General features: G+C 37.2%; 5 protein-coding genes, 1 long non-coding RNA gene and 2 pseudogenes across 10 annotated transcripts in view; 2 read left to right on the top strand and 6 right to left on the bottom strand.

Annotated features, from left to right (window-relative positions):
• LOC145156118 (lipid phosphate phosphatase delta-like) overlaps positions 1-2,450 on the top strand; it is a 2,531-nt gene extending 81 nt beyond the window's left edge. Inside the window, exons 1-8 of the mRNA XM_079075654.1 lie at positions 1-265; positions 733-828; positions 930-1,004; positions 1,094-1,224; positions 1,299-1,402; positions 1,475-1,603; positions 1,734-1,849; positions 1,950-2,450. The exon at positions 1-265 is cut by the window's left edge and continues 81 nt beyond it. Coding sequence (XP_078931780.1) covers positions 101-265; positions 733-828; positions 930-1,004; positions 1,094-1,224; positions 1,299-1,402; positions 1,475-1,603; positions 1,734-1,849; positions 1,950-2,360 — 1,227 coding nt within the window. The 5' untranslated portion in view covers positions 1-100 and the 3' untranslated portion in view covers positions 2,361-2,450. The remainder of the gene's footprint in view (positions 266-732; positions 829-929; positions 1,005-1,093; positions 1,225-1,298; positions 1,403-1,474; positions 1,604-1,733; positions 1,850-1,949) is intronic.
• Positions 2,451-7,187: 4,737 nt separating this feature from the next.
• On the bottom strand, positions 7,188-9,767 carry LOC145118936 (receptor-like protein 7). Its single transcript, XM_079054596.1, has 2 exons — positions 9,717-9,767; positions 7,188-9,527 (listed from the first exon to the last, which is right to left on the bottom strand). Exons 1-2 carry the CDS (start codon positions 9,765-9,767, stop codon positions 7,188-7,190), a joined length of 2,391 nt encoding a protein of 796 aa, XP_078910722.1.
• Positions 9,768-14,260: 4,493 nt separating this feature from the next.
• LOC145118917 (receptor-like protein 6) lies at positions 14,261-16,321 on the bottom strand. Its single transcript, XM_079054577.1, has 2 exons — positions 15,418-16,321; positions 14,261-15,357 (listed from the first exon to the last, which is right to left on the bottom strand). The coding sequence occupies exons 1-2, from the start codon at positions 16,319-16,321 to the stop codon at positions 14,261-14,263; spliced, it is 2,001 nt and encodes a 666-aa protein (XP_078910703.1).
• Positions 16,322-42,227: 25,906 nt separating this feature from the next.
• On the bottom strand, positions 42,228-46,455 carry LOC145156092 (receptor-like protein 7). Of its 2 annotated transcripts, none has more exons than XM_079075653.1 (2): positions 43,226-46,455; positions 42,228-42,543 (listed from the first exon to the last, which is right to left on the bottom strand). In XM_079075653.1, exon 1 carries the CDS (start codon positions 46,179-46,181, stop codon positions 43,227-43,229), a length of 2,955 nt encoding a protein of 984 aa, XP_078931779.1. In that variant the 5' UTR covers positions 46,182-46,455; the 3' UTR covers positions 42,228-42,543; position 43,226. The 2 variants fall into 2 exon arrangements, with proteins under 2 accessions (XP_078931779.1, XP_078931778.1); XM_079075652.1 differs by having other exon boundaries at positions 42,228-42,555; positions 43,226-46,454.
• A 15,313-nt stretch (positions 46,456-61,768) lies between these two features.
• Positions 61,769-66,877, top strand: LOC145156070 (uncharacterized). Of its 3 annotated transcripts, none has more exons than XR_013736512.1 (4): positions 61,769-62,503; positions 62,612-63,397; positions 65,309-65,465; positions 65,782-66,877. It is a non-coding gene; the product is annotated as an uncharacterized LOC145156070 (long non-coding RNA). The 3 variants fall into 3 exon arrangements; XR_013736506.1 differs by having other exon boundaries at positions 65,309-65,470; XR_013736500.1 differs by lacking the exon at positions 65,309-65,465 and having other exon boundaries at positions 61,775-62,503.
• Positions 66,878-68,389: 1,512 nt separating this feature from the next.
• Positions 68,390-71,162, bottom strand: LOC145106139 (receptor-like protein 6; annotated as a pseudogene).
• Positions 71,163-87,945: 16,783 nt separating this feature from the next.
• LOC145156054 (DNA-directed RNA polymerase subunit beta) lies at positions 87,946-89,691 on the bottom strand. Its single transcript, XM_079075651.1, has 3 exons — positions 89,582-89,691; positions 88,409-89,007; positions 87,946-88,336 (listed from the first exon to the last, which is right to left on the bottom strand). The coding sequence occupies exons 2-3, from the start codon at positions 88,998-89,000 to the stop codon at positions 88,140-88,142; spliced, it is 789 nt and encodes a 262-aa protein (XP_078931777.1). The 5' UTR covers positions 89,001-89,007; positions 89,582-89,691; the 3' UTR covers positions 87,946-88,139.
• Positions 89,692-92,753: 3,062 nt separating this feature from the next.
• LOC145156038 (uncharacterized) lies at positions 92,754-98,765 on the bottom strand (annotated as a pseudogene). Its single transcript, XR_013736469.1, has 9 exons — positions 98,661-98,765; positions 98,303-98,535; positions 97,256-97,615; positions 96,918-97,177; positions 96,279-96,420; positions 95,484-95,855; positions 95,249-95,380; positions 95,051-95,179; positions 92,754-94,876 (listed from the first exon to the last, which is right to left on the bottom strand). The product of XR_013736469.1 is annotated as an uncharacterized LOC145156038 (transcript).
• Positions 98,766-144,179: the final 45,414 nt, after the last annotated feature.

The raw sequence follows: 144,179 nt of genomic DNA, 5'->3' as shown, positions 1-144,179 counted from the left end.
TAGGTCAATTCCCAATTCAAATTTTACAAAATCATCATGATTCGCTCTCTCTGATCCCTCAATTCCGTAAAATTGGAGGGACAACGAACCAGAGGCACAAATGGAGAGCCTGATACCCACATGGCAAGTGTCGTTTTTGTGTGGGGTTTTGACTTGGGTCGTTTTATCTTCGATGTTTAATGTCACCCAGAAGATTAGGTCTTCGGTACAGCCATGGGTGTCTCGTCGTGTAATCACCGGTGCTCCTACTATTCTTCAGATCCAGGTATACAATTCTTTGTTCACTTTTCACAATTGAACGTTTGATTTTGCGTAAACCCATATCACTATTCACTAATCTCATCAATTTCATATATTTGTTTCTATTCACGCTGAATTCCATCGATTTTTGTTCTGATTTCTGTTTGGTATGTGGAGAATACAGCATTGTACGGAGACGGAAATACCGATGTCACTAATCTCAAAAGTTCTCTTGTTGGGATTTTCCAACTTTTGCTTAAACTATCGGCTGATGCCTGAAGAAATTCAGAACATTTTATACAAAACCATGTCATTAATATCATGAATTTTCTTAGTATTCTGTTAGGTTACTAATTCTGCGCATAAAGTTTGGTGGGTATGTAGGGCAACACAAACATTTCATTAACACCCATATCACTTGTCTCATCAAATTTGCTTGTTCTTTGTACAGAATTATTGATTTTCACTTAACTTTTTTGTGAATTATTTCAGAAATACCAGCATGGTTTTTGGGATGCTTTGTTCTCTGGGATATCTTGTGTTGTTTCTGTGCCTTTTTATACTGGCTTTCTTCCCTTGCTATTTTGGGTAAATTCTCTTAATATTCATATGAAGAACCCATTCTTGAAAGAGGAATAAGCATTTATATCCATTTACACATATGATTGGTGTTAGTTTTTATGTTGTAGAGTGGTCATGGGAAATTGGCAAGACAAATGACACTTTTGATGGCGTTCTGTGATTATTCAGGGAATTGTATAAAGGTATAATTTTTATAATTTCCATTTTTGTTCTTGAATGTTTATCTTTTTAAAGGTTTATTCATATTCACAAAATTTCCAACATTTTGTAGGATATGGTATCTGCTCCAAGACCCAAATCACCACCCATAAGAATTCTAACAGCCACTAAAGACGAAAAAGAGAATGCATTGGAATACGGGTTTCCATCTTCTCACACTCTCAACACAATTTGCCTATCTGGGTATGCATCAAATAACAACATATTTACATTTCTACCCCTAATAGCAACCAACTTACATTCTTCATGATATTTAGGTACCTCTTACACTATATCTTCTCATACAATGAGAATATAGATGCATACTATCAAGTAGCAACCTTTATGTTTGTTTGCTTGTTTGTAGGCCTAATTGGCTTTGGTAAGTTTCAAATTTTTGTCTTAAAATACCCTTTTCTTCTCTACTTTCATCACTTGATTCTTTTTTTTGTAGGAAGAATATATCTTGGAATGCATAGTGTGATCGACATTATTGGTGGCCTTGTTCTTGGATTAATAATTCTTGCATTTTGGCTTTGTGTTCATGAACACATCGACAATTTTGTAACTCTAGGACAAAACGGTATGTTTTCTTGTTTACTTTTGTTAATTGTTATTTCCATTTTGAAAAATCACTCTCCATATTGATACGAATTGATTTGATTATGTTTATATCAAAATCATTAAAATTCACAATTTACCTTTTTTTACAGTTACATCCTTTTGGATTGCACTTAGCTTCTTGTTACTCTTTGCCTACCCGACACCCGAGCATCCAACTCCAAGTTTTGAGTATCACACGGCCTTCACTGGAGTGGCATTAGGAATTGTAAGAATTTAACTTTTTTTATTTTATTTACATTATTTTCTTCATAAACAAATTGATAATTATACCTTACACACAAATTTATAATTATGTTATTGTACAGGTAACCGGAGTCCAACAAACTTACAATCAATTCCATCATGAAAACGTATCGCGTTTATTCACACCGGAATTGGCGATTCCGGCCTTTGGTGGTAGAATCGGAATCGGCATTCCGACCATTTTGCTTGTGAAGTTTTGCAGCAAAGCTCTTGCGAAATGGATTCTACCGATTACAGCAAGTGCCTTGGGAATACCTGTAAGGTCATCTGGTTATGTTGCAGGTTTGACCGGTTCTTCAGTGGTCAAAAAGTCAAATGAAGTCAAACCTTCAGGAGGGTATCTACAAAAGATGTTTTTTAGAAGGGAGGATTCGTTTGATGTTGATACGGGTATCCGATTGGTTCAGTATGCTGGTCTTGCTTGGTCTGTTGTTGATCTTGTTCCTTCTTTGTTTTATCAACTCAACTTGTGATGTGATTATTTGTCATTGGATGAGGTTTTGAGACATTTCATGTGTATAAAATGTGTTCTAGTATTATATAATCTACTTTGGTTTTTTTTTTTTTATTGGGTAGATGGTGTGTATTGGGAATATTATTGATGCTGTTATAAGTATGTCATGTAGTAGAGGTATTTTTGCTCTGAAATTGTCAAGTTTTCCCTTGGTATGTAGGCAGAAAGGAAAAAAAAAGGAACATATTTGCGCTTAATTATTATTTTAGGGAATGTATTTATTAAGGTTTAAGAGCGTTTGTATCGATCAGATAATGTTTATTATGAACTGAATAGATGCAAATTTTGATGTTGAGGTTGGTGGGGATATATATTTGGTGTCATGCAATGTTTATGTCTTGGGATCCCACTAATAGCGATATGATCTTCAAATGTCTTAGTGATGACCGAAATGTGAACTTTTCAAACTTATTGATGCCAGTACTTGTCTAGTTTTATGTTATTCAATATTGTTTATTTGCAAAACTTAAAATTTTAGTAGCGTCATGTCTTTGTAGTTGGTACTCATTTATATATTTGATTTTTAATTCTTCTAATGATTGCGGCTTGATGTAGATGACACTTAAAGGATTGAACTTCTTTTACTTTTAACATTGTGTAATCTAGAAGAAAATATAGCAGCAAGTAATACACATTATTTACGCGGAGTCATGTATGATGCCAAATAAAATAGGAGAAACAGAGATGAAAGAGATCTTGAATGGTCATCCAATTTGATGTGTTGAACTTTTCGAATGAGTGCTAGTATATTTACACAATTTTGTGAATACTTGCAAAAAGAAAATATTGGTTGACAGTGAAGTGATGTTGCCGAGAGGTTACAACGTTCTAGAGAAAGACAGTCAATCGAGCTAGAAATGACATGTGGGAATCCATATGTGAACATAGAAAAGGGTTAATAGGTCTTGCAACATGGGTATATTAGATTGAAAGATGCAACATTTCAATTTTCAATGCATACCACCTTTTAGTCGATATATGCCTCATTTTAAGGTAAATGATTGTGATATTTTATTTACATGCGGTTTTATATTGTAATTTAAACCTTTTTTATAACAAGATTGCATTACGTTTATATCCATCGGGTAGGAAGGATCAACATATGATACCTAAGTGTTCGTTCATACAATTGAGACACCTTCTGTGAATTTTCCTAATGCTCAGGAAAGTATAATGATTTGGTATTTGCTCATCATTTGTATTATTACTATAACTTTTAGAAAGAGAGAAAAAAACTGATTTATTAATTTATTATACGATTAATAAATTAATTAGAAAACAAAATAGATGACTGCTTAATATATTATGAGAATAATATATTAATTAGAAATATTGTTATTTAATTAAGAATTAATCAGAAATTAATTAGAATTAATTCGATTCATTAAAAGTACAATGACCTAAGTTGTAATTAGTCAATAGTTGAACAAAAGGGTTTCAGAACCTTCCTCATAAGAGGTGGACGATTTTTGGAGTGATTCTAGGGTTTCTAGAATATCCCTTGAAAATAATTAAGAAACCAGATAATTACCTGATTTAAGATATTATTATTTTAATCAAGTAAGGGTTATCTAGGGTTTCCCGGTCAGCTATAAATAGGGTCTCATAGCCTCTAAATTCCGGCCACTTGACTCCTCAAGAGTATAACCGAAATTTTGTCTCTTCTATCATCTCTCTTCAAGTTTCCTTTGTTGCCAGGGTTTGGGTGTGAACCATTAGAGACATGACACTTGTGGTGCTTGCTTCCAAGAGTATTTCAGGAATGATAAGTTTGATTGTTTACTACAACAATAAAAAAGGTATGTAATTTCTAACTTATTTGTCAATTTCGAAAATACGTAGGGTTCATAGTGTTCTTGTTGTTTAATAGAATGTTACTTCAATAGTGTTATGACATAGATCTAATAGGTTGCATGTACCCTTAAGTGTTAAGGATTTATCCGCGTTATTGCATGTAAAACCCATCAAGTTCTTTATATTTTTTTAATATTGGAAAATATTAAATAGTAGACAAAAGATACCCTGACCAGAAAGGATATCATGCACCATACCCATGTATCAAATATCACCAATCAATGTGCTTCCAACTAATACTCATAAGGTTTTCAATCTTTTACACCCATCTCTTCAAATTTGCATAAAATGCTTGTTTCGGGTGTTGAAAAAGAGGTGGTAAATATTGAACAAAAATTCCAAAATTTAGTAAAAAAACTCAAATAGATGAGCTAAGGGCGACATTTACCCATATAACAATATTCGAGGGATTAACTCAATAAATATGATGTTAACATTGTTAAAATATAATGATTACATAGCTACAGAAAAACTATATGATCATTCAGGATTGGGAAAATGACAAAAATGCCCTATGAACTTTCTAGGGTTTATCCGTTGAGTCCCTAAAGTTTTTGTAGGACTTTATGAGTCCTTAAACTAGGATATGATCTTCTCTTTTAATCCCTGTCAATCTGTAATAGCCGGTTCAGTGACCTTTTAGACCAAAAAAACTCACATTGTGCCCTTATAAAGCAAAAAAAAAAAAAATCAGTGACCTTTTAGACCAAAAAAACTCAATTCGAACCCTCCCAAGAAAATGATTGCTGCTTTTCTTTCTGTCTTCACCCTCGATCGTCACACACACTCACCAAAGATCACAACCCTCTTCCCCTTCTAATCGATTCTCGATTACAACCCCATTCCACTATTTTCTTTGATTCGATTTCAACTCTTCATGGAATTGACCCTCTCATTTCTTCTTCTCAGTTCAAAATTGCACAAGCTACCTCTCCTTCTTCCTCCGAGTTGCAAGTTTAATGGATACAATGTTGAGAAGGATGTGTGGGTTTGATGATGTTCATAGGAAAAACGAGAGTTAATCTCTTTTTTTCTTCGAATTGAGTGTGAATCGACTTTGGAAGAAAATGAGAGTTTTTTTGGTACGAATTGATCATTGAACTTAATTTTGTTGGCTTTATAGGGGCACAATGTGAGTTTTCTTGGTCTAAAAGGTCATTGAACCGACTATTACAGGTTGACAGAGACTAAAAGAGCAGGTCATATAATAGTTTAGGGACCCATAAAGCTCGATAAAAACATTAGGGACTCAACGGGTAAACCCCAAAAAGTTTGTAGGGCATTGTTGTCATTTTACCCTTCAAGATTTAATCATTCGAGAGTCAAGCCATTATATGCGAGAAAATTGTGATAATATTTCAAATGTGATATGGGATGCAAGAAATTCAGTTAAATATAAATAATAAAAGAACTATTATTAATGTATTTACTTTAATCTTATTTAATGTATTATGTCTTTGTTTTATAATATCGAATAATTATTCTAAATACCATGTTATGCCATTTTATATTTGTACACAATTTTTATTAAATATTAGTTTTAATCAGCTAGATTATAAAGTTTTAGCAATGTTCTAAATAGCGTAAGGCGTGACTTGGCAGCAGTGTCAAATCTTAAGTTTTTACGATTCTTGGCGAGCCACGTCGTTTGTAAAACGTGACTTAAGGCGACAATTTTATATGTAGTTAAAAATTTTATATGTATTTTCTACTATTATTCATTTTTATATGCATATATGACTTAAGACGACAATTTGTTAAAGCTTGGTGACAAGTATAAACCTTGGAACCATGACGCGTCATGACAAAGTTATGATGAGTTTTTGAGAACCTTGAGTTCTAGATAACTTATTTTCTAGAAAACATATTATAACACCGTGGGTTGAGAAAGATAAGATTTCTGTGTGTTGTGGGTTGAGAAAGATGAAGAAAAATAAAAAAGAAAAACTGATGTGACAATGAGTTCGGTGGGTTGGGAGGGAATGACTCCCTCCTCCCTAATAATTATTATTATTTTTGCATTGAAACATTTTAATTTATGTATCTTTTTGAGCTGGTGTTAAAATTGGGGATGAAACTGAGTAACTTTCCAAAACTTGAAAGTTACATTTTTTTCATTGTAAAGTTGTATTTTTGCGTTGTAAAGTTGTAGTAATTTATTGGTAATAAAAGAAATTTTGTATTTAATACTAACAATGGCATTCACTTATTTTATTTAAAAGTTTAATATATATGAAACTCGTAGTATCACAACCCAAAATTTGAAGTTGCGACTACTAACCAATAGTTTCGATAAGAGTGTACGATCATGCCACAATAAATGATAAACTTAAACGATGAAAGTGAAAATATATGATACATCAAAAATCTTACGATGACAGTCTACTTAAGGAAAATCCAATTGAAATGAACACTAATTTAAACTTAATACACACCATGCTAAATTCCTTGAAGGTCTTCTACGCCTTCTCGTTACCCTTCAAACTTCAAGCTATGACACCTCCTGAGATACATGCTAAGTTAGGTTCAATGATGGTAAGTTTATGGTTTTCTATCAATTGAAAATAGTACTGCATCCGCAATAGTAAAATGAGCATCTAAAAACCGGGTTATAATATTGGTTATAGAAAAAGTACTACTTTAGTCATGTACTATAACATAACTTTCAAAACTAAGATTTAATATCATGACGAACTTACTATAAGAGAATACCATGCTTAAAACATAGACAAACATTACCTACTTGACTCGACATGTAAGATATCCAAGTGAAAATAAAAAAGGTTTTTGTTGAAAAAATATAAAAGCATTATACCTTTTTAGATGGCATGCAGAAACATTTTCGATTTGGTTGAGACAACATATGCACAACTAATTATCATCTTGAAATATCGATACAAACTTGTAATAATATTTAACGAATTATTGTACCTTAGTTTCTCCTCGTGTTACGAAGTGGCCTTACCCATCTGTCCTTCCTCTTTGTGAACCGATCACTATACCTTTCATATAAAAAGTTTCCAATAACAACCCCAACAACCAGCCCACTTCCAACTCCACATAATACAAAGATCCAATCAGTTATTTCACTCGGGAAGAGAGACTCAGACACATTGCTTGTTGGTGGAACGCTCGGCACCTTTAAATCTTGACCTTCCTTAGATAAAGGTCGTCCATATAGTCGGGGATTCCCTATGTAAGAACTCTTATCGAATGTATCAAACTGTTTTCCTTGTGGGATACGCCCTTGAAGATGGTTGAATGACAAATTGAAAATGGCAAGGAAGCCAAGTTGCACCAACTGTTGAGGAATTTCCCCGGATAGTTCGTTTCGAGAGAGATCCAAAGCTTCAAGATTCTTTAGGTTACCCAAAGATGGCATGACACGTCCAGTAAAACGATTGTTGGAAAGATTGAGTGCTTGAAGCCCTCGAAGATCTTGGAGTGATTGCGGGATCTCTCCTTCAAAATTGTTACAAGAGAGATCAATAGCCATATCTATGGTTAAAATCTGGTCGTACTCTGTTCTGACACCTTTGTGTATTAATGTCACTGAGTATGTTACATTTGTAAAGACACTTTTGGAGGATATTCCTGATTTCATAACAGATGATACACCAAGATTTTCATAGCTCATGACATGCCATGTTAGAAAGAAGTTTTGGTGCAACTGACCACTGAAATTGTTGTTAGAGAAGTCTATGATCCGCAACTTAGGGAACTGTGAGGAACCTTGAATTGGACCATAAAAATTGTTGGACCGCAAAACTAGAACTTGTAGCTCCGCAAGACTTCCCAACCAAGAAGGAAAGGCGTCATGAAAAGAGTTGTCTTCAAGAGATAGAATCTCTAAATTTGTACAATTTGTCAATGATCTTGGCAGTTGACTCGTAAATCTATTTTCGCTCAAATCAAGTTCTGTCAACATACTTCCAAGCGTAAAAGTGTTCATAATTTTTCCGTGGAAGTTATTGTGTTTCAGATTCAAATACATCAAGGAATTGCTTAAGATACCCAAACATGAAGGAAGTGTTCCGCTCATGTTGTTAAAAGATAAATCTAACAGTTGAAGAGATTTCAATTCACATATCGATGCTGGTATTTCACCTGTCAGATTATTCTGTGTGATAGCATAAATACTTGTGGTTTGTGATGGAAGTGGTAGTTGTCCTCGTAGCTGATTATTGTCCATAAAAAATGCTTGTAAATTTGTCCATGGGAGAAAATGAGGATGCTGATCAAAGCCAGTGATGGAGTTGCCTGAAAGGTCAATCAACTTTAGTGTTTCCCGGCTGTTGTTCCAAATCCACACCGGTACTGGGCCATCAATTTTGTTGTAGTCAAGAAGTAAGGTATGCAGTTTATTTTGGAAGCGCAAAAAGGCAGGAAATTCCTTCAAGTTGCATAATGACAGTCCTAACCAATCCAATTCTGGTAAACTGGTATTGGTGTAGTTGTTGGGGACTACTAATGATATCTTGTTATAACCTAACGAGAGTGTTTGGAGCTTGTTGAGTCCTAGAAACATGTCCAGTTCTACCCTACCATTGAAATTGTTTGAACCTAGGTCAAGAAACTCAAGACTTTTGAAGATGGAAAATGTGTTTGGAGTTGGTCCGTGCAATTGATTCATGTGAAGATCCAATTTTGTTAGTTGGGTGAAGTTGAACAACCAGGATGGTATACGACCAGTAAGAGAATTTTTCCCTAAATGTAGCTCGCTGAGTTTGGTTAGGTTGACAAGAAAGAGTGGGAGTTGGCTGTTTATGTTCATATAGGAAAAATAGAGTTCACTAAGTTCAGTCAACTTTCCAAGCCAATTGGGAAAGCATCCTTTCTCAAATTTATTACCACTAAGTTGCAAAACCTCGAGTTTCGAAAGACTTACCAACGAAGGAACTGAGCCTGTGAACTTGTTGACACCAAGAGCCAAGTAAGTGAGTTGCGTCAAGTTAGAGAGTGAACGTGGAATCCTCCCCACAAAATAGCAATCATTAAGGGACAAGACTGTTAAATGCTTGAGGTGGCTTATGGATTCTGGTATAATCCCAAAGAAACCTGTGCCATCTAATATCACCGCTTTTAGTAAGCTTTTGCCATGAAATTCTGGAAAGGAACCAGTGAGGTTGGTATTGTCTTCCAAATTAAGAACTTGCAACTTTGGCAGCTCAAGTATGGCTGCGGTGAATTCATTCGCAAGCAAACATTGACTTAGCTGGAGTGACTTCAAAAAAGAAAAGTTGGCCAAGAAATGAGGTACAGAAGTGTTAGTCTATATTATTAGCCCGCTTGTTTAAGGGCCCCTTTTTTGTCTTTAGCCCATTAGGGTTTCTGTCTAGCTAGTATTTATATCCGCTTTGTTCCTTGTAGTCTTTATGCTTTTCTCTGAGAACCCTTGTAATTTCTCTTTGATATAATCATATGACAATGTTATCATGGTATCAGAGCGGAGGTTTGATACGTTGTTAGAAGTCTTTGTAGCAGTCATCTGTGGCATGCCGTTTTCGTTCATTATCACTGGTATTTGTTTTTTTTTATATGTTGATTCGTTGCTACTGTTGATTCGTTGCTGCTGTCGGTTCGTTGCTGCTGTCGGTTCGTTGCTGCTGTTGGTTCATAATTGCTGTTGATTCGTTATTCAAGTGATTGCTTCCGCTGGTTTGTTACTCCTTTCATTCTCAGATTATTATATTGTCATTGTGGTTATTCATTCACTATCAACATGACTGGAAAGGATGATTCCCTTCAGTCAATCAGTACTCGTTTGGATGGAAAGAATTATACGTATTGGAGTTACGTTATGAAGAACTTCCTTCGTGGGAAGAATATGTGGGGCTATGTCACTGGGACTAAAGCCAAACCCTCAGTGCCTCAAACTGAGAATTATGATATGTTGCTTGATGCTTGGGAGACTGATAACTCCAAGGTTATTACTTGGATCAATAACTCTGTTACTCAGTCCATTGGTATGCAGTTGGCTAAGTATGATACAGCAAAGGAAGTTTGGAATCACTTGGAGAGACTGTATACTCAGTCCAATTTTGCTAAACAATACCAATTGGAATATGATATTCGTGCCCTTCAACAGAATGACCAGAGCATTCAAGATTTCTATGCTGCTATGTCTGATCTCTGGGATCAATTGGCTCTTACTGAATCTAAAGAGTTAAAAGATTTTGAGCCTTACATTGCTAGGAGGGAAGAACAACGCTTGGTTCAGTTCTTGATGGCCTTGCGTTCTGATTTTGAAGGTCTTCGTGGAACAATTCTTCATCGCTCTCCTCTTCCTTCAGTTGATTCAGTTGTCCATGAGTTAATTGCAGAAGAGACTCGTATCAAGTCCCATGCAGATAAAGGGTTTAAAGCAACCTCTACTCATACTCCCGCTCCTGCTGTGCTTGCTGTCTCCTCCAGTCAATCTCGATAAACTTCAAGAGTCGCTTATGATGAGTGTGCATTCTGCAAACAGAAGAATCATTGGAAAGCTCAGTGTCCATTGTTAGTCAACAAGGGTAAATCTGGTCAACCTCAGTCAGGGCAACAAAATAGGTCTGGTCAACAGAAGTATCAGTCGCGTTCCTCTGGTACTCCTCCATGGACCCCTCGTCCTCCACAGTTTGCTGTTGCTGCTGTTCCACCAGTTGACACAGAATCTGTTGGACATATACCACCATCTGCATTGGATCCCAAGGTGTTTGAGAGCTTTAGACAGTATCTGGCTTCTAATCCCACTGCCATGTCTACATCTATGTCTCATTCTGGTCCTTCTTCATCTGACACTTCAGGTATTCCCTCATCTTTATGGATTTTAGATTCTGGTGCAACCCATCATATGACTCCTCATTTGTTATCATTTACTTCTTTGTCGCAAGTGTCATCTATTTCTGTTAAGTCTGCTAGTGATACATCTATGCTAGTTGAGGGTGTTGGGTCTGTCTCCGTTTCTCATATAACTCTTCCTGATGTTTATTACATTCCCAAACTTACTTTGAACCTTGCCTCAGTCAGTCAGTTATGCAAGTCTAGTAACTGGGTGTTCTTTTCTGATTCTGTCTGTGTTATACAGGATCAACACACCCAGAAGGTGATTGGGATCGGCCGTAGGGTGGGGGAACTATATGTCTTGGAGGTCCTCAAAGTATCTGCTGTTGCTGCTTCCAGCATTGATTTATCTTCTTTTCGTTTGAGTCCTTTGTCATCTGAGTTTTATCTTTGGCATTCTCGTTTGGGACATGTGTCTGTATCACGGTTGAATTTCTTAGCATCTAGTGGTGTTTTGGGTCATTTAAACTCTTGTGATATTTCTGATTGTAGTGGTTGCAAACTAGCAAAATTTTCTGCTTTACCCTTCAATAAAAGTATGTCTTATTCTACTGCTCCTTTTGATATTATTCATTCTGATGTGTGGGGTCCTGCACCAGTATCCACAAAGGGTGGGTCAACCTATTATGTATCTTTTATAGATGATTATACTCGATATACATGGGTTTATCTTATGAAACGCAGATCTGATTTCTTTGGTATTTACAACAATTTTAGAGCTCTTGTTAAAACTCAACATTCGGCTGTGATTAAGTGCTTCAGGTGTGACTTAGGGGGTGAATATACCTCTAATGATTTCACTCAGTTACTTGCTTCTGATGGTACTATACACCAGTCTTCGTGTACTGACACACCTCAGCAAAACGGTGTGGCAGAACGAAAACATCGTCATATTGTTGAGACTGCCCGCTCATTGCTCCTGTCTGCGCAGGTCCCTAGTGCCTTTTGGGGAGAAGCAGTCCTAACTGCTGTGTATGTGATTAATCGTATCCCTACTTCATTGAATTCAGGAATATCTCCTTTTGAGAAGTTATATGGCCATCCACCAGACTACTCTTCTTTACGAGTTTTTGGATGTACTTGTTTTGTTCTTCGTCCTCATGTTGAAAGGAACAAGCTGGGGCCGAAATCTGCTATTTGTGTATTTTTGGGGTATGGGATTGGTCAGAAAGGATACCGTTGCTATGATCCTGTGAGTCAGAAGTTATATGTTTCTCGGCACGTTACTTTTTACGAACATATTCATTTCTACTCGATTCCTGCTACAGCCCACAATGTAACAAAGTCTGATCTTCTGCGTATTGATCCTTTTAATGAAGATATAGAGGCTCAAGACTCATCTATTCCACATGATCCCTCAGCACATGACACACCCACTTCTTCAGAGGGTGCCTCGACTCCACCTGTTCCTGAGCCTGATCCTCCGATTATTGAAGTTGAGGATCCTCCTCCTCCACCACCCCTCAGGAGATCTTCTCGTCCTGTCAAGTCCACCAAGCTACCGGATTTTTCTTACTCTACATATTCAGGACCGTTTTCTTCATTTATAGCAAGCATCCATCATCTGTCTGAACCTGAATCATATAGAGAAGCTGTTTCAGATCCTCTTTGGCAGAATGCTATGGCTGAAGAACTCACTGCTCTTCATCAGACTCATACATGGGATTTGGTTTCTCTTCCTCCTGGGAAACATACGATAGGTTGTCGTTGGGTGTACAAGATAAAAACAAAAGCTGATGGCTCTGTTGAACGATATAAGGCTAGACTTGTAGCAAAAGGGTATTCCCAACAATATGGTTTTGACTATGAGGAGACATTTGCCCCAGTTGCAAAGATGACGACAGTTCGTACTATGATTGCAGTTGCATCCGTTCGACAGTGGAAGATCTTTCAAATGGATGTCAAGAATGCCTTTTTGAATGGTGACCTTCATGAAGAGGTTTATATGACCCCTCCTCTAGGAATTCAACACCGACCGGGCGAGGTTTGTCGGCTTCGCAAAGCTTTGTATGGGCTCAAGCAAGCCCCTCGTGCTTGGTTTGAGAAATTTTCCACAGTGATTACCTCTCTTGGATTTGTCCAGAGTAATCACGATTCTGCTCTGTTTGTTAGATGCTCGAGTGCAGGACGGATCCTTCTGTCCTTGTGGATGACATGATTATTACAGGTGATGACCATGGTGGTATTGAGTCTTTGAAGCATGATCTAGCTCGTCGATTTGCTATGAAGGATTTGGGCTTGCTGCGTTATTTCTTGGGTATTGAGGTCGCTCAGTCTAAGAAAGGGTACCTTTTTTCCCAGACTAAATATATATCTGACTTGTTTACACGGGCGGGACTTTCTGACAATCAGACTGTTGATACCCCTCTTGAAACCAATGCTCGATACTCTCCTACTGATGGTGTTCCTTTGTCTGATCCGAATCTTTATCGTACTGTGGTGGGAAGTTTGGTTTATCTCACAGTCACTCGTCCAGATATTGCTCATGCTGTTCATATTGTCAGTCAGTTTGTTACTGCACCTACCTCTGTTCATTGGGGAGCTGTTCTTCGTATTCTGAGATATCTTCGTGGCACTCAGTTTCAGACTCTCTTGTTTCCCTCGACATCTTCTCTTGAGTTACGTGCCTATAGTGATGCTGATTGGGATGGTGATCGTCATGATCGTAAGTCTACCACTGGATTTTGTGTATTTCTTGGAGAGTCTCTTATTTCATGGAAGAGCAAGAAACAGGATGTTGTCTCTAGATCTTCCATGGAGGCTGAATATCGTGCTATGGCTGTAACTACATGCGAGATTATCTGGTTACGGTGGCTGCTTGCGGATATGGGAGTTTACATTTCTTCACCTACTCCCTTGAATTGTGATAATAAAAGTGCGATACAAATTGCGAAGAATTCTGTTTTTCATGAGCGGACGAAGCACATTGAGATTGATTGTCATTTTACTCGTCATCATCTACAGCTTGGGACCATTTCGCTTCCATTTGTTTCATCAACTTTGTAGCTTGCGGATATTTTTACGAAGGCTTTATCGGCTTCTCGGTTTCGGTTCTTATATGACAAACTCTCAATGCTTATTGCTGCGGCATTGTGAGTTTGAGGGGGGATGTTAGTCTATATTATTAGCCCGCTTGTTTATGGGCCCCTTTTTTGTCTTTAGCCCATTAGGGTTTCTGTCTAGCTAGTATTCATGAAAAGAGTTATCTTCAAGAGAGAGAATCTCTAAATTGGTACAATTTGTCAATGATCTTGGCAGCTGACCCGTAAATCTATTTTCGCTTAAATCAAGTTGTGTCAACGGGCCTCCGGTCAAAAAAGCATTCATCATATTGCCGTGGAAGTTATTTCTTCTCAGCTTCAAAGCCATCAGCGAATTGCATAAGATACCCAAACATGAAGGAAGTGTTCCACTCATGTTGTTAAAAGACAAATCTAAACTTCGAAGAGATTTCAATTCACATATCCATGGTGGTATTTCTCCTGTTAGGTTATTATATGAGACTTGATAAACAACTGTGGTTTGTGGTGGAATTGGTAGTTGTCCTCGTACCTGATTATCAATTATAAAAATTGCTTCTAAATTTGTCCATGGGAGAAAATAAGGGTGCTGATCAAAGCCAGTTATGAAGTTGTTTGAAAGATTAATCAACTCTAATGTTTCTCGGCTGTTGTTCCAGATCCACACCGGTACCAGGCCATGAATGTTGTTTTGGTCAAGAAGTAAGGTATCCATTTTATTTTGGAAGCGCAAAAAGGCAGGAAATTCCTTCAAGTTGCATGATGACAGTCCTAACGATTCCAATTCTGGTAAAGTGGTATTGGTGTAGTTGTTGGTGGGTACTAATGATATCTTGTTATAACCTAAGGACAATGATTGAAGTTTGTTGAGTCCTAGGAACATGTCGAGTTCTACCCTACCACTGAAATTGTTTACAGCTAGGTTAAGAGACTGAAGACTTTTGAAATTAGAAAATGTGTTTGGAATTGGTCCTTGCAGTTGATTAGCCATAAGATCTAAATCTGTTAGTTGGGTGGAGTTGAACAACCATGATGGTATACGACCAATAAGAGAATTTTTCCACATTTCTATCATACTAAGTTTGGTTAGGTTGGCAAGAAAGGGTGGGATTTCATCGTTTATGTTCATCTTACACAAAAAGAGTTCACTAAGTTTAGTAAGCTTTCTAAGCCAATTTGGAAAGCGTCCTTTCTCAAATCTGTTACCATTAAGTTCCAAAACATCGAGTTTTAAAAGACTATCCAGTGAAGGAACTGAGCCTGTGAACTTATTGTGACCAAGAGCCAAGACAGTGAGTTACGTCAAGTTAGAGAGTGAACCTGGAATGGGCCCCGAGAATGAGCATTCAGTAAGGGATAAGACTGTTAAATGTTTGAGGTAGCTTATGGATTCTGGTATAATCCCAAAGAAACCTGTGGAAAATAGTATCACTTCTTCAAGTAAGTTGTTCATTTGAAATTCGGGAAAGGAACCAGTGAGGTTGGGATTGAATGCCAAATCAAGAAATTTTAATTTAGGTAGCTCAAGTATGGCTACGGGGAATTCATTCACAAGCAAACATTGACTTAGTTGGAGTGACTTCAAAAAAGAAAAGTTGGCCAAGAAATGAGGTACAGAAGAACTAATGTCAACCCCGTAGAGATGGAGTTCTTCAATCCATGTTAAGTTTTGCACCATGTTCTTAAGGCTAGGATTGTGAAGCTTTAGTGAATTTCCTGACGGATCTAAAGAAGACAATTGCATCAACTGCGAGATTCCATTCGGGATTTGACCACTAAACCTAGAATAAGAGAGATCAAGGCTTCTTAATTGCTTTAGACGAGCAATCTCATATGGAATTTCAGATTCACCAAAGTCGTTCCCAGAAAGGTTGAGTCTCTGAAGATGAACAAGGCTGAAGAGGGTGATGTTGGAGTTGATATGCCCACAAAGAGACCTCTCGCTCAAGTCAAGACCGATCACATGACCATAGTACTGATCATGGTCATTGCTACATGCCACCCCCTCCCATGAACAACACTCAAAACTAGTGTTCCAAGAATGGAACACTTGAGAGCCATAAGCAGCATCATATTGATGAATTATGGTTTGCTTAAACTGAAACAAGGCTGAGCATTCTTCATCATGGCTTACAGATGATCCAGCGACAATCTTCACTGTCACCAACACATATACAAAGGAGATGGTTTGCAAGAACTTAAGGTGATTCATGTATGGAGCCATGAAAATGGTGTTTTGTTTTATAATTGTCTATGGGTATCCAATTCTGTCACACCCCAAAACCAAGAACGGCGGAAACATTCTGGGGCGGAGGACGTCATGTATAGTATCACAACAATGAATAGTAGTAAACAAGCAACAACATCATCCATTGCATTAATAGTATAATTTTAATACAAGTGTGTTCTGACAAATTATATAGACACCATAATATAAATCAAAATGAAAGATGAGTCTTGAATGAGCTCCATCTTCTCTAAACGTTGCACCGGTACCTGTCTACTGGTGACCTGAGGACACAAGTTATTTTGAAAGAGAGTATCCGCTTTAAAGCTGGTGATATCATAAGTATTCTAGTGTCTGTATTTGTAAGAAAGTATTTGTAAGTATGTGAAGTATAAGTATGTAAAAGTTTTGAACTCCTAGAAAACCCTATGTTTCCTACTAAAAGTAGCCTTCTACCAAGGCATCTAGTATCTGTGTGCGACTCTGGTAAGTGCATGTATTTTCCCAAATCTGACTATCATTATCCAAAATATAGCTTTTACATTATCGTGCATTGTGTGAATTTTCACAAAGTGAATGTAAAGGGAAAATGAAATAGTACTATAGTGTAGTATTAAATAACTACAACCGTACTAACTACCTTAAATCTATTGGAATTTAAAGTACCATGTGATCGGCCTGTATCCTGCTACCGACTCAATAGTAAAACGACGATGTAAGACGTCGTAAGAAATGACATTTGGCACCCGTAGACTTGCAAGTCCCACTGTAGCGAGCATCAAGGTGTAGGATAGTCAATCCAGTATAGATCTATACACAAACTCATACGCTCCCCAATTAAGGAGATTCTGGAGACAAAAACGGTCATGGCAGGTAGTGTCATGCCCCGCTTAGTGGCTCACATAACTGTACTAATGTATATGTAATGAGTGTGCTAGCTGTATTGTATGTTCTCCCTCTGTCTAGCCTGTATGTTCTCTCTGTATAGTATTGTATGTTCCGTGTGTACTAGCTGTATTGTGTGTTCTCTTTCTATCTAGCAAGTATTGTAATGTTCTGTGTGTACTAGTTGTATTGTGTGTTCTCTTTCTATCTAGCAAGTATTGTAATGTTCTGTGTGTACTAGCTGTATTGTGTGTTCTCTTTCTATCTAGCAAGTAATGACTCATGAATGAACTGACTCATTGTATGATTCTTTGTTCTAGTAATAGTATTAGTAACTTCCTAAACTACGCCTATCGTAGTTTACTAGTAATATGACTTGTACGTATGAACATGAAAGTATACCCTTGCTACCCAAGGGTATTGAATTGACTGATAGAACTTTTATGACTATATATGTACACATGATATATAACTAATATTTAGACGACCTTCGGACGGATAACCGATGCCCTAAAACCACATCCCAACGAGGAAAAGGAGATAAAGCGAGCTAGCCTTCCTAAGTCCTTTAAACATTACTTATATAACTATACATAAATAGGCATGCATTTGACAATATAAAAGTATAAAAGAAATTTTGTAAAACCATTGAAAAGTTTAGTAACTAAGATAAGATGACTTGATGTCAGTTTGTAAAACGATATGAAAACAGTTTGTTTCATAAGAACAGTTTAAAGTAAAGTATAAGAAAACCTTTGTTTGAAACATAAATGTAACAGAGTTTGAAAAGAAGCATTCAGTATGTAAGACAGTTTGATAAAGAGTTTTAACCAAGTAAAAACGTTTTGGAAAAACCATTTGAAGTAATCTGTTTGGTAAAACAGCTAAAAGTGTAGTAAATCCATTTGTATGCTAGCTATTAATCACATGTGATTGATATAATAACTAGCATGATTCAACTTGTATCCCCCCATAAAAGCATTTAAAAACATTTAAAAGATTGATTAAGGGGTATGAACTCACCTGTAGAGAGTGGTTGGGATGAACGGACTGTATATGACGCTAGGTGTCAAGTGAAGGCTTGTACACACTCTATGATCCTAGTTAACATATAATATCACATATATGTAACCAATTAGTCTTTAAACAACTCAATAACAAAGTTAAGACATCCTAGGGCATGATAAACACCTGATATAAGTGTTATAAGTGCTAAGGATTGCATCTAAGTGTTGTAGGACATTGCCATTGCGGTTAGGGTTCAAGGGAACCCTCTATTTGAGTTTACGGTTTTTGTGACCTCACTTATTGAGTTCACGGTCGTAAACCCATGAGTTTACGGCCGTAAACTCCTACTTCTTTGACCATTTGGTGTTTTGAAGGCTTATAAGTCCCTAGAAGCATTTCTACTTGATGGTTAAGCCTTTGGAAGAGGTTAGGGCACCATTTCACTCCTTTGAGGAGTTTACGGTCCCTAGACCATTTCTACTTGGGTTTACGACCGTAAACCCTTACGGTTTATGGTCTTTTGACATTTCCAAGTCCTAAACCTATTAAGGAATGAGTCTAGACTAGTTTCCAAAGCTTGTGAAGGGACTAGGGCCACTTTGGCCCCTTTATTAGGGTTTACGGTCTAAGGTGTTCTTGGACCGTAAACACCTTTGATCTTGGGTTTCAATGGTGTTTTATTGATGTAAAGAAGTGTAACAAACCTTTGATCTTGGGTTTCAATTGTCACGGCAGCCATCACGGCAGCTGTAACTGCGGCTTGGAAAGTAGCGGTGTCCATAGGAAAGGCAGGGGTTTCGTTGTTCAGATGACTACTTCCAGATGACGACATGATTCTGTAATACGAAAGATAAGGAGTTTGTGAGCGATTATGGTTGACCCTAGATGTCTGTCGATCGTTCATGTAAAGAGTAGAAGTATGTTATCAAAGGTTTGACCTACATCCCTATGATGTAGTCCTAGTACTGAGTAGAAATAAGTTCATAGAATGGTCATAAGATGTTTGACGTCTGAAACAGGGTACCATCGGTTGGTAAATAACATGATCCAACCCTTTGAAAAAGAATTGGGAATGATCCCTGAGCTAAATTACCCTAGTTCAATAACTCGACTAGAGTGGATTTCAGATAGACTCCCATGATAGCATGATGAAAGTATTTGAACAAAGAATGACTCAGAAGTTAGCCGACTGTCAATATCCTTGATATTCATGACGAAATAAGTTCGGGAAAATTGACCTTGTAAAAGGTCTTACATCATATCTAGAGTAGAAAGGTCTTGGCCGCATAAAGGCCTAACTAAAAGTACCTACCGTACAAGATAGTTTCATACAAAAATGTCTCATAGACATAGACAGGAAAAACGATTCCTTTTAACACGGAAAGAAGTAAGGCATCTACTACTGGTGACGGTCATCCCTCTGGTGAACCCTTGGTTCAGCCAGTTGACGTTCCATATCAAGCAGGTGTCTTTCGTACACCCTCTGGCGTACTCGGAGTTCTATGACTTCGGCTCGTGATTCAGCCAGTTCTTGCAGCAGGGTTTCATGGTCTCTCTCAGATCTCTCGCGAGCATCTTCCAGGCGAATGGTGCGGAGGGTATGCATTCTCGCATTGGCGACAACTTCTGTGATCTGATGTAGGGCTGTCCTGCCTTGAATCTCATTCCGGGCCACTCTGCGGACCAGGATTGGCAAGGCTCTGTCTGCTGAGCCCCCTTCGCTCAGGTCATAAAAGCTTCGGTCTCCATTAAATGGCATGGGCTGATCCTGCGCTTGGCTCCATGTCTCCAAGCTTTCCACCCACGGAGGCGTCGGGCCTTGAAAAGCCGGACGAGGGTTAGGATTTGGAACAAGAGCCATCGGGGGTAGGTTCTCAACTTCAGGCTCGGAGTCAGAACCATCTCCTAAGCCTTCAGCCTGGTGACCATCCACAGGGATTGGGTGGTCATTTCCTGGATCAGCTTCAAACCCGCCTTCATTACCTTGGTTAGGGAAGTATAAGTTGTCGTAGGGATGGAATCCAGCCATGTTATCTACGCGAGAAAAGGGATATAAGAATCTAGTACAAAATCTAGCACATAAGTAGTTCATAGTAACACACAAAATACTCCTATAGTATTTTAGGTTTATGTTCTATTGTTCTCATTGTGGTATTGTTGGTAAGATTTTAGACTTGTTGCAACCTCACAACCACACTTAGGCACATGCTAGTCACTCCTCGGATAATATAGTTGATCAGGCTATATCTTCCCAGTTTTGACTATATGTCTCTAAGTCTACTTGTGCTGCCCAACAATCGTAATACTTTTGTACTGTCCTAGTGACACTGTTTTTAGTATGAATGCAGGCACATATACTTAATTAAATATTTTATTATTTAAAGTATAAACTCTTTGTCAGAGTATTTTAATCCCATTGTATTTATAGTCTGTATATCTTTTATGGGTTGATATACTAAATTCACTATAAACAATGCTCTGATACCAATCTGTCACACCCCAAAACCAAGAACGGCGGAAACGTTCTGGGGCGGAGGACGTCATGTATAGTATCACAACAATGAATAGTAGTAAACAAGCAACAACATCATCCGTTGCATTAATAGTATAATTTTAATACAAGTGTGTTCTGACAAATTATATAGACACCATAATATAAATCAAAATGAAAGATGAGTCTTGAATGAGCTCCATCTTCTCTAAACCTTGCACCGGTACCTGTCTACTGGTGACCTGAGGACACAAGATATTTTGAAAGAGAGTATCAGCTTTAAAGCTGGTGAGATCATAAGTATTTTAGTGTCTGTATTTGTAAGAAAGTATTTGTAAGTATGTGAAGTATAAGTATGTAAAAGTTTTAAACTCCTAGAAAACCCTATGTTTCCTACTAAATGTAGCCTTCTACCAAGGCATCTAGTATCTGTGTGCGACTCTGGTAAGTGCATGTATTTTCCCAAATCTGACTATCATTATCCAAAATATAGCTTTTACATTACCGTGCATTGTGTGAATGTTCACAAAGTGAATGTAAAGGGAAAATGAAATAGTACTATAGTGTAGTATTAAATAACTACAACCGTACTAACTACCTTAAATCTATTGGAATTTAAAGTACCATGTGATCGGCCTGTATCCTGCTACCGACTCAATAGTAAAACGACGATGTAAGACGTCGTAAGAAATGACATTTGGCACCCGTAGACTTGCAAGTCCCACTGTAGCGAGCAGCAAGGTGTAGGATAGTCAATCCAGTATAGATCTATACACAAACTCATACGCTCCCCAATTAAGGAGATTCTGGAGACAAAAACGGTCATGGCAGGTAGTGCCATGCCCCGCTTAGTGGCTCACATAAGTGTACTAATGTATATGTAATGAGTGTGCTAGCTGTATTGTATGTTCTCCCTCTGTCTAGCCTGTATGTTCTCTCTGTATAGTATTGTATGTTCCGTGTGTACTAGCTGTATTGTGTGTTCTCTTTCTATCTAGCAAGTATTGTAATGTTCTGTGTGTACTAGCTGTATTGTGTGTTCTCTTTCTATCTAGCAAGTATTGTAATGTTCTGTGTGTACTAGCTGTATTGTGTGTTCTCTTTCTATCTAGCAAGTAATGACTCATGAATGAACTGACTCATTGTATGATTCTTTGTTCTAGTAATAGTATTAGTAACTTCCTAAACTACGCCTATCGTAGTTTACTAGTAATATGACTTGTACGTATGAACATGAAAGTATACCCTTGCTACCCAAGGGTATTGAATTGACTGATAGAACTTTTATGACTATATATGTACACATGATATATAACTAATATTTAGACGACCTTCGGACGGATAACCGATGCCCTAAAACCACATCCCAACGAGGAAAAGGAGATAAAGCGAGCTAGCATTCCTAAGTCCTTTAAACATTACTTATATAACTATACATAAATAGGCATGCATTTGACAATATAAAAGTATAAAAGAAATTTTGTAAAACCATTGAAAAGTTTAGTAACTAAGATAAGATGACTTGATGTCAGTTTGTAAAACGATTTGAAAACAGTTTGTTTCATAAGAACAGTTTAAAGTAAAGTATAAGAAAACCTTTGTTTGAAACATAAATGTAACAGAGTTTGAAAAGAAGCATTCAGTATGTAAGACAGTTTAATAAAGAGTTTTAACCAAGTAAAAACGTTTTGGAAAAACCATTTGAAGTAATCTGTTTGGTAAAACAGCTAAAAGTGTAGTAAATCCATTTGTATGCTAGCTATTAATCACATGTGATTGATATAATAACTAGCATGATTCAACTTGTATCCCCCCCCCATAAAAGCATTTAAAAACATTTAAAAGATTGATTAAGGGGTATGAACTCACCTGTAGAGAGTGGTTGGGATGAACGGACTGTATAGGACGCTAGGTGTCAAGTGAAGGCTTGTACACACTCTATGATCCTAGTTAACATATAATATCACATATATATAACCAATTAGTCTTTAAACAACTAAATAACAAAGTTAAGACATCCTAGGGCATGATAAACACGTTATATAAGTGTTATAAGTGCTAAGGATTGCATCTAAGTGTTGTAGGACATTGCCATTGAGGTTAGGGTTCAAGGGAACCCTCTATTTGAGTTTTCGGTTTTTGTGACGTCACTCATTGAGTTTACGGTCGTAAACCCATGAGTTTACGGCCGTAAACTCCTACTTCTTTGACCATTTGGTGTTTTGAAGGCTTATAAGTCCCTAGAAGCATTTCTACTTGATGGTTAAGCCTTTGGAAGAGGTTAGGGCACCATTTCACTCCTTTGAGGAGTTTACGGTCCCTAGACCATTTCTACTTGGTTTTACGACCGTAAACCCTTACGGTTTATGGTCTTTTGACATTTCCAAGTCCTAAACCTATTAAGGAATGAGTCTAGACTAGTTTCCAAAGCTTGTGAAGGGACTAGGGCCACTTTGGCCCCTTTATTAGGGTTTACGGTCCAAGGTGTTCTTGGACCGTAAACACCTTTGATCTTGGGTTTCAATGGTGTTTTATTGATGTAAAGAAGTGTAACAAACCTTAAGATACTCTAGAATAGAAGTACTTACAAGATAGAGGCTTGAAATGGTACCAAAAGGCCAAGAACACTAGTGTGTGTTCTTGGCGTTCTTGGTGAAACTTAAAGATCTAACCTTTTGGAATGATTTCACGGATGGAAGTTTGTTAAAACACTAGATTAAGTAATATCTCAACTTAAAAGGGTTAGAAACACTTACAATGTTGAAGATCAAGAAGAAAAGTCGAAGCTACTTGAGAGAGAATTGAGTTTGGATCTTGAGTTTTGTGAAAACGTGTAAATAATGACTAAGTGTCATATATATACTCTTGAGGTTTACGGTCCAAAAGCCATTTTGGGCCGTAAACTCCAAACTCTTGGAGTTTTTGGAACCTTATTGATGCACAATAAACCCTAGGTATCCTCTCTCCTGATATCTCCTAAGGTGCTAATCCTAAAACACTCAAACTTATTCCAAAAAGCTTGAAAGTTTGCAGAAACTGTTCTGACTTCTATTGAGGTGAAGGGTTGTACAGAATAGAAATTTCGGGTTGTCACATCATCCCCCCGTTAGAAGGAATTTCGTCCCGAAATTAGGATTTAGGTAAAGGAGTAGGCATGAATAATCGAGACAAGAAGTGGGGATACTTCCTAATCGATTGATTCTCGTGCTCCCAAGTGAATTCAGGTCCTCGGTTGGCATTCCAGCGAACCTTCACTAATGGGAAACGGCTATGAATCGTTCGCATGACCTCTCGGTCCATGGTCACTACGGTTTTTCCACGCAGGTGAGGCTCTTGTGGAACTCGATCTCTTCGAGGGGGATTTCAAGAATCTCGTCGGATAGATACTTTTGCAAGTTCGAGACGTGAAGGGTAGAACGTATGTTACTGAGTTCGCTAAGTTGTCTGGACTGTTCTTGTATCTCTGTAGGTGTTAGACTGTAGGGCGATCTGGTTACGGGAGTCGTATTGGGTTCTAAGTTTGCTCGCATGACAATGCGATTACTCGTAGTCTTGGGCAGTCTCCGTCCTAAAGTTCATATTTAGAATTCATACATGGTTCATCAATCACAGTCTCGTGTATACGAGTCGTATATAATTAAGATTGAAAAGATAGTCGAATAAATGATTCTTCTTTAAGCTCACATCCCAACGAGGAAAAGAAGTTAAAGGGGAATCATCAATTCTAAACCTGTAGAACCTTGATTATATACCACCCTTGTGTATGCATTCTTCTGCGATAGATCAACCGTACAGATCTTTGGATTGAACTCGACGTACTGTACGAGTGGTACTCTGGGGAGGTTTGCTGAGGTTTCTTCGGAAAGGATAAGAAACATGGGGTACTCTATGCATGAGTACTTCAGAGTTATGAAATGACGGCTTCGCTAGAAAGACGTTTATGGAGAAAGAGATGTACGTACGAAACTGGTATTTGTGCGGATCAAATTGAATCAAGTTGTATGATAATATCGGACTCACTTGGGAAATAAAGACATTATACCTGAACATTAAGGCGTTACAGACAAAACCCAACAGTGCAACTTTTAACCGAGTTACAGTACTATAGTTTCACTACACGATTATTGCTGCGAACTAGGTATACTACAAAAGATAAGTATACGCAGCACGAGCATCCTTTTACTGGCGGGATCTCACAAAAGATAAGACTCAAATTGCACTAGTTTTAAACAGTTTATGAGTCTGTTACAACAAACGCCTTATTTACTTTAACGTGGGTCCGACGTAGTCTCTCCTGCAGCTGTGATCCTTAGCATCCTTCCGTCTGCGCCGGAGTTCTTCGTTATCGGGCAATCCTTCTTGAGGTGCCCAATTTCACCGCATTGGTGACATATCTTGCTAGTACCAACGTCGGTGGAGGAAATGATGTGTCGATTCAGAGTTATGTGAACACGAGTGTTTTCCTTGTTCATCCACTTTGAAATTTTCCTTTCATAGGGTCCAGTTTTACCACCACCATCGCAAGCCTGCTTGACTCCGATTTCAGGGGCTTGAGTGATGGGTTGTGCCGGTGCTCCACAGCTATGAGCATGGTGCCCTATATCTAGGCAATTGCAACATTGCATTTCATGGCAAGCCCCATGATGATGAAAAGTACACTTGTCACACTTCGGAAGTTTTCCCTCGTATGGTCTGCTTGGTACTGGGATGGCAGGGGTTGTCGCTTGTTGCTGTTGCATGGAAAGTCTTTGGGATCGTTTGCATTCCTTCTGGGCTTGGCGCTTTCGTTTCTTGTTCTCTGTTTTTCGGCTTTGCGAGTCTGCAACTGTTATCTTTTGAGGGTTTCCTGTATTGATACTACGATCGGGATTTTCAACCCCTTTGTCAGCATTGCTTGCGTTGATAGCGCTGCGGGTTGCAAGGACAGCTGTCACGGCAGCTGTAACTGCGGCTTGGAAAGTAGCGGTGTCCATAGGAAAGGCAGGGATTTCGTTGTTCAGATGACTACTTCCGGATGACGACATGATTCTGTAATACGAAAGATAAGGAGTTTGTGAGCGATTATGGTTGACCCTAGATGTCCGTCGATCGTTCATGTAAAGAGTAGAAGTATGTTATCAAAGGTTTGACCTACATCCCTATGATGTAGTCCTAGTACTGAGTAGAAATAAGTTCATAGAATGGTCATAAGATGTTTGACGTCTGAAACAGGGTACCATCGGTTGGTAAATAACATGATCCAACCCTTTGAAAAAGAATTGGGAATGATCCCTGAGCTAAATTACCCTAGTTCAATAACTCGACTAGAGTGGATTTCAGATAGACTCCCATGATAGCATGATGAAAGTATTTGAACAAAGAATGACTCAGAAGTTAGCCGACTGTCAATATCCTTGATATTCATGACGAAATAAGTTCAGGAAAATTGACCTTGTAAAAGGTCTTACATCATATCTAGAGTAGAAAGGTCTTGGCCGCATAAAGGCCTAACTAAAAGTACCTACCGTACAAGATAGTTTCATACAAAAATGTCTCATAGACATAGACAGGAAAAACGATTCCTTTTAACAGGGAAAGAAGTAAGGCATCTACTACTGGTGACGGTCATCCCTCTGGTGAACCCTTAGTTCAGCCATGTTATCTACGCGAGAAAAGGGATATAAGAATCTAGTACAAAATCTAGCACATAAGTAGTTCATAGTAACACACAAAATACTCCTATAGTATTTTAGGTTTATGTTCTATTGTTCTCATTGTGGTATTGTTGGTAAGATTTTAGACTTGTTGCAACCTCACAACCACACTTAGGCACATGCTAGTCACTCCTCGGATAATATAGTTGATCAGACTATATCTTCCCAGTTTTGACTATATGTCTCTAAGTCTACTTGTGCTGCCCAACAATCGTAATACTTTTGTACTGTCCTAGTGACACTGTTTTTAGTATGAATGCAGGCCCATATACTTAATTAAATATTTTATTATTTAAAGTATAAACTCTTTGTCAGAGTATTTTAATCCCATTGTATTTATAGTCTGTATATCTTTTATGGGTTGATATACTAAATTCACTATAAACAATGCTCTGATACCAATCTGTCACACCCCAAAACCAAGAACGGCGGAAACGTTCTGGGGCGGAGGACGTCATGTATAGTATCACAATAATGAATAGTAGTAAACAAGCAACAACATCATCCTTTGCATTAATAGTATAATTTTAATACAAGTGTGTTCTGACAAATTATATAGACACCATAATATAAATCAAAATGAAAGATGAGTCTTGAATGAGCTCCATCTTCTCTAAACCTTGCACCGGTACCTGTCTACTGGTGACCTGAGGACACAAGTTATTTTGAAAGAGAGTATCAGCTTTAAAGCTGGTGAGATCATAAGTATTTTAGTGTCTGTATTTGTAAGAAAGTATTTGTAAGTATGTGAAGTATAAGTATGTAAAAGTTTTAAACTCCTAGAAAACCCTATGTTTCCTACTAAAAGTAGCCTTCTACCAAGGCATCTAGTATCTGTGTGCGACTCTGGTAAGTGCATGTATTTTCCCAAATCTGACTATCATTATCCAAAATATAGCTTTTACATTACCGTGCATTGTGTGAATGTTCACAAAGTGAATGTAAAGGGAAAATGAAATAGTACTATAGTGTAGTATTAAATAACTACAACCGTACTAACTACCTTAAATCTATTGGAATTTAAAGTACCATGTGATCGGCCTGTATCCTGCTACCGACTCAATAGTAAAACGACGATGTAAGACGTCGTAAGAAATGACATTTGGCACCCGTAGACTTGCAAGTCCCACTGTAGCGAGCAGCAAGGTGTAGGATAGTCAATCCAGTATAGATCTATACATAAACTCATACGCTCCCCAATTAAGGAGATTCTGGAGACAAAAACGGTCATGGCAGGTAGTGCCATGCCCCGCTTAGTGGCTCACATAACTGTAATAATGTATATGTAATGAGTGTGCTAGCTGTATTGTATGTTCTCCCTCTGTCTAGCCTGTATGTTCTCTCTGTATAGTATTGTATGTTCCGTGTGTACTAGCTGTATTGTGTGTTCTCTTTCTATCTAGCAAGTATTGTAATGTTCTGTGTGTACTAGCTGTATTGTGTGTTCTCTTTCTATCTAGCAAGTATTGTAATGTTCTGTGTGTACTAGCTGTATTGTGTGTTCTCTTTCTATCTAGCAAGTAATAACTCATGAATGAACTGACTCATTGTATGATTCTTTGTTCTAGTAATAGTATTAGTAACTTCCTAAACTACGCCTATCGTAGTTTACTAGTAATATGACTTGTACGTATGAACATGAAAGTATACCCTTGCTACCCAAGGGTATTGAATTGACTGATAGAACTTTTATGACTATATATGTACACATGATATATAACTAATATTTAGACGACCTTCGGACGGATAACCGATGCCCTAAAACCACATCCCAACGAGGAAAAGGAGATAAAGCGAGCTAGCCTTCCTAAGTCCTTTAAACATTACTTATATAACTATACATAAATAGGCATGCATTTGACAATATAAAAGTATAAAAGAAATTTTGTAAAACCATTGAAAAGTTTAGTAACTAAGATAAGATGACTTGATGTCAGTTTGTAAAACGATTTGAAAACAGTTTGTTTCATAAGAACAGTTTAAAGTAAAGTATAAGAAAACCTTTGTTTGAAACATAAATGTAACAGAGTTTGAAAAGAAGCATTCAGTATGTAAGACAGTTTGATAAAGAGTTTTAACCAAGTAAAAACGTTTTGGAAAAACCATTTGAAGTAATCTGTTTGGTAAAACAGCTAAAAGTGTAGTAAATCCATTTGTATGCTAGCTATTAATCACATGTGATTGATATAATAACTAGCATGATTCAACTTGTATCCCCCCCCCCCATAAAAGCATTTAAAAACATTTAAAAGATTGATTAAGGGGTATGAACTCACCTGTAGAGAGTGGTTAGGATGAACGGACTGTATAGGACGCTAGGTGTCAAGTGAAGGCTTGTACACACTCTATGATCCTAGTTAACATATAATATCACATATATGTAACCAATTAGTCTTTAAACAACTAAATAACAAAGTTAAGACATCCTAGGGCATGATAAACACCTTATATAAGTGTTATAAGTGCTAAGGATTGCATCTAAGTGTTGTAGAACATTGCCATTGAGGTTAGGGTTCAAGTGAACCCTCTATTTGAGTTTACGGTTTTTGTGACCTCACTCATTGAGTTTACGGTCATAAACCCATGAGTTTATGGCCATAAACTCCTACTTCTTTGACCATTTGGTGTTTTGAAGGCTTATAAGTCCCTAGAAGCATTTCTACTTGATGGTTAAGCCTTTGGAAGAGGTTAGGGCACCATTTCACTCCTTTGAGGAGTTTACGGTCCCTAGACCATTTCTACTTGGGTTTACGACCGTAAACCCTTACGGTTTATGGTCTTTTGACATTTCCAAGTCCTAAACCTATTAAGGAATGAGTCTAGACTAGTTTCCAAAGCTTGTGAAGGGACTAGGGCCACTTTGGCCCCTTTATTAGGGTTTACGGTCCAAGGTGTTCTTGGACCGTAAACACCTTTGATCTTGGGTTTCAATGTTGTTTTCTTGATGTAAAGAAGTGTAACAAACCTTAAGATACTCTAGAATAGAAGTACTTACAAGATAGAGGCTTGAAATGGTACCAAAAGGCCAAGAACACTAGTGTGTGTTCTTGGCGTTCTACTTGAGAGAGAATTGAGTTTGGATCTTGAGTTTTGTAAAAAACTGTAAATAATGACAAAGTGTCATATATATACTCTTGGGGTTTACGGTCCAAAAGCCATTTTGGGCCGTAAACTACAAACTCTTGGAGTTTTTGGAACCTTATTGATTCACAATAAACCGTAGGTATCCTCTCTCCTGATATCTCCTAAGGTGCTAATCCTAAAACACTCAAACTTATTCCAAAAAGCTTGAAAGTTTGCAGAAACTGTTCTGACTTCTATTGAAGTGAAGGATTGTACATAATAGAAATTTCGGGTTGTCACAAATTCTCATTATATATAGACCATGAGTAAGTTTAAAAATCAACTAATAGGACCAAAGAAAGAAAAAAGACAGATTAGAAAAAGAAGACTAGATACAGTAAAAAAAATATTTTTAATTAGTAGTGGTTTTGAAAAATTTAGTTTGTATTGCATTTTCCTTAATTAGTTAGTTTTTTATTCTGTTTGTCATATGGTTTGATGGCAAGATTGAAACTATTATAAGTTAATATATATGTGAAAATGATTAATATACGGTTTTTTGTACCTAACAGTAACATGTAGTTTTCAAAGTTAACTAAATGGTTAGGCCGTTACGAGCAAATAAAATGATTAATGTGCTTTCCATGGTGTCAGAAGTGCTCGTTTGCAGGGTTTTCTGTATGATTCCTTTTCTTGATGTTACTCACTATGAGGAGGTCTTCGATGATTGTTGCAGATGCATAAACATTGCTTCTCAGAATTACTCTCTCTCTCTCTCTCTCTCTCTAAAAAACAAAAAAATTAATAAACAATTCAAATCAATTTAGCAGAGTTTAAATAATTCTTGGAAATTATAGTTGGTCCCTGAATTCGCAAAATAGTTATTTTACAAAACATTAAGGTTTTCTTTATTAAAGGGTATTCCACTTCAGGGATGTATGTAACACCAGATTCCTGGTACGATTCCTGTTTATGTATTTTTCTCATTTTGCCTTGGACTCGGCGAGTTGGAGGCACGACTCGCCGAGTAGGAGCAATTTTGGCACGGGATCAAAGTGAGGGACTCGGCGAGTCGGGTCCCAGACTCGGCGAGTCCATGCTGGACGAGTAAAACCCTAACCCGGGTGTTTGCACCCTATTTAAACACTCTAACTCGGCCTCCCTTGTCCCTAACACTTCCAGAGAGCTGTAGAGCGAAACCCTAGCCCCCTTATTGTTCTTGTGAGTGATTTTTGGCTTTGTGAAGGAAGTTTGGAGCTTAGAAGAAGAAGGAGGAGGTTGAAGAGTGCAAGGAGGGGAAGTAGATCCGAAATCTACACTGTGAGGAGCTTCCATTCAGGTAGAAAAGTTCCTACCTTGATCACTAGTTCATTAGATCCCCTTTTTGTACTTAATTTGTGGTTTTCAAGCCCTAAAACCTCAAACTCCATGTGTTTATGCTCTATGTTCTGAAAGGACTTCAGATCTGGACCTTATGGACATCTTAGAAGTGTAAAGTCTCTGTGGTTGAAGTGATTGAGGTCCCTATTGAGTGTATGACCTCATAAAGAGCTTGGATTTGCCTTTTGGAGCTCATAGGGCCATGCATGCACGTAAAGTTTGCAACTTTACGTGATAAGCATGCCCTAGGGGCTTAGATCTATGGTTTGGATCCGTTGCATGTCTCAGATTTGGTCTGTATGGGAGGAGGGTTGAAGGGACTCGACGAGTTTCCAAAGTGGACTCGGCGAGTTCTATGAAGATGGTCTTAGACTCGACGAGTTGGATGAACGACTCGGCGAGTCCTATGAAGTTTGCCCGAAACTCGACAAGTTGTTCTCGGACTCGGCGAGTCGGATCGCGAGTCAGCTTAATCGTCCCAAGAAGTGAGTTAAGGGTGACTCAGTGAGTGGGAAGAGGAACTTGATGAGTTAGTACTGGAATAGTAGGAGAGGGACTCGGCGAGTCTGTGTCATGACTCGGCGAGTCCAGTCAACTGGAAGTTGACTTTGACCAAGGAGTTGACCTTGGACCAGGGGTAGGTCAGTCATTTGACCTAAGGGTATTTATGAGTGACTAATATATGTTTATGGATTTATAGCCGGAGGATTACCGGTGCAGCAGTCAGACGTCTAGCAAGCAGACTTTCAGCAGCTACTTTTCGAGGTGAGTTACCTTCCAGTAGCGGTGGGTCTACGGCCACAATGTCGGCCCACCAGTAGGAGTTGTATGTTGGATGATTGTCTTTGTGATATCATCTAGGTTTGCTACTATCTGATATGTTATGTGCTAGTATGATATGATGTTATATGCTAGTAGCAGTAGGGGAGATAATCCCCAGGATTTCCGGTCGACAGGACTGAAGGGGTAGGTCATCACCCAGATATGCTAGGCGATATGTGATATATGTTTATATGCTAGGGTTTTATGTGGTAGTGGTAGGGGGTGAAATAGTCCCCAGTATCCGGTCGAGAGGACCGAAGGGGAGGCCAGCACCCGTATATGCTAGGCAGTATCCGGTCGAAAGGACCGAAGGGGTAGGTCGGGCACCCAGATATGCCTGACAGTATTTGTATGCTATGTGATTGTATGGTATGTGGTACGATGGGGGAACTCACTAAGCTTCGTGCTTACAGTTTACAGTTTTGTTTTCAGGTACCTCTTCATCGAAGGGGAAGGAGCTGGCGTGGTAGCGGCACATCATACACGCACATTGTTTTCCGCACCATGAGTTATTCTGGGACTTTATACTCTGACATTATGGTTGTTTTTATGTTTTGGTCTTTCGGACACGAAATATGTTTATGAAATCATATGATCAAACATTGCTTATTCACAAATGTTTTCCAAAGTATTGATTTAAAAATGAAATGTTTGGCCTATATTTTTGGGATGTTACAAGTTGGTATCAGAGCCCTGGTTTGAGGGATTCAGACACACCCTCGGGAGTGTCTGGACTCAAATCGAGGGAATAAAAGAATTTTCTAAGAAAATGATTTTTCCTAAAAGGTAAACTAAAGAGTTTTGGGAAAAGTACGAAGTGTGTGATGTGCGCGACCGGCCGAGCTTAAGTAAGTATTCCCCAAAGTACCCATGCAAGTTATGTTATGATTATCAGTTTCAGTTTCAGTAGAACAGCATGGTAGAATAGGACTAAGGATCTAGGAGGATGCCTTATGTGCCTGCTATATGTGTTTCAGCTTTATGAGAATTACATGCTAGTATTGAGTAGACAGCAGTAGGATAGCGTGTTTAGGTTATGCCTGATAGCACGAGCTTAGCATTGTATGCTAGTACAGTTTCTCGTTATAAGGATAGAATTGTTTGAGTAGTTTCCTGTGTCTGAATGCTGCTTGCTTTGTGCTTTGTGGACTCTGAGTGATGGGAAATAGTCAGTAGGTGAATACGTCACATCACATGTGATCAGGGTTGAATAATCTCAGAGTGTCGGATTTGGCCCTACTGCGCAGCTCTTGTCTGAGTCCAACCGTTGTAGGGACGAGTCTTTTACTCGAAGGATTATCTGAGCCTCGTCACATGTGATGGTATTCAGGTGATGACTAATTGGCATTACAAAGAGGCCTTCAGCAGCTGAGGACTGGATTCGGTAGAGTCAGAGATTTCCTTAGGGCAAGCCTGGGATGAGAGTAGCAGAGAGCAGTGGTAGTAGAAGGGACTTAGTGGAGTCGAAGCAGTCCTTGAGGAAAGTACGGATAGATGTGGAAGGTAGTATGGGCCCGTACTACTGAAAACAGAGGATCCGTACTCGAGTCAAGGAAGGCTAAAGCAAAACCAAGGAACTTGTGATAGATGTGATCCCTCTAATGTATTAGTATCGCTGATGATTATTATCGTGTATTGCAAAATGGTGGTACTACGTCCGAGGCCAGCCGTTGGCAGTTCAGGAGAGGGATCGGGTTCGGGTTCAGGGTCCGAGCCAGTTGATGAGAGCCTACGCGAGTTCATCGCGTCAGAGATCACTAGAGGTATCCTTGAGTCGACCCCTATCATCTTCGGGTCGATTAAGGAAGGGATAGTCGAGCTGATGGAGGATCGCCTCATGGCGTTCAGGAGTGATATGGCGTTAGGCCAGTCAGGATCCCGCACACTATCCTTTAAGGACTTCAGGGTCAGTGGTGCACCATATTTCCATGGGGCGAAGGACCCCATTGCTGCCAGACGATGGATTGCAGACATTGAGTCTGCGCAGTTGACTAGCTTCTGCCCTGAGGGGTCGAAGGTGAGATATGCAGCAGGGTGTTTACGAGACCGAGCTAGAGATTGGTGGGAGTCCGTCGGTGACTCATTGGGAGCCTCGGCTGTTGAGGCTATGACCTGGTCGGACTTTGTGACCCGGTTCAGAGAAGAGTTTACGCTAGCTGTAGAGCTTCAACAGCTGGCCAGGGAGTTTTTGGATATGAGGCAGACGACGGAGACTGTGGCGGAGATCACCGCCAAGTTTCGGGAGAGGGCGTTACTGGTGCCCCAGTATGCGGGTGATGAGGATATGAGGAGGACCCGCTATCATGACATGCTACGAGCTGACATTCGGGAGCATGTTAGTTTTTCAGCTTGCCCTACCCTGGATTCCATGATTGCCAGGGCGAGGGAGATGGAGATTGATCTGGAGCATATCCGGAAGAGGAACGCAGAAGAGGGGCAGGTTACAGGGGCTTCGGGGAAGAAGCCCAAGGGATCAGATGCTGGGCCGAAAGGCCAACAGAGCCGAGGCCGCTGTAGGAAATGCGGAAAGGCACACGAGGGGGCGTGTAGATTGGGATCGTCGGGCTGCTACAAGTGCGGCAAGATGGGACACTTTAGCAGGGATTGTACTGCCCCTGCTCCGGTTGTTCAGACATCTGAGTTGCTGTGTTTCCACTGCAACCAGAGGGGCCACAAAAGGGCCAATTGCCCTCAGTTGACAGCAGCAACAACGCCGGTGAAGGCGCCAGCCCCAGCGACCCTGCGGATCACAGATGGCCGGCAGGTCAAGTCGGAGGCTCCAGTGGTGAGGAGCCGGGCCTTTCAGCTGATTACAGAGGAGGCACGCGCCACACCCGATGTGGTGACGGGTATGACTTCTTATTTATGCTTTTATGTTATGCTGCTGTAATTTTGATATGATTATATGTATGTGCCTTGTTTAGGATCGTTCCATGTGAACGGTATCCCAGTTCAGGTGTTGTTTGATTCGGGGGCTACCCGATCATTTGTTTCTCTTGCGCTTAGCAAGAAGTTTCCTGAGTCCTCGGGCATGTTGGATTGCCCTCTAGAGGTTGAGATTGCGGACGACCGGTCGGTGCGAGCATCAGAGGTCTTCCGGGATTGTGTATTGAGATTGTTTGAGGAGCGGTATCTGGTTGACCTGGTTCCCATTCCGTTGCGGGGAAACAAGGTTATTATTGGTATGGATTGGATGAGCCCCAATGGGGCAGTGATAGACTGCGCGCAGCAGCTAGTGCGAGTCAGAGCCCCAAGTGGGGGAGAGTTGGTGATTCAGGGCGAGAGACCACAGCGAGGGCCAGCCTTATGCTCGGCGGCGAGGGCTAGGCGTTACCTTCAGCAGGGTTGCGTAGGATATGTCGCTTATGTCATGGACACCCGGGAGGCGGGTAAGGCGACAGTGGGCGATGTTCCCGTGGTTCGAGAGTTTGCGGATGTATTCCCCGAGGAGTTGCCTGGGATAACTCCGGAGCGACAGGTGGAGTTCAGGATCGACCTAGTCCCTGGTACGGCTCCGATAGCCAAGGAACCATATCGGTTGGCTCCTCCCGAGATGCAGGAGTTGTCTACACAGCTGCAGGAGCTGTTAGACAAGGGATTCATTAGACCGAGTAGTTCTCCCTGGGGAGCCCCGATTCTGTTTGTGAAAAAGAAGGACGGGTCGCACCGGATGTGTATAGATTACCGGGAGCTGAATAAGGTGATGGTGAAGAACCGTTACCCACACCCGAGGATTGATGACCTCTTCGACCAGCTACAGGGAGCATCTTGGTTCTCCAAGATTGATCTGCGTTCGGGGTACCATCAGATGAGGGTCAGAGAGGAGGATGTGCAGAAGACCGCGTTTCGGACGCGCTATGGCCATTATGAGTTCGTGGTGATGCCGTTTGGGCTCACCAATGCTCCTGCCGCGTTCATGGACCTCATGAACCGCGTGTGCAGACCGATGCTGGACAGGTCTGTGATAGTTTTCATTGATGACATCTTGGTTTATTCCAAGATGCAGGAGGAGCACGAGGGGCATCTGCGAGAGGTGTTGGAGACCCTGAGGAGGGAGAGCTTATATGCTAAGTTCTCCAAGTGTGAGTTCTGGTTGCACGAGGTGCAGTTTCTTGGGCACCTTGTCAACCAGGACGGGATTTCAGTGGATCCGGCCAAGGTAGAGGCCGTGATGAGGTGGGAGGTTCCGAAGTCTCCATCTGAGATTCGGAGTTTTCTGGGGTTAGCAGGGTACTATCGGAGATTCATCCAGGATTTCTCCAAGATAGTTGTACCCTTGACGCGGCTAACGAGGAAGGCCGTAGTCTTCCGATGGGGTCCTGAGCAGCAGGCGGCGTTTGAGACGTTGAGGCAGAGGTTGTGCGAGGCGCCAATCTTAGCCCTGCCGGAGGGCGTGGAGGATTTCGTTGTTTATTGCGACGCGTCTATCTCGGGTCTGGGCACGGTATTGATGCAGAGAGGGCATGTCATTGCTTACGCCTCGAGGCAGCTGAAGCCTCACGAGGCGAATTACCCGACGCATGATTTGGAGTTGGGGGCTGTGGTGTTCGCCCTCAAGATTTGGCGACATTACCTCTATGGGGTTCGCTGTACGATTTACACGGACCACAAGAGCTTGAGGTACCTTATGGATCAGCCGAATCTGAACATGAGGCAGCGTCGGTGGCTTGATGTGGTGAAGGATTATGATTGTGAGATCCTTTACCACCCGGGGAAGGCCAATGTGGTGGCCGATGCGCTTATCCGCAAGGCAGCACCGATCAGGGATGTCTGTCTGAGGATGACAGTGGTGACCCCGCTGTTGGAGCAGATTCGGGAGGCTCAGCAGGAGGCGATAAAGGAGGAACATCGGAAGAGTGAGAGGATTGTGGGTCAGATTTCCTCTTTCGACTATGACAATCGAGGATTGTTGACACTACACCGTAGGGTGTGGGTGCCGTACCATGGAGGCGTGCGCCAGGTTCTGATGGGAGAGGCGCACAAATCTAGATTCTCCATTCATCCCGGGGCGACGAAGATGTATAGGGATCTTCGTCTGGACTATTGGTGGCCCTGCATGAAGCGGGATGTGGCATGGTATGTGGAGCGGTGCTTGACCTGCAGGAAGGTCAAGGCCGAGCATCAGAGACCACACGGCAAGATGCAGCCGTTGGATATTCCGCTGTGGAAATGGGAGGATATTACGATGGATTTTATCACCAAGCTTCCCAGGACAGCGCGGGGAGTGGATTCGATCTGGGTCATCGTCGATCGATTGACCAAGAGCGCCCACTTTATCCCGATTCAGGAGAGCATCTCGGCCGAGAAATTGGCCGATATCTATATCCGGGAGGTGGTGGCGCACTTCCAGGTTTCGGTGATTTCGGATAGGGATGTGCGGTTCACTTCCAGGTTTTGGAAGAAATTCCACGACGAGTTGGGTACTCGTCTGCATTTCAGCACCGCCTTTCACCCGCAGACGGATGGTCAGAGCGAGCGGACCATCCAGACTCTGGAGGATATGCTGCGGGCATGTGTTTTAGACTTCGGAGGTAGCTGGGATGCCTACCTTCCGTTGGCGGAGTTCTCGTATAATAATAGCTATCATGCGAGTATCGACCGTCCTCCCTTCGAGATGTTGTATGGGAGGAAGTGCAGGACCCCGATATGCTGGGGTGAGGTTGGCCAGAGGGTCATGGGGAGCACCGAAGTAGTGCTCAAGACGACAGAGAAGATTCAGCAGGTCCGTAGCAGGCTTCAGACTGCTCAGAGTCGGCAGAAAAGTTATGCCGACAAGCGCCGATCCGACTTAGAGTTTCAGGTTGGAGACATGGTTCTCCTGAAGGTGTCGCCTTGGAAAGGTGTCATCCGATTCAGGAAGCGGGGCAAGTTAGGCCCCAGGTACATTGGATCGTTCCGGGTATTAGCCCGGGTGGGCAAAGTGGCGTATAGGTTGGATCTGCCAGCCGAACTCAGCCAGATCCACAGCACTTTCCACGTCTCTCAGTTGCGGAAGTGTCTGGTGGACGACTCGGCAGTGGTGCCTTTGGAAGATATTCAGGTCGATGACAGTCTGAATTACATCGAGCGGCCTGTGGCTATCCTCGACAGGAAGTCGAAGGATCTGAGGAACAAGAGAGTGGAACTGGTGAAGGTGCAATGGCAGCACCGGAAGGGCTCGGAATGGACTTGGGAGCCGGTGGATGAAATGATGGAGCATTACCCGGAATTGTTCCGGGAACGGGCAGCAGACTTCGAGGACGAAGTCTAAGATAAGTGGGGGAGATTTGTAACACCGGATTCCTGGTACGATTCCTGTTTATGTATTTTTCTCATTTTGCCTTGGACTCGGCGAGTTGGAGGCACGGCTCGCCGAGTAGGAGCGATTTTGGCACGGGATCAAAGTGAGGGACTCGGCGAGTCGGGTCCCAGACTCGGCGAGTCCATGCTGGACGAGTAAAACCCTAACCCGGGTGTTTGCACCCTATTTAAACACTCTAACTCGGCCTCCCTTGTCCCTAACACTTCCAGAGAGCTGTAGAGCGAAACCCTAGCCCCCTTATTGTTCTTGTGAGTGATTTTTGGCTTTATGAAGGAAGTTTGGAGCTTAGAAGAAGAAGGAGGAGGTTGAAGAGTGCAAGGAGGGGAAGTAGATCCGAAATCTACACTGTGAGGAGCTTCCATTCAGGTAGAAAAGTTCCTACCTTGATCACTAGTTCATTAGATCCCCTTTTTGTACTTAATTTGTGGTTTTCAAGCCCTAAAACCTCAAACTCCATGTGTTTATGCTCTATGTTCTGAAAGGACTTCAGATCTGGACCTTATGGACATCTTAGAAGTGTAAAGTCTCTGTGGTTGAAGTGATTGAGGTCCCTATTGAGTGTATGACCTCATAAAGAGCTTGGATTTGCCTTTTGGAGCTCATAGGGCCATGCATGCACGTAAAGTTTGCAACTTTACGTGATAAGCATGCCCTAGGGGCTTAGATCTATGGTTTGGATCCGTTGCATGTCTCAGATTTGGTCTGTATGGGAGGAGGGTTGAAGGGACTCGACGAGTTTCCAAAGTGGACTCGGCGAGTTCTATGAAGATGGTCTTAGACTCGACGAGTTGGATGAACGACTCGGCGAGTCCTATGAAGTTTGCCCGAAACTCGACAAGTTGTTCTCGGACTCGGCGAGTCGGATCGCGAGTCAGCTTAATCGTCCCAAGAAGTGAGTTAAGGGTGACTCAGTGAGTGGGAAGAGGAACTTGATGAGTTAGTACTGGAATAGTAGGAGAGGGACTCGGCGAGTCTGTGTCATGACTCGGCGAGTCCAGTCAACTGGAAGTTGACTTTGACCAAGGAGTTGACCTTGGACCAGGGGTAGGTCAGTCATTTGACCTAAGGGTATTTATGAGTGACTAATATATGTTTATGGATTTATAGCCGGAGGATTACCGGTGCAGCAGTCAGACGTCTAGCAAGCAGACTTTCAGCAGCTACTTTTCGAGGTGAGTTACCTTCCAGTAGCGGTGGGTCTACGGCCACAATGTCGGCCCACCAGTAGGAGTTGTATGTTGGATGATTGTCTTTGTGATATCATCTAGGTTTGCTACTATCTGATATGTTATGTGCTAGTATGATATGATGTTATATGCTAGTAGCAGTAGGGGAGATAGTCCCCAGGATTTCCGGTCGACAGGACCGAAGGGGTAGGCCATCACCCAGATATGCTAGGCGATATGTGATATATGTTTATATGCTAGGGTTTTATGTGGTAGTGGTAGGGGGTGAAATAGTCCCCAGTATCCGGTCGAGAGGACCGAAGGGGAGGCCAGCACCCGGATATGCTAGGCAGTATCCGGTCGAAAGGACCGAAGGGGTAGGTCGGGCACCCAGATATGCCTGACAGTATTTGTATGTTATGTGATTGTATGGTATGTGGTACGATGGGGGAACTCACTAAGCTTCGTGCTTACAGTTTACAGTTTTGTTTTCAGGTACCTCTTCATCGAAGGGGAAGGAGCTGGCGCGGTAGCGGCACATCATACACGCACATTGTTTTCCGCACCATGAGTTATTCTGGGACTTTGTACTCTGGCATTATGGTTGTTTTTATGTTTTGGTCTTTCGGACACGAAATATGTTTATGAAATGATATGATCAAACGTTGCTTATTCACAAATGTTTTCCAAAGTATTGATTTAAAAATGAAATTTTTGGCCTATATTTTTGGGATGTTACAATGTAAAGCACCGCAAAACTATATTATAGGCATTAAAAACAGAAAAGTCCTTTTTGGGGTCGAAATCCATAATGGAAACTGTAAAATAGCATAAAATTATTAATTCAGATACAGACAAGTGCTAGTGGAAGACTTCAAAGTCTTACTGCAATAGACAACATGGAATGTGGATGTAAACATCACGCCAATATCTTTGATAGCATGCATCTGTTTTCTTCATAAATATATTAAAAATTCACAAATGAATGTATTGAATGGTTCATCAGTTTTTCCTTAAGAGTGGTGGAGTAGCATATGCACTTCATTGAACAAATTTCTTTGATAATGCGTCTGTTTTCTTCGTAAAATAGTATTTAAAATTCACAAATCAACGTATAGAATGGTTCATCAGCTTTTTCTTAGAGTTGTGGAGTAGCAGATGCACTTCATCGAACATATTTCTTCCAAAAAAATGGATTTTATACGGTTTAAGCATTGGCGAATCAATGTGACCTCTTTCTACGTGTACTAAAAATCAAGTCATTTTAACTTGTAACCCGCAGATTTTGCAAATTATTCTAGATATATTTATCAATAAAAATACATTATCTAAGACATAAGAAAAAAACTCTTTTTCGTGTTATGTTTCAGGCGAATTACAAACAAGACACTGTTTTCCAACATTTTACCTTAAAAGTCATGGATTAACTTTTTTATCATCTTCTTTGTTCCACACAGCCACAATTTGCTTACAGAGCATAACCGCAACCCTACCACCAGCTCTCCTCTCATGAAGAATTGACGACAGAAGAATAGGACAAGTATATAGAGTATAAGGCTCCGATTGAGCAGCCTTATGGATTGAAAATTGAAATTCACAAAAGGGTAGAGACGGTGGAAACTAAATCCACTTCATGGTTCTACAACCAAATTTCATATTAGTTTATTGGATGGATTCCATTGCTGTTTTAAATATTTGTTATCTCAATTCAGTAATTGTTCATTCTTTTAGTTCATGTAGAATTGGTTATGATTGTAGTGATTAAAAACACGGTAAGTTATGGAAAATATCTGCACTTGAATCCATGGTAAGAGGAAAGACAAAACTGGAATCAAGTCAAATCAGAGAGCATAAAGTTTCCACTTATTAAAAACACGGTAAGTTATGGCAAATACCTGAGGCAATTAAGGTATTCTCATTCCATCTTACTTTACCTGATTTATGAGTTGATTATATGTATTTGAACATCTATTTTCTTCAAGCATGCTTAACAGGATCACCATTTGAACTTGTGAGATGCAAGCTCACTTTGTTTGTAACCATTAAAACTCCAAACTAAATTTACTTTTTTACCCCTCCTCTTTTCCGTAAATATAACTTTCAATGTGACCCCCTTAATAAAGATTATATCTTGGAAAGTTTTGAATCATGTTTAAGCAAAAATTGCAGATTTTAGAGGCTTTACCGATAAACCCCAATACACTATGTGTATAACAAAAGGTCCAAACAGCCCCTCAAGAGCCCAACTAAGTGATCTTTGAGATTGATACGGATAAGTGTCCAACCTCATTCATCTAATACAGGAAATTGACATAATTGAAGAGTTTCTACCGCTTCGTTTAGGGAGTTGCGACCTCATTTTGGGAATGAAATGACAAGTTCCCAATTCTAGTAAATCACAATTTTGGTCTCTGAAGCACTTTTTACGATTTTGTTCCCAAAATGTTTCTTTCAGTAAATCACTATTTTGGTCTCTGGATCGTTAAATTTAACCATTCGACTGTTAAATTGTGAGAGCTTGGTAAGAGATTTTGTGCCACAGTAACATTAACCCACCAAAGCGACTTTATGATTTTTTCTTCCACTCTCATAAAAGACAGGTGATAATTATGAGAATGTGTTCAGAAGTATGACTATTAGATACCTTAACTACTATAGTTTATATTCTTTGAATTCATACTCCATTCCATCTCTATGATTCCATATACATTGTTTATATGGTGGATTAGAGAATAAGTGGACCACTTGAATGTGTTGTATGATGAAAAGGAATTAAGACACCATATATATTTTCAATGTAGCTAATTTACTCCTACGGTTTTCATAATGTATTATTTTTTATATTTACTTTTTTGGTTGTGTGTATTTCTGCATTGAAAATTTATGTAAGTTTTTGAGCTGGTGTTAAAGTTTCCAATATCTCAAAGTTTCATTTTCTGATTTTCTCAGATTCACCAAGTCTGATGCGAAGGATGTATGTATTTACATGGCAATATCAGCTGCATTTGTAAGTGTAAAAATATACATAAAAACTATTCTTTGCATCAAATATGATCCGGGTCTTATAACCTATTTCGTAGTAATTTATTTTTGTACTAACAATGGCATTCACTTGTTTTATTTGAAAATATTTAATATGTATGAATCTCATAGTATGACAACCCAAAATATGAGGTTGTGACTACTTACCAATAGCTTACATAAGAGTCTATGATCATGCCACCATAAACGATAAACTTAAACACTGAAAGTGATACTATATGATACATAAAAGATCTTACGATGAAAGTCTACTCAAAGAAATCCAACTAAATGAACACAATCTTAAACGTATTACACACATACTGGTAAAACAAATTGAAATCCCTTGAAAGTCTTGTACACCTTCTCTTTACCCTCTGAACTTCAAGCTATGACACCTCCTAAGATACATGCTAAGTTAAATTCAATGATGCAAAGTTTATGGTTTTCTATCAACTGAAAATATCGAATCGGCAATATAAAATGAACATATAAAAACATGGTTATAATATTGATTACATACAAGTTAGTACTTTAGTCATGTACTATATTATAACGGGGTGTTTGGATAAATTAGTTTATAGCTTATTAGCTTATTGCGGTGGGAATAAACAGTTTTTGCAAAAGTGTTTGTGGTTGGAATAAGCAATAAGCAAATGAGGGGATGCTTATTAAAATCAGCTTATTTAGCTTATTCCTACCATAATAAGCTGATTTTTAAGGATTCCTATCCAAACACTTAAACTTAGCTTATTGTGGTGGGAATAAGCAATAAGGAATAAGCACCCTCTTTTTTCCCTATCCAAACACCCTCCAAACACCCTCTAAGAGAATATTATGCTCAGAACATAGAATGACATCACATAACTACTGGACTTGACATGTAACATATCAAAGTTAAAATAAAAATTATTTTATTTAAAAATAAAAAGCATTATACTTTTTTGGATGACATATGAACATTTTTTTGAATGACACACGGAAATAGTTTTCAAATTGGTAGAGACTACATAAACATAACAATTTTTTATCTTGAAATTTTGTTACAAATTATTTAATGAATCATTGTACCTTAGTTTCTCCTTGTGTTACGAAGTGGCCTTACCCATCTGTCCATCCTCTTTGTGAACCGATCACTATACCTTGTATACAAAATGCTCCCAATAACAATCCCAACTGCCAACCCACTTCCAACTCCACATAATATGATGATCCAGTCAATTCTTTCACTTGGGAGTAGAGATTCAGACACATTGCTTGTTGGTGGAAGCGTTGACACCTTTGAATATTGACATTTCTTGGATAAAGGTTGTCCGCACAATCGGGGATTCCCCTCGTAGGAATCGTTCTCAAATGTATCGAATTGTTTCCCTTGAGGAATGTGACCATCAAGATGGTTGAATGACACATTGAAGATGGAAAGGTAGCCGAGTTGCACCAATTGTTGAGGAATTTCCCCGGATAGCTTGTTTCGAGAGAGATCCAAAGCTTCAAGATTCTCTAGATTCCCCAAAGTTGGCAAGACATGTCCAGTAAAATTATTGTTGGAAAGATTGAGTGCTTGAAGCCCTCGAAGATCTTGTAGTGATTGCGGGATTTCTCCTTCAAAGTGGTTACAAGAGAGATCAATGGACATATCTATGGTTAAAATACGATAGTACTCTGTTCTGACACCTTTGTGTATTAATGTCACCGAGTATGTCAAATTTGTATTGACGTTTTTGGAGGATATATTTGATTTCATAACAGATGATATACCAAGATTGGCGGACCTCATGGCATGCCATGTTTGGAAATAGTTTTGGTGCAATTGACCACTGAAATTGTTGTTAGAGAGGTCTATGATCCGTAACTTAGGGAACTGTAAGGAAACAGCTGTGGAACCTTGAATTGGACCATAAAGTTTGTTGGAGCGCAAAACCAGAACTTGCAGGTTGGAAAGAGTTCCCAGCCATGAAGGAAAGGTGTCATGAAAAGAGTTATCTTCAAGAGAGAGAATCTCTAAATTGGTACAATTTGTCAATGATCTTGGCAGCTGACCTGTAAATCTATTTTCGCTTAAATCAAGTTTTGTCAACGGGCCTCCGGTCAAAAAAGCATTCATCATATTGCCGTGGAAGTTATTTCTTCTCAGCTTCAAAGCCATCAGCGAATTGCATAAGATACCCAAACATGAAGGAAGCGTTCCGCTCATGTTGTTAAAAGACAAATCTAAAACTTGAAGGGATTTCAATTCACATATCGATGGTGGTATTTCTCCTGTCAGATTATTATGCGAGACAAAATATATAACTGTGGATTGTGGTGGAATTGGTAGTTGTCCTTGTAGCTGATTATTATTGAGATAAATTACTTCTAAATTTGTCCATGGGAGAAAATGAGGGTGCTGATCAAAGCCAGTGATGGAGTTGAATGAAAGGTTAATCAACTCTAATGTTTCTCTGCTGTTGTTCCAGATCCACACCGGTACCAGGCCATGAATGTTGTTTTGGTCAAGAAGTAAGGTATCCATTTTATTTTGGAAGCGCAAAAAGGCAGGAAATTCTTTCAAGTTGCATGACGACAGGAATAACCGATTCAATTCTGGTAAAGTGGTACTGGTGTAGTTGTTGGTGGGTACTAATGATATCTGGTTATAACCTAAGGACAATGATTGAAGTTTGTTGAGTCCTAGGAACATGTCGAGTTCTACCCTACCACTGAAATTGTTTATGGCTAGGTTAAGAGACTGAAGACTTTTGAAATTAGAAAATGTGTTTGGAATTGGTCCTTGCAATTGATTAGCCGTAAGATCTAAATCTGTTAGTTGGGTGGAGTTGAACAACCATGATGGTATACGACCAATAAGAGAATTTTTCCACATTTCTATGATACTAAGTTTGGTTAGGTTGGCAAGAAAGGGTGGGATTTCATCGTTTATGTTCATCTCACACAAAAAGAGTGCACTAAGTTTAGTAAGCTTTCCAAGCCAATTTGGAAAGCGTCCTTTCTCGAATCTGTTACCATTAAGTTCCAAAACATCGAGTTTTAAAAGACTATCCAGTGAAGGAACTGAGCCTGTGAACTTATTGTGACCAAGAGCCAAGACAGTGAGTTGCGTCAAGTTAGAGAGTGAACCTGGAATGGGCCCCGAGAAAGAGCATTCAGTAAGGGATAAGACTGTTAAATGTTTGAGGTAGCTTATGGATTCTGGTATAATCCCAAAGAAACCTGTGGAAAATAGTATCACTTCTTCAAGTAAGCTGTTCATTTGAAATTCGGGAAAGGAACCTGTGAGGTTGATGTTGTCTGCCAAATTAAGAACTTGCAACTTTGGCAGCTCAAATATGGCTGCAGGGAAATCATTCTTAAGCAAACAATTTCTCAGCTTGATTGACCTCAAAGAAGAAAAGTTGGCCAAGAAGTGAGGTACAGAAGAACTAATGTCGACCCCCGAGACATGGAGCATTTCAAGTCCTGTTAAGTTTTGCACTAGATTCTTGAGGCTACGACTGTGAAGCTTTAGTGAATTCCATGACAGATCTAAAGAAGACAAGTGCATCAACTGTGAGATTTCATTTGGGATTTGGCCACTAAATCCAGATTCAGAGAGATCGAGGCTTCTTAATTGCTTTAGACGAGCAATCTCAGAAGGGATTTGAGATTCACGAAAGTCATTCATGGAAAGATTGAGTGTCTGAAGATGAACAAGGTTGAAGAGGGTGCTGTTGGAGTTGATATGCCCACAAAGAGACCTCTTGCTCAAGTCAAGACCGATCACATGACCATACTGATCATGGTCATTGCTGCATGTTACCCCCTCCCACGAACAACAATCAAAACTAGGATTCCAAGAGTAGAACGCTTGAGACCCAAGAGCAGCACAAGCCACATTATCTTGGTGAATTATGGTTTGCTTAAACTGAAACAAGGCTGAGCATTCTTCATCATGGCTTACTGATGATCCAGTCACATTCTTCACTGTCACCAACACATACACAAAGGAGATAGTTTGCAAGAACTTGAAATGATTCATGTATGTAGCCATGAAAAAGGGGTTTTATTTTCAAATAGTTTATTGTCGACATGCAATCCTCATTATATATAAGCCAATAGCTAGGCCATTAGCAAGTTTAACAGTGACGGTTAATGGGAACATTAAAAGATACAGCTGAAAAAGCAACTAATATAGCCAAAGGAGAAAAGACTGAGATTTAAAAAATAAATGGGAACATTAAAAGATATAGCTGAAAAAGCAACTAATAGAGCAAAAAGGAAAAAAGACTGATATTTAAAAAATAAAAAACAGACTAACTATAGTAATTAGAAAAAAAAAAAAAAAAACTTTAATAGTTCATATGTTTTCTTCTTGGATATTTATTTAAAATCACTAACTCAATGTCTTTGATGGTAGTTTCAATTATTTGTTATGAAAATGAGTGGATTTAGGGTATAATTTATCAGTAATGGGTGAAATATGTCCAATAAAAAAACAATAAGATGAAAATTGTCAAACAAATATAGTAGAAAGTCGTTTGAAGTGCATTTAGATTCTTGTAATATCTTAAACTTTTTAATATAAAAAAAATGGATTATTATTTTAATAATATAAATTTGATGAACATATTTAATATATTAATTATTAAAAACTTTCAAATAAAGGACATAAAAGATTGACGGGTCATTATGATCCATTTCGAGTATAGTACTGGAAATTGACTTATTTTAATTTGTTACTTAGCTGGCGCAACATATTGATATTTAAGTTTTTTCATAAACATTTATTAATAAAAATAGTATCATCCAAGATCTAAGAAGATATGTAATGTTTTTAGAAAAGATTTAATTTAACTTTATTTATTTACTCATTAACATTTGATATGATTATATGTGTAGTCTATGCATCTTCGTTATATTGAGCAAATTTCTTCCAAAAATCAAAATTTTAGTTCTCTTAAGACATTGTAAGAAGTTCAATGAATTATATAGAGATTTGGAATTGGCTATAGTTCGTGAAACCTGGGATGGGATAGTTGAGTTTCCACCATGGTATTGCTCAAAGGACGAGTTGCCTGAAAGTCTTGGGTCGCCCTTTGGTCTTCACCATTTAACTTTGTTTTTATTTTTCACATATTAATTTCATTATCACCTTTATCTTTTATACTTGTAATTTCTGCAAGTTATATATTTAGGTCATATTTGACTAATTGACTAAGTGATGTTTGGTCGTAAATTAGTAAACAGTTTAAAATAAGAGCAAAATAGTTATTTTACAAACCATTGCTTTTTTTATTCCACTTGAAGGATGAAAAGTGTTGCAAAACTTTATTTTAGGGACTAAAAACATAAATGTTCTTTTCGGGCCAAATCCACAACTTTAAAAAAAGCAGAGTAGTGGAAACCTAAAATACATCAATTCAAATATGAACGACAACAATAGACAATCACGAACATGGAGGTAAACATCAAGCCAACTTTTTTGATAGTCCATCTGTTATCTTCTTAGATACTTTTTAAAATCAGAAATCGACGTATTAATTGGTTCATCTGTTTTTTTGTTTGATATATTTTAAAATCACAAATCATGGTTTTTAATAGTTCATGTGAATTTTCTTTTTAAATGCAATTCAACTCATAAATCATTGTATTGGTCAAGTATAATTGGTGATAATTTTAATTAGTTGACATGAAAATAAGTCAATTTGAGTTGTATATTATTGGTCATGGATGAAACATGTATAATAATTAAACTCATACCCTTATCCACCGGATAAAAGGATTTTCAACCATTTTATCCGACCTATTTACAATATTAAGATTATGCTATAATTATGCATTTCACATATAACGTGAATCACTATTCACTTTATAGCTTAATAAATAACGTTTCCAAAACAAAACAATGTCTACTATTGCAAACATGCATGAGAAATGACACACGATTGGAGTAGATTTCAATAACACATGATTTCAGTAAGGCATGATTTCAATAAGTCCTCCGATTTTAAGTCACGGTTCTGGCACAATAACACATGATTTCAGTAACCAGTAAGGCAGCAACAAACGATTTTAATAGGTCACAATTTCAATAAGGTCCCATTTGATAGTTGCTGACTGAGAAAGTGCTGACTTGGTAAGGGGGTAAGAAATCATGACTGAGTAAGACTGTTGTTTGATTGTACATCTAACTGAATGTGTTTACCGATGAAAAATGATCATTTTACCCTGCTGCTCTATACATTGTTTTTCAACAATCCAAATGATTCATTCATTGACTAGATTCACATTCATTAATCAATTTAAGCAAGTGATAGATGAAATTGAAGAATCAAGGATGAAATTGAAAATCAAGAACACGGAAAACATGAATTGATGAAATCAGGTCACCTATAATAGTTGCTCCATATTTGAATACAAGGACAAAAATCAAAACTAAACTTTTTATGGTAGGCGCATGCATTTTATAAAGAAGGTATGAAGATGAGGAAAAACTAACAAATCAGCAATAAGAAATTACAGTTAACATGAAAGTTTTTTCATCACATTAAACAATAAAAATGCCAAAATATTGTATAGTGTATATTCTATTTAAGTGAGGAAATGAGTAGTACATACAGTTGTGCATATAGCCCTATCATAAAAATTTTGGACAGTCCTACGACATATGAATCTAGACCTGCCACCAGATACATAAATCAACAATTGTTGTTAAAATGTGATACATACGAACAAAAAGGCTCATATATATTTCTAAGGGTTAAATGCAAGAAACACTGACATACTTATATTGATTTGCAATGTTAAAATACAATTTATGATGAATCTTGCATTCTATGCAAGATGTGTGAAGTGCTCGTTTGCAGGGTTTTCTGTATGATTCCTTTCTTGATGTTACTCAATATGAGGAGGTCTTCGATGATTGTTGCAGATGAAGAAACATTGCTTCTCAGAATTACCATCTCTTTCTCTAAAAAAATTAATAAACAATTCAAATCAATTTAGCAGAGTTTAAATACTTCTTGGAAATTATAGTTGGTCCGTGAATTGGCAAAATAGTTATTTTACAAAAGATTAACGTTTTCTTTATTAAAGGGTATTCTACTTGAGGGATGTAAAGCACCCCAAAACTATAATATAGGCATTAAAAACAGAAAAGTCCTTTTTGAGGTCAAAATCCATAATGGAAACGGTAAAACAGCCTAAAAATATTAATTCTAATACAGACACGTGCTAGTGGAAGACTTCAAAGTCTTTACAGCAATAGACTACATGGAACGTGGATGTAAACATCACGCCAATTTCTTTGATAGCATGTGTCTGTTTTCTTCATAAATAGTATTAAAGATTCACAAATCAACTTATTGAATGGTTCATCAGTTTTTCCTTAGAGTGGTGAATTCTCACGCTGAGTGGAGTTTTCAGTATTGGAGCATCGTTGTGGGGTTATTCCATGAGTATTAGTAAGATGGCCGACGCTGGGAGTGGCCGGGATTGCAGTTGCAGCAGAGGATCTGTCCTTGATGGGGATTGGAAGGGTTTGTTGCTTGTGGAAAGCTGCCTTGGAAAGGCCAGTGACAATGCAGGGAAAAGGGGGTGAACCCCTGGTGTATCAATGAAGGTGTACTGGGAGTACCGGTAGGGTTACCGGTTGGGTAAAAGTGTTGTACTCGAAGGTAGTAATGATCGGATTATTCTGAAGATGACATTTTCAAGGATTGGATCGGATGGACGAAGAGTGTAACTAGCGGTAAAGTGGTAAGTGGATGGTAAGGTAGTGGACCGTGGTGGATTTCGAGGACGAAGTCTAGTTTAAGTGGGGGAGAGTTGTAACACCCTGAAACCAGAAGGCCGGAAAAGAGAAGAAAACCTCAATTTGAGGAAGTGACTCGTCGAGTATATGGGTGACTCGACGAGTAGGAGCGCGATTTGGTCGCGGGTTTAGTAACCTACTCGACGAGTCAGAAGACTGACTCGACGAGTTGGCCAGGTTTTGGGAAAACCCTAAATACGGGACTTGTACCCTATTTAAGGAACATTATAGCCCTTCACCAGCCCCCTTGATACTCTCTCAAGTTCAGAACGAAACCCTAGAGCCTCCCTTGAGTTTGTGAGCCATTTTGTGAGTTTTGAAGCATTTTGAAGCTTTGAAGAACAAGAAGAAGGTTGGAGGTTCAAGGAGGAAGGAGTAGATCCAAAATATTCACTCCATTTGCTGCTCATTTTGGTAATCAAGTTCCTTCCTTGACTTCTAGTTTGTTAGATCTATTTATGTCCCTTTTATGGAGTCATGGACCAAGAACGATGTCTTGTGGGATTTGGACGTCCCCAAGCTAGATCCTTCCAGATTTAGAGGTGTTCAGAGTAGTAAAGGCATAAAGGTGGAAGCTCTACGCCATTATACCTCCCCATGCGAAGATTAAGTGGTTATTATGGACTTTTGAGCAAAAAGGGCCATGCATGGGTGCAAAGGTAGCAGCTTTGTGTGATATCCCGACCCTAGGAGGCTAGATCCGGGTCTTGGATGCCTTGAGCTTGTCAGAAATCGTTTGAATAGTGTTGGATATAGAGAGACTCGGTGAATCAATTGTGGGACTTGGCGAGTCATGCCAGTTCTTGCCCCAAAACCCTTCTGTTAAGGGTGTGAGTTGATTTTGGAAAGGGACTCAGCCGGTCTGAGTCCATAGTGGTCATGAAGTTCATTGTACTCGACGAGTTCAAGGAGGAACTCGGCGAGTCCAAGGCAATCTCATTAGCTATGAAGATGGACTCGACGAGTTGTTCATACAACTCGGCGAGTTATGGTCTAGACACATTCATATGTGGATGATGAACTCGACGAGTTCAAGGATGAACTCGGTGATTCGGTTGAAGATGGTCCCGATTGTATGGTTGAAGGAGAACCCGTCGAGTTCTTGCCAGACTCGACGAGTGGAGTCGGGGTTGTTTTGGGATTGGAGGAGTATGGACTCGACGAGTTGGTAGAACAACTCGGCGAGTCAAGTCAACTGGAGGTTGACTTTGACCGTTGACTTTGACCAAGTTTGACCAGGGTTGACTTTTGGATTATTATGGTCTAAATGTTGTTTGGATATTGATAGTACTGGAAGCCGAAGGGTCAGCGGTTCAGAAGCGCAGGTTAGTAGTCAGAAGTGTTCAGCAAGTCTTCAGCAGTGCGAGGTGAATCTCCTCACTGTGTGCATGGGTCTACGGCCACAATGCCGGCCCATTATGTTATGTTTATGTTTATGCTTATGCTTGCGTATAGAAGGAAGACCCGGGGGTTAGCCCTAGGCACCTGTTGATATATGTTCCGGGTTACGACCCGATGCCGGGCAAGGCCCGAGGAATGTTAGGATGCTAGAGGTCTTTGTGATTCTTGCATATGTCGGTATGATAGGTTCCGGACCGAGGGTTCGATGTCGGGGTAAGCCTGAAGTATGTTAGATAATAGTATGTCTCCGGACCGGGGGTCCGATGTCGGGGTAAACCCGAGGAAGATTCTTATGTAGTATGTAGATTATACTTGTTGTCTTCGTGATACTTGTATGCGCCTGTTGGGGAGGTGAGTGTGGGCGAGGTCCCGTATCTCATCACTAGCTGAGTATGGATGGGGTTCCATATCTCGATATTAGCAGAGCAGGGGTGAGGCCCGTGATAGGGAGGATGTGAGGGTGGGCGGGGGCCCGTATCTCACTACTAGTAGGAGTATGGACGGGGTTCCACTACTTCAGTAGCAGACCAGGGGCGGGGCCCAAGTTAGGCGAGGCCTTAGATCAGGGTATGTTTATGCATGTTCTAGTATGTTATTTGATCGTATGTATGTGTATGGAGGGCGAGGCCCAGGGACAAGCGGGGCCTAAGGGAAACATATATGTATACCGAGCGGGGCTCGATGCTAGGTGGACCTGATGCCAGGCGGGGCCTGATGACGGACGGGGTCCGATGACGGGCGAGGCCCAATACAGCGGGCGGGGGCCCAGTATGTGGGTATGTGCTCAGGATTATGTATGGCATGTTTGGATTAGTAGATATGTATGGTATGTGGTAGGTTGGGGAACTCACTAAGCTTCGTGCTTACGGTTTTCAGTTTTGGTTTTAGGTGTTTCTGATAGCGGAATGAAGAGCTCGGGATGATCGCATGGCACACACCAAGAAGTTTAGCCTGGGATGTTTACTCTGATGAAATGAATAAGTGTTTTGGAAAAAATACTCTGATTTGTCATAGAATCCTTTTTAGTATGTTTGAAATGATATAATGCTATGGTTAGTAATATTTTTAAAAGAAATTTTTGGTCGTGATTTTTGGGATGTTACAAACCCGGGATGATTGCAGTGCACACACCACCTCGTTCCGTATTTATGATTACTCTGATATTTCTTGATGTATTAGACATACTTTATTTTACTATGGTTGATTATGATGATTTAGGATAATCTTTTTAGTTAATTTAAATTTGAAAATTTTTGGTCTTATTTTTGGGACGTTACACTTATACCCAAAGGAGAGTTTCAAGTAAGTAGGGTCTTTGATCCATAAGAAAGGGAGTGTTGAGGTAGAGGTTACTCGCCGCATAAAGTCAGGTTAGCTAAAGTAGAGGGCGGTTACGAGTGTTTTGTGAAACAAGGTGCTATTGCAACCTAACCTAAGGAAAGTTTTGCAAGATAGTAGTTAGGCCAACCATGTTATAGGAATCCATATATAGGCCAAATAAGAAATAGTATAAGAGGAAGAGCAGGTTGCAGAAACAAGAATGTTGCAGTGGATATGGGATGGAATATTGCTATAGAATTACGAGTGATACAATAAAAAATCTCAGGAAGTGGCTTCAATCATTGATAAATTGATGCAAGGAAGATTTTGGTGGAATGAGCATGTGAAAAGAAGACTATTGCTAACTCTATTGACCAGTAATACAAGGGGGGGGGGAGGACACTCTAGAATGAAATGGGAAGATGATGTAAAGTTAGACATGAAGAAGTCAGTACTTTCTTAGAAAATGACTTCATATCAGATGGTGTAAAAGCCACGTTAAATAAGTATCCTATGTCCTTATTCTTTTTTTCTAATAAGAGGGTGCCTTTAGCCTGATATTTACTATTATCTCTCTATTATCTCTCCCTTTCCAATTCTATTACTTCTTGATGTTACTGCATGAATAAGGATTATAAATTTGACCATTTTCATCCGGTAAATAATATTTAAGTATTTGAAAACTTTGTTTGAAATTGTCAAGTTGCAAATAGTTAGTTACCAAGATCTGATTATGGGTTATTAAACGGGATATTAAATCAAAATTATAAATTGGAAAACCTGTTCCTAACGGGCCCAACGAACTCTTAATTGGAATTAGGGGGTTCTTTTTGATTGATTCTTTTATCACATTGGGAGATTTTACATCGTTGAATGGGCCTATTCGAAAACAATTGGATGATGACAAAATTATCAAAGATTGAGATTCGTATTGTTTGTATCAGTTTTAGTTTCATGCATTTACTTGGTGTTTGTACCTACTTACTCTTTGCATTGCATTGTATCATTGCATTATATTCTACTATTGCTTTTCATTGTAGGTACATGTTTTTCTTATACAAGAGGTCATAGTGAAAACACATTTTTTGTTTTACTCCCTCTTGGGTGGAGGTATGGGTCATCTATTTCAGGTGGAGATGTCATCTACATCCCCCCCCCCCTCTACCCTATTAACATAGGGTTATGGGATATGTTGTTACTTTTAGTGTCATCAAACATTTTAGGTAATTTATTTTCACACTAGTACCTAAGAGAATTTAAGAATGCTCAAATATGAGTCACGAGGTCCAAATTGCCCACTCGTTTAAGCTAATTTGATATCGGTCACAACGAATGGAGAGTGCCCCATCTTAAAGGGTCGCTGCTACTAAGACTTTGGCGCAAGTACTAACACCAATTGTCATTCACCAATTTTTTGTCAAAGGCCACATAATCGTCATTTATGATGTTTAATCATTTTTCATCCTTAAATTTTAGAAAAAAAAAACAAAAAAGAAACCCTTGCAAGTATTAGGTCTTGGTTGACGCACTTGCTGAAAAGCTAGTTTTTAGCTTATGAGCAAGCCTATCAATAAGACATCTCAAGCTAGCTTATGAGTTATGACTTATGAGCAATGATAAGCTACTTATGTTGTTTACCAAAAGTAAAATTACAATCAGTTAACTTATAAACTAGCTTATAAGCTAACTTATTTTGCTAAAGAGTTTCTTGCTTGAACTAGAGTTATGTTTTGTTTGGATTATCCCATAAAAGATTTCTTTACACCCAGAAAAATTAGGGTCAAAATATTACTTATGGACAATGTCTAACACCATATCGCGATCCATGATTTTAGGCATTGAATCATAGCTAAAGCTCATATCAAACTCAAATATGCATATAATTTTTGTAATGGATGGAATATACACATACTGATTAAGCTTTTTAATCATGTAGAACCAAATTCCAACTTCCAATAACCTCTTCTAGCAAAATTTTGGTCAAATTTCATAAAGTCAAAAATAGTTTAGTGACCTATTAAACACAACTAAAACAATTTACCTGAATTAACTTTTGTGTGTTAATACAACAAGATAAAACCCCAGCTCATCAATGAGTTCCACCATTATAAACGAGTGATGAGATGAAACACTTTCTAACATCACTTTATCAGGAAAATCCGACACCACAAGATCAGAGTACTCCACTTTCTCCAGTTTAAGCATCTCTCTTCCTTTTGGATGACTAATCACAATTCCCACACCTTAAAAAACAATAAAATACTAATAAAATTCATGATAAAGTAATATGATTTTAGTAAAATATGAAACATACTAGGTGAGAAAACCTTGGATAGTGCTTCAAAGATTTGATTGAGTTCAAATGGCAATGCAGGAAGGAAGCAGAGGAACACAACATCAAAAGGCGCCCATTTTTCAGGGACAAAATCAGTTCTCCTTGCCAATATTTAACTTTGTCATATTTTTATTTAATGCAAGATAATACAAATAAAGAGTCATGAACAACAAGCAATTGTTTGCAAGAATGTGTATCAATCACTCCATCAACAAACCCTTCTGATCCTGTTGAAATTAGAAGCTTTGAATCCTCATAAACTTTCCCAAAATATATACCGGGGTCGGTGTTTTGTTTGTAAACCTAGTTGGAAGATATATCATCAGCATCAAGAAATGACCAATCTTTCTCCACAAAATCTTCAAAGTTGATGACAGGGATTGATCTTTCAGTTGGAGTTACAGTAGGAATGGAGGATTTGGGTGAAGTAAAAGTGGATTGGATTGTAATTCACAAGTTTCGGAAGGAGAGAGAGTAAATACTAAAATCATCGATGTAATCATGAATCGATTCCCCCTGATGAATCGTCGCTAATTGCTAATAAGGTTTTTGTATCTCCAAACCGCTAAAACATTGCATCAATTCTTCTTGAAGTTGATCCCATGTAAACAACTCGTGAACTTGGAGTAGGGATGTAAACCAATGTTGAGCAACTTCACTCATGCTGTAACGTCCCAAATTTTACAAAGAAAAATTTTCATTATATTTTAAAACCCAGGTCAATTTCATAAACCATAACCTCCAAAACATTTATTTTCAATTCAACATTCATCACATCATTGTTTTCTCTTTTTTTTAAAAAAAACATCAGAGGGTCCCCACACGTCAAAAGAGAGATAGAGTGCATGTCACGTCATCACGCCTTGCCCTTGCCCTTAGGCTCAGAAGTACCTGAAACAAATCAACAACCTGTAAGCGAAATGCTTAGTGAGTTTCCCAGAGCATACCACACACATTCACATACACATACCCTGATAGCTATAAAAGCTACACACGTATCATATATCCTGTTAGCTATAAGAGCTACACATATAGCACATATCCTGTTAGCTATAAAAGCTACACACATATCCCATAAGCCATGCATACATAAAACCTGTAATAATGTCATGGGCTACCCCACATGGTCTTTACCTAGGACTGTCATGGGCTCCCCCACATGGTCTTACATCCAATGCCATGGGCTACCCCACATGGTCTTTACCTAGGACTGCCATGGGCTACCCCACATGGTCTTACATCCAATGCCACGGGCTCCCCCCGGGGTCTTTCATGCAAAACACATAATCACATATCATATCAAATCACAGAAAGACTAGCACATATAACATAATCACATAATGGGCCGGCCTTGGTGCCTTAGACCCATAGGTATGGTGAGAAAACTCACCTCCGTCCAATAAATACAATTACTGTCTTCCCAATAATCCGCACCCTATCAAGCTGAAATATAACAATAATATAATCAATGATAAGACCCTAAATTATCCAAGGAAAGGCCCAACCTTCAAACTCTACCCCCAAGGCCCAATTACCCCTTTCTTGCAAATTGGGCCCCAAAGTCCAAGTCCAATATCCTTAATGGGCCCCTTGGCCCAATAAGGCCCGATCACTAAGCCCTTGACCCCACCAGATGAAAATACCTCAATCTTACAGAGCCCAATCGAGCCTATCAGCCCAAAAGAGGCCCAAAGGCCCAAAACAGGTTAGGGCCCAACTGAGTTGCGTACGCCCAGCGTACCTCCCTGGTACGCGCAGCGTACTGAGGGTCTAGTGACTACGCACTGCGTACCGACTTTTACGCTCAGCGTACAGTCGTATTAAGCACTTTTCCCATTAAGTGCTTAATGCTCGAATCTCTCACGTCCAGAAGCTAGATCTAAGATTGAAAAGATGTCCCAAGGCATAAAGTTGGCAACTTTATGCCCTTGCATGTCTCATACACTCCCAACCACTCCATTAAGACCTTTTTAAAGTCTTTTACCCTAGCATGAGGTCACAACTCTCATCAAGCTTCCATTTTTATACTCCTAAATGACCAGGGGACCTCAGATCTGACTTTTATATCCAAAAGGGAAGGCTTAACTCAGCAAAAGAGGTCTAAAGCTCATAAAGGGACAAACCACCAAAACCCTAGCTAGATCTAAAGATTAGAAAGGAAAGATGCAAGCTTTTTACCTCCAGAAGCTTTGCAAGATGTTCTTGGTGCAGGATCTTGAAGCACCCTCTTAATCCAAGCTTGCTTGACCACCCCTTCTTCTTGAAATACACACACAAAAGGCCACAAAAGCACCCTTTAAGGTCTAAGAATGATCTCACAAGGTTCCCAGGAGTATATGGACGTTCTAAGGCTGTGAAGGCTCTCTAGGGTTTAGTCCAAGGGACTTAAGGTTGTTTAAATAGGCCTCAAGTCCGGAAAAATTAGGGTTTGTGTCCCTGGCGCGTACGCCCCGCGTAACTCAAGGTACGTCCAGCGTACCCTGAATTCCCCGCGACCATTTTTACATGCAGTACGCTAAGCGTACACGTAAGTACGCCCAGCGTACTTAAGGGACCAATTATGCAAACTTATTATTTCTTAGGGTTTCAAGACATACCAGAATTTTGGATGTTACACATGCTCTATTGTTCAAAACGTACTCGGAGGTCACATGGTGTTTCATTGATGTCGAAATAGAGTTTGGCCTTCTGAATCCATCCCTGAGGGTCAAACCCCGTAAACTCAGGGAGTTTGATATTTTTTACCGCCCACGGCAGTCCCAACGGCGGCGTGTGATTTTCCTTGAAAATCGGTTGTTGTGGATTACCTCCCTGAGACATTTTATCGCCGGTGAACAAAGGAGTTCTAGGATCCAGGATCGCTCCTTCATATCCAGAACTCTCAGAGTGTGCTCCCATCGATTTCTTTTGTTGATTCATCCATGCGAGAACAATTTTCCTAAATTCCCCCAATTCTACTCAATCTGCTTCCAGGGTTTTCATTATATCATTGATCTCTAAGGTGCTGTTTGTTTTTTTTTTTTTTTTTTTGTAAAAAGCATCTTCAGCCTTTTATTGTTGCGCGGCGCACGTGCAACACTTTTCATCTCGCAGCTGTTTGTTTTTAGAAGTCTTCGGAGTAAAAAACTTTTGCGCGTGTTCTATTTGGCGTAGCACTTGTATTGCCTCTTCCAACTTCTTTTTCTTTTTTTTCTTGCTAAAATTTTGATATATCTTGATTATATGTTGTTGAAATTTTTTTGAATTCTTGTTTTACAAGTTTTTTCGCTTTTTTTTTTGTTTATTCTTGCTAAATGATTTTTTTTTTGTTTTTTTATATTGAATAATGATAATTTCTTGCTGAAATATCATTATTTTTTGTTGAAATATCATTATTTTTTTTTTGCTGAAATATCATAAATATTTGCTAAAATGTCATACATTATTAAAATTTCGGTCTTAAAAAACTATTTTCGTTATATAAAATCAATTTATTTTATGTTTTTTAATATCTGCAGCAGCATGCAGATGTTAAAAAAACAAATACGCTTCTTATTACAGTCTGCAGTCGTTTAGTCCACCTCTTCTGCCGTAGAGGGTTGCAGAGGTGGTCTGTAGACTTCATAGATTTTTGCTTCAAAAAAACAAACCGCACCTAAGACATCACTCTGTAATTGCTTAATCTGCTCTTCATGTGCATCCATCTGGTTAACTTGAGCTCTAGTTTCCGTTGGAGAAAGAGAAGAAACAACAGGTCTTAGGTAAGGTCGGACCATTGATGGAAATTAGCAATTTGTAAATAGAAGAACAAAAGTGTAACAGATGGATTGTAAGAAGAATGTTAGAATGAAGTTGAGATGAAATCAAAATAGTAGATAAATCCACAATCATATGATTACCCAGGGATAATTCCTCTCTCACTGAAAAACAAATCTATAAGAGCCGATTACAGTACCAAAATCATCTATGCCCACAAAACAAAATTATTCCTCTATTTATTCATAGTCTCCCTCTCTAACCAACTATCAACCACTTTCCTTTTCTACCCTTACATCATTTCCTCTTTCTACCCTTTTGTGTCCCCTGTAATACACGTCTAAAATCTTCGGGTTGTCTTTCATTATGGCTGGCATATCTCCATTTCTATCAACATATGTTATATCTATGATATATTGTTGTGTTTGTTGTGAGAGTATCGATGCCCCTTACTAATTAATCTGAAGCCTTATTAGTGAATTCCTTCGTACTCTTTAAGTACAATTCTTTTATGGGTAAATTTTGCTATTATCATTAAAATATGTAAGCATGTAAACATCTAAGTGCATTTTCATTATGAGTAAAAACAGTAAAGTACATTGTCGATAATGGTGAAAAGAGTAAAGTACGTTGCTATTTCCTGCAATTTTCCATTTTTTCTAATTCTGATTCTAATAATCAATAATCTTTATTTTACCTTTGCCAATACTTTTGAATATGAAAAAGAAAATGATAATCCATTTATTTACTACAAAGGTTCTCAAGGGTCACTTTGCTTTGGGTAATGCCTAACAGGTAAACATTACTTATATAAACTGTTCTTTTCTGTCATTTTCTTTATTTTTTAAATCAATATTTTGGTTTCATTATTAAATATATTTTAATTAAAATCACATCAGGTCATTCTCTTGATGGTCTTGCTCAAGTTCCATTATGGTCATATGGTCTTGATTATAGATATGGAACTGGTCACGGAATAGGCGCTAACTTAAATGTTCGCTAATAAAGGTAATTATTTGGAATTTGAACACATAACATGGGTAAGTAATAAGTTTCTTGAATGAATTTTTATATTATTAATATTTATGTTTTGTTTTATTGTTAGTATTTTTACAAGCACTATATCAGATTTATCGATGTAGCTGTCAGGGCTATCAAATTCAAAGTAATGAGGATCTGGTGAGGCACCATAACTTTTGATTTTCTTAATTAAATAAGTTATTATCTTCTTCGTTCAGATTACATTGTTTCTTACGGGTTAATTTTGTGTAGGCATGTCACATGTGAAATGAAAGTAAGATGCTATAATAAAGGTGTTAATGAAAACCCAGTGATGCAAGAAACTAAGAAATATACTGTTAGTTATTATATTTAACTTTATAAATTATAATGTTATAGTAAAAGCTTAAAATAAAAGTCACTGATGTGTATGTGTTTGTCTGTTTGTATGATACTGGGTGTCTGTGCTATGTGTATGTTTTTGTGTGCTATGTGTGTAAGATCCTATATGTAGATGAAATAGACAATGAAATGTCTCTAAACATTAAAACAAAGCAAGTAGGATGTTAGTTAAATAAATAAATGAAAGTTTGTTGCTTTTTTTTTTTCATTTAATATGTTTAGGGCTAAATGAAAGAGGTAACGATGTACTTCTGTTTCTTTGTTTATTAAAACATCCTACTTTAATTTATCACACTTGCCTAATAATCATTAAAAGATAAATATAGATTGGCACACCACTGAACACACCAAAAGTGAATGCCTATTAATCAATAAACGATATATGATAGCATCCTACTTTAGTTTATAACAACGTACTTTGATAGCCTAATGCAAGAGGTAAGAAATGCCCAGAAGCATAGTGACAAAACTGTTTGTGGGAAATAACATCGTATTTTCCTCTTTTGTACAATGTATTTTAATTTTTTCCTAGAATGGTAATGTACTTACAAGTTTAATTTTACAAAATATAGCAATGTTTTACCGAATTAAAAACTATGATTACAATGTCTTTTATGTGAAGAAATGACATCATACTTTGCTCTTTTTACCAACAAGGAAATGTATCACCTGCAATTTATCTTTTTATTTATTTATTTTTATTTTGCATTATCCAAGTATATTGCTAGCAATACTATAATAGTGCATCATTAAATATACTTGGAGTCTTGTTAATTTCAACTGTTAATTGCAGGGTAAATACAACTGGTGTACTCGGGAAATGGGTAAAGGTGGAAGATTTTGTTTAATTAGAAAAAAAAAATTACCAAAAGAACCCTCTCACAAACCAAGTTTCTGAAATTACCAAAAGAACCCTGCACTTAAATATTTATTGTTTGTGGTTTTAAAAAAATAAAATTTGTTTAATATTTGTAAACAAAAAATATTTGTATATTAAATAAAGTGATTTTGTTTAATTAGAAAAAAAAAATCAAAACATAAAATAAAATAAAGTGCTAGGAGTGTTACCACTTCCTACCAAACGCTAAGATTAGGTGTTAAATGGTAAAAAAATGTTGTGACACTTAAAAATCTAACGTGACAAGATATTAGGAGTGTTACCACTCCCCTTAGCCTTAATAGACAATAAACCAATTTAACAGAGTCTGAATACTTCTTGGAAATTATAGCTGGGCCAGGCAAAATAGTTATTTTACAAAACGTTCACCTTTTTTTGTTAAAGCGTATTCCATTGAGGGATGTAAGGCACCATAAAACTTTATTTTAGGAATTAAAAACATAAAAGTCATTTTGGGGTCAAAATTCATAACTTTTATAAAAGCAAAGGAATGGAAACTGTAAAATATACAAATGCAAATAAGTGCGAGTGGAAGACTTCAAAGTCTTGCGACTGGAAGACTTCAAAGTCTTTACACAACTTCTTTGATAGTGCGCCTGTTTTCTTCGTAAATACTAGTATTAAAAATCACAAATTAATGTATTAAATGGTTCATCACTTTTTTCCTTAGATATAGTTCAAGATCATAAATCAATATTTTTAATGGAGTAATGGTTCATCAATTTTCTTTTCTAATGCTGTAATGTAATGCAATTCAAATCATAAATCATTGTATTAGGTAAGTGTAATTGGTGACAATCTTAATTGTTTGATATGATAACGCGGGAGGTATGAGAGGGAAGAAGAAGATCGAATTCATTAGGATACTGTCAAAGTACAACAAATTTGTAAGGGTGTGTTTGGTTATTGTTTGATGAAATTAGAATTTGGGCAAAAGGATTTAAATTTTTGCCATCAATGGAATCGTAACCCTAAATGAGTTTTAAACGTGACCTCAAATTAATTGCTCTCAGTCGTCCATGAAATTGTAACCCTAAATGAGCTTTTGCTCAGACTACGATTCCATCGTCTCTTAAAAATCAAAAATACTATCATCAATTATGGAAAGGCCGAGAGAGATGGAAAGGTTCATGGAGATGAAATTAATGGCGAATTACAGAAGTATTTCAACTCAAATGACGATGAACCCTTACAGTCCTTGAATGGGGGGAGCCATTGAGTTCAGTCTTGTAAAGAACAAAAAAACTTTTACTTGGAGAGGTTCCTGAAAATTCAGGAATTTAGCAAAGTTGTCAAGGCCAAAGAGGAAAGACAAAAAAAAAAAAGGCCAAGTCAAATCAGAGAACATAAAAGTAACGAGTGGTTATTTAGTAGAAGAGGTATGCAAAATGGAAAGGTTGAAGAAGGTTATTGATTTTGGATGCGAAACATGCATACAAGCCATTGGATGAAATGCCTGAGGCAATTAAGGTATTCTCATTCTATCTTACTTTACCTGATTCATGAGTTGATTATATGTACTTGAACAATGTATTCTCTTCAGGCATGCTTAACATGATCACCATTTGAACTTGTCAGATGCAAGCTGACATTGTTTTACCAGTTATTGGTAAATGATTGTGGTATCCAAGCAATGGCGGAGCCACATTAGAACCAGAGTGGGCCTAGGCCCACCCTCAAAATTTGAATTTTGTTTTCTTTTTTTTTTTATACCAGGCTCACCCTTTTTCAAACCATCTCTAAAATAATTGGAAACCCAAAATCCCTTCACTCAAATCAATGCCAAATCGCCAAATCAGAAACGTAGAAGGCATGGTAAACATCGTCATCACTCTAATCCTCTTAATTGAAGTTGGCACTGGTAGCGGGAGTCGGAGATAGGAGAAATTGAGCAAGACAGCAATCATGTTATATTCTGAACAAAGTTAGGCGGTTGGGTATATGCTTACCAATTACTATTATATTTTGTTTTATTCAAAGCCCTAAACTCGATTTTCAATTCAAAACTTAAACCCTAAATCGCCGGTTTTCGGTGTTTTCTTACTGAATTTTGCATATTTTATATGCTCATAAGCTGTTCGATTAAATGTTCCAACCAATGTTTATTGGGAATATTTATTACATCGACCATATATCTTTTTGCTGGAAAAATCTATAAATAATAAATAAACAGTGGAGACTAAACAAAACGTAGTTTATTGCTGCAAATTAGGGATTACTCATATTATTGGTATTTTAGAATTTGAAGAACTCTTACATAGGTGATAAGTTGTAAGTTTTAATCTTCTATCTTTAATCGAAACCGATAGCAGGAGTGGGAAGTTGTGCGTCCAGAATTCTGCTAACTCGATCAATCCTCACTAAGTAAGTTGTGATTTCTCCTTAAAGATAAACAGTGTTGAGAAAGACCTATATGTTCATTGTCCTTTTTTTGTTTTTCTCTTTTTTTTGTTTATACTTTTTACTTTGTTTATAATTTCTTTTGATTGTATGTAGTTAGGATTTGGTTATTGTTTTTGTTAAAAGAAGCAATGCTTTTTGTTTTCTAATTAACTTTTGAGGAACACCCTAAAAAATATTGTTGGCTTCGCCCCTTTATCCAAGTATCCATTCTAACCATTAAAAATTCCAACTAAATTTACTTTTTTTACCCCTCCTCTTTCCCCTATTCTGCAATATAGCTTTCAATGTGACGCCCTTAATAAAGTTCATATCTTGGAATGTTTTGAATTATGTTTATGCCAAAAGTTGCAGATTTTAGAGGCTTTGCTTCCAAATGGTATATATAATAGTCCCTTCATCTTTTGAGGATTTGGGCCATATCATCCATTAAACAAGATTGATTCTATCTATAATGACTTTAGAACCATGCCACTAGAAAATCATTCTCTTGTTACAAGATTAGTAGAAAATGGACTTCTTTTCATGGTCATTTGGAAACAGTAAAAACTTTCTGAAAACTGATCACAAAAAATATTTGTTTCCCTCATTAAGTCCCAACTTTTAGTAAATCACAGTTTTGGTCCCTGAGATTAGCACTTTCTAGGGTATTGGTCCCAAAATGTTTCTTTTGCAATTTCAGTACTTATTGCAAGGTTTTGTATCGGTTTTGGTCCCTTGATTGTTAACTTTAACCACTCAACTGTTAAATTCATTTTAAATGACTATTTTACCCTTGGACCAAAACTTGGAATGAAGTTGATGAGTACTGATTTTTAGTTGGTGTTGGGATTTCTCGTGCTAGCTTCTTTTCCGTTTCTTATTTTGTACTTCTCCTGCTGGCTTTTTATATTTTTTATAAAAGTTTCTGTAATGCACTTTATTGACCAAACAAATCATGATTCCAAGGGTTTGTTTAGATATGGATTTATGAATTCAATGCCAATGCAAGAAATTTATCTCCAATCGAGATCACTTTTGTAGGAACAGTAATCATATTTTAAAACCTAACTTTATAGCCAAAATAAATTGTGATTTTGCTGACCTAAATGTTACCCCCTTCCTTTGAAAAATGTTACATTTTTTTGTTTCTTTGTGAAAAAAAATATTGAGGGTATAATAGTCAATTAATAAAAATAATAATTTAAAATGATTATAAAATATTTAAAAGTGTTAAAGATAAGATTTGGGCAATTTTGATATTTTGAAAGCTTATGAAGGGTATTTATGATATTTAGAAATTAGGTTGGGTAAATACGATATTTCGATGTTTAAAAAGAGCATATACGAAATTATCCCATCTCCTTGTCTAAAGTATCAACCAAGCAAAAAATGAATCACATAAACCAAGACAATCACAAACGTGTCACACGAACTTCTTTGACTGTGTCTAGTTTACTTCTTCGATAGTTTTTAAAATCACAATTCACGAACCAAGGTATTGAATGGTTATGTTTGTTTCTTTCACAGATATATTTTAAAATCACAAATCAAGATTTTTACTGCCTCATCAGCTTTCTTTTTAAATGCAATTCCGATCATAAATCGTTGTATTGGTTAAGCATAAATGCATAATTGGTGACAATCTTAATTGTTTTATATGAGAATAAGTTAATTTGAATACTAATTTATTCATATTGAAGATAAAAAGCGCCACAAACATTTATTTGGGAGAATGAAAACATAAAAGTCCTTTTCGGGGTCGAATCCATACATTTCATAAAGCAGAGTGAAGCAAACCGTAAAATAACCTAAATTATATTAAGGGGTTGTTTGGTTGGTTGGAATACCTATGAAATTTTAGGAAATTTGAATCTAATTCCACCGGTTTCGTAGGTTTGGTTGTATGGGTGAGCATTTGGACCCAACCGATACTGAAACCAGTTTGGGAGGAATATAAAGACCGTAGACCAGACAACATTCATTACATGTGGTGCAATTCGATGAAGCGTATGGTACATTCATTGCATTGGGCCAGTACAACATTCATTGTGTATGGTACAATTCGAGAACAAACTAGTCTAATACTTGGAACTGTTTAAAAAAAACGGAATCGGAAAATTGACAATCCAAGAATTGATAATCGGCCTAGTTATCAATCCAGGTTTAAGGTCAGGTTTAGGTCCAATCCGGATGTTCATCCCTATGTGGTTTAACTTTTGAGTAGGAAATTAAATTCTTAAATGAGATAAACTTTTTATTCGGGGGGTCATTCTATCAAGAGTATAAAGAAATTAATTAAGATACGTTTTATTATAAACCAAAACTATCTTTGGAGCAAGTTGTAAGAGCTTTTTGATTTTCTTCAGGAGGTCGGGAGTTGGACGGTCTTCCTTTTTATTTGACAACCAGCTAGAATTACCCAGATCCAACCAATCTGCCCTACATAACCCAACCCAAATCCATCCCAACTTGTGCTTATTTATAGCTTTTGACAAAATTTTATTTTTTATTACAATTCGGTCCTTTTATTTAGTTCGCCAAAAACATTTTCTTATAATAATGTCCAAGTTTTAATTTTTGTTACAATTTGTTTTTTTTTTTTTTTTTCAAAATTTGCCCAAATATTTTACAAACTTTATATTCATCTGTTCTTTTATTTTTTACAAACTTTTTTTTCATATTTTTGAATCTTTTTACACCTTCTTTTACATCTTATTTTTACAGCCTTTGTTTTTTTACAAAAATATTTTTCACAGGAAGTTTTACAAAGCTTTCACATATTTTTAGTTACAGACATTTAGTAAGACCTTGCAAATTGTTCATAATTTTGTATGCCACTCTTAATAGTAAACCATGGTAAACGACTAGCCGGTCTAACGGCTTGCGTGATTTTTATTTGGTTTTACTTGAGGAGTTCAGGGTGGTGGGGGTCGACTCCTCCTTACTTTGATGACATTTTCAGTTTCCTTTATTTATCTTTATTATCCACCTCCACCTCCTGCAACTTCCCCTTAAATACCATTAAATCAACTTATGGACACCTCCACACCTCTTTACCCTTTTCGACTTATCACCATCTTCTTTATCCCACACAGCCACACTTTGCTTACAGATCGAGCGTCAATGCAACACTAGCTACCACCAGCTCTCCTCTCATGAAGAAATCTGTATGGAGTCAGAAGAAGTGACGACAGAAGAATAGGACAAGTATATAGTGTATAATAATGTAGATGTAGAGACGGTGGAACCTAAATCCAAGTTATTGTACCAGGAGGATTTGGTGATAAGACTAAGATGTTCACCGTTATGCAGGATGAAGTTCTGGTCACCGCCCACCAGGTATTCGATGAAATGCCTAGGTCGCTTCTTATGTTCTGTTTTCATTGTTTTACCTGTACTTTATGTATGATTCCACAACAAACTTTCGTATTAGTTTATTGGATGGATTCCATTGCTGCTCTATATATTTGTTATCTCAAATCAATAATTGTTCATTCTTTTAGTTTATATAGAATTGGTTATGTTAATAGTGATTGAAAACATGATAAGTTACAGAAAATATCTGCACTTGAACCCACTACTTCAGGTCATTGGATGAAGACGCATCAGGTAATTCTTAATGTTACCTTATTATATATATAAAAACAGGCGATATGTTTTATACCAAAAACAAGTAGCACTATTCATTGAATATGAAGATTTCGATTGCATAAATCAATATTCATAGACTGCATGGTTATTCTCATGTGTGGAACCTCTTTAGGGCTTCAGTGTAATTAGTACTAATATCCTTCTCTTCATTCCCTTTCTTTTCCTTAATTTTAAAACTCGAGAACAGGATTTTTAGCTGTTAAGTCAAATGAAAGTGGCTGAAATCATGAAAGAAAATGGATGAAAACATATTCGTGTGGCTGAATTTGTGGATTGAAGTTTAAAAGGTATTTGTGCAATTCAACTGAAATCAATTGAAATAGTCCGAGTAATAACATTGATTTATTGTTAAAAGAATTATTACATTTTATACCAACAATGAATTTCACTTATTTAATTCAAAAACATATAATATACATGAATTTTATTTGAAAATATATAATATGCATGAATTTCATACTATCACAACCTCAAATCTGAGGTTGAGGTTGAGGTTGTAAATACTTAACAATAGTTTACATAAGAGTCTATGATCATGCCATCATGCATAAACGATAAACTTAAACAATGGAACTGTATGATACATCAAAATCTTATAGTGAAAGTCTACTCCAAGAAATCTAATTCAGACAAGCACAAACTTAAATGTAATATACACATACCCTTCAAACTGAAATCCCTTGAAGGTCTTCAACAACTTCTCCATACCCTTCGAACTTTAAGCTATGACGCCTCCTGAGATACATGTTAAGTTTAGTTCATTTCTGTTAAGTTCATGATTTTCTAACTATAGAAAATGCTTCATCCACAGTAAAATGTCATCTCAGAAACTATATCATAACTCTCAAAAAGTAACATTCTTGTGATAGCTATTATGATGAACTTATTATAAATAAATACCATGTTTAAAACATAGACTGACATCACATAACTAATGGACTCTGACACGTAATTTATCCATGCTAAAATAAAATGATTTATTCTTTAATATTTTTAAGTTAAATATGTTAATAAGACTTTCTTTGCTAAAATGCATATTTGACTTGACATATAATTTAAATGAATCTTTTGACAAATGAGATAAATGACAAAAAAGGCAAGTAATTGTTGATAATACAAAGTTGAGATATATGACAGTTAATCTCACAAAGATATTTTTAGGATTACTTTAATTTAAAAATATAAGTTTAAAAACATATATAGAAGTATTATACTTTTTTGGATGACATACATAAAACATTTTCCATTTGGTTGAGACTACATATAAACAAATTATCATCTTGAAAAATTGTTGCGAGTTATTTAGCGAATCAATATTGTACCTTAGTTTCTCTTTGTGTTACGAAGTGGCCTTACCCATCTGTCCTTCCTCTTTTTGAAATGATCACTATACCTTTCATATAGAAAGTTTCCAATAACAACCCCCACAATTAGCCCGCTTCCAACTCCACAGAATACAAAGATCCAATCAGTTATTTCACTCGGGAAGAGAGACTCAGACACATTGCTTGTTGGTGGAACTCTCGGCACCTTTGAATCTTGACCTTCCTTGGATAAAGGTTTCCCATACAAGCCGGGATTCCCTATGTAAGAGAGAAGTCATCGAATGTATCAAATTGTTTTCCTTGTGGTATGCGCCCCTCAAGATGGTTGAATGACACGTTGAAGATGGAAAGGAAGCCGAGTTGCACCAACTGTTGAGGAATTTCCCCAGATAGATCGTTTCGAGAGAGATCCAAAGCTTCAAGATTCGTTAGGTTCCCTAAAGATGGCAAGATACGTCCAGTAAAATGATTGTTGGAAAGATTGAGGGCTTGAAGGCCTCGAAGATGTTGTAGTGATTGTGGGATTTCTCCTTCAAAGTTGTTACAAGAGAGATCAATGGACATTTCTATGGTTAAAATACGATCGTACTCTGTTTTGACACCTTTGTGAATTAAGGTCACCGTGTATTGCACATTTGTAAAGACGGTTTTGGAGGATATCTCTGATTCCATAGCAGATGATACACCAAGATCGTCGGAGCTCATGGCATGCCATGTTTGGAAGTAGTTGTAGTGCAACTGACCACTGAAATTGTTGTTAGAGAGGTCTATGATCCGGAGCTTTGGGAACTGTGATGAAACAGCTGTGGAACCTTGAATTGGACCATAAAATTTGTTTGACCGCAAGACTAGAACTTGTAGCTCCGCAAGACTTCCCAACCAAGAAGGAAAGGCGTCATGAAAAGAGTTATCTTCAAGAGAGAGAATCTCTAAATTTGTACAATTTGTCAATGATCTTGGCAGTTGACTCGTAAATCTATTGTCGCTCAAATCAAGTTCTGTCAACATACTTCCAAGCGTAAAAGTGTTCATAATTTTTCCGTGGAAGTTATTGTGTTTCAGATTCAAATACATCAAGGAATTGCTTAAGATACCCAAACATGAAGGAAGTGTTCCGCTCATGTTGTTAAAAGACAAATCTAACATTTGAAGAGATTTCAATTCACATATGGATGGTGGTATTTCTCCTATCACATTATTCTTTGCAATAGAATAAATAATTGTGGTTTGTGGTGGAAATGGTAGCTGTCCGCTTACCTGGTTTTTATGGATAAAAAATACTTGTAAATTTGCCCATGGGAGAAAATGAGGATGTTGATCAAAGCCAGTGATGGAGTTGAATGAAATGTCAATCAACTCTAATGTTTCTCGGCTGTTGTTCCAGATCCACACCGGTACCAGGCCATCAATGTTGTTGTGGTCAAGAACTAAGGTACGCAATTTATTTTGGAAGCGCAAAAAGGCAGGAAATTCTTTCAAATTGCATAATGACAGCGATAACGTATCCAAAGTTGGTAAACTGGTATTGGTGTAGTTGTTGGTGATTACTACTGTTATCCTGTTATCACTTAACTCGAGTACTTTGAGTTTGTCGAGTCCTAGGAACATGTCAAGTTCTACTCTACCATTGAAATTGTTTCTACCTAGGTTAAGATACTCAAGATTTTTTAAGATTGAAAATGTGTTTGGAATTGGTCCTTGCAATTGATTCATCTGAAGATCCAATCATGTTAGTTGGGTGAGGTTGAACAACCAGGATGGTATACGACCAGTAAGAGAATTGTTGTTCATTTGTACGTCACTAAGTCTGGTTAGATTGGCAAGAAAGAGTGGGATTTCACCGTATATGTTCATATCATGCAGAATGAGTTCACTAAGTTTAGTAAGCTTTCCAAGCCAATTTGGAAAGCGTCCTTTCTCGAATCTGTTACCATTAAGTACCAAAACATCGAGTTTCAAAAGACTTACCAACGAAGGAACTGAACCTGTGAACTGATTGCCATCAAGAGCCAAGAAAGTGAGTTGTATCAAGTTAGAGAGTGAACGTGGAATGCGCCCCGAGAAAGAGCATTGGGAAAGGGACAAGTCTGTCAAATGCTTGAGGTGACCTAGGGATTCTGGTACAATCCTAAAGAAACCTGTGCCACCTAGTATCACCTCTCTTAGTAAGCTGTTGTTACACAAGTCTGGAAAGGAACCAGTGAGGTTGGTATTGTCTTCCAAATTAAGAACTTGCAACTTTGGCAGCTCAAGTATGGCTGCAGGGAATTCATTCGCAAGCAAACATTGACTTAGCTGGAGTGACTTCAAAGAAGAAAAGTTGGCCAAGAAATGAGGTACAGAAGAACTAATGTCAACCCCAGAGAGATGGAGTTCTTCAATCCGTGTTAAGTTTTGCACCATGTTCTTAAGGCTAGGATTGTGAAGCTTTAGTGAATTTCCTGACATATTTAAAGAAGACAATTGCATCAACTGCGAGATTCCATTCGGGATTTGACCACTAAACCCAGAATAAGAGAGATCGAGGCTTCTTAATTGCTTTAGACGAGCAATCTCAGAAGGGATTTGAGATTCACCAAAGTCATTCATGGAAAGATTGAGTGTCTGAAGATGAACAAGGTTGAAGAGGGTGCTGTTGGAGTTGATATGCCCACAAAGAGACCTCTCGCTCAAGTCAAGACCGATCACATGACCATACTGAGCATGGTCATTGCTGCACGCCACCCCCTCCCATGAACAACAATCAAAACTAGTATTCCAAGAGTGGAACACTTGAGACCCAAGAGCAGCACAACCCACATCATCTTGATGAATTATGGTTTGCTTAAACTGAAACAAGGCTGAGCATTCTTCATCATGGCTTACAGATGATCCAGCGACAATCTTCACTGTCACCAACACATATACAAAGGAGATGGTTTGCAAGAACTTAAGGTGATTCATGTATGGAACCATGAAAACGGTGTTTTGTTTTATAATTGTCTATGGGTATCCAATTCTCATTATATATAGACCATGAGTAAGTTTAAAAATCAACTAATAGGACCAAAGGAAGAAAAAAGACAGATTAGAAAAAGAAGACTAGATACAGTAAAAAAATTATTTTTAATTAGTAGTGGTTTTGGAAAATTTAGTTTGTATTGCATTTTCCTTAATTAGTTAGTTTTTTATTCTGTTTGTCATATGGCTTGATGGCAAGATTGAAACTATTATAAGTTAATATTTATGTGAACATGATTAATATACTGTTTTTTGTACCTAACAGTAACATGTAGTTTTCAAAGTTAATTAAATGGTTAGGCCGTTAAGAGCAAATAAAATGATTAATGTGCTTTCCATGGTGTCACAAGTGCTCGTTTGCAGGGTTTTTGTATGATTCCTTTTCTTGATGTTACTCACTATGAGGAGGTCTTCGATGATTGTTGCAGCTGCATAAACATTGCTTCTCAGAATTACTCTCTCTCTCTCTCTCTCTCTCTCTCTCTCTAAAAAACAAAAAAATTAATAAACAATTCAAATCAATTTAGCAGAGTTTAAATAATTCTTGGAAATTATAGTTGGTCCCTGAATTCGCAAAATAGTTATTTTACAAAACATTAAGGTTTTCTTTATTAAAGGGTATTCCACTTGAGGGATGTAAAGCACCGCAAAACTATATTATAGGCATTAAAAACAGAAAAGTCCTTTTTGGGGTCAAAATCCATAATGGAATCTGTAAAATAGCCTAAAATTATTAATTCAGATACAGACAGGTGCTAGTGGAAGACTTCAAAGTCTTACTGCAATACACAACATGGAATGTGGATGTAAACATGACGCCAATTTCTTTGATAGCATGCATCTGTTTTCTTCATAAATATATAAAAAATTCACAAATGAATGTATTGAATGGTTCATCAGTTTTTCCTTAAGAGTGGTGGAGTAGCATATGCACTTCATTGAACAAATTTCTTTGATAATGCATCTGTTTTCTTCGTGAAATAGTATTTAAAATTCACAAATCAACGTATAGAATGGTTCATCAGCTTTTTCTTAGAGTTGTAAAATAGTATTTAAAATTCACAAATCAACGTATAGAATGGTTCATCAGCTTTTTCTTAGAGTTGTGGAGTAGCAGATGCACTTCATCCAACATATTTCTTCCAAAAAAAATGGATTTTATACGGTTTAAGCATTGGCGAATCAATGTGACCTCTTTCTACGTGTACTAAAAATCAAGTCATTTTAACTTGTAACCCGCAGATTTTGCAATTTATTCTTATTACAAATTGAAAGATTGGAAATCAATCAGTTGAATTGAAACTCAATCTGAATCAGTACATATACAAAAGAGAGAGGAAGGAAAACTAACTGAACTAACACAATATTTACAAACTAACACCTCAACTGTCTAACTAACTAACTAACACAATATTTACAAACTGACCCTTCCTCTATGTTTAAATTACAAATATAACCTCTAATATTCCCCCTCAAGATGGAGATGGAGAATATATATTCTTCAGACCCATCTTGCATAAGAAAGATTGTAACTTGGTGCTTGGTAGAGGTTTAGTAAACATATGGGCTAATTGCAAAGCAGATCTTATTGGCAAGAGTTTAATTGTTTTATCTTCAACTTTCTCTCTTACAAAATGACAATCCACTTCAATGTGTTTTGTGCGTTCATGAAATGTAGGATTATGAGCAATTTGAAGAGCAGCCTCATTATCTCCAAAGAGTAAGGTTGGATCTTTTGTGTGAATATCAAAATCCTTTAATAATTGTTGCATCCAAACCAATTCAGCAGTAGTGATTCATGTATGGAGCCATGAAAACGGTGTTTTGTTTTATAATTGTTTATGGACATACAATGTTCAATATATATAGACCATGAGTAAGTAATTTCAACGTACAAGCGTAACCAGATAATCATCATGGCTGTGGCCTGTGGGTAAGGGCGAAGGGGAACCAATAAAAGGTATAGCTGAAAATTCAACGAATAAAGCCAAAGAAAAAAGAATTTTGGGATTTTAAAAAATAGACTAAATACAAGAAAGAAAAAAAAAAAAAAAAAAGATCAGTATGTATTGCTTTTGCCTTAATTACTCGGTTTTTTACTTTCTTTGTCACAAATTTGATGGCAAATTGGCAATATTGAAAACTTTATAAGTTAATATGTGAAAAGTGGAAAAATAAGGGATGAGCCCCCCTTTAAATAACCAGAAGATCTATATCATATCAATATGGTTAAAACGGTGGCCTTAATTTATTAATTGATTAAGTTCAAAACCTCTTTGTGACTAAGATTGAAGACTTTGGGTTGTATAAGTTAGTTGTTTGAAAAATATATAACTGGTTTTTTTTTGGAAGTGTTCTACAAAAATATTGTGTTTTAATCGTGTATGTGATTAACTGTCCATCTTTCCGGATTAGTTTAAGATAGATGTAATGATTCTCTCTTTGAAAATTGTCCATACTTAGTTGTAATAAAAATATATTAATAAACACTTTAATATGTAAACAAAGTAGCAGTTTTACAAACTTTACCGCTCTTATATACACCTTTCTTGTTCGAGAGAGACAAAAATAAACAAAAAATTATTCATGCCGGAATTTATAATTTTCAACAAAATAGAGAGATGAAAAATATAACTTAACCTAAAATATTAATAATTTAAATACAAACAAAAGTTGAGTAGACTTATGGAAGACTTCAAAGTCTTTCTTTTGTCGTGTTAATTGTAGCAATAGACAACCACAAATGTCGAGGTAAACATCACGCCAACGTCTTTAATGGTTCATTTGTTTTCTTCTTAGATGTTTTTTCTTAAATCATAAATTAAGGTGTCTGGTGGTTCATAAGTTACCATTTTAGATGTTTTTTTATTACAAAATACAAATCATTGAATTTGTTAGATATTATAAGGGACAAATATGAAAAGAGAAATTGTCAGGAAAGTCTTAATATTTTTGGAAAAGTTACACTTTAGCCCCAAATTTTTTTTAACATAAAAGTCTCGATTATTTGTAAAAACACGATAATATGTCATTTCTTGTTAAAAAAAATTGTTAATTTGGGCCAAAATGAAATAATTGAGACTTTTATGTTCATAAAAAAACTTGGGACTAAAGTGTACATTTTCCGAAAATATTGGGACTTTCCTAACAATTTCCCATATGAAAATAAGTTAATTTTGTGCTATACGCTCGTTTTGATACATCTCTTTATATATGTTGGAGTCTCCACTTTCTCCATAAGAACTCTTTTATAGAGTAATCTAAGGACACCGTATTGTTGGGTCTAAAATTATGGTTTATACTTTGTTTTTCTAGACAACTGTATTTTTCTATAGTGTAATATGTGTTTGTAGTTGTGTACGGTCGGACTCGTGTGTACGGCTGTACACGCGTGTACAACTGGTGGTCCTATATATATAGGGTGAGGAGTGCATAAGAGAAGAAAAAGGCTAGAAGGCTAAGAGAGAATGAGAGCATATTGTAGAGAGAGAAAGTTAGAGAGAATAATAGTGTGTGTGAGAGAATCTTGTGTAAGGAGCATCATTCATATCTTCAATACATTCAAGATTCAAGTTATTCTTCTTCTCATTCTCTTCTATTTTGATCTGGCATCATCCGTTTGATTGGGATTCCGCACCATCAAACGGATATGATTGATACACAAGCAGATTGGGGACTTACAAGTGGTATCAGAGCTTGGATTGTATTAATCAATTTTGTCAGATCTGGAGCTTATTTGATCTTATTTTTAAAATCTTTTTGCGTTTTTGGATAGATCTATGAAAATTAGGGGGGTTTGTTCTTTGCATTTTTCATAAAAACGAGTTTTTGATCGAGTTTTGGAGCAAAAATGGTAAAAAAAACATCGTTTTTCTTCACATCTGTTGAAGGTGTACGGCCACGGCCAGTTGAAGGTGTGCGGCTCGGTGTACGACCGTACATGGGAGTCAGGTTTCGGAGTTTACGGCCCAGCAGCTCCAGCACGTGTCCGGCCATCTTCGCACACGCACCTCGTCCTCGCTTCGCATCATACTTCGTTCAGCAGCAGAAGTCCTCGCAGCAGCGTTCATTAAAAAAAGGGGAAGCGAAATTGAGGGTGCCGGGGATCGAACTCGGGTCTCCTCCGAACTCAGCCACACGCCTTACCAACTCCTCTAGCATCCCTGCTGTTCCATTACTCCCGGATTTAATTCAAAAAGACTTCCTTTCGCACCTATTTTCGTAAATTTGGCACTTTTAACCCAAAATTCAATTTCCTTTTATTTATTTATTTATTTATTTTTTAAATTCCTTTTTCTCCCAAAATTTTATTTTTTAATTTTTGACTTTTGACCTTAAAATTTTGACTTTTAAGTTTGACTTTTAAGGTTGACTTTTGAGGTTTTAAGTCAAAGGGCATTTTTTGATAAACAATGAGTTCTTCAAACACCAAAGTAAATGAAATTTCTTGTTCTCAAACATGCATTAATAATGTTAAAATTTTACTTGAGCATATCGAATTATTACGCAGAGAGAACGAGGACCTAAAATACGAAGGATATCAACTTAGGAAATGTCAAAAAACCCTTAAAAGCACAATTAGAAACCAAAACAAAAGATTTTAGAAAACTTCAAGAAGAATACAGTAATAAATGTGCAAACTATAGATTTGTGACAGAACAACTTGCTGAGTTAACTGCTGAACTTGACGTATTAAAAAATAAGTTTGAAAATACAGATTTTAATTTTAGAAAATTTGATGTGTCAAGTGAAGTAGTTGCGTCAATGATGGAAAATAGTTTGAGATTAAAAAATAACCAACAAAAGGGTTTAGGGTTTGATAAAGTGTCTCCTCCTTTTAATCACACCTATCAGTATAACCCTTTGACAAAAGAGGAAATGGACAGAGAGTCACATCTTAAATATGGATTTGCGTCAGGAGGTAGTATTAATGTTAAAACTACTAATGTTTCTACTTCCCATGCAGATCAATCTTTAAGTCAATCAAAGCAAGCAGCTGAAGAGAGTGTGTCTAATAATGAAATTGTATCAAAGTCTGATGACTTAAATTTTTTCGATATATTTGATGATATCTTTGATAATTTTGCCGTGGTTGTGCCAGAAAGTGTTGAGCTGAACGATTCTAATGCTTCTACTTCTTGTGCAGGTAAAGTAATGGAAGATGAGAACAAGGAGAAAACAATTGAACAAACCAATGTCTCCTTGAACTCTGAATCTGTTGCTTCGAAATCAGTTATTTCTGATCAACCTGCTGCTGAGAAATACAGGCCACCAAAACAAGCGAAACAGAGTGCCTGTTGCAAGTGTGCTTGTGGGAATAATCAGCGACAAAGCATGGATACGCCACCAGGGGCAGGAAGAAACAACTTCCCAGTGAAGAAAAAGACTTGCTTTCACTGTGGAACATCTGGACACATTGCCAGAAATTGTCCAAATCGCGCATACGTTTCCTACTACGCACAAGGCTGGCAGAACGCGCCAAGAGGAAGATCTTTCAAAAGAAACCCTTTGAGGCCACGTTCAGACGATGGTGACTGGAACGCGCAGAAGGCCAAGAAATCAACTCCTAACAACAAGAAGGGTATGCCGGCCAAGAAATCCAATCCACGAGATGCTCCAGTGAAACCAAGATCAGTTAGCTCAAAGTCATCTCGAAGATCAGCTTCAAGTTCTGAAACAAGTGCCGGGGCACCCATCGGATCGAAAAAGAAATGGGTTAAACCCAACTACAAATGGGTACCAAAGGTTCAATCTCCCAAATCTCCTAATGCTTCTAATATTTCTACATCTTCTGTTTGTGATAAGCATGATATGTCTTGGGAGAGAGTACCATGTGAAGATGACAAATGTCAACCCAGTTTCAAAATGGACTGGGTTCCAAAGACCAACTAATCCCGCTCTGTGTCGGAGCAGCTATGGAGGCATATCATCAGACTTCGGTTCGTTGGTAGTGGCTGTTCCAGGCACATGATAGGAGGCATTTCTCAACTGTACAACACTCAGAACATTGTTTGAGAGTATGTGTCCTTTGCGGGAAGGGAATAAAGGAAGGGATCACACATGGGGTTTGTGCTTAATGACATGAAGAATTTTTGGATCTGTTCTGAGATTACGCGTGCTGTTCTCAGACCTTCTGGATGCAAATTCAATCGGTGACTTACGGTTTGAGTTTTCTTCTCTATACTCCTGAGTTTTTCTTAAGCTGATTCGCTTAAAAGACAAATTTTTGTTTTAGGATAGTTTAAATTTGCGCATTTACTTTCGTTTCTCTCCTATGCACAAATTTAGGGGGAGAAATAAAAACAAAACAAAAATTAAAAAATTAAATAAAAAAAATCCAAAAATATGTTTTTTATGGAATGTGCTTGCAGGTGATGTTTTGGGAAGTGATATAATCATGTGATAACAGGCAATCTGAATCTGTGTAAGGGACTGAATCTGAATTGTCTAGGCTCTGTGTTCAATGCGCTGGTAGGCACGAAAGATTTAAAATGGACTTGACTAGGAATAGATGAACTTAAGGAATCTAGAGACTTGAAAAATCTTGACCTAGATAGATCCATTTAGCCTGACAATACGACGCTCAGATAGGTTGAGCAGGGAGATATACATGATAATTCACCGGTCACATTAATGTAATCTGTATTTAGAACTGTGGTTTAACTCTTCCTCGATGTACGGACTCTGTCCTTAATTCCGATATTGATGGGGCGACTGGGGAATTCCGATAATGTAGGTCTGTAGGAAATTATTTTCTTGCTTTCTTTCTGTTAGTCATATGTTGTCTCCTCTGTGTGATTGAAATACATCCGACCTGGACTGCAACATATGCAATTCTATTTCTCTGCATCTTCTATCTATGCAATTCTTCCTGTCTGTTAGTCATATGTTGTCTCCTTTGTGTGATTGAAATACATCTGACCTGGTACACAGCATATGCATCATTCTACTTCTCAATCCCTCTAAATCTGGTTAGTCATATGTTTCACCCTCTGCGTATGATATCCCCATTTCACGGCCAGAAAAGACCGATTTTGTTTATGCTTTATAAAAATCAGAGTACCTCTTTTAATAAAAATGTTGCGGAATTTGTTCCCAGAAAAACATGATAAATACGTTATCAAAGCATTTCCGAAGAAATGTATTTTTATTCATTTTAAAACATTGGGATGTCATCGTCAATACAAAAACATAAGCATAAACAGAACTTACATTCATTATCACTAGTGATTTATATCTCCTTAATCTCTCAGTGTAATGTAACTTCATATCGACACCTGTGATTCAAATAAACTGAGTGGGTCAGGTTGGGAAACCTGGTGAGTACATAGGGTTTTCAACCCACAATAATATAATTATTATGTTTAAACAACAAACAATCAACCCCATTTACCCAACCCCATTATTTTCCTTACTATCAAGGGTCTACCCTAAGAGTCATCTATTCGTTCGTTCCGAAGTCCCTTGCTTCCAGGGTTATAAGGCCGGCACTAAGTCCATAGCTGCCAATGCACTAATTCCATAGCTGCAAAAGTTCCTTCATCGGGTACTAAATCCATAGCTACCAGCGTAGGTACTAAGTCCATAGTTACAAACGTTTATCTAATAGGTACTAAGTCCATAGCTACCAAGTACTAATCCATAGCTACCAACACCTAACAAGTACTAAGTCCATAGCTACCTGTGTTTACCTAATAGGTACTAAGTCCATAGCTACCATCGTTTGTCCAATAGGCACTAAGTCCATAGCTGCCGGTGTTTATTTATTGGACACTAAGTTTATAGCTGCCAATGTTTATTCACATCATCTTTTATCTCTCATCCTTCATCTACTCATGTTATACCCAACATATTTGTAGATATAAAATACGTATACAGTTTAATTTAGTTAAAACATGTATAAAAACTTTCATCCAGCATATATAGCAAGTATACAGATAATATGCACACATAGCACGTAATTTATATTAAATACTTCATATCTATGTGTAAGATGAAAGTAACTATGCACTCACTTGAAAAGGTGGTGATTCCGAACTCAGACAGCGCTTCGCTTCTTAAAAAAAATAATTTCCTTCGACGAAACCTAGTATTATTACCACTAGAGTTTAGTCTATTATTCGCCGAGACTAATTAATAGTCTAGCTATTATTACTATTATATAAGCGTTAAAAAATACTTATATAACCCATAATAATAGCCCAAGTACTTATTATAAGTTCCTAATAACGTTACTATAATTAAATAAAAGCTATATTAAAAATAGCGTAGGCATAGCTCACTTACAGCGGGTTTTATAGAAATTCGGGCTTTGCTTGGAGCAGCGTTCCCGAGCCGAAAAGCTCTTCTTCTCGGAGCCGTCGAGCACTCCGAGGCTTCCGCCTCGTGCTAGGGAGGTTCCTTAGGCTTTTCGGGGGGTTCGGGGCTAGAGAGAGGTTCTAGAGAGAGAGTAAAGAGAAGAAAGAATGGGAAATGTGTGAAGAAAATGAGGGTGGGAGAGGTTTTATTTATAGGGTGAAAAATGGCTAAACTTGGTGCCACATGTCACCATCTAGTGGCAAGACTTGGGGAGAAAGCAATGGCCAAAATTGTGCCATGTCACCCATTTTCGCACAGCACACTTCCGACTTCTAAAATCCGTAACTTTCACATACGACCTCCATTTTTAACGTTCTTTATATCCACGCGTAGGTAAAAATACGATCTACAACTTTCATTTTGACTTCGTCGGCTAATTCTCGACCGATCTTAAATTTAACAGTACGAGGAGATTATACTGTTAAATGTCTGCGTAAAATTCATAACTTCTACATACGGACTCTGTTTTCGTCTGTCTTTTTACCGTTGAGTTCCTATTAATGAGATCTTCAATTCTCATTTAGGTCGCGTAGGCCAAAATCCACTCGATCTAAAATTCGAGTTTCGGGTCGTGCACTGCTATGCCAAATCTTAGAAAATTCGTAACTTCCTCATACAAAGTCAGATTTGGGCGTTCTTTTTTTGTATGTTCTCAGTTTAACGTATACTACAACTTTTGTTTAGATTTCTAAGGCTAAAAAGTCCTTTATCAAAAATTCACTATTTACGTCTCCCGGTGCCGTGCCGGTTTTGCCGTAAAACTTCGACGAGCCATAACTTTTTCGTTATAACTCGGATTTCGGCGTTCTTTATATGTACAGAACCCTTGAGACATATTCTAAAACTCAGTTAAGATTATTTATTCTAAATAATCTTTTGTCGAAAATTCGCTTTCGACCCCTATTATCTCTAAATTGACTAGCCCGGATCTACGGGCGTTACACTGCGTGATCGGAAGATCCGACCTGGGTGTACAGCATATGCATTCTAAATCTGACTTCTCTCATAATAATTGTCTGCTCACCTAAAGTAAGGAGTACTTTGGAAGTTCCTGATTATTGGGGTATGTCAGGAAGCGGGAAACATGTTCTAGTACATTTAAAATTGAACAATCACTAGGTTGTCTGTAGATCTCGCTGCTCAATTTAGGTGGACAGCAATATCTTTGGTCGTCGTCAGTTGAATGGTCCTTTAGGAATATTATCTAGGAACATAGGATCAAATTGTCTTGTCACTTGTAGTATGTCCTAATTTTGTCACAATCTCTCGTGTTTAAGTGGACCACAATACCGGCGATTGACCAGATCTATTCATGAAGGGAGAGGTACTGATAAACGGATAAAGGCAGTCTAAAAACTTTGATCCCAAATCACTCTTAAAGTTAGCTATCATTTTTGTTTTTGTTAAATTTGTTCATAGTTTTCTTCTAATTTAAATATTAGGGGAGAATTAAAAATTTTAAAAACCAAACAAAAATCAGAAAATAAAAAATTAAAAAAAAAATAGTGTTATTTCTGTTTTATTTCTTTTTCAGAAAATATGAAAAATCCAAAAATATTGTGTGTTAAGTTTTATTTTAAGTTTTGTTTCTATTTTTAGCTTTATGTGTCTTGAAAAGTGAATTCAGATGTAGATGAGACTCGTGGAGACTATATCAAGATTTCTGAGCCAAGGCTTCATCTGTGCGCATCAAAGAATTCTCATCGAAGGAGCAAGAAATGAAGATTATTCTTTTAACATTCAATCCTTCAACCCTAGAAGCAAGGTGAAGCTGTACTTGAAGATTATGTGACAGATTGCATTGAAGCCTCCTCAATCAATTTGTTGCTATTCTTGAACCTGCTGAAGTGATCCAGAAGTTTCGTTCTCTATTCTCTTTGAAGATTCTCAAGCTGAAAGCGAAATTTTCAAGAATCTTTTCAAAAAGCCTCCTCACCCAACGTGTGTTCAATGCCAAATTCTGAAGAAAATCCCAAGTGCTCAAGATGAAGTCATTTATTGAAGATTCATCAAGTTCATCTTGAAGTTATGAAGAATTTGAAGATTAATGCTGAAGCCAAGCTCCCAATGAAGATTGACAAAAAAAGTCAGCTACTTTTTAGGGGGAGCTTGTTGGGTCAATTAGAAAAGAAAGTTATAAACCAAGGGGGAGATTGTTGGGTCAAAATATTGGTTTATACTTTTTTTCTAGGAAAATATTTTTTATGTAGTTTTTGTGTATTTGTGTACAGCCGTACTCCTGTGTACGACCGTACACGGGTGTACGGCTGGTGATCCTATATATAGGGTGAGGGGTGCATGAGAGTGTATGACCAAAGAGCTTAAGTGTGTGAAACCCAATGTGTTCTAGAGAGAGAAACTAGAGAGAAAAGCTAGTGTGTGTGAACTATGTGTATGGAGCATCATTCTATTCATTGAATACATCATAGATTCACTTATTCTTCTTCTTCTTCTCTTCTATTTTGATCTGGCATCATCCGTTTGATTGGGATTCCGCACCATCAAACAGATCTGATTGATACACAAGCAGATTTGGGACTTACACGTATATATCTTACAAATATATCATCCATGATCTAAGAGAATGTGTAATCTTTTTGGAAAATATTTAGTTTAAATTAATTTATTTACTCATTAACAATTGTATGAATGTGGGTTTAATCTATTATGCACCTCCATTGAGCAATTTCTTCCAAAAATAAAACATTGATTTTATATATTTCATATCGTAGTAATTGAAATTGTATTAGGTCACTCATGACTACATTTCTTTGTTATTATAAAATTGTGTTGATTTGTATAACCTAGGGATATCAAGAGGGGCAAACGGGACAGGGGTTGCATACCCCCCCCCCCCCACCCAAATAAAAAAAAAATTAAAACGGGAGATAATCATGTCCCCACCCCCAATTTTTTTAAACAAATACCCCCTATACGGAATCAGGATCCTAACGGGACTTTTTCACATCCCTAGTAGAATCGCGCCGACCATGTTATGTATATGGTTACATTTTGTACTTTGGCTATATAATAAAACTTATATCTATGGTTTTTTCAGTTGTACTATTATTTTCAAGCTCGTAGATAATAATACTCTCCCATCTACATGCACGGGCGGACCTGGTGTGGGTTCTGAGGGGTCTTGGGCCACTACTCGATTTCTTCTCCCAAGGGTAAAAAATTTCTACTGTCAACCACCAAAAATATTACCTAAAAAACATATTAATAGATTATTTTTTATACATAAACTTTTATTTGAAATGATAACTAAGGATGATATGTTATGTCAAGTTCTTGGTTTAAACTTGGTGGCAACGGTTTTGGTAAAAAAAATTACTAATAAAAATGATAAACTTATTTCTACTTCAACATGGTCATATCAACAACCAAACAGGTACCAAACAAAACTTACGAATATGTTATTTTTTACGCATAACTTTTATTTGTAATGCTAACTATGCCACCAAAAAAATAATTTCGATAAAATATAATAACATAGACCAAAAAACGAGTTCAGGTGTGATTTATATTTGTTTTTATTTCTAAAAAACAAATTAAAAGTTATTTTACAAAAGGTGGAGGAAGTAAATTATTGCAAAACTTTATTTTAGGGTCTAAAAACATAAAACTTCTTTTTGGGGCCGAAATCTTTTATTTTATAAGAAGATTAGGAATGGAAACTGTAAAATTAGGGATGAGCATACGACCCGTGGGATCGGACCGGACCGGACCGGACCGGGAAAAAATCGGGACCGGACCCGGACCGAACTGGATTATCATATTAGTGGGCCGGTTTTCGGGTTTGGTTTTTATCAATAATCGGGTTTCGGGTTTGGACCGGACCGTACCCGAATTAAATGATTTAACCCGGATCGGACCGGAAAAACAAAAGTTATTTTTTTTAATCGACAAATAGTAAGCGAGAATTAACAAAATAAAAAAAAATGTTGTCCGATTGAATTGATTCGTCCTCTCCTATGGATCACATTATAGTGTCAATTTTTTTTTTGTTTCGGCCTCTTCTCTTGATCGCATTATGGTGTCAATTTTTTTTTCTCGAAAAACCAAAAGTTATTTCCGATACAATTTTTTTAATAAAAATAGTGCAGTTCTTTTTTAAAAGAAAAAATAATGCAATATTTTTTAGTAAAAATAATGTTGAAAAGTGCAATTTTTTTAAAAAAAATAGTGCAGTTTTGTTTTATAAAAATAGTGTAGTTTTTTTTATATAAATAGTGATGTTAAGTGCAGATTTTTTTATGTAAAATAGTGAAAAAAAAATTATTTATAAAAATAGTGTAGTTTTTTAATAACGTTTGTATTTGTTTGCATATACCTCATTTGCACGTGTTCTAATTAGAGTCTCGCAGCATACGTTATATTCATCTTCTTTTATGTATTTTTGTAGTCGAATTGTGCAAACAAAAAATATACGAATGATGAATGTTACGTAATAAGATTATAATTTGAAATAGTATGTTAGAGAATAACATGACAAACAAAACCTGAAATCGTAAACAAAAAACATACGAAACCCAGTTTGGTATCAAGAACAAGATTGGGCCGAAACCGTAAACAACACTACCAAAGTCTAATTCGGTCCAAAACTCAAAACCCGGTTTAGTACCCGGAACCGGACCGGACCGAACCCGGACCCGCTACACCCAAAAACGGTCCGGTTTTCGGGTAAGGTAATTCACGATTTTCGGTCTTCGGACCGGTCCGGTCCGGGTTCGGCCCGTTGCTCATCCCTATGTAAAATAACCTAAAACACACGAACAAACAACTACATAAGACTTTAAAGGTCTTTCTTTTGCCATTAAGTGTAGCAATAGAGAGAACCACAAACAAGAGATAAACATCAACTAGACGTCTTAAATGGTTCATTTGTTTCCTTCTTAGATATATTTTAGAATAATAAATCAACGTCTTTATGGGTTCATCACTTCTCTTTTAATTAGATGTAATTTAAAATGTTAAATCATTGTAATGGTTAAATATTATAAGCGATAATTTCAATTTTTTTATATGAAAATAAGTCAATTTGGAATATAACTTATTGGTAACGGATCATATGTAAGATATTAATGAGTTAAAAAAGTTTAAAATAGACCAAAAAAAAAAAAAAAAAAAAAAAAGGCGGCGTTTCAATACGACCCTTTGGAAAGGCATAATGGTTTACGTTACAAATAAGAATAGTAGAGTACCATAAACTAAATGTGCATCATCATAACATATTGATTGTACTGCTAGCTTTTTTTTGTTGATCTTAATTAGGTCGTATAATAAGGGAAAGTGGGCGAACAATATGGTTATTATCTAGTATTGATCGACTTTTTTATCATTGGTAATAAGATTGAAACGTTTAAAGAAACAAATCAGAATTAATCAGAATACCATTTAGCTAGGGTGTGCGCGGTGCGGTTTAGAGTCAAAACCGCAAACCGCATGTGCGGTTTGAGATTTTTGGAAACCGCAAACCGCACCATTAAGGTTCTAAACCGCGTTATGAGGTACGGTGCGGTTTGGTTTGGTGCGGGCGGTTTTGGTGCAGTTTAGTGAATGATTAAAATTATTGTGTATTCAAGTTTTATAAGCATTAGTATGTGACTACGTTAAATGATTTTTTTTATCATATAACGAATAACGATTTGTATATAACTGTGGTAAACGATTGTTTTAATATCCCTAACATCGTTATTAATTTGATATATATTAATGTACTTTTCCCACCAATTTTAATAGCCCATTGTGAAAATGAAAGTTATGTGCCAGCTAAATCCAAAATAGAGTTTGCACTCAATTAAATATATTTTTCCATGATAAATTTAATTTTATGCTTCCAAAGATATTGATTTAATATAATCAATATAGTTTTGATACCTAATTTGTCAAGTATCTTTATAAATAGACAAAAATGGGTTAGAATTTGTTCTAACTGAAACAATGGTTGTATATTATCCCATTGTTTAGTGACCAATCTGCTATGATTTTGCATTTGTTAGAATTTGTTGAACATAACATATATATATATATATATATATATATATATATATATATATATATAATGTAGTGCGGTTTAAACCGCATTTACGTAAGCATAAACCACAAACCGCACCACATATTGCGGTTTACAAAAACTACAAACCACGAACCGCACCGCGAACATTAAAAACCGCATTATGCGGTGCAGTGTGGGTGGTTTATGCGGTTTGTGCGGTTTTGTGCACACCCCTAATATTAGCCTTGAAAAAGTCAATCTCGATTTCCTTACACGGAAATTGAAAGAAAACTTTTCCCTCCTAACTTTCCTTCTAATTGGAAGGATTTTGAGAGAAAGTAACAAAATGTTTAATTTTCCTTTCACTTCTTTCTGACTTGGAAATACAAAATACAATTTTCTTGCCCTTTCTTTTATCTTTTTTCTCTCGTTACTTTCTTTCCCTTCTTTTCTTTTCTTTGCTAAAACTCTGGAACAAGACGTTAGAGAAGGAAATGAAGCCCACAGGGCATAATTGTCCTTGGCGAGTACAAGGGCCGTGGGCCCTTACCTAAAAAAACCTAAATGCTATCTATCTAAGGATATGATCCTTCCTTCGGTAACCAAATGGCATGCCTCTTAATCCACGATTTTGAAGGGAGTTATTGAGGGATTCTTTTGTTTTTCTCACTTTTAATCGATTCATGTAGAGTTCTAACCTTAAGCTCAAGTCGGGCTACTCTACTGTTGCATGAAGATACTTCATGAAGATCAAGTATTGTGTTTGGACGCGTTAGAGATAACATAATCACTGCTAATCAATTGAAATAAAAACCTATAAAATCCATATTAGTCCACACGCTTATCTAATGGCAGGCAATGATTTCGGTTTTATTTACTCTACATGTTGTGTGTGAACTGAAACCCAAGAGTGGTATATTATCTAACGATACTACTTTAGTGTAATGTTAATGTTTGAAAATGTTGTTTTTGGTGCAAATCAAGTTCATATCATCATATTCGATTTTGGACTCGGCATAAACTTTCTAGGGTCTGCTATGCATGATATAGCATGATCACGTCTTTCTTCGGTTGGCTTCAATAGATTTGGTAATTTTAGTAATTAACTTTATAATTTATTAATTTGGTTATAGATTATAACACAAAAAAATATTTATATGAAATTTACCAAACGGTTTTGAAATTATATAAACTATACTTGCATTGTTTATAATACCTTCATAATATTATTAAAATAATAAACACGTTGAAACAATTAAAACAAATCTATGTTGAATGATATAACTTAAAATAAGGTGGAAGTGGTTTGAAGAGGAGGGTCAAAGATGCGTCGCGCAACACACACTCGGTCGTTTTTAAGTCTGAAGTCTTTAAAAAAAATACATTTACGAATGGCCAAGCGGTGCACGTGTTCTACGCGGCACTACCAGAAGTGGTTAGAAGTGTCAAGTGGTTATTTTATAAAACAAACAAACAACCCCTTGGTGTTTGCATCGGCTTACTCTTTGCATGTCATGTACCATTAAAGGTGCATATATTTCTTATATGGGAGGTCATAGTGAAAGCAACTATTATGTTCCACCCACCCTCTCGGATAGAGGCATGGGTCATCTATATATGCGGACCCTTTACCACATTAACATGGGGTGATGGGATATGTTGATGTTTTTAATGCCATCAAACATTTTGGGAATTTATATTTTCACGAGTACCTATGAGGATTTGGGAATGCTCAAATATGAGTCACAAGGTGCAAAGTGCACATTTGTATACACTAATTTGATAGCGGTCACAACGAATGATGAGTGCCTCATCTTGAAGGGTCGCCGCTACTAAGACTTTGGTGCAAGTACTAAGGCCAATTGTCATTCTGCCAATTTTTTGTCAAACGCCACACAATTGTCATTTGTTATGTTTATTCATTTTTCATCCTTCGATTCTATAAGGAAAAAAAAAAAACAAACTTCTAGTTTGAGGCGCTAACTTTTAGCTTATAAGATACGATAAGCTACTTTTATAGTTTTACCAAACGCTAAATTACAATAAGCTAGCTTATAAGGTAGCTAATTTTTGCCAATCTTAGTCATCGACTTGTTTGCACTAGAGTTAAGGTTTGTTTTGATTATCCTATAGACAATGTCTAACACCATAACACGATCCGTGATTTTCGGCATTTGATCAATAGCTAAACCACATATAAAACTCAAATTTTATATATGTAGAGCTTTTATAACGGATGGAATACGCATGCACCAAAATAAGCTTTTTGGTCATGTAGAAGCAAATTCCAATTTCCAATAGCCTCTTCTAACAAAAATTTGGTCAAACTTTATAAAGTCAAAACTAGTTTAGTGACCTATTGAACACAACCTAAAACAGTTTACCTGTATCAAGTTTTGTGTGTTAATACAGCAAGGTAAAACCCCGGCTCATCAATGAACTCCAGCATCATAAACGAGTGATGAGATGCAACACTTTCTAATGTCACTTTATCAGGCAAATCCGACACCACAACATCAGGGTACTCCACTTTCTGTTGTTTAAGCATCTCTCTCCCTTTCGGATGACTAATCACAATTCTTGCACCTTCAAAAACATAGAAACACTAATAAATTTCATGAAAAAAATAGTATAATTTTACTAAAATATGAAACATACCTGGTGAGCAAATCTTGGATAGTGCTTCAAAGATTTGATTGAGTTCAAATGGCAAAGCAGGAAGAAAGTAGAGGAACACAACATCAAAAGGAGCCCATTTTTCAGGGACAAAAATCAGTTCTCCTTGCCAACATTTAACTTTGTCATATTTTTCTTTAATGCAGGCTAATACAAATAGAGAGTCATGAACAACAAGCAACTGTTTGCAAGAATGTGTATCAATCACCTGATCAACAAACCCTTCTGATCCTGTTGAAATTAGAACCTTTGAATCCTCAGAAATTTTCCCAGAAGATATGATTCGGTCAGTGTTTTGTTTGTAAACTTGGTTGGAAGATATATCATCAGCATCAAGAAATGACCAATCTTTCTCCACGAAATCTTCAAAGTTGATCACAGGGATTGATCCTTCAGTTGGAGTTACAGCAGGAATGGAGGATTTGGGTGAAGTGGATTGGATTGAAAGGGGAGAAAATAGGGGTGAAGGTGAGAAGGGTTTATAGTTAGGCCAGGATTGAAACGAAGGTGTAGGATTATGGTGAAGAGATGGGAGGCATGAGAGGGAAGAAGATGGTAAACAGATCGACTTCATGAGTGTACTGTCAATTTGTCAGAAGTCAGAACAACCAACATCAGTTCATAAGAGCAAAATACAACAAATTCGTAAGGATATGTTTGGTTATAGGTTTGATGAAATTAGAATTTGGGCAAAATGATATCAAAAAGTGAGTTATGGAAACCAGCGGAATTGGAGCACACTTAATTATAAAGTTGAACTTTTTTTGCTCAGACTACGATTCCATCCATGTAATTGTAGCCCTAAATGAGCTTCAACCGAGTCCCGACCTCCAATTAAGTGCTCTCAGTCATCCACTCATCCATGGAATTGTAACCCTAAATGAGCTTTTAGCTTAAAATATAAGATAGAAAAATCACTCCATTTCATCACAACGCCCTAGCGTTCAAAACTTGTATTGTTCACAACCCATAGAATCAGCTGAAATGTGCTAAGAATTTCTAACAAAAGCGAAATTCTAAACGCATTCATCAGCACAAGTTATAACTAATCATTCAAAATTACAAACTTTAAACTAAACTCGAACCTCAACACTAAGAAAAGATACTAATACTCAAGAACAAAAGGAAAGCGGAGAGAAAGCGATAGAGAAGAACCTGTGAGCCGAGAAGGCGTTTACCACCGATGCGCCACCTTCAAACGGAAGCAAGCAGTCGCCGTCGTCTGAGCAGGAAGTGGGGATATTATCTTCTAACCCGTTAGAATGTCAAAGATTGAAAATTAAGATTAGGGAAAATGACTTATATGGGTAACTATGTTTCAAAAACGTTCAAAAAATACCATTTAAGTTTGGTGTGTCCAAAAAATATCATCCAAGTAAAGCATTTGTATAAAAAACACCAACGAAGTACATTCTTTGTTCAAATTGGACCTTTGGTAACCGGAAATTACCGGTAAAAAATAAGTAAAGGAAAAAAAACAATAGGAAATGACTCAAAGAGGTAACTATGTTTCAAAATCGTTCAAAAAACACCATCCAAGTTTGGTATGTTCAAAAAGCACCATCCAAGTAAACTTTTTGTACAAAAAACACCAACAAACTATATGTTTTGTTCAAATATTACTCACCGGTAATTGGTTCTTACAGGTTAAATGATAACTTGACCTAACTATTATAACATGGCATAATAATGATTGACAAAACAATAAATGATATATTCCTCCTTTAAAAACCGATTTAGGGTTTCTTCATGAACGAATGACTTCTTCTTCTCCTATGATTGCTCTTCTTCTTCTAAAGTGATGATCTCGAACTCAAGTCCAAAACCCTAACTCTTAACTTAAGGCAAAAAGGGCTCCTTTACCCCTGCCTCAATGGGCCTCCCTCCCCCTAAGGCCCAAATCCATAAAAAGCCCAAAAAGGCATCCAAGCCCAACTACAAGGCATCTAAGGCCTAATATGGCCCAAGAACCCCCAACATGGCCTTAAGCCCAAAAAATGACCTGCTACAATCAGGTGGGCCCGATGCCTAACTTAAACAAGTCCATTCATACGCCCAACATATGTTGAAGCCTCTGCGATCTGGATTTTTTGCAAGTACGCCCATCGTACTCGGCTAGGCTCAAGAACCGCCAATCTTCCGAAGGCCATAACCCTCGGTATGGTTGTCTGGTGCCTAAATTAGCTCTCGTAGATATAAAGAATGACGAAATCACACTTAGAATGAAGAAGTTATGGCCTTCGGAAGATTGGCGGTTCTTGACCCTAGCCGAGTACGTTGGGTGTACGCTAGGAGTACGCCGGGCGTACTGGCTCGACATCTGGATATGATGGGACTATGCACAGACTTGTTTAAGTTAGGCCTCGGGCCCACCTGATTGTAGCAGGTCATTTTTTGGGCTTAAGGCCATGTTGGGGGTTCTTGGGCCATATTAGGCCTTAGATGCCTTGTAGTTGGGCTTGGATGCCTTTTTGGGCTTTTTATGGATTTGGGCCTTAGGGGGAGGGAGGCCCATTGAGGCAGGGGTAAAGGAGCCCTTTTTGCCTTAAGTTAAGAATTACTGGTGGGTAATATTTGAACAAAACATATAGTTTGTTGGTGTTTTTTGTACAAAAAGTTTACTTGGATGGTGTTTTTTGAACATACCAAACTTGGATGGTGTTTTTTGAACGATTTTGAAACATAGTTACCTCTTTGAGTCATTTTCCTATTGTTTTTTTTCCTTTACTTATTTTTTACCGGTAATTTCCAGTTACCAAATGTCAAATTTGAACAAAGAATGTACTTCGTTGGTGTTTTTTGTACAAATGTTTTACTTGGATGGTGTTTTTTGGACACACCAAACTTGAATGGTATTTTTTGAACGATTTTGAAACATAGTTACCCATATAAGTCATTTTCCCTTAAGATTATAAATGAACTAAGAAAATTACAGTTTGGTCCAGTAAATTTTTAATACATACACTTTTGATCCATTTCGTCAAAAACTTTGAAAATTATGAACTTTTAATTTCCTTTTGTCCTGAAGGTACATACCACTTCTAAGTTCTGACTTCTAATTTAAGTCCTACAAAAAGAATTTTTGCTTTCTATTTTTGTTCTTATTTATTGTCAATTATATATGTGTTTCTTTAGAATACTAGTAAGATTAGTTTTGATAAATGTTTATCTATTTATTTCTTGAAATTGACACAACTTCTAAATGTGGTGATAGGAGGGCGGCTAGTTGTGGTGGTATCGTCACCTTCCCGTTTGATCAACCATTTGCATTTAGTACAATATGTGCCCAACTTTACCATTCCCATAAACATTAAAAAAATATAATCACAAGTATAAATTCGGTAAGCCATACATTTGATTTAAAATAAACCACATTTCTACATATTATAATTCATGATATTGTAGCAAAAATAACTTACTAATAAAATATGAATTGACACGTTTATTTTGACAGGGTAATGAAATCTAATTGCAAACAGTGCGCGAGCATCGAAGTACACACTAGCACTACCACAATAGTCGGCATCACCACTACCTCCACCATCCCTCCCAAATACCCACCACTACCATATTGAATTGTGTAGAAGAATGTGTACACGAGATATGAACTTGGTCATTCCTACTTAAAGAAGTTCAAATTCTCTTATTTTATTTTGTTGTTATATGCTGCTATATTGGTAGTTGGATCACTGATAAGAGGAGATCAACATATTTTGCATGATCATAATCAGAGATATAGGCTGTGTGGCGTGTCTCAGCTAAGCTAACTGAAAAACTGACTTATTTGTTGAGCTTTTTTAAAATTACCATGTTTGGTAAGCCAAAAAATACTAGCTTATAAGCTAGCTTTTTTAAAAAGCTATTTTGAGTAGCTTTTTTAAAATTTTCCGAATATATCTTTAATTAATTATAAAAATAAATATTCTTCTAAATATTTTTATGTTATTTTATATCTTTCAGCTAGCTTATTAGCTAGTTTTCACTAAACTTTATTTTTGGTCAGCTAGCTTTTCAACCACTCTGTCAAACATAATCATGGTAGAGGAGGTCGTCTAAAACTTTCTCTAAAAAATACATCAAGAAAGTGTAGAGACTTCTGAAGGATAAAAATGTTAGAATTCATGACAAGGGATCGGGTGGTTGTGGATAAATCTGATTCGGATCCCAATGTTGGATTCACCACAGTGACAAAGATCTAACTAAAATAACATCCATAGACGTTTATATTCTCACTTCAGCTGTGGAACTAAAATCTTTTAAGTATCCATAATGCTCTTCTTCTGATCTGTTGTGCAAATAGTATGTCATCAAAGAAACCAACACAAACTTGAAAAAAGAAAAAAAAAATAATCTTGATTATCTGATATTTAGTTTGTAGAAAACCCGAAGAAGATGATGATTTGTCTATCATTGCTTGCTATAGAAAAACAATACAAAAGCCATCAAACTGTGACACTTATCAAACTATCTCTACACCATAACAAGATAACAAGTAAGAAAAAAAAAACCAATCAAAACAAAAACAAAAAAGAAAAGCTGAATTTGTTTCACAAGATTATTGCATGCCAAATATAAAAATGGATCTCAGGTGGTAGTAGTAGTAGTAGTAACTTCTCACCAAAATCTTCTCAAAACTTTAAAGTATTTTCAGAAGAAGGAAAACTTAATCCCGTTGCTTGCTGCAAATAAGTTATATTCTTCCACTTCCTTCTCTCCCGAACAAACATTCACATTCACATCAATCTCTTCTCTCGCTCCAAACCCATTCGACACATCCACGGGCCCACCAAAATGGAAAAGTGAAAACCCCGTATTACCCTTCTCCATTCTCTCCATATTCCCATTTTGCCCTCCGGCACCCGGTGAGATCCCTTTGTGTGTCTTCTCGGAGTTCTCGTTTTGCATAACGGGCACGACCTTGGTGTTGTGGTCTTTGATTCCGTTGGTCGGTGGAATAGGTTGGTAGATTGGAATCTGACCGGGGTTAAGTAGCGGTGGAGTTAACGGTTGGATTCCGCCATACGGAAGGAATCGTGAATTCCCATTCAAATTATACCCGAATGGTCTGGTGAAGAGATAGTGGTTTGGATGCGGTAATGGCATTGCGGTTGTCCATGGAACCGGGGTTTGGTGGTAATACCCCATGGAAGGAGCTTGAAACACCGGAAAGTGTAGGCTTGGAGCTTGTAAAGGCGGCGGAATCACATTCCCTTGTTGGTGAGAGGTTGTAACATCGTTTCTCTTTCCGGTTTCGCAACTTTCTGATGCTTTTGACGGCAATTCCTCCGAGATTATGGTTTCTTTGATTACTTCGGATTGATGACTCGCGTATTCCGAATCCGATGTCGATGAGGATTCCGGATTCCGGGGGTTCGAGGAAAATGAAGTGTTTCCGTCTCCTTCGCTTAGACACGACGAACAGCTATCGGAATTGGAATTGCTGATTCCGCTCGTTGACAGATCCGTCACCCCACTTACCGAATCAGCCTCGTTCTCCACTATTTCTTTGGCTTCGGCTTCGGTTTTTGATTCCTTGGAATCGTTATCCTCAATGTTAGTTTTTAATTCCTTGGAATCATCTGATGAAGAATTAACAACCTTGACGGATTCGCTTACGGAAACAGTAACATCATCCGAATCAGGATTGCTTCTGGGCTCCCATACTTTCTTTGTATATGGCGAACCATTGATTCCGTTGGCGATTTTACTTTTAGGTCTTCCGTATTCCATTTGATTATTGTACTTGTTTCCACGGAAATACGGCTTCGAGACATCGGAATCGGATTCCGGCTTTCCGACTTTGGGTCTATAATCATTGTGTTGGTAACAATTACAAATCCGATTATGACAACAATTGAATCTCTCGGTGTACCTCGATCCATTCAACCTTCTTACAGGCTTATTTACTCCACCATTGAAATTATCACTATGAAACCGTTGACCGGGTTTGACCATGGGCCCACTTTCAAACCGCCTTCTCTCGGACCACTTTGACGATTGATCAATTTGATAATCTTTCCAAGGTTTCAATCTCCTTCGTGGGTGTTTGGAATCACTCCCACACATTCCATTCCCTTCTTTCCCATAGCTGAATTCAGAATTGGAATTCAAATTTTCATTGTTGTCATAATCTAATATTTGCTCCTCGGGTGTATAATCTTCGGATGCGGGCATTGCCAACTGAGTATCTTCTTCTTGTTCATGCTCATGTTCATGTTCTTCGCTGACATCATCGTTGACACTTGTCAATTCCTTATTCTCATCAGAAACAGGAGTTTGACCAGGTTGACTTTGACTTTGACTTTGACAACATTTTTTCTCTTTTTCTTTTTCTTTACTTCTGAGTCTCTCTTTCCTCCGAAGTTTTTTTTCTTTTTCTTTCACTCGTCTTCGCTCCCTTCGTTCTTCCTCATCACGCTTTTCCTTCTCTTCTTCTTCAAGGAGTTTAAACTGAGAAAAAATAGAGTTAGAAAAAAATAGGGCAAGTTGCAGGAAATAGCAACCTACTTTACTCTTTTTACCAATATATGCATTATAGATAAAAAAATATATATATTGTTACATTGGAAGTTATATCGAAATTAAAAATAATAATCAAAAGTCATTATTTTTTTATTATATTACCTGTTTTTCCAAAGTGATGATGTCTTTGCATGCCACCATTACACGTTCTTCCAACAATTTAAGTGCAAGTGATACAAACATGCTATGTGCATTTTGACGTGCAGTACCTTCTCTAAAAGCCTTTTCAACCTATAAAAAAATAATCCAAAAGATTAAATCATATTAAAAAAATATAAGAAAATATAATTTTGATTTTACCTGTTCTTTAAAAATAACTGTTGCAGCATCTAAAAGAAACTCCCGAGCAAGCTCTGGACTCTTCGCATGTTTTTGGGGACGTGAGCATTCACCATCTAGCTCATTTCCATCCTTGTCCATGGAATCATCATCCTGAAATTTTATTTAAAAAAAATTATGTAAGCAAAAAAGAGTAGCTCAAATGCAAGATATAACAATGTACTTTCAATTATTTGTGTAAGTTGCTATTAAAAACCTCTTCTTCCTCAGCTTCTTCTGCATGTTCAAAGAACCTTCTAATGCTTTCTCCTCTTGTTATTGTAACAAAGCCATCACCAACAACAAGTCTTCCATGGACACAATGTTGACCTTTCAAAGCATGGGCTTTGACCGAAACTTCATTGCATCGTCCATCTGTTCTCCATGCTCTTAGAGTGATATAGCATGCATTTAAACCAGTTAAATCCAGACCATTCACTTTCACCCTTGAATTTGAGCCAACATTTTCAAACTCTAAAATGTCCGATTTGCCCTCGCCAGTTCCCACGGCCCACTCGTAATGCTCGTGTATTCCTGTAGAGTCCGCGTAGTTTTGACGCCAATCGGCTTGGATTGTGTCAAGAGTTACCTGCAAGAAGAATTTACATTGTCTCATTGAGTTAAAAGTTTTATTCCTCACCTACTTTGTCAGCAGGAAAAAATAAGTTGTACTGTGTTTGGTATGCATTGGACTGGAACTCAGACAAATGTCAATAGGACAAAAATACCACTTTTTGTCCCATCCAAAAAGGTAGGACAGGGACATGACCTACTTTGTTATACAGGACATGACAGAACAGGTTGTACTGCTTTTATTGACATGACATAACATGTTGTACTGCTTTTATTGACATGACAGAACAGGTTGCACTGCTTTTATGTCGATGGGACAAAAACTGTCGCACCAAAAAAGGTGGGAAAGAGACTTGCTCTAATTTTTCATTAGTGCAAAAGACAAGAATGCCCTCCTCATCCTCATAATTGAAAATAGCCCTAGAAAGTTGTGACACACCTCATATTGGAAGCTTGTATCAGCCACACAAAACCAGCTTGTGCAACGAGCTTCTCTTCTCATGCGTTTAAGTTCTTTTAACTCCTTAAACTCACGGATTACATTCTTTCGGCAATCTCTACAAAATCTCTTGCTGTCAAACCTGTGAAATGTTGAGTCAATTGTTTGAGGGGATGCTAGAGTTTATCAACATCTCACAAATTCTTGAGTGATTGTATCTTACTATCTTAGAACATCTTATTCTCCATTTTAATGATGCATTGATAACTACCTACTTTAGATGCTTCTAAGAAATTGCACACTTCATTTGTAACTCGATGGGAAACAAATAGTTAATAACTAAACCAATACATGAATAATGATTCCTATTGAAGTATGTTGGATGTTTTCACGCTACCTTATCGTGAGTTTCTAGAATTTTAATGAAGAGTGTCTTACATTTTAAACAATATGCTATTAAAGAAACAATGTTTCATGGTCAACAACAGGGCAAAGGAGTCTTATATTAAGACAAATGAAGATAACTATCAGTGTTTTCAATATGGAAAGAATCCCAAATCATTCTAATATACGCATTCAATAATGGGCACTTCAAATAACCACACAGATGAAAACAGACAGTTTATAACAAAGACTTACCTGTACATTAGCCTTTCCATAAAATCTTCTTCCTTCATTCTTAAAAGAGAATAGCGTGTCTCTTCTCCAAGTGCAGACCAAAAGTCAACCAAAGTGTCAACAGAAAGTCTTGCAGTATGCAAAGCACATGTTTCACGGGTCCCATGACCTCTGCCATACCCCACCATTCCTTGACTAATCCATCCACGACCTCCACCTCCACACGCATCAGGATAAAGTAATTCCCGCTCCCTCTCTCTTGCTCTTGCACTATCAAACACCTGATTTGAGTCTAATGTGAGATTACAAAATTACCCCTCAAAGAAAAAGAAGTAGAAAGGATAATGAATGATAGGTACATTTTGAAGACCCTTTAAGTATTTTGAATAAATATAGCAGTCCAAGAGGGTGAGTGTTCCATCTCTAGTAGTGGTTAAACCTCCCCATGGGTGGACAGATGGATCTTGAACATCATCATTACGCCCAGTTGTCAAGCAGACATCATCACCAGTTTGACATTTTGAGGTTCCAAGTTTATTCTGATTAATTGTTCCCTCTTGCTGCAATGACTTTCCATACATGATGATCTGCAAAAAACCTTCTAGAAGTAACCCATTGCATCTGGAACAGTACATGTTCTTCCGAGCTTGTTCAAAAAGAGTTTGCTTGTCTATCCTCAAGAGGTCCTGCCTAGCTTGCAGTGATAGTTCACTCCAGAACTACAATAAATACAGAAACACAATAATTAACAAACATTGTTCAATATGTATCTCATACATAAGCAAGCTCTTTAGTCTTTCCTATATAACTAGTTTGAAACCAACAATAAGAACTCGATGCTTTTCAATATTGCATTGCCAACTTCAATTAACACATAATGACATAAATCATAACTCCTTGTTTCTAGCATTAGGTAAGCACTTAATCATCCAGTACTAGACCATGTACATAATGACCCTTAGGTGCATATATGCAGCATTGATATTGGGAGATAAAGGAAGTCATCTAGAGGAACTCAACTCAAATGTGTTTATGTAAGCTACAAAAGTGGTGTATTGCAGTTCTGAAATGTAACAGGGCTTCTAGAACAAGCTTTTTGAGTTTTGCCAGCATAGTTTGATTTTCTATAGCTCTTCCTTACTTTCACACTTGTAAGCCTTACAGTATGTGCTTCAGTTTATTGAAGCCACTTTCATAAACAGTCAACATTAAGCCTAAACATCGTCTAATTAATCCTGAGAAAACCTACTCACAAGTAGCGATCTAATTAAGCCACAAAACTGGAATATCGTTAAGATCTATGAATAACCTCAATCTGCTTCTACAGAGATTCCAAACAAACAATTAAAACGAAGAAAAAAACAAAAATTACATCTGAGAATTGAAAACTAAATCTAATTAAGTACCTTCTGAAGCTGATTGTAGCTAACATCATCCCGATGCTTAGACCAAAAGCCAGTGGACGAAACTGATCCATATGACGTTGTCGTATCGCCGCCACTGAATTGACAATCATGCGCTAAGTCCGGCATCCTTTTTCTCAATCTCTCATACATTTCTTCATCGATATTTCCATTTACCAAATCCAGTCGCCGATGAAGAACGCTATTTCCAACCAAATTCTTACACTATCGACAATCTGATCCAGGAAAAAGCGAAAAAGGGAAACAAAACAAAAGAACAGAATCCGGTTTAGATCATTACCGATGATTATTTGAGTTGATATAATTATATATTGAATCTGAAATTGCGAATTACGTATACCTGATGAATTGATTCGTAGAAAGGATCTCTGAGAATTTAGAGAGCGATAGAGACGAAGAACGTGAGGGTTTTCGATGAGATTTGGTTGTGTGTGTGTATTTATATTGTTGTATGTTGAGAGATGGAGGCTTCAGCATTTGTCACGGTTAAAAGAAGGGGATACTGTTACATTACCATCTTCGTTTTCATTTTTTACTATTATTTTCTTTTAACCTATTGTCCTTAGTCGACTTTATTTTAGAAAAATATGCTACTGATTTTTTGTATTATAATTGTATAATCAAGTAACAAATATGGTTGCCAAAAGTGAATTTCAATTCTAAATAAGCATAATTTGATTATACATTGCTATTGATGGTGTTGGTTTTTGTCTTTAATACATGTTTGATTTAATCTAAACTCCAAGGAATATGAAAGGTATAGAAAACATGGAACGGATGTGTATGTAGTCTTAGAAAGAAAAAAGAAGTTATTGGTTATAATTATATTTTATCGTGAGCTCGGATATAATAATAGGCATGTTGCTTGTTTGATCTTTTATCTGAAAAACTTGACGTACTTATTATAAGTTGATATTGTGGTTAAATATTACATGTATTATATTGGTGAAAATAGGCAATGTGCATGTCGGTGCGGTTACTAAACATGGAAGGGGATTTGATCATGTTTCGTAGTCATTTTGTATACGAAAGATAATCCAACAATAGGTCTAGACAACGTAAACAGACGTATCCATTTTGGTGTATGCAACTTGAGTAGTGAGTTGCGTCGCATTTCAAGTCTCTTTGGGGACACGAGCGACTTGCTACGTGGCGTGTATGTACATAGCATGTTGTATACGTGGTCTAACAGCTTTTAATTGTTTATTTCCAAACCAAACTTCATTTATTGTGGTTTTCACTTTAAGGATACAGTTTTAAGAGCATTCGAGGAAATGGTTAGTGACATTAAAGGGGTCATTCATTAAGATTCCAAATTTCATAATTAGTGAGTCTTAAATTTATAAATTTAGCTTATTTTCTCATTAGTAACAAATTAGGGTTTATAATTAGGGTTTTGGGATTCTACTATGTTTACCAAATGATATGGTAATGGTAAATTTTGGTATACATTTATTTGGATTCATGGGATACTATTTTTGGGTATATGATGAAATTAGTTTTTTTTTTAAATAAAAAAGGTAAATCACACCATCGTAGTGGCTCACATCAACCCTGCTTCAAGGCTCAAGTAGGAGGTCATTCGCAGAATACTAATAATATTATGGGTGTGTCGGGATTTGAACCATTAACCTCCTATGTGGAGCTCCACTCCTCAACCACTAGGCTCTCATCACAGGGCTAGATTTTTAAATACGAACATGATAATGAGATCTATGGACAACATAGGTTTTTTTTACTATTTAATGATCCTAATAGTGTGCATTAATGTTATATGTGTGGAGTTGGTGATGAAAATCACTTGTGGTTAATTTTACTTATTGGGGGGGGGGGGTTATCTTTGGTAACACCTGAAGGGTTTTAGGTAAAACAAATAAACTAGAAAAACAATTCCTAAGTTCACATGCAACCTACTTTGGATCTATGTTTTAACTATTGAACATACAACTTTGAATTGCAATACAAGAACCCTAGAGGAGAGAGGCTATTATCGAAAATAGTAAACTAGGGTTTAGGGTTTACATACCTTTCAATTGTTATAGCAAACAATTGATATTCCCTTGATCTTGATCTTGATCTTCTTGGAAGCTTTAGCACCACAAGTGTAATGCCTCTAATGGAGTCACACCCAAACTAGCAAGAAGGAAAGTAGAAGAGAGAGAGAGGAGAGGGAGTATGCAAAATCTCGGCCTTAGGGTTTCTTCAAAAGAAAGAGTGACCAAAAACATGAACCAGGAGGCTCCTTATATAGCTGAGGGATCTAGGGTTTAAGGGAAACCCTAGTTATCCTTTGCTTAGGGCCTAAGCAAACCCAAGGGCCTTATCCAAGCCCCTATGGACGAAATTATTAGGGTTTCCCCTAAAGATTTCGTCCACCCTCTTCCAAGGGGGTTCTAGAGCCTTCCACTCAACTATTAGATAATTGCAAACTAGTCCCTGCACCTTATAATTAATTCTTTTAACCCCAAAATCAATTCTGATTAATTTCTGGCTAACAATTAATTAAACATAATGATTTCTAATTAATATATTAATCCATTAACATATTAATAAATCATTTATATATATATATATATTAATTTATTAATCTTATAAATTAATATCTCTCCTTTCATAATTTCCTTGTCCAGTTGCTAGGTTGAGGGCAACCCAAAAGGACTGTGCTGCTGTCAATTCAAGTACATACCAATTATAGTTATGGGCTTAGACACCTAATCCAACAGTCTCCCACTTGGATAAGTCTGTAACTATAATTGCTAGTATGCCTTCTAAATTTGACCAGCAAATTGTAGCTTCCAAAAGCTGCTGCCGAACTCTGACCCAGTCAGTTACGTGTCCTAAGATAAGTGATCATATAACCCTTCGTTCTGCTTGATATCCCCAGACAAAAGACATGGAATGTAATCAATCTGTTTGTCCAGAATCTATGTTTCCCGATTCCTGATTTGTGATGATGTAGGACTTCTAATCGAACACATCAATTTAGTCCTGGCTGGGCCCAGCACATAAGTCAACACCAAATCATCGAGGGGCCCACAGATATCGCTTTTCCTGTTAGGGCAAAAGGAACGAATAAACGTTGACTCATATGCTTGTATCTTTTACTCATCAAATTATGCATGACAATACGTTTTATAACACCAAGTTACTGATGCGTTTTCGTATCACCAATGCACAACCGACTTGTAAATTACAACTCATATATCTTCGTTTCAAGATTATAAGATATTATCGTCTCAGTATTACTCGTGATGAATTCCATGAAGTAATACTCTGAGCGTGGGTTTATCCAATACTCAAATCTCAATTTCTGAGTACTCATGAACATTGCAGCAATTCTATTGTCATGTCTATCCTTAGACAATCTGCAATCCAATTCATGACAGTCTTAATTCACTACTTACTTCCAAGAGTACGAGCGACTGTGGAGTTTGAATAATCTCATTATTCAGGAAGTAAAACATGCAAAATATGAAACACAGTAATAAACAATTGACAAAAGGTAGTAGCCAAACTTATAAATAATACTTTATTATTTAATCACCAAAAGTCAATTACATTTACTTTGTTACAAGTTTCAAAAACTAATCTAACTACTAAAACTAATATCATCTTTCAGTCCCATGCTCCGAGCATGCTGAATATGCTTAGCCCTACTCAGACCCTTTGTGAGGGGATCTGCTGGGTTATCTTCAGATGACACCCTCTTTACTATAAGATGGCCTTCTTCAACTCTATGTCTAATGAAATGGTACTTTCTGTCGATATGTCTGGTCTTACCATGATCTCTCGGTTCCTTTGTCAAGGCAACCGCTCCTTCATTATCGCAGAAGAGTTCCATAGGCTCCTGGATGGTTGGAACAACTCCGAGATCCCCGATGAAGTTCCTCAACCAAGCTGCTTCTTTCGACGCTTCACTTGCTGTAATGTACTCTGATTCACAAGTAGAATCAGCCACCGTATTTTGCTTGGAACTCTTCCAAGTAACTGCTCCTCCATTCAGTAAAAATACCCAGCCCGACTGAGAACGGAAGTTATCTCTATCCGTCTGAAAGCTGGCATCACTGTAACCATCTACTCTCAAAGTATCACTGCCACCAAGCACAAGAACCCAGTCCTTTGTCCTTCGCAAATACTTGAGTATATTCTTAACTGCTATCCAATGAGCTCTACCTGGGTTTCCCTGATAGCGACTGACCATGCTCAAAGCAAATGCCACATCAGGGCGAGTACATGTCATAGCGTACATGATCGATCCGACAGCGGAAGCATAAGGTACACGACTCATGTCATCTATTTCAACATCTGTACTCGGGCATTGAGTCTTACTCAATTTGGTATTGCTCTGGATAGGTAGCTCTCCCTTCTTGGAATTTTCCATACTAAACCTCTTTAGTACCTTATCCAAGTATGTGCTCTGACTAAGTCCAATTAGTCTCTTCTTTCTATCTCTCAATATTCTAATCCCAAGAATATAGGCAGCTTCTCCAAGGTCTTTCATTGCAAAACACTTTCCAAGCCAAGACTTAACCTCTTTCAAGGTTGGAACGTCGTTACCAATGAGTAATATGTCATCGACATATAACACCAGAAAAGTTACTATACTCCCACTAGCCTTGATATACACACAAAACTCATCTTCACTTCTAGAGAAACCAAACTCTTTGACTTTCTCATGGAAGCAAAGATTCCAACTGCGAGATGCTTGTTTCAATCCATAAATGGATTTCTCAAGCTTGCACACTCTATTGGGAAACTTTGCATCAACAAAACCCTCTGGCTGACTCATGTAAACATCTTCAGCCAACTTCCCATTAAGGAAAGCAGTTTTGACATCCATCTGCCAGATTTCATAATCATGAAAGGCAGCTATGGCGAGCAATATCCTAATAGATTTAATCTTAGCCACTGGCGAAAAAGTCTCATCATAGTCAACCCCTGGGGTTTGAGTAAAACCTTTTGCAACCAGTCGAGCCTTGAATGTATGCACATTCCCATCCATGTCTGTCTTCTTCTTGAAGATCCATTTGCACCCAACTGTCTTGCGACCTGGTGCACTATCAACCAAATTCCAAACTTGGTTGTCATACATGGACTTAATCTCGCTGTCCATTGCCTCTTTCCACTTGGAAGCCTCTGGGCCTGCCATTGCTTCCTTATAAGTGACTGGTTCATCTAAGTTTACCAGTGTTCTGTCACTTATGAATGTGTCACCATCTGAAGTAATATGAAAACCATACAACTCAGGTGGCACACTCACCCTAGTGGATCTTCTAAGAGGTAATGAGTTATCAATTGATTCAACAGGAACTGTTTCCTCTGGTTGAGTGCTAGTGTCATCTAAGGTTCCTTCATTGGCTGACTCTTGAATTTCTTCAAGGTCAATAGTGCTCCCACTGTCCTCTTTGAATATGAGCTCTCTTTCAAGAAAGACTCCTCTTCGTGCTACAAAGACCACGTTCTCACTAGGCCTGTAGAACAAATATCCAAAAGACTGCTTTGGGTAACCAATGAAAACACATTTCTCACTTCTAGCTGCTAGCTTGTCGTGAGTCTCTCGTCTTACGAAAGCTTCACAACCCCAGACTTTAATATGTGCTAACGAGGGAACTTTCCCTGTCCACATTTCGTGAGGTGTTTTGGCAACCTTCTTTGTAGGGACAAGATTGAGGATGTGGGCGGCTGTCTCTAAGGCATACCCCCAGAAGTGAATAGGAAGCGAAGCCCGACTCATCATAGAACGAACCATGTCTAACAAGGTTCGATTGCGCCTCTCAGCTACACCATTTAACTGTGGTGTCCTAGGAGGAGTCAATTGTGAGACTATCCCACATTCTTTCAGATAGTCGTTAAACTCGATACTAAGATACTCCCCGCCTCTATCGGATCTAAGTATCTTTATCTTTCTGCCCAATTGATTTTCGACTTCATGCTTAAACTCTTTGAACTTTTCAAAAGTTTCTGACTTATGCTTGATCAAGTAGATATATCCATATCTGCTATAATCGTCAGTGAAGGTCACATAGAATCGATTAGCATCTCTTGTAGTTGATCTGAAGGGTCCACACACATCCGTGTGTATGAGATCCAACAGACCTTCACCTCTTTCACAAGACCCTGTGAATGGTGATTTTGTCATCTTTCCCAAAAGACAAGACTCACACATATCATCTGACTTTAGGTCAAATGATTCCAACACTCCATCCTTTTGGAGTTGGGCTATGCGTTTCTTGTTAATGTGTCCAAGACGACAATGCCACAAGCATGCCTTGTCTACACTATTAGACAAGTCAATATTAAGTACACTATTTCCTAGGCTATCAACACAAGTCACTGTTTCATACACACCATTACAAGGCAAAGCTTCAAACATAAAAACACCATTCTTATAAACAGAAATTGAACCATTCAAATCATTAAAAGAATATGTAAAACCTTGTCTGAACAATGCATGAAATGAAATAATGTTTCTCGTCATCTCAGACGAATAGCAACAATTTATTAAATCTAATCTAACATCATTACTAAGCAGAAGCTGATAAACTCCGATCTTGGTTACTGGTGAAGACTTTCTGTTTCCCATGATCAGGTTTATCCTTCCTCGCTCTATCTCCTCACTTTCCTTTAGACCCTGCAAATCAGAACAGATATGAAAACCACATCCTGTATCAAGGACCCATGAACGAGAAGATAATGAGTTATTAGCAGAAATAGTGTAAATACCTGCCGAAGATGGCTTCACTTTGCCATCCTTGATATCTTGCAGATATTGTGGGCAAGATCTCTTCCAATGCCCCTTTTGGTTGCAGTAAAAGCAAACTGCCTCTTTTGGATCAGAAACATGGGGAGTGGAACCATTGGCTTAGCCTTTGGGCCATTACTAGATGACCCAGCTTGAGCCTTGCTCTTCCAGTTTTGCTTGGGAGGACCTTTCCTCTTTTTCCCCTTTCCCTGTCCAATAGCCAAAACAGGGGCACTAGCAGGTGTGGAGGGTATACTTTTACCTTTCATCCCTGCCTCAGCTGTCTGCAACAAGTTGTGCAATTGGGCCAAGGTCTGCTCAGTATTGTTCAAATGGTAAGTTAGAATAAACTGACCATAACATTCAGGAAGTGAGTTCAAGACCATGTCAATGGCCAATTCCTCATCAAAGTGAATATTGAGCTTGACCAAACGCTCTATGTAGCGTTGCATTCTGTGCACATGTGACACAACTGACTCCCCATCTTTCATCTTGCAAGCCATGAGTGACTTGACTACTTCGAACTTTTCTTGACGAGCTCGCTTATGGTACTTTTCCATAAGGTCCTTGTTCATCTCGAAAGGCCAGTAGTCCTCATAGTACCTCTGCAGTTCTGGGGACATAGTTGCCACCATGATGCATGCCACTTTGGTAGCATCATCGTAATGTTTCTTGTAGGCAGCAAGATCTTCAGGAGTAGCTTCATTCTCATCAAGCTCTTTGAGCTTCTTTTCAAGAACATATTCTTTGTTCTCGAAGCGAAGAGCCATCTTGATGTTGCGCATCCAATCGTTATAGTTTGAGCCATCCATAACGACTTTGGAGCATATATTGAGCAAAGAGAAGTTTTGGTTGGAGGAGGACGAAGCAGAAGTGTTTCCAGGAGTAGACATCTGAAAAGAAAGAAAGTTTTAGTTAGATTTCAAGATACCTTAATAGAATAACCCAAAGATATAGTATCAAGGTTAGGATCCAACTATGAAGATTCACAACTTAGAAATGGGATGCCGAGATCCAAGTGCAAATTTCATAAAGGTAGGTGAATGACGATTCACCAATTCCACCATTAGACGAAACAAACGAAGTGAAATTCCTAACTCTTTTGAGATACATTGAAACTATTCAATGGCATGTTTTAATCTCAGATTATGCTCTTCTATTTGTGACTGGGATGCCGAGGATCACAAACAAGATGTGAATAACCATGCAAATGTGCTTGGTAACCTCATTGTCTTTATCATTAACTATTGATGTGCTGGTAAACCACACACGCTCCATCAAAATGACAATTATGAGATACCCATTGCTACTCTTTATTAGTGCCTTTTAGTGTGCTGGTTAACCACACACGCTCCACTAACGACCAATAAAGCATAATGTGCAATTTCATGGATTAGCATACTTTTCACATTTTTCCTAAAGTAACTAGAGTTGGGATTTTGAAAATAATGTTCTAGTACTTTCTTTAATATCATTATACTTTTAATGAGAAGTAGTTGTCCTATCAAATCCGTTCTGCTAACGACCCTCCACTAATCAAGGAAGCGGTGGGTGAGAGTGGACACCCATTCAACTACCATTTTATAGGCAGTTTCCTTATACCCCCCTTATAGATTAGCTTCGTGAATGAGGCATACTAGCGATTTGACTGACCATATTCTTATACATATAATATTAAACCTTTAATTATAATATATATATAAGGTGTGTTTTAAAACTTTTTAAAACTTCAAGGGTTTATATAAATTTCGAAATTTAAGCTGTTAAATTCAAATTTAAATAAACCAATTCACTAGATTTAATATTTATCTATTAATTAACTATTAATCAAATTATTAAATCTTGTAAGGATTATCTAATTTAAATTAATCAATTAATTTAATCCTAATCCTTATCCCTCTAATTTCGAAAAATAGGGTAAGGATAATTATCCAATTAATCTAATTAAGTAACAATTATCCAAAAAACAAGAAACCCTAGTTATCCTCTAGCATATTTCGAAATTTACAAGGGAGGAGGCTAGGGTTTTCAAAACCCTAACCCTAATTTCGATTAGGGTTCTTTGGAGGCTAGGGTTTTCGAAAAAACCCTTTGATCCAAAACCCTAGAAATCGAAAATTTGGCCTTTAGGGTTTAATAGCTATAAACCCTAATTTGCAATTCAACAATTGTAGCAATTCAATTTAAAACAACAATGGCTCTGATACCACTGAAGGGTTTTAGGTAAAACAAATAAACTAGAAAAACAATTCCTAAGTTCACATGCAACCTACTTTGGATCTATGTTTTAACTATTGAACATACAACTTTGAATTGCAATACAAGAACCCTAGAGGAGAGAGGCTATTATCGAAAATAGTAAACTAGGGTTTAGGGTTTACATACCTTTCAATTGTTATAGCAAACAATTGATATTCCCTTGATCTTGATCTTGATCTTCTTGGAAGCTTTAGCACCACAAGTGTAATGCCTCTAATGGAGTCACACCCAAACTAGCAAGAAGGAAAGTAGAAGAGAGAGAGAGAGGAGAGGGAGTATGCAAAATCTCGGCCTTAGGGTTTCTTCAAAAGAAAGAGTGACCAAAAACATGAACCAGGAGGCTCCTTATATAGCTGAGGGATCTAGGGTTTAAGGGAAACCCTAGTTATCCTTTGCTTAGGGCCTAAGCAAACCCAAGGGCCTTATCCAAGCCCCTATGGACGAAATTATTAGGGTTTCCCCTAAAGATTTCGTCCACCCTCTTCCAAGGGGGTTCTAGAGCCTTCCACTCAACTATTAGATAATTGCAAACTAGTCCCTGCACCTTATAATTAATTCTTTTAACCCCAAAATCAATTCTGATTAATTTCTGGCTAACAATTAATTAAACATAATGATTTCTAATTAATATATTAATCCATTAACATATTAATAAATCATTTATATATATATATATATATATATATTAATTTATTAATCTTATAAATTAATATCTCTCCTTTCATAATTTCCTTGTCCAGTTGCTAGGTTGAGGGCAACCCAAAAGGACTGTGCTGCTGTCAATTCAAGTACATACCAATTATAGTTATGGGCTTAGACACCTAATCCAACAACACCCATATATTCAACTAATGGAAAGTCATGTAATGTTCATATGTATTTTTATGCTATATACACAATGTGATGACTATGAGTATATGTGTAAATTGTAACGACCCAATTTTTCAAAAGAAGTTTTTCATTTTTAATTATCCAAAACACATTTCCATCATCCACAAAATCCAATTACAATTGTTTTCAAAACCCATATCAAATACAACTTTATTTCAAAATGTCAGAGTGTCCCATAAAATGCTCGAGTGAGAGTGCACGTCGCGCCATCAAGCCTTGCCCTTGCCCTTGGGCTCAGATGTACCTGAAACGAATCCACAAACTATAAGCTAATGCTTAGTGAGTCCCCCAGAGCATACCCCACACACAATCCACATAACACGTATCATATTAGCTATAAAGCTACACATATCACATAAGTCATGCATACAACATATAAGAAAGCCATGGAAACCCTCCAGGGTCTTACACCTAATGCCACGGGAACTCCCACGTGGTCTTATCTGCCATGGGAACCCCCACATGGTCTTCCTGCCTTAGGAACCCCCACAAGGTATTCCTGCCTTGGGAACCCCCACAAGGTCTTCACTACCATATAAGACATAATGCAAACTGTACAAGCAGATATACTAGGATGTCATGGAAACCCTCCAAGGTCTTATACCAAATGTCACGGGAACCCCCACGTGGTCTTCCATGCAAATGTCATACTATCATAATGCATAATCAATCAACCATCCACATAACATAAAATGGGTCGGCCTTGGTGCCTTAGACCCATTGGTATGGTGAGAAGACTCACCTTTGTCTGCTGAATCCGAAAGCTGCTCTCCTAACAGTCCGTAACCACTCGTGCTGAACAATAATAACATTATTCAAGGTTAGGACTGAACACAATCCAAATTGAAGAGTCCAAACCCCAAGCCCTTTCACAATGGCCCAAAAGTCTTCACTTGTTATTGGGCCCAAAGTCCATGTCTAATTATCATTAATGGGCCTCATGGCCCAATAAAGCCCAACCATAGAAACCATGGCCCAAAACATATAAGTTGGCCTACCAATCCAAAACATGACCAGACCAAGTGACTAATAAAGGCCCAAAAGCTTACAAGCCCAAAACAAGTCCAATTCCTTCTGTTGTGCGTACGCGTAGCGTACTGAGTCCCTGAGCCGTACGCGCTGCGTACGCTAAGTTACACCCAGCGTACTAACAAATTAAGCACCTTCTTCCATTAAGTGCTTAATACTCGATTTTCTAACGTCCAATAATCATATCTGAGCCCCTTAAGACGTCCTAGGGCATAAAGTTGGCAACTTTATTCCTTTGCATGTCCCATATGTTCCCAACAACCCATTAAGACCTTTCCAAGGGTTTTAATCCATGCATGAGGTCAAAACACCCATCAAGACTTCATTTTTATGCTATGAATGGACCAAAGGACTTCAGATCTAACCATTTCAGCCTCTGGAGTTGCTCAACTCTCAAGAGGAGGTCCAAAACCAACTAAAGGGACAAAATATAAAACCCTAGCTAGATCTAATGAATAAGATGGCAAGATCAAAGCTTTATACCTCCATAAGCTCCTCAAGGTGAACTAGATGCAGATTCTTGAAGCCCAAAGCCACTCCAAGCTTGCTTAGCAACTCCTCCTTCTTGAATGGACACTAAAATGTCCACAAATGCACTCCTTAAGCTCAAAACACACTCTCAAATGATTCTAGGGTTTTTAGGGACGTTTGAAGGTGATGGAGGTTGGTTAGGGTGGAGCTCAAATGAGATATGGATGCTTATATAGGTCTCAAGTCCGGAAATTAGGGTTTGGATATCTGTCACGTACGCCCCGCGTACTCTTGGTACGCCCAGCGTACGTGCTAGCCCTCCGCGATCATTTATGCATGGTACGTTAAGCGTACTCATGAAGTACGCCCAACGTACTTAAGGGACATAAAATGCAATAGTTAATAACTTTAAGGGCTTTTGTGGTAATACCTAAATTGGAGTGTTACATAAATTACTATTTTACAATAAATTAAACAATTTTCACAAGACAGATGAATTCCACAAGAATTAGATAATACGTTATAACTTTGAAAGTATGTTGTTATTATGACTATATTGGCCTCCTTTTACAATAAAATTATAAAGTATATTCCCCATTAGCACATCATATAGCGTTAAAAGTGGTAAACATGGAATATGGGACCTTAAACCCATTATTATTTGATTATTAGTTTGATAAATAAGTACAGCTGGCAAAAATTGACCCAACTCGCCAACCCAATCCGAACCCAACATAAAATTAGCGGGTTGGGTTTAGATTTTCAACTCATTTAACTTAAATGGGTCAACCCGTCTAATCTATTTAATTAAATAGGTTAGGTTGGGTAAAAATTATCAACCCGTTTTCAACTCGTCAACCCATTTAACTTTAATATATATATATATATATATATATATATATATATATATATAATTTAATATTATTTGAATATTATCATGTATTAATCAAAGTATTAATTTGTAATTATAATGTTGCATTATTATTATCTATGTTTAATAAAATTCAATCCTAATTTTCATCATTTTTTAGCGCCGATAATACTGGTCACTCTCCAAAATCACTATGAAACTAAACATTTTTAATGTTATTTGAACAATTTATTTGTATTTATGAATTATGGTTGTGCTTTTGTCATAATTATGAAGTTTTATTTACGTTTTATAATTTAAGTGGTATAATATTTAATTATATAATTTATTTAATTGACTTTAAATGGGTTAACCCAAGTTTGATCCATTTATTTAATACGTTGGGTAGGGAACTACATAAACAGGTCAACCCAGTGACAACCCATTTATCTAAAAGGTTTGGTTAGGTTGGAAATATCAACCCATTTAAATAAAAAGGTTGGGTTGGGTTGAAATTTTCAACCCAATTATTAAATGGGTTGAACCCGAACCCAACTCAGGTCGACCCATTGTCACCTCTATAAATAAGGTTATCATGTTTTAAGCGGTTACCTGGATATATGTAACGTCCGTGTTTTTCGCTAGGCATAGTTATGAATCTGTATTTATGACGTTCGACAATTGGAATCTTTTGAGAATAAATGAAAGTGAATTATTCATATATATATATATATATATATATATATATATATATGTTATGTGAAGTTTTATAGATATTATGTGTTATGTGAAATTTTATAGATATTATGTGTATATAATCCTTGTGTAGAAACTTACGTTAAAACTTAAGAAATAAGGCTAAAATAGCTATTAAAAATAAAAGATTATTTATGATAAATAATCTAAATTAAAATCGTAGTGATCGAAATATCGAAAACATGCATATAAAGAACGCCTAAATTTGACTCCGTATAAGGAAGTTATGATTTTTCGAAGTTTTTATGCGACACAATACAGCAGTGTGCGGCACAGAAACCGAAATAAAAAATCGGTCGATTGTTAGGCAAAACAATCTAAACAAGAATCAAAGATCTCATGAATAGGAATATGTCGGTATAAAGACAGATAAGAACGGATGTCGTACGAAAGAGTTCTGATTTTTATACGGACTTTAACAGTTCAATCCTATAAAAATATAACTTTAAAAATAAAGTGAGAATTAGCCGACATGGTCTAAACAAAAGTTGTAGTACTCGTCGATAGCTACGCGTGGATATAAAGAACGTCGAAAGCGGAGCTCGTATGAGAAATATATGAATTTTTGAAAATGTTAAAAATTTGCATTCACTGATGATGTGCATATAGTATACCTATCAACTTTGAAATTTATAACCTAACAAAACTTAACTAGCTATGCACTTATAGGCAGTGTACCTAGTCGGATTATAGAATAATAAGTATGTCGGGTGTCGATCACATTGAACGATATTTAATTAATAAAATAACTACTAAAAGTTAAACTAAGAAGAAACAACTAGAAGTGTGTGTGTGTGTGGGGGGGGGGGGGGGGAGGGGTATCTGATTTTAAAAGTTCAGAAAAACCTAAATTAAAATACCTAATTAGTGACTATAAAAACGATTTAAAACCAAGAATAAAAGATATTTTCGTTTAGCTTCGAATCCCTCCTGTTTCCTATAGTTGATTTCAAGGCAATGGATTAATTCTGTTAATTACCAAATAAAAGTTAATAGTCATCATGATCAGACTAACTAGCATAAGTCAATTCAATAACTTTAACCCCAATGATCATGCAAGTTAAGGACACTAAATTGATTTTAAAGGTAATTTGGACTCTGAATGATAGAATCTACAGACTACAATTCTTTGTTCAACTCTAGTAATCAAGCAAATATTATGATCAAATATTGTTCAAGTTAAGTGTTCAAAGTGATAGAGGACTATGCTTAAAAGATAAAGTTGGTATTTACATCGAGATTCATGCGAGTAGTTGTATTATTATTTGTGTTTTGAAGAAAATAGAAGATTTAAGTAACAACAAATAATTTGTGCGATTAGTGAAGACAAGTATTTACAAACTTCGTTGGTATAATTCGTCATTCTTCATTCTTGATCAATTTAGGTTAGGCATATTTAAAAAAAATAGAAAAAAGGTTTTATAAAATAATAAGGGTTTTTATTCATATTATTTTTTTAAAAAAAATTATTATTTGGTAAGGGTTTCTTAAAGATGAACACATTTTAACTAGATCCATTTTCAACAAACTAACCTCATTTGTCTATAAGGATTCAAACCATGTCCAACAAGGGTGAAACTTTAACTTGATATATCGAGTTTGGAGACTCGGTCTACTAAATTTTATATAGTCTTACATAACTTCTTTGTGTTTACAAGATAACACCTTACTCTCTTTTTTTTTCATCACATTTGAGAAAAAACTTATTTTATGGACAAAATCCTTGTGAAACTTTATTTAAAAAGAAAAAATTTATAAACATTCTCCATTTACATTGTGATCAAATTTTTGGTTATTTTCTTTTATAAAAAAATTTAAAAAAAAAAAGTTAACATCAGGTAAAGTGTAAATATTAAGTGCGAGTGAAATCCACAAATCAATACTTAAAATATTAATAAAAATGTGTTAGTAATATTCATATATAGGGTTTGTGTCCCACCTATAAAAGGTTTGATTTCTTTCGGTAGATTGGTGTATAGATTGAGTTCTTGCATATATGGAATGATTACGTCACAATGGAGTAGCTTCTTAGTGTAAAAATGAATCACTTAAATGTGTGTGTGTTTTTGTTTTTGGTTGCTTGTTCTTAATTTTTTCTATTTGTATATTGCAATGTAATTCACTTTTCTTGCATTGCATCATATCAAACTAACACTATGACTCACCTTTTTCATAAAGTTTTTATCTAATAGTTTTGTGGTATTTAGGTTATTCTATCTTAAAACTACTATTAGTATTCGTTAGGTGTGTCGTAAGCGCTTAAACAAATAATAAAGGGGACTATTTGGTTGCACTAAAAATATAGCACAAAGTAAGTAGTGATTGAATCCACTTGGAGACAACCTAAAGGTTGATACCTCTTTACGTAAGGCACGTACTAGGAAAAAACATAAAATATAAAAAAGGAGTTTTTGTATAAAATTATTAAACTAAAATTACAGAAAATAAATATGCATAAAAATAATGTTAATAAAATTAGATAATAATTTGTTGCACTCTCCTAAGTATGAAATTAATCCAAATATGGGTATTTAAAGTGCGGTTTATCTAAGTTGATACCGAAAACTACTAATAAGATCTATTAAGTTCTCTTGTATAAAATTAATTAACCAAAATAAGTTTTTCTGTTAATCCCAACTTTTACTAAATAATTAAACAAACTTTTAATCAAATAAAAAAAAGTGTTATGAACAATATAAAATTCCTAACAATATTCAATACTTATCACAAGCTCGAAAACATAAAAATTTGTGATTTTCATATCATATCTTATAAATCTCAACGTGGAACCAATCTGGATATTTGTTACTTATTACCAATTTATTAAAACAATTGCGGATTTCAACAATTGATTTACTATAATGATTTAATCCTAATCAAAGGGCGAGTTTAAATAGAATTAAAATTCATATATTTATTAAGCATAAAACTAAAATCAATAAATAAAAACACAAATTAAAAACCAAATCTTAAATTAATCGCATAAAAAAGTATGAGTTTTTATAGAACTGAAAACTAAGGTTTTTAGTCAAACATGGCTAAAAACAAACGAAAACTATAAAATAAAGACGGTAAGTAAAACCAAATAATCTAAACTAACTAGTCGGCTCACTATGGTTTCAAGTTCTTTCCTGTTTGGTCCAGATCGACATGGATCGTCTCGAGGATGAGTTACATGGTGACTGTACCACCCTGTTTCGAGACGTTTCTTAATTCAGGGTTTGTGGGTAATAATTCAATCGATTAAAAGTTTTGGGCTTTGAGGAAGTAAATTTTAGACCTTATTGAATGTTGAAAATATTGGTTATGAGACCTAAGCTCTCGATTTGTGTGTTGGAACCAAAGGGTAAAATGGAAAAAGTTATATGTCGGGCTTCTTGTGTGGATTATGGTTTTAGTTTAACATGTGTTAAGAAAAAATTAACGAGATGGGATTATGGGGCTCATCAATACATTTTCGTGCATATACAGAACGCCGAAAACAGAGTTGAAACGAAGAAGTTATGGTTGTTTGAAGTTGAAGTAGAAGTTGGGGTGTAACAATCGAGATTTGGTATGTTCCCTTTTTAGCCCTTAATGCAAAATTTCCTCTCAATTTAGTCCCTAGCTAGTACGCGGGGTGTACTCTATGAGTACGCTTAGCGTACTAGCTCATTTCAGGATCGCGGATTCACCCACATATGTGGGGCGTACGTGGGAGTACGCATGGCGTACGTAATGTAGGGGAAAACCCTAATTTTTAGGGTTTGTGCCCTATTTAAGCAGCTTATAACACCCTTGGACCTCCTAATGAACAACCTCCATCTCTCCTTACCCTAATATTGAAACCTAAGTGTCATTTGTGAGATTTGAGCTTGAAAGTGAGTTTTTGTGGTGTTTTGGTGAAATAGAAGAAGAAAAACACTTAGAGGTTTCTTGGGAGTGGCTTGAGCTTGTAGATCCGGAGTCATCTTCATCTTAGCAAGCCATTTGAGGTAAAAAGCTCTCATCTTGATGGTTCTTTATGCTAGATCTAACTTAGGGTGTTATTTGTGCATTTTTGGGTCTTTTAAGCCTTGTTTGAGATTATGGTCTACTCTAGAAGCCATGGATGTTAGATCTTAGATCGTTTGAGGTCCATTGTCCATTAAAAAATGCAACCTTTAAGATTTATTTTGGTCCATGCATGTGTTAGGTTCCTTGTTATGGTTGTCTTCAAGTTTTGGGTCTTATTAAGATATGCATGAGACTAAATTTGCCAACTTTACGTGTTAAGTAACCATTTAGGATCAGATCTGATGAAACAATGAATCGAGTATAAAATGAATAAGAGTTTAATGATCAAAGTAGGATTGTGAGATTTGAACACAGATGTAAATATGATCTTGTTTCAGCTCTATTACGCTCTCAAGTTTTACAGAGTACAAATGACAATACTGTAAAGACTCGTATCCATGACTCTAGTAAACACTCCTATTTATAGGAGAGGAAAGCGTACAAAAAATATACTAAGGACTATGCGTTAAGCTTTGAATACAATGCCCTAGTAAAATAGATTACATAAGATACGAAGACTCAGTACATTTGAAGACATGAAACCCTTCGACTGATTACAACTCTATTTACCCTTACAATCTCCCTCTTTGTAATCAAAGTCGAAGTCTTCAACTTGTAAGCAGTTGAATTGAATACATCATCACTCTTCGTATCTCTGTGTACCATGCAATGACCTTCTTAATCTCCTTCTTGTCTCCTTCATTATTCTTCCTGCATTGGTTCATACGAACAATTAAGTTCGTATACTGAGAAGTTGCATATCTCTCCATTTCGCACGTTTGGAACAAGAACCGCTTTGCTCTACCAGCTTTGTCTTTTCCTGCGAAGACAATCCCCAATGGTTTTAAGCAGATTTCACCATCTTCATATTTCTTTAGGTCTGCTTGTTTCTTCATAGGAGCCATTGGTGCAGTAATTTCAATACCTTTCGCAGTAGCCAATTCCACATCAGTTTGAGCAAGACACTCAAAATAATTTTCAATAAAGATCTTGATGTGTTTGACTCCAAGTTGGAAAACATCTGGCTCTGTTTCTTGTAGAAAGGAGAATGACTTGTCTTTCAGGATTAATGCAACTTGTATAAGATCATACAAGTTCATTATCGGAAAATCAGCAATGGTAAACTCATAAACTTTTCCATTTGATCTGATCACAGTGTATTTGAGATTCTGAATAACACTTTCGAAAACCATGTCTCTTTTGATGCTTATAACTTTCTTGATTTTTAACAGTGACCAGACTTCTTCAGGTGCTTTCGCCAACACTGAATGAAAACGAATTTTTATCTTCTTCCCTTCTTCTTTGTCTTTACACATAATTTCTGCTTTAAACTGAGGCATGATGAACATCATTTCATTTATAGGAAAGTCAAGCTGACTTGCATCAGTGTTTGAAACCACATAACTCTGTTTTGGCACCTTTTCGAATGAATACATATGATCAAACATGACTTTTGCCTCAATTGTTTCATAGTTGTATTGCTTCGAAGGATCTCCTTTTTCCAAACCCACAGGGTCTTGTGCACGAAGAGCCATAACACTTTGAATACGCCTCATCTTTTCCAACTCCGCATCCACTTCAGCCTTCTTTTCTTCCTTAGTCTTTTCTATGATCTTGGCTTTACCTTTATCTTTAGACTCAGACTCTCCCACCACAATCTTTGTTTTCGAAGCACTTCCAGCAGCTTCTCCAATCACAACACCTTTAGTAACTGATCTGGTCATCGGAACCATTGTGACCACAGTTGAAGTAACTGAACCAGCAGATACAATAACATGCTTTGTAGTTGAAATCTTCGAAGGAAATACTTTTCCCACCACCTTTGAATCTTCTTTACTCGCCTTTACTTCTTCACCAGTCTTCTTAGATTCATCTATCTTTTCTCCCCCTTGCACCCCTGTGAAAGCAGGTGGGGCATCTGATACTGTTGGAAGAAGACTTGAAATGCGAGTAAGAGGAGATAATTATTTGTGAAGAATAGCTTCGAACTGGATGAATTTTTGAGATAAAAATTCTGGAGTGATAAACGAAGTGAACACTGGTTTCACAGACAACTCCTTCAACTCTTTTAGCAAAACAATCAACTCGCTAAAATTCTTGTTCTCCAATTCAGAAAGATGAGTAAGTTGAGGACTCATGCTTTCGTATAATTTGACAAATTTGGTGACAGCGTCACAAATAATGTCAACCTTCTGATGGATTGAAGTATAATCTTGTTGAACACTTTGAACTTCTCTCAGCATGTCTTCACGAAGTTCACGAATTTGCATGTTGACATCTTCGCGTACCTTCTTAACTTCTTGAACAAAAAGAACATGCCGTTCTTTTGTTGTGCTTTTCAAATCCTTGACCTCACCCATAAAATCAGATCGTTGAGATTTAACACGAAGTTCGTTATTCTGATCATTGTAGTCAACCTTCTCCAAAATAATGGACTCGGAATCTTTCACCATTCCGAAGACTTTGCTGATTATCCGTGATTCCATCATTTTTAACATAGTATCAACTTCCAGACTTGATACTGATGAACCTCCCCCAAAATCAGCTTGAGATTGAATGATAGCATTCAACTTCGTATTCAAAATTTTGTACTGCTTCATGGTCATCAACATATGATCTGGAAAATTTTCTTCTTCTTCATCAAACTTTAGATCTTCAAAAGTTCCTCCAAAACCTTCGTTATCAGTTTCATTCTCCAGCATCATTGTATCATCGACATGTGAAGTAGGTTTGGGTGGATCAGTAGATTGTGAAGAAAAGATGGAAGTGAAAGGGGTAGTGATTATGTTGTGGAATGTGGGTGAATCAGTTGTAGAAGTTACTGGAGGTAAAGATACGATAATATCAGAAGTGACATGAAGATTACCTTGAGCATCAGTCTTCGCACCTTCTTCACCCATGTTAACATTTGTATCTGTATTAGATACGTCTATAGTGATGTCAGAAGTTCGTGTCTCTTCATTAGATGACTTGACATGCGAAACTTCAGGTGGAATAAGACTTATGTCTTCAGAAATCGAACTTTCTTTGACAAGATCAGCTTCCGGAGTTTCAGGAATTCTTTCTTCGTCTTCTGTTGAAGTAGTGGCAATGATAAGTTTTCTGGACTTCTTCGTTTTCGTTTGTGTTAACTGTTTTGCCACATCTTCAGCCCTTCGTTTCTTTGATGATGGAGAAACAGGCGCTGGAACTTCCCTGAATAATACACCTTGATGTGTATGTTGTGGTTTACGAACAATGTGGGGTGAAGATTTTATAGACCTCATCTTGAATCTACGAAAAACCCCAGTATTCGAAGGGATTATTTCTTTTTCTTGGGTTTCTTCAACAGTAGGTGAAGTAACTGGTTCTGTAACAGCCATAGACACATCCGATTGAACAATTTCTTCGACTATTACAGGTTTCTTCTTAGATGACTTCTTGGGCTTCGTTTCCTTCACCGGTTTTGCAGTTGAACCAGCTTCATTCTTCTTCCCCCTTTTTGATTTCTTCTTCTCTTTTTCCAATAGAACACCAGTTGTCACTGTGGTATCTATTGTTTGCAGATAAGTCAACAAAACTGAGTTCGTAGGATCAACTCTTTTTAGCATTGCATCAGGAATACGAGCAACACTTGGGAACTCATCAGCATCATCAATTACCTCCTTTGGACTGCTATATACATGAAAAGTGACTTTTTCTTCGTCATTGGCTACTAAAATACCCTCTTTGTTGTAGAAGTACTACAAGATCAAACTCCAGTATCTTGCACACGAAATACCATGTACAACGTCTGTGTTGTCAACACTTTTCTTGAACTCCTTCCATAACTGCGAAGCATAATCCACCGGTAAATCATAGTATAGCCCTGCAACCATGGCATATACCTCCATTCTTCCTTTGTCTAACCCCACTGTTCTACCAGTTAAGCAACGTAAAAAGATTCCAAAAAGAAAATTCTAAATCTTAGGAAGACCTGGCTTCTTGAAATCACTGATTTTGGATAGTGGTGGTTGATGTCCCATCTCGTTGAACATATGGACAATTTGAGGATAAGTAAAATCCTCATACGGTGGAGAATTTGGAATATCAAGAATCTGACAGAAGAGTTTCTTTGTAAGTCTAACCTTCTTGTCATTGATGAGGTTAAACGTGACTGCATCAAAGGCTTTAGCGATTGAAGCTGTTGATCCCGCCTGAGATAACTACGAAATCGGTATAGAGAAAGAATTGAACATGGCCTTGGATAAAACAGAATTCTTCAAGGCAATCACGAGCATCTTCAATTCTTCAGGGTACTTAGATACATCAGCTTCAACTTGATAGTTGGTACCCTGGATCTTCATAATAGGCATGGAAGTAATATCTTCTGGAGTTTGAGAAGGTTCAGCATTGACATTAGCAGTATTCGCCATTGTTAGGGTTTTGAAAGCTTGAAAATTCATAGAGAATTAGGAATTATCTTTGAATGCGTAAAGTGACAAAAGACCATTGAATCCCCTTTTATATGTAACATTCCTGTTTGAATTAAAAGCGGGATGTGCATTTAATGACTGCCGACGTGGCATCTTGAAAACCGGACCACTACTCCGTAGAAATAGCCATGCGTCAAAAAGTAACTGACCCATCGCCATAAAACCCGGACACGATATCATACGTCATTGAAATACAGCCTATTTTGTTTGCCCCAAGAGAATTGTAATCGTCGGACCCCTTCGGATGGAAGTTAGGCTCTTTCACTTTTGGGATGAAAAGCGAAGTCATATGCCAGATGTTTGAAATCATCAGCCTGAGTTGGTGTTACTCAGAACCTCAAGGATTTCGTGAGTGCAGTGTTCCAAAGAAAGTTAGACAAGAAACAATGAAATAAAATTTTTTGGGATTTTGTGATGTCAAAAATTTAATTTGACACGAATGCAGTTAAACCCCGGGCAAAGGTTGCTTCGTTAATCATCAAGAGATATGATCAACAACTTGTGTATGTTCCCGTGAATTACAATCGAAAACTTGTAGAGAAGTTTCGAAGGGCATCTTTTGTAAGGCGACATAGGTGGCTTAATAAATTTCGTTACATATCAGCCTTAACATAAGGTGAGTAATTGTAACAGAAATTACTTGTTTGACCAGTGTAGTCAGTGACAAGTGTGTTTTGAAAAATGTTTAAAGTAACTTTGGGATTCGAAGTAAACTCACACGAAAATCATATTCATGAAAAAAAAAATTGTGTTGGATCTTGTTGGGTAACAAACATCGTTGGTTTCAAATGTTTGATCAAGATCACTCATATGAAATGAATATGATTTGGAGTTTTGAAAATAGGTACCGAAACAAATGTTTCGTAAAATCTGGAACATAGTTCCCCGTCAATTCCTTAATTTGCAAGAAATTTGGGTTTTACTTTCATCACGGTCTCATGATGTAAGATCATTAACACAGATTGTTGATATGTCTAAGTCTCGATTGGTTTGATCAGAGACCTCTCGGACATATGTCTTTGTGTGTGATTGTGAAAGAAATTTTAGATGAAAAAGATTGGTGAAGACACGAAGTGTACCTCTGTTATATTTGGACAAAACAGTAAACTCTTTACTCATATGAGAAGAGTCAAGTAGCTCAGGAGACTAATGTGAATACAAGCCTGATTGGGAAGAAATCTTCGTATGAAAAGTTCATTAAGGCTTTTGTACACACACATTGAGTCATTGGAGGCTTCGGACAAAATGCAACAGCATGCTTCTAGGGACATCTTAACTAGTTCAAAATAAGTAAAATGTAAAGAGTTGTAAGATTCATTTACCTGACCTTAGATTTGCAAGCATGTGCCTCTTCGTATGTTCAGAAAGATCTGCAACAAAGTTCTTAAAGAAAAAATATAAAATCTTTTTGTTGTTTTGAATTTTCAAAAATAAAGAACAAAATAAAGTGAAAATCTTTTTGATGTTTTTGATTTTTCGAAAATGAAGAACAAAAGAAAATGAAAATATTTTTGATGTTTTTGATTTTTCGAAAACAAAATGACTCAAATAAACGAAAGTACTTGTTGCAAACATACTACATTTTACCAATTCACTGAAAAGTGACAATCATACGAATTGGAAGCGTTCGAAGAGTTGACTATGAACAGTAACCTCTGAACACCGAACGATGACACGTGATCACTGATTCAGAGCCTCTGAACCATTCTCGATCAGTCACTCTTCTCCTTTTTCGCATGGAACAGAATTTCCATCGATCATTCAAAGTCCTTCTATAATTCTTACAAGAGATTTTTCATCTAACACTTTCGTGAAAATATTAGCTAACTGATCAATTGTTTTCACGAAATGTACTTCAATATTTCCATCCTCCACGTGATCCTTGATGAAGTGGTAACGAAGAGCTATATGTTTAGTCTTTGAATGCTGCACAGGATTATGACAAATTCATATTGCACTTTGAGAATCACAATATAATGGAATCTTTTTCATATTAATTGCATAATCACGTAATTGACTTTGAATCCATATTATTTGTGAAGTGTAAGCAGCAGCATCCACATATTCTGCTTCAGCTGTTGAAATGGATACACATGTTTGCTTTTTCGATTGCCAGCTCGCTAATTTGCCATCAAGTAATTGACATCCACCACTTGTACTTTTTCGATCAAGATTACAACCACCCAAGTCTGCATCCGAATATGCTTGTACAAAGAATCCAGTTTTCGAAGGATACCACAATCCTAACGAAATTGTTCCTTTAAGATAACGAAATATGTTCTTCACAGCAGTGAGATGTGGCTCTCGTGGATTAGACTGATACCTGGCACAATTACACACATAAAACATGATATCAGGTCTACTTGCTGTGAGATAAAGTAATGAACCAATCATGCTTCGATAAAGAGTTATATCAACAGCAGGTTTATCTAACGATGGTGTCAACTTTATGCCTGTTGCCATTGGAACACGTAACTTCGTGTTATTCGTCAATCCAAACTTTTCGAGCAGATTCTTCGTATATTTTTCTTGATTGATGAAGATCCCTTCTCTGTTTTGACGAATATTCAATCCAAGAAAATTATTGATTTTGCCCATCATGCTCATTTCGAACTTACTTTTCATCAAATCTTCGAATTCTTTAGACAAAGCAGGGTCAGTTGAGCAAAAATAATATCATCAACATAAATTTGAACAAGCATTAGATGATTCCCAACTTTCTTTCGAAATAATGCGGGGTCAACAGATCCTTGTTTAAATTTAGATTGTTTCAAAAACGAAGTAAGAGTGGCATACCATGCTCTTGGTGCTTGTTTTAAACCATAAACTGCCTTATCTAAAATATAAACATGATTTGGATATTCTTCGTTAATAAAACCTGGGGGTTGTTCCACATAAACAGTCTCTTCAAGCTCTCCATTTAAGAATGCACACTTCACATCCATTTGATAAACATCAAAATCTTTATGAGCTGCATAAGCCAGAAATATCCGAACAGCCTCGAGTCTTGCGACAGGGGCAAAAGTTTCTTCATAGTCAATTCCTTCTTGTTGTGAATATCCTTTAACAACAAGTCTGGCTTTGTTTCGAACAATGTTTCCATCTTTGTCAGTTTTATTTTTGAAAATCCATTTTAACCCGACAATCAAAACATTTTCAGGTTTAGGAATTAATCTCCAAACCTTGTTTCGTTCGAATTCAAACAATTCGGATTGCATTGCAACAACCCAATCTGAGTGTTCCATTGCAACCTTAATTGTTTTTGGTTCAATTTTAGATATGAAAACATTGAACATGCAAAATTCTTGATGAGTATTCAATACCTCGTTCTTTGCACGAATTTGAGCTCTTGTTAAAACTCCCTCTTGTGGATTCCCAATTACTTGATCCTTCGGATGATCTTTTGTCCATTTTTCCATTGGTGGTTATGCTGGATCAAATTCCAAAGGAGCATCTTCGTATATATCATCATTCTCAGAACCTGCAATCGAACAGGCATCATCTAAATCAGTATTATTTTCAATAATTTCTAAATGCTCCCCCTCAACATTATGCCCCCCCCCCCTCAACATCATCATTTAATGTTTCTTTCTCCCCCTCGAAAGAATGCTCGCCATTATCTAATGTATTCGAATCCAAGTGCTCCCCCTCCACTGGATTGTTTTGTGTACTTTCGTTTATTTCTTGAGGAGTTGATGTTGATTCATCAGTAAACTTCGCAAATTCTGGTATGTGATTATCAGGAGCATGAATTTCAGCATCGACTGCATGATCTGAAATTCCAAAAATGAAATCATAATCAATATCATCCATTTGTAAAGATTCAGTTTCAACTTGTGTTTCTTGTAAAATTGGATGATTTGCAAATTTATGCTCATTTTGTTTAACATAGTAATCATCAAATGTGAGATTGAAAGTTTCTTCCACTTTTCGTGTTCGCTTATTTAACACACGATATGCGACAGAATTATGCGAATATCGAAGAAAAATCCCTTCATCAACTTTTGCTTGAAATTTCGAAAGATGGTCCTTGAGATTCATAATAAAGCACCTACATCCGAAAACATGAAAGAATTTCACATTAGGTTTACGATTATTCAGAATTTCGTATGGTGTAATATTAAAACGCCTGTGTATGAAAGATCTGTTATGAGTAAAACATGCAGTGGATATTGCCTCAGCCCAAAGATATTGAGGTAAATTCGCATATGCCAACATGGTTCTTGCTGCTTCGCACAATGAGCGATTCCTTCGTTCTACAACACCATTTTGTTGTGGTGTGTATGGAGATGAAAAATTATGCGAAATCCCTTTGTCCATCAAAAATGAATCAAGAACATTGTTCTTAAATTCAGTTCCATAATCACTTTTGATTTTTCGAACAATCTTCTTTAATGTTGTTTCCATCTTTTTGATAAAATCAATCATGATTTGTGCAACTTCAGATTTAAGCCTGAGAAAATAAACCCACGTAAATCTGGAAAAATCATCAACAATAACTAGAATGTACCGTTTCTTGTTGAGAGTTGAAACAGTCGAAGGACCACACAAATCAATATGTAAAAGCTCCAGAGGTGCAACAATTTTCGAATCTATCGTAATTGTATGACCTTGTTTATGTTGCTTGCCAACTTCACAAGCTGCACATAAAGAATCATTATCAAATTTAAGTACAGGTAAACCTCTTACCAGATCTTGTACCACCAGTTTATTGATGTTTCGAAAGTTGAGATGTGAAAGTCTTCGATGCCATAGCCAGCTTAGATCAAATGTGGCTTTCGAAAGAAGGCATACAGCAGGTTTGCCTACAATAGGATTGATGTCCAGAGTGAACATGTCACCTTTCCTTTTGGATTTCAGTAACACTTCGTTTGTGTTGACATTCGAAATAATACTTCCTTCTTCGTTAAAGAGAACTTGATTGCCAGTGCCCACAACAAGTTGAGAAACACTTATCAAGTTATGTTGGAGACCTTCAACATATGCAACACGATTCACTATGAATTGTCCATTTGTGATCTTCCCATATCCTTTAACTTGACATTTTTTATTGTTCCCAAATTTCACTACTCCAGCATTTTTGAGACTTCGAAAATCTCGTAAATTTTCCTTCTTCCCAGTCATGTGACGAGAACAACCATTATCAATGTACCACTTGTTATCATATTGCTCGTCACATAGTACCTACAATCAGTGGAAAAATTTAGGTACCCAAGACTTTTTGGGTCCTTGGAAATTAGATTTCAACATGGAATTAAATGAAGAATTTTTGACCCAGTCACAAACTTTAGTTTTGAGACTATCAATAATGTCCACATCATCATTTGTAGGAACCGAAACATAAAATTTTGTTGGTTTCGGATGTACACTGACTTTACCCTTCGCATTTTGAGTTTGTGACTGAACTGTCTTCGCTTTTGTGACTGGTCTCCAAGCTTTGATGGAGATGTTCGAATCTTTTGAGGATGAACTTCCATTCGAAGAAGTATTAACATACTTTTCATAAGCTTCGTTGATTTGTTGTTCTGAGTATTTGTTTGATTGATAAACTTTTCCTCGTCCTTCGAGCCAGTGATCTATATTTTTCCTTGAAGTTATGCCTTTTTCATGCGAAGCCTTTAGTGTTTGTTTCTTCGTATGATTAGGAAAATTTGGCTTTTGAGGAACAAAGTTAACTTTGGGATTTGTTAGAGAAGAATGAGCATATGATGTATCAACAGTTGATTTAAAATGTTGATTTTGAAAGACTTGTTGATTTGAATTAGATTTATTTGAAAATGCTCTTGATTTGTTAGTGTCAGAAACTTTCGAAAACTTTGGTTGCTTATTCACTTCAAACCTTGTATGAGTTGATTGAGATGAATGTTGGGTTTTTGATGAAAAAGAGGAATTTTTAGCTTTGAAAACATTTTTGGTTGATTGTGATTCAGACATCTTTTGAGACTCAACATTTTGCCAAAATATTTTCTTTCTTGCTTGTCGTTTTGAAATGTTGTTTTCCTTTGAAAATTTGTCAATTTGATCTTTCAATTCCTTAGAGTTTCGTTTGACAACTTTTTCATTTTCCTTTTCAACATGTTTTGTATTCTCTTTTTCAATTTTTGATTTTTCAACCCATTGGCTTTGTGGTTTTTGTCGTTGAAACACATACGAATTCTTTGTTAAGTTGTTTTCAACTGTGTTTTGATTTGCAAAAAAGCCTTCATCAGTTGTTTTTGAATTGTCCTCCTTAACTAACTTCTTTAATTCGGGTTTGATATTTTCAACATTTCCAGTAGTTACGAAGACTTGGTTTGAAAAAACAACATCATCAGTACACTTGAAGATCGGGTAAACCACCGTATTCACTTCTAGGTAATGATCACCATGTTCAGTCAGCACTTTTTCGAACTTTTGTGTATCTCCATACACTTGGTCAACAACTATACGAGGAATTTCTTTTTCCTTTGTAACTTCCTTTTTCTTCGTTTGTTTCTCTTCTTTGTCATCATCACTATCATCTGTTTGGCTGTCTCTGACTTCCACAAAGTCCACATCACAAACTTTCGAAGTTGAGGGTTGATCAATGTCAATCTCAACCAACAAATCCTTACCTTTTTCTTTTCCTTTAAATGATGATGCAACATTTATAATAGACAACTGAGAACAATCAACATCCTCAATATCACTGATTTCACTAATATTGTCAGAATTATCCTCAATATCAGCAAAATTAGATTGAAAATCAGATGTTGAATTCTCAGTCTTTTTCAAGATGTAAATTTGTTCAGACTTAGTCAAAGTGTCATTTACAATTTTAACCAATTCAGTTGAATCAAGACATTCATCTACTTTGACTATTCCATATCTATACTTATCATTCAGAACTTTGTTAAAATCAGCTATTTCTTTTTCACAGTCATACGAAATGTTATCTACCGTAGCTCTTTCATAAGCTAAAAATGGCAGCAATTTTCTATGTTGTTCTTTACTGATTTCGCACGAATGATGTAGTTCAGTTAATTTCCCATACAATCTTTTAGCCGAATTACAGTAAATGTTCCTCTGAGCTAACAACAGTTTAGATTCACTAGACAAGTTATCCCTATCAACCATGATATTAGTTATTTGAAGTTCTAAACAATCTATCTTAGTAATTTTCGAATCTAGTTTCTTCTGTGTCTCTAGCAACTGCATAGACAGCTTCTTAGCCTCATTGCTAGCAGATACCACAATTGAATCAAAATAAGTAACAGTTTCATCGAAAGATACTAATTCAGAATTATAAGCATGTACTGGAATATTGAAAGATTCAAGAATATTACGTACCTTCGTGGTCATCGGAGATTTGTCAGCGGCTTTTGATACGAAGCATCTCCCATGAACTTCGTATGCGTCCTCATCTGATTCTTCTTCCATCTTTGCAAACATTGCTCCATGGGTTGGATTTCACATCTCCTCATCATCTGATCCAGATGACCAAATTTGATAAGTTCCATCTTCTTTTTGTTCACCACGAGCAACTAATGAAAGATTATTTGCCTTCGCACGCACCTCCTCTAACTTTTCCACATAGTACGCTTCATCCTTCGTCTTATTCTTTTTCTCATCTTTCTTCCTCAGCATGCAATCATTAGCTAAATGATTAGCCCCGTTGCAATAATGACAATCAATCCCAGCATCTCCCTTTAACGTCTTCTCTGTTTTTCCCTCAACAAACTTCGTATCTTTCTTCTCTTCCTTCTTCTTCTCATCCCCATCACTTTTACTCATAAAATTCCCTTTTGTCTCAGATGACTTTGCCTTCGGATTGAATGGCATTTTGAAGAACTTTTTCACACGATTGTTTGAATAGAAAGCAATCGCCTCATCATCTAAATTCATGATGAACCCTTCGTCTTCATCTGAAACATCTTTCTCAGCTTCCCTTTCAGAGATCTTCGAAACCAAAGCTAGTGGACCTCCTAAACTTGCCTTCGATTCTTCAGCAATTTCGTTCACTTCGCTTTCATGAGACTTCAGCTGATTGTACAAGTCATTCAAAGTTGACGTATCAAAGCTCTGTTGATTCTTAACCATCATGCTCACACTACGCCACTCCTTACGAAGACCCATAACAAAAATTAAATTGAACTCCATGGCTGATCTGGTGATACCATATCGATTGCATCGATAGATTAATTCATTAAGACGATCATAGTAAACTTCAATCGTTTCACCATCTTTCTGTCTGAAGTCCTTCAGTTCCACTAAGCATTGCTTCACAGAGTTAACTTTTGTCTTCTCACTCCCCTGAAATTTCTCCTTGAGAATGTTCCAGATCTCCTTTGCAGTTGTACAACTCCTCACATAGTTGTAAACAACTGGAGGCAAAGCACCTCTTAGCTCTCTCACGCATCTCTTCTCTAGCTTTTTCAGACGATCAGACTGATTCTCAACTTCGGAACTTCCAGAAGATGATCCAATTTGTTGAACATTCGTTGGTGGATTGAGATTGCCAGAAATGTAATTCCACAGTTCTTCATCCAATCCGTTGAGATAATCCTGCATACGATCAGCCCATTGATCGTAATACTCAGGGATTAGCATAGGAATTTTGGTGGATGATCCTAGAAGATGAGAAAATGAAGTCATGGAATTAATATTGAAAGACGCCATTGATGTACGAAATAAATCCTTGAGAATTTTTGAAGAAACTTTGAGAATTTGACAACAAACTATATGATTCAAATCAGAATCACTAGCAGAACACTCGATTCAATGATTCAAGTGCATAATCGAATCACAGACTTAGATCCAATGAATTTTTCACTTTCAAAAAGTGCGGAATTTCTTAAACCAAAAAGTTGATTTAAAAACTTTTGAAAAGATGAAAATCAGATCAGAGATATGATTCCTGCTCTGATACCAATTGATGAAACAATGAATCAGTATAAAATGAATCAGAGTTTAATGATCAAAGTAGGATTGTGAGATTTGAACACAGATGTAAATATGATCTTGTTTCAGCTCTATTATGCTCTCAAGTTTTACAGAGTACAAATGACAATACTGTAAAGACTCGTATCCATGACTCTAGTAAACAGTCCTATTTATAGGAGAGGAAAGCATACACAAAATATACTAAGGACTATGCGTTAAGCTTTGAATACAATGCCCTAGTAAAATAGATTACATAAGATACGAAGACTCAATACATTCGAAAACATGAAACCCTTCGACTGATTACAACTCTATTTACCCTTACAAGATTTGAGAGTTTGGCATGATGGATTAACCGATTAAGTGCTCAATAAGCTAGTTTGGTTGTTTGTGGAGTGTGCGGGGTGTACCAAGCTCGTACTGGCCCCAGAAGGAGTACGCTAAGTGTAAGTCTGAGTACGCCCAACGTACTTAGATGTTTGACCTTTGGGATTAACTTTGAAGGGTTTGGTGTAATGTCACAAAAATCACAACCAATTTAAACTTTTCAAATCAACCCATTTACTAATAAAAGTGTTTACAAAACCATTTTTTTCAAAACATTGTTCAAAATAGAGTTTCCCAAGATCAATAACATAAAATCAGGATGTATAAGGTCACGCCTTTACCTTCCCATTATCCTCGAAAGTACCTGAAACCATAACCAAAATTTGTAAGCCAACGCTTAGTGAATTCCCCCCCCCCCCAAAAAAAAAAGTATCACCACAAAAAATACATAACATAAACGAACAAGCATGCTGGGTCCACAGCCATCGGTCTGGATTACCCCTGGCCCAATCAGTCATCGGACTAGAATGCCAATATACAACGGGTCCACTCAGTCATCGAACTGGAATACCCTCGGGCACTCCGTATGAGTCTGGCATGCCAATCGGGCCCTCAGCTTGTATTTGGAATGCTCCCGAGCCCTTAATATGAGTTTGGCATGCCAATCGGGCCCTCAGCTTATATCTGGAATGCTCCCGGGTTTGTTGGCTACAACACAAAGCAGTACAACCTCAACCCAACACAATATGCCGACATATACACAACAGATAAACATATAATCAGTCAACAGGAAAACAGGCAGATCTACAGATCACTACCACATAGCAACATCCAATAAACTAGGATACAGATCTAACATATTACTACAGTATAGCAACAAGCGTCCGAGGCATCGAGTCCATATATGCGTACGCGCAGCGTACCCTACGGTACGGCCAGTGTATGCAGTTTCCCTCCTATTATCCCATTCCGCACTTATTTCTTTGATTTAATGCTTCCAATTACAGATCCAAGGCTAAAATATTCTCAAGAGTCATAAGGTTACCAAATTTATGACTTTGCATCTCCATTAAGTGCTTAAAACACAAAAACTCAACATCTTAATGCATTAAGACCCTCTACAACATGCATGGAGCAAAACTAACCATCAAGAACACATTTTTATGACTTAAGACCCCTCCTAAGGTCTGAAAGGACGACTTATTGGGTCAAGAACATGACATGCTCAATAATTACCATATTTGGGACAAAAAGTGTCTTAAAGGAAGAAATGTCTAGATCTACAAGATGAAGTGATCAAGATGCAAACTTTATACCTCCTGGAGGTTGCTAACAAGAAGGAAATCCCAGATCCAAGATGCTTCTAAGCTCCAAGCTCTTCTCACCACCTTCTTCCTCTTCAAGAGCACTTCCAAAACACTCTAATTGACTCAAAATGCACTCTTCTCACTTAGGGTTGCTTGGGGTTGTTTTTCGCAGAGGGAGGCTGATAAAGAAATGAGACATGAAGCTATAATAGGGTTTAAATATGGACCAAACCCTAAAAATTAGGGTTCGCACAATCCTCACGTACACCCCGCGTACAAGGTGTACACCCAGTGTACTAGGGCACGCCTTAGTACGCCTAGCGTATACTGTTGGATTAATGTCTAAGTCCATAACTATAATTGGTAAGACTTGACCCGACCCAGCATGGTCCATTTGGGTTGCATGGCATCATGCATTTGGATAGACTATAATGAGAGAAATAACACTTAAGGTTGGTTAATATATTATAAGTTCTAATATATTAATAAGGTTATTTAATTTGTATTGATCAAGAATTAATTTGGAATTAATTAAGTGATCAAAAGGAGACTAATTAAATATATGGGTTGATTGTGTAAATCATTCATTCTTATATATGTGGGCTTGTGATCCAAGATTTCTTATGTTGGACTAAGTCCATGGGGTGACCCATGGATACTCCATGGAGGTTAAAATCCATGGAGCATAAGGAATGGGTAAAGTTATGAGTTACATGGTGTAACCCTAATAGCCACCATATAAAAGAATCCCATGGCTCAAGAAATCGTACACTAATGTGTGAGTGTGAGGGCTAGACGATTTCAAGGAGTGTTCCATTTCTCTCAAGTCATTCCATGTGCATTTGGTGTTGTGTGAACCATTTGAGGTGTCACACTTGGGGCACTAGGCACTCAAGCTTCATGGAGACAAGCTACATCAAACAAAGGTATGTATTCTATCCATTTCATTACCCAAGTATCAAGTATTGTATGCTAGATAGGGTAATACCTTGGAAAGTTCATAATTGCATGTATAATAGAGAAAACATAGATCCAAGGTATTTAGGGTTGCATGTACACTTAGGAGTGTTAGAATGCTCAAAACCCATCAGTGGTATCAGAGCCTAGGCTTGGTTTCTTGTTATACTTGCAAAAGTAGCTGAAAAATCGAGTTGGATGCATATATTCGATTGTTTTGGCTGGAATTGGACTAGGAACATTACCCTAAGATGTTTTTGGACTTATAAACTTGTTTTTGATGTGGTAATGTTCATGCTAATCCAATTTCTAAGATAATTCTCATAATTTCAAGATTTGTATTAGTTTGTATGTTCATGCTAATTTCTTGAAGATTGATGATTTGAATTATCTTGTTCTTATGAGGTTCTTAGATTAATAGAAAAGTTGTGTGAAATAGTTGTTTTCAATCCATTTTAATCTAAGAGTTGATTCCAAAGTGTGTTTTTGTAACTTGTCCTCAAGTTATATGAAAAGTCACATTTAAGAATCATAAAACTCATAAAAGTTGGCAAAGGTTACAAAATGAAGAGTCTAGTTCTAATTAAATGGTTTTATGACTCCATAACTTGTCCTCAAGTTATGGAGGTTCAAGAGTCTCTTCATTAAATTAAAAAAAAAGTGTAACCTTAATTAGTTCCATAAGTTACAATAAAAAAAATTATTTATTTTTATTAATTAGTTTAAAGTCTTCCATAACTTGTCCTCAAGTTATGGAACTTGAAGAGTTTTTTTTTTTTTTTTTTTTTTTTTTAATTAAAACTACTTTAAACTCATAAGTTATGGAATTAATTAGTTTTGAATAGTTTCAAAACTTGCCCTCAAGTTTTGGAATTTGAAAAGTTTTCACTTATGAATACTTTAATTCCAAGTTAGCCCTTAGAATTTTAAAAGTTAAAATTCAACCCTTATACTTTATAATATTATAAGTTAATAATATTTATATATATATGTATAAGAGTAAAGTCAGTCTTACCGTTAGTAGGCCTCATTCACGAAGCCGGTCTATAAGGGGGGTATAAGGTTACTGCCTATAAAATGGCAGTTTAATGGGTGTCCACTCTTACCCACCGCTTCCTTGACTGGTGGAGGGTCGTTAGCCGAACGGGTAGGACAAGGACTATAATTCTCCTTTCATTAAAAGTATTAATGATAAATACTAAGTAACTAAACTCTTATTAATTCCCAATCTTAGTTACTTAGGAAAATGTGAATTTGGTGCTAACCCATGAAATTACACTTTGCACTTTGCTTAAGTCGTTAGTGGAGCGTGTGTGGTTAACCGACACACTAACCTGGACTTAACAAGGTAGGCAAAGGGTAACTTAATATTTATCATAGTATCGGTGGAGCGTGTGTGGTTAACCGGCACACTGATTAAGGGGTAAATATTAAGGGTACCAAGTATATTTGCATGGTTATTCACACCTTGTTTTGTGATCCTCGGCATCCCAGTCACAAAACCTGAAGGGCACACTCGAGATTGAAACATGCCTTTGAACAGTTCAATGAATCTCAAAGATCTAGGACTTTCAAATCCAATTAAAACCTAATAAATTATTTCATTTTTCATGGTGGAAATTGGTGAATCGTCATTCACCTACCTTCAAATATTTTATAGCTTGGATTACGGCATCCCTCTTCTAAGTTATAAAATAGTTTGTTGGGTCCTAGCCTTAATATTTCATATTGGGTGTCATATTAAGGACTTTAAATCAACTATCTTGAATATCTCCCAAAAAGATGTCTGGTCTAGACATTTATGATCTTCCCAAATCTCTTGAAACAAGCTTTCCTAAATGAAGATGATGTCCCATGGATATCATACTTCTTTCACCTCCTCCAATTATTCTCCCTAACCCACAAGTTCCTAAAAAGTTTAAGGTCACTCAAGCCCTATTGGCAAGGCAAGGTCTAGGTGTGATCACATCTTGGAGATGTAGTCACATATTGACAAGCCGGGAGAGTTGGGTGTCAAAGTCTTGAGAAAGTTGGTGGCTCAACTACTTTCTAAGTCACATAGTGAGTTCTTTTGGGAATCCTATGAAACAGACTAAGACAAGACCCTTAATGATCTTATCTATTTGCTAAGATCAACTTCCTAAAAAACGCTATGGACATTGACAATGATGACATTGGATATCTAGTAAAGCTCTCTCTTCCCAATGGAAAGGGGTCGGCCATAGTCAACTCGGTTGACCCAATGGTAAAGAGAGAGGCGAAGTCTGAGATAGTCCTATTATCAAGGGTCCATAGGTAACTATTGCCAAAGGAAGGGGCATTGGTTACGAAGCTGCCAAATTTACCTAAGGATGTTAAAGTCAATAAGTTTGGCTCTACTTCAGGTAAAGTCCATTGTCTAACTCTATTAAGTACATGCTGATTCTGATCACGAAGATGGATTTCAATCGCATGGTTCGGTGATCAGAACTTTGGGCTATTACTTAAGAGTTATGATATTTATATTGCTTAGGAATAGATAACAACAAGGTTTTCATATGGATTGTAAGGATAAGTTTTTCCGCAAAGTTTTAAAATAAAAGAAAAAGGTTTTGATTTTATTTATTTTAAGTATCCTTACAATGGCATTCGTGAAAAGTTGTTGCTTATAAGATTCCATTGATAGCAATATTGGAAAAATGGATTTGAATCTTTCGGTTGTGGTAGTGTCTAATATTACCAAATAAGGAAAGATTCTCATCACCCAAGGTTCAATTGGACCGAAACTTGGAATCATGCAAGTTGTATAGTATGATGAATGAGAACTTTCAGCTTGGAAAATTAAGACTAATTCCTTATGTGAATAAGGAAAGGACTAAGGGATCGAGTACACATTCTTGTGCACTGGTCAAGTCCACCACAAAAGATCAAGAAGACTATTCGTCATGATTTACTTAAGTTCAGTAAATATGGTTATACTTATAAGTTTAAGTATAAGTCTGTAGCATTGGAGAAGTTTCAATGTGAGACAGAACGAATAAGAAATCAAAGTATGGCAGAAAGATAAAAGTTTCTCAAATCTGAAAAGATGGGAGAGTACTTTAGTATCATGTTTATGATCATCTTAATGATTAAGATACCATATCACAATTGGTCCTCTAAAGTCATCTTAGTGCATTCTTATGACTAAGAAGAGGAGTCATGAATTGTTGAAATGTTAAATCAAAAAGATGAGTCATACTTCGTTCCAAAACAATTCTTAGAGTCATACTCCAAGATTGTAACTTGAGTGACATATCTTAAAGAGGGTTTGTTAACACTAGTCAAATGTAAGAGTAAAAGGTTATCTACTCTTGTACATTTGAAATTGGTAAGTTATGATGTTTTGGATAAAACAGAGACCAACTTAGGCCAATTATGTAAAGTGTTAGTCTTGATAAAGAATCCGCACTATCTCTTGAATATTTGACAAGGGAGTCTTATATGTCAAGAGGACAGTGGGAGTCTTAAAGCTCTTGAAAGTTTCAAGACTTAATCAAGAATAAAACCTAAAGTCCTTCACTAGCACACGACTTGAGGTTTATAACCTATCGTGTTGAAATTTTTGTGCCTATTCAAGTTGGCTTTGCATAGGAGTTCTGAGAGTTCTCAATTGGTTGCACAACTACCTGGAAGCAATGGCAGGCACCTGAGCTGCCAAATGACAAGAATTTAAGATTGCACAAGTTTAATCAATATGAGTTTGGATTTGTCACTAACCTTGTCTTGTGATTATGGTTTTGACAAATTCACATGGATAAGAACACATACACTATTAAATCTAAGTGTCATAAGGTTTCTCTCCGATTCATGAAAATGATGGTGAGGAAACACTTTCACTAAGTAGATTTTAGCTAGATAGCAATTGTGATATTTGCATTCTCAAAGTCGTTAGTGGAGCATGTGTGGTTTACCGGCACACAAACATGGACTTGTGAGAAGTGGCAAAGGTCTAAACAATTGAGACTATGATTACGGCATCCCTTTTCATAGTTCTAAAATTGTTTAGACACACATGTGAGTTATCTAAGAGAGGTGTATGATTTTGATAAAGTTTTATCGAAACAATCTAGTATCAGAAATCTGAACTTTGGTAAGAAAGTCAGCTGATTTCTGAGTACATGTCAAAGCTAGTGGGAGCATAAGTGTTATGCTAATAATCATCATGTTAGTGGGAGCATGATAATTATGACAAAGGTTGCAAGTTAGCAATGTTAATTATAGAAAACAAAAGTTTCAATTCGTGAGGTTGCAGGGGTTGAAAAAGTTGTTTTGCTATAATTAAGGGAGAGGAAATTATACTTCATTTCAATTCTAAAAGCTTAGATTGAGATTTTAATCGTATTTAATCAAGGATATATATATGAATTTCATGTTGGAATGGCTCAACATAAGGAAATTCTATATATGGGTCCATTATTTGCGTTCTAAAATTCGATTATGATTACGGCATCCCTTTTCATAATCTGAATTTTGAGAACTTGGCAAATTGAAATGGAAATATTATAGCAAAAGACTGGTTTAGTCTTTATGTGAGACATCATGAATCGTGTCCCATATGCTTCAGATATAGGATCGATTACATGTGCTATATTCATCCTTTCTAAAATTTTCCAAATGCCTGGGGCATTATGAAGGGAAAAGGTCTAGAATTGGATATGACTAAAATGATTAAGCAATTGTCGAGGACAATCTAAGGTTTACCAAAGATTGGTTGCTCAAGGACAGTTGGAAGTATAATGTTAATTCTGGAAGGACCATATTGACATAATCTGTAAGGAGGCAACTCTTGTTCAGAAGTGATAGTCAAAATGGAATATGGAAATGTGTCAAAGTTAGAAATTATTCAATCTGTGTAAGATTAGGAAACTTAATGAAAGAAGGATGTTTCCAAGGAGCTGATCTCCTTTGGAATTCTCTGTAATGATTGTTGTCAAGTCTTTCTGACTTTGTGCATAATCATTAAGAGGATCAATGCATATAAGTTTAGAATCTAACAGATTTCAGTAAATGGCATGAATTTGGAATTCTTGCATTTGCAGTAAGGATTTGGGACTGTGAAAAGAGGATCATTGGAGTGATGTTCAATTGATCTATTTTACAAAGTAAAGATCATAGACAAACATAGTATGCATACTTGGTGTATGACATGACTAGTGTTTAGAAAACATAGTGTACATGCTTGGAGCATGGGACAACTATTGTTTTAAATTCAAGTATAAAGTTGATAAAGCCGAGACAATGAATAATGAGTAATCAGTATGGTGATAAATAAAAGTGTTTATTTATATTCATAGGGTTTGATACCATATTTGATTCATTTATTCTTGTGTTTCACTTTGCATGTTTTGACTTCCAGAATAACTAAGTCGCTCTTCCTGAATGATTAAGTAATTCAAACCATCCACAGTCGGTCATATGTTGGAAGTAGATATGAATCAAGACTGTCATGGGTTGGTTTGTAGAGGTCCAAGTTGGTGGACAAAGTGGTGCTACAACACTCATGAGTTCTCATAAGTTCTGAGTATTGGATTCAACCCGCGCTCATTTGAATCACTTCATGGATTTTATCACGAGTGATCATGAGACGATAATATCTTATATTCTTCAAACCTAGAGATATGAATTGTTACTATGAGTTGGTTATACATTGATTGCACGAAAACGCATTGGTAACTCGATGTTATAAAACATGCCTTTGTGTATGATTCAACAAGTAGTAGAACAAGCCATATGAGTCGAAGTTTATCCATTCCTTTTACCTTCAGGATAAAAGCGATATATGTGGGCCCTTCGATGATTTAAAAATGATACATGTGAGTGCTTGGCCAAGCCAGGACTGATTTGATTTGTTCAATCAGTCAGTCATCATGAATCGGAAATCGGGAAACAACAAATGGACAGAGAGAATGATTGATAATCCATGTCTCAGTCCATATGATATCTAGAATGGAGGAATATATGATCCCTTATCTAATGGACAAGTCATTGACAAAGGTCAGAGTTCATCGACAAGGTCAGAGTTCGACAGAAGCTTTTGAGAGCTACGATTGCTGATCGGTTCCTGAAGTCATACACAATAATAGTTTTAGACTTATCCAAGTGGGAGACTGTTGGATTAATGTCTAAGTCCATAACTATAATTGGTAAGACTTGACCCGACCCGGCATGGTCCATTTGGGTTGCATGGCATCATGCATTTGGATAGACTATAATGAGAGAAATAACACTTAAGGTTGGTTAATATATTATAAGTTCTAATATATTAATAAGGTTATTTAATTTGTATTGATCAAGAATTAATTTGGAATTAATTAAGTGATCAAAAGGAGACTAATTAAATATATGGGTTGATTGTGTAAATCATTCATTCTTATATATGTGGGCTTGTGATCCAAGATTTCTTATGTTGGACTAAGTCCATGGGGTGACCCATGGATACTCCATGGAGGTTAAAATCCATGGAGCATAAGGAATGGGTAAGGTTATGAGTTACATGGTGTAACCCTAATAGCCACCATATAAAAGAATCCCATGGCTCAAGAAATCGTACACTAATGTATGAGTGTGAGGGCTAGACGATTTCAAGGAGTGTTCCATTTCTCTCAAGTCATTCCATGTGCATTTGGTGTTGTGTGAACCATTTGAGGTGTCACACTTGGGGCACTAGGCACTCAAGCTTCATGGAGACAAGCTACATCAAACAAAGGTATGTATTCTATCCATTTGATTACCCAAGTATCAAGTATTGTATGCTAGATAGGGTAATACCTTGGAAAGTTCATAATTACATGTATAATAGAGAAAACATAGATCCAAGGTATTTAGGGTTGCATGTACACTTAGGAGTGTTAGAATGCTCAAAACCCATCATATACAACGTACGCTCAATGTACTACACTTGGGAAAAATTACCATATTGCCACTATGGGCTATTTTGCAATCCTTTTTCATCCTAAGGGCTAAATTACAGTATTATCCAAACTTAGGGTTGAAATTGAAATTACCTTGTCATCGGGATGTTACATTTGGGCCATATTTTTTACTTTTAGGGTTTGGGCCTTGTTGGGCCATTGGACTTCTAACTTTGGGCCATAGATAAACTATAGGTTTTCTTGGAATTAGGTTCATGATGGTTTTTGGGCCCAATTAGTAAGTTGGGCCATATTGGGCCTTGGGATGCAATTTAGGAAATTAAGCTTTTGAGAAAATGGTTTGGGCCTTGGTTTTGAGCAAGTAAGAAAATTGTAGAATGGTCTTTTACCCTAGATATTGGACAAGTAATTTAGATTCTTGATTATGGGTCGAGATCCAATTATTAATTGGATATCATTTGGTGGTGTTAGCGTGCGGGGATTTTTCCGGATCAGCAGACCGAGATTTTATTTGAGAGATTCAAAGGTTAGAGGTGAGTTTCCTCACTGTTTTTAGCGGGTCGAAGGCACCAATGTTGGCCCATGTTCTATTATGTTTAGGATGTTAGTTGTTTGTGTGACTCTGCATGTATGTTTTCTGATATGTGTACCAGGCGGGGCCTGATGATTATATTGTATGCTATTTATCTTTATGATTTTTGCACGTGTTTATGTATTTGTATGTATACTGGCCGGGGCCCGATGCTAGGCGGGGTCTGATCACTGACAGATCTGTTTCGAGCGGGGCTTGATGCTGGGCGGGGCCCATTATATGTTTGATATGTATGGTATGTGGTATTTTGGGGAACTCACTATGCTTTGTGCTTACAGTTTTCAGTTTATGTTTCAGGTACTTCTGGTTCGAAGGGGAAGAGCTCGGGATGACTGCATTGCACACACCATATCGTTCTGCATTTCACATGACTTTGATGTACTTGGATGTTTATTGATACACTCTGATTCACTATGGTTTTTATGATGTTGTTTTGGATAATGGTTTTAGTAACTTAAAAATCGAAATATTTATTCTTAATTTTTGGGACGTTACATGGGGGATTTTCCCTACGTAGGGTGTAATAGAGGTACGCATGTCATAGATGTTGAAATCAAATCACACTTTTATTGATCTACGCATGGCGTAGATTATGCTACGCACGACATATCAGTTGTTGAGCAAAACCCTAACCCTAAGTCTTTTGTCCTTATTTAAGGGCTCTAACTTCTTGAAACCTTTCCCATTACCAGCCTCAATCACCTCTAGTCGTTCCTTTGTAACCCTAGCCACAAATTGTGAGTTTTGGAAGACTTAGTGTGATTTTATGTGCATTCTTAAAGACAGAGTCCATTGGAGAAGCAAGTGTGAGCTCCAAGCTTTGTAGATCCATAATTTGCACATCATCACCAATTTCCAAAAGGTATAAAGCTTTCATCTTGATGTTCCATTTTGTTTGATCTAATTAGCCCATGGGTTTTATGTTTTTTGTCCCTTAATCTTGGTTCTTGTGAGTATGGATTACTCTAGACCATTTGAGTCCTCCTTCTGATGTTTTTGAGGATATAGAGTTATAAAAATGAGAGCTTGGGCACTCTCGTCCATCCATGCATGAGTTATTGAGAAAAAGGTGACATATTGGACTTAGATTTTGGTTGTGTGTTCATCTTGGCCATGCAAAGAGATAAAGTCTGAGACTTTATCCATTAAGACATTCGTTTAGATCAGATCTGGGATTTTAAGAGTTTAACTTGCTATATTAAGAACTTAATAGAGTTTTTTGGGTTCAGGGGCTCTACGTAGGGCATAGTTCTACGTTGGGAGTAGATTAGTTACGCAGGGCATAAGTCAAATGAGCGTTGACCGTTAACTTTTTGACCGTTTTGACTTTTAGTCAACCATGTTGGGACTTAATATGTGAAGGGAAAATGGTATTTTGCCCAAAGGAGGTTTAATTGTGAGCATATACTTTTTGTGGGTTAGTCATTTCCTTAATTGTTAATTACGGTTTTATTATGGATATGTTTAGCAAGAGAAGGCTTGATATCGTTGACTCGAGTGGATGGTTTATCTTGTCTTCAGGATTGAGGTGGGTCCTCTTACTATACTTGCATGTGTGGTAGTATGTGCATGTTGACCAACTGGGTCTTAATTGTTGATAGTTGTTATGTGTGAACTGAGTTGTTGATAACTCCTAGGCTCCTATGAGTCTATTGAACTGCTGATAGTCCCAAGGTTGTTGATAACTCGTGACGTGTGTTGTTAATACAGAGGGCGTGCTGTTAGCCCACTAGGACTGTTGATAGTCCTCGGGATTATTAAAAACCCATATGTCACACCCCCAAACCGGAATGGCGGAAACGTTCGGGGGCGGAGGACGTCATGTACAGTATCACAACAAATGAATAATAGTAATCAAAGCAATAACAACCATTGTATTGATAACATAGTATTTACATTGCATTCAAAACATTACTTGTTTTACATTAATACTATAGCAAAAGATAAGACGAAAGGCTACTATGCTCCGTCTTCAAAACGTCTGAGAGAGTACCTGTCTACTAACTTTCCTGAGAATACAAGTGGTTTGAAAAAGTGTCAACATTAAAGTTGGTGAGTTCATAAGTATTTTGTTTGAAAAGGTATGTACTTTGAGACCAAAAAGTATAAGATTCTTATGTTTATAACTTGTGATTCGAAGTTCTGATTCATGTAATTGGTATGACTCGTATTATTACCTCCTATGATTACTTAGTGTATACTAATTATATATGACTAATATCGAACGGACAGTTGATTGGGTGATTCTTCCCTAAGCCCACAACCAAACAAGAAACAAGAAGTAAGGCGGAAAACCACACATTCCACTACCTATTGGATATTATTTATATATAAATCTGATGTATACGCTAAAGAATCATAGAATTAACAATTAAGGGTCCTTCATGTTATACTAGTTTGTAAATAAGTACTGAATCTTTTATAAAAATGTTCCTGGTTCCACCCGCTCTATTGTAAATCATTGTTTTCGATGAGTAATCGTATTTGTTTTCAGAAAGTCAAATTGTAAATTGTTTACTTGTAAAATAATGATGTTTATCCTAGAAAATCATGTATTTTTCCATAAAACCAATATGTAGTCTTAAACGTTCCGAGAATGAAAAGTATAAGTATAATTACCATACTTAATTTAATGATACCTAGTTTTATTCATAAATAAAACTAGCTGAAGTTGTGTTTGCTCTGAAATTCGAATGAAAAGTTAATATTCAAATAAAATTATTTGAATATATATTATTCGTAAATATGTCGTTGTTTTCTCCTTATGAGTTCTTATAACCATACTAACCCAGTCGGCCTGATCGCGACGTTTTTCAGGCGTCGTAATGTTAACGGCATTTGTCACCCCAGGCCTGTCGGCTTGACTGTAGCTAACAGTCGGGATGTGGGATTGTCAGTGTAACACACCGTTTATTAAATAAATAAATAAATAAATTAATGAATGAATAGTAGTCCTAAAATCAATAATTATATAGCAAGGTGTTGGTCTCGAGGAGCTAACTGTCACAATTTTAGAAGTTGGGGGTAAAAAGTGTAAGTTCTGGGATTATTTTTGTAACAACTCAAATTTCCAAAACAATTTTTCATTTTAAAAACATACTCTCATTCATAAAATATCATAGTAATCCAATGTAACACATGTTATCTCAATAAACAAATCCCAAGATCCTCAAATACATAAATCCTCTCAGTGTGTACGGATCATGCCGGCGCCTTCCCGCGATCCTCGTAGTACCTGAAACACATAACACAACAACTGTAAGCATAAATGCTTAGTGAGTTCCCCAAAATACCACATGCAACACATACGCCACTCGAGGCTACAATACGACCCTCCGGTCGATGTGTCTCAGCGAGACCCTCCAGTCCCGTAGCTCGTTGGACCCTCTGGTCCGGTCATAGCTCGACGGACCCTTCGGTCCAGTCTGTGTCGTTGGACCCTTCGGTCCGGTCTATATCGTTGGGCCCTCCGGCCCGGTCTGTTCAACACATAGCATACATACAACACAATGCACATAACTCATATATATACACATAGCATACAATACCCTCTGGTCTACACGTAAATACCACTCTAGGTAATGTATAGTGAGAAGACTCACCTCAATGAAATCGGATAAACTCTCGTGCTCAACGTCCCGACTTAGCCTCCTCCTATTATTCAGATAACATCCCCGATCAATATTCACTCGTGATCTCATCTCTACAGATTGGGTAGAAGGCCATTCTACCCTTCCCTAAACTCTCCTGAATCAGTCTTGACCAGAACCCTAAAGTCAACGAAAGTCAACGGTCAACTTTGACCCGACTCGTCGAGTGCACTAGGGCGACTCGGCGAGTCCATGCGGGTCCTCTGAATCCTTTCAGCCTCTCTTGGCTCGTCGAGTCATCCTTCCACTCGACGGGTTACACTTGTCACGAATCGCGGGGCAACCCCGACTCGACTCGTCGAGTCCACTTATGGACTCGGCGAGTTGCCTCCATGATCATCCTCAAATGACCTCCTAAGGTCAGATCTGCTTCCCTAACTATCAGATCTACCCTTCAAATGTTCAAATGTCACGTAAAGGTGCAACCTTTACGTGCATGCAATCCACAACAAGTCATAAATGGAGAAATAACTCTAAAAATGGCAACCTAGTCCCCAATCTTTCATTTGCTTGCATAAAGCTAAGGGATAGTGACTCTATGGACCTCTCATGGTCTAGATCTGATGCTATTAACACAAAGGGGGCCTCATACTCACTAGATCTTACATAAAATGGAGGTGAAAACCCTAAAATCATGAAATCTATCATAACAACACGAAATAGAAGGGATTATACCTCCAGAGATGAACTCTCAAGATGATTAGCCCAGATCCAAGCTCCCTTCACGCTCTAGATGGGTGTTTCCTTCTTCCTTCTAGCAAAACTGCACCAAAAGTGATGTATTAGCCTCTTCTTGCTCTCAACTCTCTCACTGCTCTCTCTAGGGTTTCTCTGGGGTGCATTGGCCGCAAATGGAGGCCATAAAGGCCTTTAAATAGGGCACAGGCCCGGGGATTTAGGGTTTCACTTTACAGCGCGGACTCGCCGAGTCCACGTATCTACTCGTCGAGTCCTGTCATTAATCCAGTCAAGAACTCGCGATCCTACTCGGCGAGTCTGAGCGTCTACTCGCCGAGTCCCTCCATAAAACCCAAAATAAATAACTAAAATAAGATACCTGGGAATCCGGATGTTACAATTCTCCCCCACTAGAATCAGACTTCGCCCTCGAAGTCTTGCCCCGCAAACAACTCTGGATGCTGCTCCTGCATCTCCAACTCCGGCTCCCAAGTCAGCTTGGACCCTCTCCGATGTTGCCACTGGACCTGAACCAGGGCCACCTCCTTGTTCCTCAAAACCTTGATCTTCCGATCCAAAATCACGATCGGTTTCTCAACATAATTCAACCTCGCATCTACTTGAATGTCCTCCAGCGGCACTATCGCTGACTCATCGGCTATACACTTCCTCAACTGAGACACATGGAAGGTATCATGAATCTGGCTCAACTCCGCAGGTAGCTCCAAACGATACGCTACCCTGCCCACTCTCGCGGTCACTCTGAACAGACCGATGTACCGGGGCCCCAGCTTGCCCCTCTTCCTGAACCGAATCACTCCTTTCCAAGGAGACACCTTCAGGAGTACGAAGTCTCCCACCTGGAACTCAAGCTCGGATCGTCGCCTATCCGCATAACTCTTCTGACGAATCTGCGCCGTCAATAACCTCTGTCTAACCTGCTGTATCTGCTCTGTCGTCTGAAGCACTATCTCGGTGCTACCCATCACACGCTGACCTACCTCTCCCCAGCAAATGGGAGTCCGACACCTCCTCCCATACAACAACTCGAAGGGAGGCATACCAAT

The sequence above is a fragment of the Lactuca virosa genome, chromosome 1 (assembly GCF_052849685.1).
Source record: "Lactuca virosa cultivar CGN04683 chromosome 1, Lactuca_virosa_CGN04683_v6, whole genome shotgun sequence".
Lineage (NCBI taxonomy): Eukaryota > Viridiplantae > Streptophyta > Magnoliopsida > Asterales > Asteraceae > Lactuca > Lactuca virosa.
The sequence above is the reverse complement of the archived record's forward strand: the minus strand, read 5'-3'. Positions and strand labels throughout refer to the sequence as shown.

Excerpts from the sequence above, each read along its gene's own strand:
- LOC145118936 (XM_079054596.1), bottom strand. The coding sequence starts at position 9,767 with ATGAACGAAAACGGCATGCCACAGATGACTGCTACAAAGACTTCTAAC. Across the intron at positions 9,528-9,716 it reads CTACAAAGACTTCTAACAAC|ACTAACACTTCTGTACCTCA; the intron begins GTATCAAACCTC and ends CTAATAATATAG.
- LOC145118917 (XM_079054577.1), bottom strand. The coding sequence starts at position 16,321 with ATGGCTCCATACATGAATCACCTTAAGTTCTTGCAAACCATCTCCTTT. Across the intron at positions 15,358-15,417 it reads ATTCTCGGGGCCCATTCCAG|GCTCAGTTCCTTCACTGGAT; the intron begins GTTCACTCTCTA and ends ATAAGTTCACAG.
- LOC145156092 (XM_079075653.1), bottom strand. The coding sequence starts at position 46,181 with ATGGCTACATACATGAATCATTTCAAGTTCTTGCAAACTATCTCCTTT.
- LOC145156054 (XM_079075651.1), bottom strand. The coding sequence starts at position 89,000 with ATGAAGTCGATCTGTTTACCATCTTCTTCCCTCTCATGCCTCCCATCT. Across the intron at positions 88,337-88,408 it reads ATCCAAGATTTGCTCACCAG|GTGCAAGAATTGTGATTAGT; the intron begins GTATGTTTCATA and ends ATGTTTTTGAAG.